Here is a 142153-nt window from a genome sequence, read left to right as displayed (position 1 = left end):
TGGTACGTCCTGAGATTTGATTTTCACCCAGGTGTCATCCACATACCTGAGCCAATGACTTGGTGGTGATCCAGGGTAGGATAGCACCGCCCTCTGAGATAACAGCAGGGTTAGAGAGTCAGTGTCTGTGCCAATAACGTTCAAGGTTCTTTATTATCTTTATTATAACAATCCAAATAAAGTCATTTATGAGACTGAGATTGGCTTCCTGTGATAGTGAGAGTGATAGTATGAAAGCATGCAAACGCCGCCCTGAAACTTCCATTACATCACCAGGTTACTCCTATTTATAAACAATGATAATGTCATCAAGTGAATCAGGAAATGACTGAGTGAGTTTACAGTGTTTATGCTGTGACAACTAACTGTGGTCAAATGGGCTACTCACTCGCTCTCTGTTTGTCACGTGACTAGTTAAGTGAGGTTGACAAGGTACGCACCTGTACGTTAATTGCAGGGTGGCGCCTGCTCAGCCACGTAGGTTTCCTCCCGTTCATTCCTCCTTTGCTTCCTGAAAGCAGCATTACAAGCGGATATATCATCAGGATAAATAGGATGGATTTGGTCGGGCTACACCACAGCCACAGGTAGGCTGCATGTTTGTCCCGCGATTCTTTTGTTTTTCCTTTGGACGTTTGAGTTGTATCGTGACACATTTGTAGCGTGGCTTTTTTATTCCTTTTTGACTCCAGCTGTCGTGGAGAGAGGTAGTTGTGGTATTTAAGCAGATTCAGTATAGCGACTTCAGCCCTGAGGTAAGCAGCCTGACTGCTAACTAGAGAAGGTTAAGAGCTAAATGCATTTTTCAGGATCTGTCTGCTGCTATGAACCTCTCCTCAGCGGTTTGTGTTCCAGCCTAATTGAACTATAGAAACTCGTGTAGCAGCCGCTGTTTTTGGACCCTGCTGTCTTGTCCCAGTTGATTTTATTTTTATTGGTTTCATTTTCTTTCACTTTGCCTTGTTTTATTTAGTTTATTTGTGGACTGTTGTTTATATTTGTATTTTAACCACTGTAACCAGTATAGATCACTCTTCACACGAGTGGTGTTTGACTTTAAGCTCGTGTTTGTGTGTGTGTCGACCAGCAGCGCCCATCATAAAGGTGTTACCAGTGTTTGTTTACATGGTTCTCCCTGCGTAGTGAAGCAGGAGGGAATCCCTCTGATGACATCAGACATGTAAAAGATGTTTATGAAAGCGTGTGAGAGGTCATGTGGAATGACTGACACTCCCAGGGACAGGTCAGGCGATAGGTCATGAGTTTATGACCAGTTTCAGACTGAACTGTTTTTCTGGGTCACTGACTCACTCTCTCACTGCAGTTTTTATTTTTCTGTAGTAGTTTCTATTATTTTCACTTCAGCTGGAAACATTTGATTTGTTCAACATCAGCTTGATTTAAGCTGCTAAATCTAAAAGAACTGTGGGTCAGTAATAACTAATCCATCAGTGTATCCTGTGTTTGCACCGTAAACATCTGACTGCTTGGCTGCAGCAGGAGAGGACTCCTTCAACCTGACGACAAAAGATGACCTCTCACCTTTATCATTAACACACTGAGACTGTATCAGTCCCACTCCCAGTGACAATTCCACAGTTATCACCTGACTTAAATGATTTATGATCAACTTATTCATTGCTAACATGTTTATGAGCCATTCATGATTAAAATATGTGATGTTACAGTATAGCTACATGTGTCAGTGTTCTGTTTCCTCACAGTGTTTCCAGCTGTGTTCACTTTATCTGCAAATTTTCATGGGTTCACACAACAGCTGGATTCAAACATGTAAATCCAGAAAACTGTTCCAGTAATAAAGTAAACACACAGAACTGCTGCTGAAAATAAAGTGAACAGGATTCTTTTGACACTTAAGATTAAAAAAAATAAATGTAGCAGGGAAAGATTCGACTGGATGAGAGCACAGATCTACTAAGACCAGAGGAACGAGCTCTGTCACTGTTTGTTCAGTGTTTACTTTTTTTGGTGAACAAGGAAGGAGCTCCCTCCTGTCTTTCATTCCTAGTTCATTCCTTTTGCTGACGAAAAGGAATGAACTATAAATAACAGAGCTATAAATAACTCACATTTCAGAAACTACGTCACAATAGTCTCTCCCAGTGAAGGATGCAGATAGTTATTGTGTAACACAGTTTGTTCATGACTTTTGAACTCCAGTAATAAACCTGCTGTGTTATATTTAGACTCAAATAATATTTAAAGATGCTGCTTAAATGGCACAAAATATGCAAAAGTGTGATTCTGAATCTTCTCTGCTGAGCTTTGAAAGTCATAAAACTGAGTATCTGAGTGAGTTTTTATGTCCTTCCCTCTGAAAGTACGAGGTTTCACTTCCTGTGTGGCAGTAATGTCAGTGTACGAGACAGCTGGGTTCACTTTATCTGCAGAACAGAACAGTTCACGTGTTACACAACAGCTGGACTCAAATCCACATAAGTGTGTTTCAGTAATAATGTGGAAGGAATCGTAAAACTGCTGCTGGAAACAAAGCAAACAATGAATTTGGGTCAAAGATCTTGACCAGGTGTTGGTTGGTGGGTGTTCCAACAACCAACACCCATCATAAAAGTGTTTCCTGTGTTTGTTTACATGGTTCTCCCTGCGTAGTGAAGCAGGAGAGAATCCCTCTGATGTAATGTTTATGAAAGCGTGTGGAATGACTGACACTCTCAGTGACAGATCCACTGAGAGTTATCGCCTGACCTGAGATCATGAGTTCATGACCAGTTTCAGATTGAACTGTTTTTCTGTGTCGTTGCTTTACAATAAAGCGCCTTCAGACGACTGTTGTTGTAATATATATATATACATACAAGGTTGGTGGTTTGATCCTTGGCTCCTCAAATCTCTATCCTGCAACACACTGACCCTGATGCATCCATCAGAGTGAGACTGTTAGAAAGATAAAAAGCTCTTGAGTATAGAGGAAGTTTCTGTATGACTGGATGAATGTTGTATAAAGTGCTCTGAGTCTCCAGGAGTCTCTGTTAAATAAGAATCGGTCCACTGATCATACAGATCTTTTGCTGGAAACATACTTAACATTAAGGCTGATTCTTCTCAAACTGATCAGATGTTGAAATGCTTTTTGTGACCATTTGTTAACCATGAATCTAAATGTAAAATTTTTGGTTCAAATCGGGTGAAGGTAGAATATCAGGGATGGAAAGCTCAAAACAGACGTTTTGCAAGAAGTGACTTGATCCTCACTTGAGCCCATTACTCACACACTGATCCGGCATAAAGAATATATTTACACTGCTAAACACTCAGATTTCATGGCAAATACGTTTCCTTTTCCTTTTTTATTCCCTTTGACATCTGCTACAAATATCTCATAAACAGGAGGCAGGTTCACTAAAACTACAGACTCACACATCACGTCAGTGTTACAGCGAACAGCATCCACAGCACAGTTAAGGTTCTTCTTGGTTCAGAGGTCGCTCAGCAGAGGATGATTTAAAACATTTTTGGTCCACCTGTGTGATTGGTCAGAATTAGCCAATGAAAGTAGGTCAAATGTTACCTTTTTGTAAAGAAGACATTAGGTTGAGTAAACACACCAGCCTTTCTCTGCATCATTTCTTTTGGGGGTTTTGTGTATTTGTGGTGACCTTATTTTCTTCATCAGCACATCGATGCAGGGTCTCTGTGGTCGTCGTTATCTGTCGCTGGTTTTCTGCACATTTCTTTCGCTCTAAAAGTGAGAGTAAGTATGTTGTTGCTGCTTGTGCAATCAGACTGACTCATCATTCACTTTGTTTGTCTGTATAAACTTTATTGTGCCGTCAGTGATTCATTACATCACTTGTTTCATTGTCATTGTTAAATTTTATTTGTTTATTTCTGTTCCATGTTTGTAGTTTTTGTACTTCTGTTGTGTTTCAGGGATATTTAAATGCACTACAGGTGTATTCAGCTGAGTTTGATTCATAAAGTGAAAACATCAGCTGAAAGTCAAATCACATGTATTATTAATCTGAATTTTTTTTTAAAAAGATCAAACACAGCTGATTTTATTGTTTGTTTGTTTGTTTGTTTTTTTTACCCAAAATGTTCTTTACTGTACAGTCACAGCAAAAAGGTTGCCGGTCAAAATCCCAGCTGGGCTCTTTCTGTGGGGAGTTCGTGTGTTCTCCAGTTTCCTCTTTGAAGATGTGCTTATTGGGTTCATCAGTTATTCTAAACTGGATGTGAGGAAACTAAAGTGGTTGAAGTGTTCAGATTAAACTGTTGCATGAAGATAAAATCTGACTTGTGGTTAGAAACACTTTGGAGGGCAATAAGACTGAAATCAAAGCAGAGCTCATGTGATCCACCTGAACTGCCATTTTTGTTACTGATCATTATGGATGATAATTATAAGGATTTGTTATGATACAGCAGTGAGGACAGAGTTTAACAGCTATAATGGTTTTACATGGTCATAGAATAAATTAAATGTTTTTCCCATTTTCACGTTTGATCAAATATATTTATATCATCATAGAGCTGTTATGTTTTCAGGTAAAATAGGACGTGATGTTATGTGAAACATGTGTTTGTTTCCTTTAAAACATGAACCAGAGTATCAGGAGATTCATTAAAACATAACATCTATAAATACTCATACTTAATAATCTGACCATCATTCTCTGCATCACTCAAAAGTTAGAGCCCAACACACTGCAGACGCTCAGAGGTCAAACGAGACATAATAGTTTAAATCATTTTACAGAGCGTTCTGTATGATGATAATACGGTCACACTTGTAAGAGTCACAGTTTCATCAGAGGTTATGAGGCTTTTTGTCAAACCTCCACCAGTAAATCATTAATTTGACTTAATGGTTTCAGATGTAGGCTGAGGTTCCTCTAAGCTCACAGCAACTTCCACCGCTTCCTCCTGTAAATCACCTCTGTCTGTTTTAAATCAGAGAAGTTCCTGTTAGAAAAAGCTGCTGAACTGATGAGAGATGAAGCACGTTTACTTATTTTATACAAACTGATGCCTCGTGTTGTCTTACGCAGGATTTACAGTCCAGCTGATGGAGCGCTGTCGCCCTGCTTCAAGACAAACTTATAATAAAACACTTTTTTTTTTTCTGAGTAAGTTTTTTTTTTAATTTCCAGAGCAAATTTTCTTATTTCAACTTAGTTTTTATTGATCATTTTTATTCAATTTTATGACTTTCAGTCTAGTTTTATGTCTTTTAATCATAATCATTTAGTGATGTATAGAGTGCAAATGTCAGAGACAAGATTTAGGTAAACCAGTGCATGTGTTACAGTAAAAACCCACTGAAGTTTATTTCACTATTATAATCTTGGATTGTCCAGGCCGGCTGTGGTGACATTAATTCTCAGTAGAGGCAGTGGCCAAAAGTAGTGGTTGCTACATGCAGTCTGTGCTACATGTGAGACGCGTGTGCTGGATGAGGAAGTGAGAGTTTATTCCTGTTAAACTTTGCTGTCATTAATGCATCATCTGCTTCCAGTGAAGCACAGACTGTAAACAGCTGCAGAAACAGCATGTTCATATTGTTTGAGCTTCTGTGGAGCTAATTGATGTTGTTATTGGGAATTCATCCATTACGAGTCCTGATTTCATTTTACATATATTAATGCCACACTGTTAAACATAAATAAGGTATTTAAAACATGCTTGATCCATAATGTGTATATTATTACTCTTCTTTGGTATGTTATTTATAAATACAGATGTATTATTGTGACTCTGATTATGGTTATTATTAGCAATGATGTGATAGCTGTACGTGGTGTAAACAAATAAAATATCTGTATTGACTAATAGCATATAAGGAGGAGTGCAGTGCTGCCAGCATCAGTTTAACCAGCAGAGCTTCCATTGTTCTCTGTACTGACATGTGTGAGCATTTATACTGGCAGGTGGAGGATGTTACACCATCACAACATTTTAAACAGTGTTGAATCTTTGCTGCAGGTTTGATCTCACAGATAAATGACCAATGTTACCTTCTGTATCTAATAGATTATTGGATTGATTAAACAGTTATAAATATACAGTTAGTCTCTGGATGCTGTGCCACATACTGCTGAGTCATTAATGACACAGCATGTTTTTGTTGCGTTAATATGACTTTCATGTTTCTCTATTATAAAGGTTCAGAGTCGCTTACTTCACCCGACAGGTTGACTTGTTTTTATTTTTATCAGTGAGACACATTATAACATCTCTGAGTCTTCAGTACTGAACAGAAAGTGAGACCGAGCACAATTAGTTACAAACTGAGACTCAGAGTTTCTATAGAAATTATCTAAATACAAAGTTATTTAGGTGATGTGTTAAAGCATGACAGGCACGCAAGCGTCAGAGTGGGAGTTCCCATTACGTCATCACGCCTTGGGACTTCAAACACTCTGGGGCTGAGGGTAAACCCAACCACGTGATCTGGGTGGAGTTAACTCAGCTCTTAAATAAAGAGCGAGTCAGCTTCGCAGGTCATTCATTCAGAGCGAAGCAGGCAGGGACTGATCGGACTGCAGCTTTCCAGAAAAAAAACTTTCTTCAGTCAGAAAACGGAATTTTTAATCATCGATCATGTCTCTGAACAACTTCTACTTTAAGGACTTTTCCTTTTTCTCACTCTGGACTTTTCTCCTGTGCTCGGCTTTGTCCGTCTGGACTCCCGTACAAGGTAAACAGATGTTTCCAGCTGCATGTTAGTGCAGATTACAGTGAATTTTAATCAAAAACTGGCGGATGTGAAAAAGCTGAATTGACTATTATCAGCTGTGCTGTGTTGTTCGTCACTAACAGTGGTGACAGTTGTCAGTGAGTCACCTTAAAATGAGAAGATTGTCAGGCAGGTTCTGACTGTGTGACGCTGTTGCTCTCAGTTTAGAGGTTTGTTTATAACAGACATGATTGAGATGATTCACCGAGCAGGTCTAACGTGTGACGTGCTTATTAGAGCCGTGTGTTTGTCAGAGGGGAGAAAGAGCAGAGTTACAAATACAACGTCCGGTGAGCCGAAACTAAAAGACTGTTTATTGATCCGGAGTGACGCAGACTCTGCCCGCACACAGGCTGCTGCTGACAACACAAACCCGCCTCGCTTTTAGAAAAAAACGTGTTAGTTTGATAATCTGCTGTCATGACTCAGGAATTACGTCTGACTGCCCACGTGGCTCTTTCGTCCAATCAGGTGTTTGTGCGTGTTTTGTAGTTTACTCTTGACTTGTAGTTTAAAATTGAAAATAAACATGAAATTAGTTGGTTATTAGTTCTGAACTCGCAGCGAGGTTAAACAGTCAGTCTTAACAAGTAAATCATTAGAAGGGCAACATGAATGAGTGAAACCACCAAGCAGACTGTGTGATTGACTTAAATCAGCTTGTTTACTTCGAGTGTAAAACTTTCTTAGGATGAGTCACATGAAATATTGTTATGAATAAATACTTGTGTTGTTTTTTAGAACTTGGATGAGCATCAGGATGATCAATCAGTTATTGCTTGATAAAGTTTAATATAATCAATGTTAGAATTTCAGGGCCACAGACGGTGCACACGAGGGTCAGTCAGTCTGTAACAGAACAACAAACAACCATCACTGACAACAACAGCACATGTCTGACACTTTGTAGTAACTCGACAGGGGTCTGTGGGAGTTCAGGAGGTTTAATTTTCTGTCTGTTTCCAGGTGAGGTTCTGGTGATTGGTTCAGATCTTCCAATCGTCGCTGCTCCGGGTGATGATGTCATCCTGCCGTGCCACCTGGCGCCCACGTTCGATGTCCAGGGTCTGACGGTGGAGTGGTCCAAACCCGACCTGAAGCCCGACCCGTCGGACCGGCTGAGCCGAGTGGAGTACGTTCACCTGTACAGGGACAGGAAGGAGGTCCCCGACATGAAGATGGCCTCGTACTTCAGGAGGACGGAGCTGTTCATGGACGACATGAAACACGGGAACATTTCACTGAAGATCCTGAACGTGTCAGAGGAAGACAACGGCAGATACAGATGCTTCATCCCCAAGCTGAGGAGCAGAGTGAAAGCTGCTGTTGTTGAACTTGTAGTCGGTGAGAAGATTTGTTTTGGTGATGTTTGTGGTTCCAAACTCAAAGTTGTTTTGTCCCCTGATACAAACTTTCAGCCTAATAAGAGATTTTTGACTGTTTTGTCTTTTAGATTCAAACTTTGCTAAAACCTCAACGACAGAGACGCCGCTGCAAACTCCAGATCCTCAGGACACGACTCCAACAAATGGTGAGAAAACAGTCCAACTCTTCTCTGCATCATCCCTGTTTGGGGTTTTGTGTATTTGTGGTGACCTTCTTGTCTTTTCTACTTCAGCAGGTCGATCCAGTGTCACTGTGGTTCTTCTCATCGCTTTTATATCGGCTGTAGCTGTTGCTGGTCTTATTGTATATTTTTGCTGCCATCATCAGAATCGAACTGTAAGTAAGAAAGAAACAAACAAATAAACACAAACATGTTGTTGCTTCTTGTGTCGTCAGACTGACTCATTATTCTCCTTCTTTCAACAGAAGCATCCAGACGATGAGACACAAAAACAACCACTACCAGTCTAGCTGCCTTGCTCAAAGGAGCGTTGGTGTTAATGGAGCTGAGAGCAGCAGAGATTTATCTGTGCTGGATCTTCAGTCACATTGGGGATTCAAACCAGCATCCACAGGGTGACCCTCGGAGCTAGCTGCACTGAGATCATCATAAGGTCACACCTACAAAAGGATGTGAGCCTGATTTGAACTTTGACCCCAGCTGGAGACTCGAGCCTCGTCCAGCTTATTTATCGAGCTCATTTTCAAACAAAGAAAGTGTAGAACAAGGAAACCCAGAGTGGAAGATCAGAGGATGTAAACAGGAAATATTTCTTGGCTGCTGTCAGACTCTGGAGGATCTGCTTGGAAACATCAAGCAGTGAAACTGATGGATTTCCTCCTTCAGTACAAAACTGTGAAGTTCAGCCTGGAGAAGAAACACTCCTCTGCCTCACTGTCAGCGTGTTTAATGAATATTATTTAGTCTTTACCTCACTGGTTAAGGTGCACTTAAATCTTTCAGTGACACCTCAAAGTGTCTCTGATGGACAAATTAAAATGAAAATTAAAACTGTTGGAAAATCACCAGTAGACTGTGAAGTACCAGGAACAGGATTTATGGAGCTCACAATAAGCGCTCTTGGTTTATGCAAACATTGTTTGTTAGTTGTCTGTTAACTTTAATGTCTCAGAGAAACTGAACTATAAGCTGAACACTTTAAGTAACTGCTGCACTTTATAAACAGAAAGAAGCTGATTTATACTCCAGATTTTTAAACTACAACTAATTTATTACATTTACTGTGAAACTTCCTGCTGGTTGGGAGTCGATGTTCAGACTTTAACGTCATAGTCCGATTTGTGACTTTGTGCTTTCGCTGCCTTTAAGTCAAAGTCAGTGTTTCGCTCACAGACAGATGAGTGTGTGATGAAACAAGCTTAAACTTCAACACGAGAATAAAAATATTTAAATACTGACCTGAAAGAGTTTCTTGGATTCTTTGATTTTCAGCCTCTTCTTGACATTTTGTTACAATTTGTGTGTTTTCTTGTTTTTACAACTAAAACCTCGTCCTATTCATAATTATTTATTTATTGTTGTCATGTGTTGTTTCCTGTTTGCATTTGATGACGTTCTCTATGATGATTTAATCAAATCATCAAAAATTTGAGTTTTTTCTTAGTTAGATATTAAAATGATCGACAGAGTTTACTGTTGTTGTTCTTGAATAACATCAGTATTTGGTGAACATGATGATGAAATCAAATAAATCAGTAACAGTTTGTCATCACTGTGTCTGCTGTCTGTTTCTTCTTCAGCTCTTCATCACACTCACTCTCATTTCACTGCTTTGTTTAACAGCACTGCTGAAAACTCATTTTATAGGTTAATAGTCTGTCAGTGACTGATCATGTGACTGATCATGTGACTGTTTGTGTCTGTATGTTCTTAACACATTAATCTTCAATGTGAGGCTTTAATTTGAACTGTGAAGCACTTTCTAACTCTGGGTTCTCTATAAATCAAGTTATAATTATTCATAAAGGCCATTCAAAGCTCTTCTTCAGATGTTGGCACATATCTGAAAAGTATAACAAACTTAGAGGCAGAAGAAATGATCTGTGAACAGCGACATTCACAAGGCCATTAACAGTGAGCCCACTTTTGCAAGAACGATAGACAACAATGTGCTGTATGTTGTAATCATAAAGAGAGGCAGTGTGTTGATGTCGTGTTAAAAGTATTCATTTGTGACTGAGCTGATGAGACGTTTTACTGAAGTCGAGCTTATAACTGGGTGAGAAATGTAACGTGTGTAATGACGTGATTTTAATGTTTAAACTTTGCTCTAATTCCTGTTTGTGGAAGTTCACAGAGAGATTGTAAACACTTTGAACAAAACAAACGTGTGAATATTCATGAAAGATCACAAACAACATATGACCTACATGTATGTTTCAGCGAGTACATTTTATTTCTATGATAATGAAGTTAATCATTAGCTTCAGACCTGCAGGTCTTATTATGGCACATTCACTCTTATATCATGTGCTCACAAAAGCAGAGAATATTTACTGGGAGCCATAAAAAACACATTAGTTCATCCTGAGTGATCTGGGACAGTCACATTCAGTCATGTGATGGCATCACACTTTGGGAATGAGGGTGATTCCCTCCCTTCTGGTCGACATCCCCCTTTCTCTGCTCATTTGGTTTCAACCCAGGTGGGAAGACCCCCACATCCCCACTTTTGATTTTTAGCTCTGCGCCTCAAAACAGCCCACAGCTGCAAAAAACTCCCAGCCTGACTTTCACTTCCACACTTACGACCTGTAACAGCAGAGGGGCGCTGCTTCAGGGGATGATCAGACTCTTGTTCCATTTCTCCTTTTTATTCACTTTTACCTGTGTAGGCCTTAACAGGAGAAAACATTCCCCAAGTTTCATTCTTTAAGCCTAAAATGTGACAAAACAGCCCGTTAGAAAAGCAAACTATTTGAAACTTTGAGTCTTTTGGTGCTTCAGATTTTGCACATTGAGGCTGTTCTGACCTGGATCTGTTAAACTGGGTGTTAGATCCAGCATTGTGGGTGAAACCAAGGAAACTAGATGAATCTTCACTCACTATCAATTTCTATCATCAACACGTTTTGGGGAAAACCTGCAAACAAATGTGGAGGCTGTTCAAGATAAGCTGTGACTCTGCTGTTTTCTGTTTATGAGGCTGTTTCCGTTGCTTAGTAACTCAGTGCAAGGCAGAAACAAAAGTTCAATAATAAACTATAGTGAGCAAACACTGTTGTGTTTACCGGTATAACCACGCAGGTTTTCAGCTGTGTTTTAGGTTTTATTTTCAAGTAATTCAAAAAATAACTTTATAAAAACACAAGTGGTACACAGATCCCCCAACAACCCCACAGTCATTCGACAACAACAACAACAACAACAATATTAATAATAAACAAATAAATAAAGCTAAGGGGAAAAAAAGAGTTTTAACGGGTGTTTTAGAAATAGCCAATGAGGGCCGACCTAACAGAGAGATCCTCAGTGTGTTGTTGTTGTTTTAAACGACATTATGTTTAAAGTAGAAGAAGAGAACAGTCCGGAGTCAAAGCTGAACATTTCGGCCTCTTTTACTTTTACTTTCCCTCTTGAAACCAGGGGCGCTCTCTCTCTCTCTCTCTTGCTGATATAAGTCGATAGAGCTCACTCACTCTGTCTCTCGGCTATTCGACAGTAATCGTCAATATTTATTTCTTTACACTTTGTGTTTAACTCATTTAAACCCACAAAGGTAATAGTAAACAATAGTTTTATGTATGAAATTTTAAAATGTTGCTGAGTGATTTTAAAAGCATTTTTCAGTAAATACTTTAATCTGCTGTCATTTAAATGTCATAGACCACCTTTACTTCTTCATGAGCCAAACAGTAAAGAAAATGACCACACTTACACTGTTTATCCTGTACGAACTGCAGTTAGCATAATTTTACCATCTCTGTGCAAGTCTGCAGATTTCTTTATTAAATCATAAGATTATTAAATTCATCAAGTCTCTCTATGCCTGGGTCCTCGTCACAAAACATGACATCACTGTTTTTGTCACTGTACATTTTAACACAATTTAATCCCCACATTTTGAAAAGTCTGTAACAAAACCATCAAATCTGATAAAGTTTATTTAAATGCTGCAAAAGAAGAATGGATTGGAATAAAAAAATACATATCTAACCTTAATTACTGGGGGAGAATAATGAATGATGCTCATGGTGAGTAAAAAGTAAACTGAGTGCATTTTTTGGACAGAGATTCACTTTTAATGAGTATGTATAATATAATACAGATACATAGAAAATACTAACAAAACAGAATAGGTTATTACAAATACATTATTACAAGATATTAATTAAAAAATGTAAAAATGGAGGGAACTTTGCCATACTAATTTGACTAATTTAATAATATTAATTTTGTGTTGTAAGATTTATGAGTTTCATGGTGGTGCTTGGGAGAGCTTGACATTTTCTCAGGTGGTACACACTGTAAAAAGTTTGAGAAACACTGATAAGGTAAGTGTATGTGTGCTTTTGGAAAACATTTAAAGCTGCAGTACAGAATCTTTGAAACAAGCTAGCTTAAAACAGTTTTAGAATATAAACAGAGCATCTGCTTCTCTTTACAGCTCCTCACTCCACCAGGGCTCTGTTTGGCATTTTCTGCGCAAATGTGATGTAGGTACTGCGGCAGTCATACAGACAACTGGACAGTCCAAAAGTTGGCCTACCTATTACTGGCTGAGGTTTTAGTAGAGTTGTGGCTGAACCACGTAAAAAATATATCATGAATTTTAATCTCCCCAATCAATGATAATGTTATGTTGGAATGTTGTTAAAGAGGGTCAAAAATGTTTCAACCCAGTTTGTTTTGCAGATTCTGTATAGCAGCTTTAATATAGGGACAACACAACTTCCTGATTGTGTGAGTAAAATCAAGTTTTTTCTCTTTGTCAGTTTAACAGTTTCTGTTTTGCCTGTCACTGTTCCCTGTCTGTTTTCTTACCTGGTTCTTCCTGACCTTGTACTTTCTCCTCACGTTCCCCTCTTTCCTCTCTCCCTCATTGGACTGACAATCATACACAAATAGATTGTATTCAATTAGATGAAAAAAATTACATTAATATGAAAAAATACTATTAAAATCACTAATGAAAAGTCCTCTCTCAGTGTACTTTCAAGCAAAAGGCAAATAACCAAACCACATGTACATCTAATAAAAGATATAAAATATTGAAACACTGATCCAACATTATCCTTTATTGACGGATCATTTGATCTTACACTTTTACCTGAATGTGGCTCCTGTTTTTGAAAAAAACTTCCTTATATCCATTATGAACCTGGCTGTCTCTCTGTACACACACACACACGACAGGAGTTATAAGGTTAATGGGCATGAAAAAAAAAAAAAAAAAGTTCTGCAAAATGACGTCACTTCCGGTTTCGGGCAGGTCATGGCGACATGTTCGCGCTCATGGGAACTAGGAAGTGTTACGAACAGCTGATCGGATCGGCAAAGCGTGTTTCTGCAATATTACGTTTTTGTGCAGTTTTTGCAAAGCTATATGTGGAAGGAAACTGTGACCTAGGACAAGCTGATGGGACCTAATCAGCCAGGGTTTCGGGTGAGCTCATTGTTAAACCTGGCCCCACCCTATCATGTGATTTCCTGAGCTCAGATGGCCCAGAATGTGAGTGGGCGTTAAGGCGTCTGGGAAGGGATCTCAAAACTGGATTATAGATGGCAGACAGTTGGTGTCGTAAACCACCGCCTCTGTTCAAAGATGGTCGCTCACAGTGGACGTAAATGGCTTCTTTCACTCCTCTTTCAAACCATCTGTCCTCTCTGTCCAAAATGTGAACGTTGGCATCGGCTAGCTGACGTGGTTGCAGTGCTACCGGTGTTCTGGGAATCCATCCTACCTAGCAAACCATCCTACCCGTTGACCTAGAAGCATACTTTAATAGCTAAAATTCAGTGGTAAATCATCCTACCTTTGTTAATAACAGCTACACACATACTCTGATGGGTAAAATTAAGTTTCTCAGAACACCGGGATTTAAAAATAGTTACGCAAAACAGAGCGTGCCCGCTCCGACCGGCTTTAAAGGGTTAATGCTAGCGTATTTAAATAAACACATAATCACATGCAAAAGTGGCGAGGCACCAAGGGTGGAAAGAAATTACGACTGTGGCTCAGGGGGTTGGGAAGCGCACCTGTAACCGGAAGATCGCCGGTTCGATCCCCGACCTCTCTGTCCTGGTCGTTGTGTCCTTGGGCAAGACACTTTACCCTGCCGCCTACTGGTGTTGGCCAGAGGGGCCGATGGCGCGATATGGCAGCCTCGCCTCTGTCAGTCTGCCCCAGGGCAGCTGTGGCTACAGCTGTAGCTTGCCTCCACCAGTGTATGAATGTGAGCGTGAGTGAATAATGGCATTGTAAAGCGCTTTGGGTGCCTTGAAAAGCGCTATATAAATCCAATCCATTATTATTATTAATTTTGGGTGGCACATGCCACCACTGTAGATCTGGCCCTGCTTGGTACATTACTCCCTTGATCATGTTTTAGCTACAAATTTGCTCTCTTCATAGAACGTTTGGTGTTCATGAAATGTAGTAAATGTGTCTGTTTGTTTACCAAGTTATGAATTCATTCATCCTATCATTGAAATGACCACATGAGAGATGATATTGCAAGTTAACTGCACACAATGGCAGTAATTTTAGTGGTGCAATATTTCCAGTCACTGCTTGCCTTTAGTTTCTCTAGTGTGTTTACAAATGTATGGTAGAATAATTTGGGGTTTAGATTGTTACACTCAGACAGTATAAACAACACAGTTGTCCATTTTCCAACCAGGAATAGGCAACACATCTTATTCCATATCTCTCTAGTTTCCTGAATGACTGATATGATCTACTGTATGAAAAGCTTTCTGTAGATAAAAACCAGCAGAGAATTCATCATTTTATTGATTTTAAAAGACTATGAAACTTAGATTGACTCTCATCAACACAGCGTCAAAGCAGTTTGAGAATTATTCACAATGTTTAATCTATCAGATAATTTCTGCCACAAACTCCCATCGATCTTACTGAGTTCACGAGACATCACACACTGGACTGACTGAGAGACATGAACTACTTTTTGTGCAGGTTTTCTTGTATTAAAACAATATTTTCTTCTCTGTAAAGGAAGTAAATAAACAACAGAAAGGAAGAGAAATCCTGTCAATTCAGAAAATAGAACAAACTACATAATATGTAGTTTGTTCTATTTAAACATTAGACTGGCCCCCAATAAAATCCAAATCTTTAAGAAATAAAAATAAATAAAGTTCCAGTGTTATTGTTGTTTAAGCAATGAAAAAACTTGAGGCCCTAAAACTGTTGAATTATTGCTTGATTATGTTTATGATCATTACTTCCTTTACTTACTTTGGGGTCCAGTGGAAACTTTTGAAATAAATTTCTCTCATGTCACTCTGATCTGTTCACAAAGACTCAACAGAGAAAAAGTGTTGCATTGATTTTTATACAATTTCAGGTAAATTTACAGGTAACTACAAACAATCAATCAGAAGATGTCAAACTCGCAGCCATAAAGTGATCTCTGTGCAGAGAAGGAACAGCACAACAGTGAGCTCTCAACAGCAAAGAGAGACAAGAACAACAAACTGGAAGCTCAAAGGTCTATTTGACTTTAATCAACTCTGCAGTGTCTCCATCTCCATAAATATAAAGTCCAGCATAGAGCGGCTGAGTGAATGTGGTCTGGACTCTGTGGAGGAGAGTCATGGTTTCAGAGATGATGTAGAAAGACAGAATACCTGCTCTGTGATCCAGGTACACTCCTACTCTGGAGGACCGAGGACCTGAGAGGACAGTTTGGACTTTGTTGTGCCAAAATATGTAACTGTTTGTGTCACAATGTAATGACCAAGATTTGTCATTAAATCCAAATAAACATTCATTCACAGTTCCTGCTCTGCTGATATTCTTGTATGTGACTGCTACTAAAACCCATCCCCCTCTCCACTCCACCTCCCAGTAACAACGTCCAGTCAGACTCTCTCTACTCAGGACCTGACAAAATATGAATCTGTCTGGATGATGAGAATAAGACTGTTGTTGATTCATTCTTGTTACTTTTCTGTTCCCCTCAGATAATAACAGATATTTGTTTGCTGTGTTTGGATCCAGTGTGATTTCATGTGAATATTTTAAGAATCCAGCTCTGGTCTTTGGCTCTGGTGGTGACAGTAAAACATCCTCTTCAGTGACTGTCAGTGAGATGTTTGTCCATTCCTCTCTCAGAATGTCCTGTAGTTTATCTCTGGTCTCTGACACAGCTGCTGTCACATCCTCAAAGTAGCTCAGAGGACGAATATTGATGCTGGATGAGTGTGTAGACTCACTGAGTGCTGACAGTGAGGGGTAGTTGTGTAGAAACTGGTTGTGATCCTCTGTGTGTGAGAGCTGCTCCAGCTCGCCGTCTTTCCTCTTCAGCTCAGCGATCTCCTGCTCCAGCTTCTCCTGAAGCTCTTTGACTCGACTCACTTCAGTTTCCTGCTGGGATCTGACCTGCTGCTTCACATCAGAGCTTCTTTTCTGGATGAGACGGATCAGCTCAGTGAACATCTTCTCACTGTCCTCCACTGCTTTATCAGCAGAGCCATTGATGGCCTCCACCTCCTGTTGAAGCAGCTTCACATCTTTCTCTCGCTCCTGGATTCTCTGCTGGATGTTTAGTCGTCTCACCTCGAGCTCCTTCTGCTTCTCAGTCCTTTCTGCTTCTCAGTCCTTTCTGCTGCAGCTGGGACTGTTTCATGGCCTTTATGTTCATCCATTGTGCAGAGATAACAGATACTCTGCTGATCAGTGCGACAGAAAATCTTCATCACCTCATCATGACGAGAGCAGATGTTCTCCTGGAGCTTCTTGGAGGGGGCCACCAGCTTGTGTTTCTTTAATGGAGCTGCATCATAGTGAGGTTGGAGATGTTTCTCACAGTAAGAGGCCAGACAGACTAAACAGGACTTGATGGCTTTCAGCTTCCTCCCAGTGCAGACATCACAGGCCACATCTTCAGGTCCAGCATAGCAGTGATCAGCTGGAGCAGCTTGGAGTCCAGTCTTCTTCAGCTGCTCCACTAAAGCTGCTAACATGGTGTTTTTCTCCAGGACAGGCCTCGGTGTGAAAGTCTTCCTGCACTGAGGGCAGCTGTGGATTCCCTTCCTGTCCTCTTCATCCCAGAAACTTTTAATACAGTTCATGCAGTAGCTGTGTCCACAGGCTGTAGTCACCGGATCCTTCAGTAGATCCAAACAGATGGAACAAGAAATAGTTTCTCGGTCCAGCTGAACTCCTTTCTGTGCCATTTCTCCTCTCAGTTTCTCTTTGGCAGAAACGAAAGCATTCTGACCTCTGATCTCATAACATACTTTTCTGTAGTGAATGGAGCCTGTCGGCTCTGAAACGTTACAACATGTTTGTTACACCCATCTTCAAACTGCAGATCTAAAGGGGAGGGAACAAGGAAATACATTTACAGTGTTTCAGGAAGAAGAGGGAGGAGTTATCAGGCTTTGACACAGTCCAGGAAGTGGAGCAGTTTGACGTAGACGCTGTTTGTTTAACACTTTGAACATGAACAAAGGAGGCGGATCAGTTTTTACATTTATAATATATGAATGACAAGTAAATAAAAAGCTGTCACAGCATGGCACATATTATACCATGAATTGTTTTTCATTTCAAAAATGTTCACATTCAGACACAAAAATCATTAAATATTTCACAGTTATTAATCTTTCAAATATGAGACATTTGGCTTTCAGACACAGAGCCAGTGTCTTTATTTTTACTGCAAGTATTTTTGTGTTTTACATGGTTGAATATCAGGTTATATGTGCTGCAAAATGTGAACATTTACAGAATAAAAGGTCAGAATGTGTAGAACAGGATTTTCTTTCACTTATATTGATATTGATGTTTTCACAAATATATTGAGAGCTGCAGATTTCCAATTCAAATTTTACTCTTATTTATTATTTTTGCTACTTTGAACCACAACTCTGTGACTCCAGCCTCAGATCAGTGAATACAAGTGCTGGTGTCATGATCCGGGGTGTCGGTGGTGTTTTGGGGAATGTTTTCTTACTCAAAGCTCAGGTCCTGCCTCCAGGTGAAGTTCTGGGTCTACATCTGCCTCCACATGCGGCTCATTGTCTGCAATCAGCGATGAAGTTTTATGGTCCACCTCAGAACTCCAGTATTTATCAGATTGTCATCTAAACAGTAGTTTTAAATCAGCCTCCATGTTCCGCTTGCTCCAAGTGTTCCTCTGTTTAATTTCACCTTCTTGTGTCTCCAGTTTCCTGCACCTCCAGATGTTTATCCACTCACCTCCACTCTTATCTGGATTTCTTCAGTCACTGGTCTTTCCCTCCAACCAGCTGCCACAGGGAAGAGAGGGCGGGGCGGCGGGGATTCTCTGGCTGGCTGGAGCAGCATCTAATAATCAACTCACAAAATAAAACAAAATAAAAACAAAACAACAAACACGAAAACACCAGACATTATGATCCAGACTTATAATTTGCACCGATGTTTTTTCTAAATTCTACACGTGAAACGTGAGCGCGAGAGCCCTCGGTGCGCCTGCTCGCTGCTGAAGTCAAAGTAAACTTTATTGTCATCTCCGCTACATACAGTCCAGTATATAGAGAGACGAGGCTCCAGTTACAGCAGTGCAAGTAAACAAACAATAAATATAAGAAGAGTAAGAAAATAAATACACACTTTAGGACTCGGGTAAAGGGATCAATAACAATTGAAAATTTATCATTTACAGTTTGATGATCTCACACACAACCTGTCTGAAAGTTTTCAGTGTGAGAAACATTTCGTCACTCATCCAACTGACTTCTTCTTTCTCAGCTGACTGCAGGTTTCTTGTAAACGCTTTATAATGTTGGGGAAACCTGGCACATCAGCTTTTAAATGTTCCCATTACTGATGGAAATCTCACAGTCTAAGAAGGCCAACCTGCCTTCATATCCTCCCTGATGTATCTGATGTGTTTGTCCAGCTAGTTGCTGTGATCCGTGAATTGTGGTGAGTTTTGATTGTCACCCAGGTGTCATCCACATACCTGAACCAATGACTTGGTGGTGATCCAGGGTAGGATAGCACAGCCCTCTGAGATAACAGCAGGGTTAGAGAGTCTGTCTGTGCCAATAACAATCCAAATAAAGTCATTTATGAGACTGAGATTGGCTTCCTGTGATAGTGAGAGTGATAGTAAGAAGAGCAAACCCCGCCCTGAAACTTCCATTACATCACCAGGTCACTCCTATTTATAAACAACGATAATGTCATCAGGGAAATAAGGAAAGCCTGCGATCAAAGAGAGAACTGTGAGTATCTGAGCAAGTTTTTATGTTCTTACCTCTGAAAGTACGAGGTTTCACTTCCTGTGTGACGGTAATATCAGTGTACGAGACAGCAGGGTTCACTTTATCTGCAATACAGAACAGTTCACGTGTTACACAACAGCTGGATTCAAACATGTAAATCCAGAAAATTATTCCAGTAATAAAGTAAACACACAGCTGAAAATAAGTGAACAGGATTCTTCTGACAGAGGTTCTGTCATGTTTGCGTACCGGCAGGCAAGGAGAGGAGGACCCAAGATGCAGGTTTCGGTGAGACGAGGTAGAACTCAAAGTACCGCTTTATTAGCAAGTTGCCGGTAAACAGTGAACCAAACTAAACTGGGAGAAGTACACACTAATAGGCAGATACACACGGACGGAAAACAGAGTGCAGACTGAAGGTGAGTAGACATCAACGATACGACAGAGGACAAAGGTAACACAGGGCAAATATACACACGGCAGTAATCAAGGGATGAGGCACAGGAGGGGAACACACCTGGGAGGAATCACAGCTGACGAGACAGGGGAATAGCAAACAGAATACACTGACACCAGACACGAACCTCCAAAGTAAAACAGGAAACCAGAAACAACTTACAAGGAGGCAGAAGATGCTGCACTTAATCTAGAACAATAAACAACACTATAGAAACATACCAAAATATAAAGAACTGAAGAAGCCGGGTCAAGGTGACCCAGAACCGTGACAGTACCCCCCCCTCAAGGGCAGGCTCCAGACAGCCCAACAGGAACACAAAAACGCACAAACAAACAAACAAAAAAAACCAAAAAAAAAAAAAAACCAACCCAACCAGGGCGGGCGGCAGGGGTCCAGGACGGAGGGACAGGGACCAAAAACAAACCAAAAACCCAGAGGTCAAGAAAAACAGACCCACCAAACCGTTCAGGGGGCCGACGCGGAGGCCGACAGCGCAGGAGGCCAAAACAGTTCAGTTCCGGAGGCCGACCATGCGAAAAGCAGTGGCGAGGAGACAGTTCAGGGGGCCGACCGTGCGGACGGCAACGGTGGCGGCGAGAAAGCAGTTCAGGGGGCCGACCGTGCGGGCGGCAACGGCGGCGGCGAGAAAGCAGTTCAGGGGGCCGACCGTGCGGGCGGCAACGGCGGCGGCGAAAAGAAGTTCAGGGGCCGACCGCGCGGGCGGCAACGGCGGCGGCGAAAGCAGTTTCAGGGGCCGACCGTGCGGGCGGCAACGGCGGCGGCGAGAAAGAAGTTCAGGGGGCCGACCGTGCGGGCGGCAACGGCGGCGGCGAGAAAGCAGTTCAGGGGGCCGACCGTGCGGGCGGCAACGGCGGCGGCGAGAAAGCAGTTCAGGGGGCCGACCGTGCGGGCGGCAACGGCGGCGGCGAGAAAGCAGTTCAGGGGGCCGGCCATGCGGAAGGCAGTGGCGACGTTCAGGAGGTCGTCCATAGCGGCGAAGATGCCCAACAAGCGGCCTGGCAGATGACCGACGATGTTGAGACGGCAGTTGGGGACCTGAAGGCTGCGTGGCCCCCGCAGCACCAGGCGAGGCGGAGACTGGACCAGGCGAGGCTGAAGCAGAGGCTGGACCAGACGAAGCTGATGATGCTGAAGCCGGACCGGGCGACGGCGAGGCTGAAGATGCTGAAGCCGGCCCGGGCGACGGCGAGGCTAAAGATGCTGAAGCCGGACCGGGCGACGGCATGGGTGAAGCCACGGAGGCAGCAGCTGGCGAGGATGAAGACTCTGAAGACACGGAGGCAGCAGCTGGCGACGGCGTGGAAGCCGGAGACGGAGGTGCTGCAGCTGGCGGGGGCGTGGATGAGGCTGCTGCTGCAGGCCTGGATGAGGCTGCTGGTGGAGCAGCCAGTGGTGCAGATGAGGAGGCGGCTGCAGCTGGCGGCGCGGATGAGGAGGCGGCTGCAGCTGGCGGCGCGGATGAGGAGGCGGCTGCAGCTGGCGGCGCGGATGAGGAGGCGGCTGCAGCTGGCGGCGCGGATGAGGAGGCGGCTGCAGCTGGCGGCGCGGATGAGGGCTCGGAGGCCGCAGGCGAAGCGGGTGAGGCTGAAGCTGTTACTGGACCAGGCAAAGCAGAGGCCGGACCAGGCAAGGCAGGACCGGGCGGCAGCGTGGCAGCTGCGGAAGCCAATGACGCTGATGTTGACGCTGCAGACGTGGATGAGGGTGGTGCTGGTGAGGCTGCAGCTGGCGAGGATGAAGAGGCTGCAGCTGGCGAGGATGAAGAGGCTGCAGCTGGCGAGGATGAAGAGGCTGCAGCTGGCGAGGATGAAGAGGCTGCAGCTGGCGAGGATGAAGAGGCTGCAGCTGGCGAGGATGAAGAGGCTGCAGCTGGCGAGGATGCCTGAGATGGTGGCGCTGCAGGCGGAGGCGTGGAAGCCGGGGACGAAGGCGCTGCAGACGGCGGCGTGAAAGCCGGAGACGAAGGCGCTGCAGACGAAGGCGCTGCAGACGGCGGCGTGAAAGCCGGAGACGAAGGCGCTGCAGACGAAGGCGTGAAAGCCGGAGACGGAGGCGCTGCAGGCGGTGGCGTGGAAGCCGGGGGTGGTGATGGAGCTGCTGCTGCAGGTGGTGCAGCCGGTGATGGAGCTGCTGCTGCAGGTGGTGCAGCCGGTGATGGAGCTGCTGCTGCAGGTGGTGCAGCCGGTGATGGTGCTGCTGCTGCAGGTGGTGCAGCCGGTGATGGTGCTGCTGCAGGTGGTGCAGCCGGTGATGGTGCTGCTGCAGGTGGTGCAGCCGGTGATGGTGCTGCTGCAGGTGGTGCAGCCGGTGATGGTGCTGCTGCAGCTGCTGGTGGTGCAGCCAGTGACGGAGCTGCTGCAGCTGCTGGTGGTGCCGGTGATGGTGCTGCTGCAGGTGGTGCAGCCGGTGACGGAGTTGCTGCAGCTGCTGGTGGTGCAGCCAGTGACGGAGCTGCTGCAGCTGCTGGTGCAGCCGGTGATGGTGCTGCTGCAGGTGGTGCAGCTGGTGATGGTGCTGCTGCAGGTGCTGGTGCAGCCGGTGATGGAGTTGCTGCAGGTGCTGGTGGTGCAGCCGGTGGTGGTAGCTGGATGGGCTCCTCGGTCCCCCCAGCGAAAGCAGCAGGCTGAAGCGGTTCCTGAGCCCCCTCAGTTGAAGCTGCAGATGACGGTGAAGGCTGGGCGGGCTCCTCGGTCCCCCCAGCGAAAACAGCAGGCGCTACAGATGGCTGGGTGAGGTCAGAGGAAACGGCCTGTTCCAGAGGCTTCTGTTCCGAGTGAGCAGATAAACAACAGTCTTTTGCGGGCCGACTGAGCTCGCCTGGGCTCACAGTAGAAACGGGAGGCAGAGGCGGTTCAGCTACGCTGCCAGCGGAGAGAGGAGCGGGTTGCGCTAGCTCAGTAGTTCCTGGAAACGCAGGCCCAGTCGGCTGCTCAGAAGTCCCAGAATCTGGCTGTGCTACGGAGTGCCGGCGGCGTGACCGATTTTTCCTCCCTGATGAGCGAACAGAGGTGACGGAGGACACTGGTGATAGTGGAGCGATGAAGGCTGGCTCCACCTCTTCTGACCACATTGCTGCCAGGAAGGAGGCCGGTGAATTAGGCACAGAATGGCACGAGGAGGGATTCCGCAGCAGCTGCGTAGAGATTCCCCTCCCTAATGGCGGTCGCCGGGGTGTCGTGGAAAACTCCGTGCTCCGCGGCTGCTGCTGTGGGGGCTTCAGGACGGAATACTGGGAGCGGGCAAAAGCTGCTAGCTCCCGAGCTTGTAGCACCTCCTGGGCTTCATGCAGCTGGTCCATGAAGCCCATAAATCCCGTTAGTGTGCGCAGATCAGGATTCCCCTCCAGGATCGCTTCGATCGCGTTAATCCCGACTGCCATAGTCTTAGTGTCCTTAGTGTGGGAAACCCGTTTGATCAGGCTGTGGATGCGGGAGAGATCACGCTCCCGGGATGAAACCGCTGGGTCCAGAAAATGGTCGTATCGTTCTGTCATGTTTGCGTACCGGCAGGCAAGGAGAGGAGGACCCAAGATGCAGGTTTCGGTGAGACGAGGTAGAACTCAAAGTACCGCTTTATTAGCAAGTTGCCGGTAAACAGTGAACCAAACTAAACTGGGAGAAGTACACACTAATAGGCAGATACACACGGACGGAAAAACAGAGAGTGCAGACTGAAGGTGAGTAGACATCAACGATACGACAGAGGACAAAGGTAACACAGGGCAAATATACACACGGCAGTAATCAAGGGATGAGGCACAGGAGGGGAACACACCTGGGAGGAATCACAGCTGACGAGACAGGGGAATAGCAAACAGAATACACTGACACCAGACACGAACCTCCAAAGTAAAACAGGAAACCAGAAACAACTTACAAGGAGGCAGAAGATGCTGCACTTAATCTAGAACAATAAACAACACTATAGAAACATACCAAAATATAAAGAACTGAAGAAGCCGGGTCAAGGTGACCCAGAACCGTGACAGGTTCAGTCAGTGTCTTATACACAATTTCATTTAGAAAAGAAAAACTTTGGTTTTTGATCCAGCAACATTTGATTTGGGCAGATTTGAAAAGTGTTACACTGAGCTGCATGTCTGTGTTGAGAAGTAACAGTTATATTTTTGTCGGCAGCCTGAATGTGAAGATGAGGAAGAAGAAGATCTGGATCCCCACAGACTGTTAACAAGATGACATCATAGATTTCAGGCCTTCTTTCATGGTTCCACTGTGGACTTTACTACAATCGACTGTAGGTAATGTTAAATACCCCAATTCTTTGATCTTGGAGCTGAAGGAAGAACAACACTCGGTGTTTAAATGCTCAGTCAACAATCACTTTAATCAATACACTCTTATTATTCCATACAAATACCATGAGCAATACAATCATCCAGATGTGCACAAAGAGGGTCACAGCAGATCTCAAAATGTCGGACCGTTACTCAAACTCTTATAGCCTCTGGTGGCTCCCACCTCGTCATAAACCTAAACATTCACTTTCTTTCTGTCTCTCAGTGAGTCTAAGTTACGATCTGGGCTCCCTGTTTTTCTGCTCCTGGCTAATGTGGGGGAGAAGCTCCCGTGCAGTACGCTCTGTTCTTTCTACAATCAGAAAAGCAAGGCCATGATTCTCTGCAGACAGTATTCTCTTTATAAATCAGCAGTATGAAGTACCATAAAACAGTGTAATTCATTCACAGCAAATCAGTCTAATAAATCTAATAATCTTCGCCTTTTTCTAAATCAGGAGTATAATGCAACCTAAAACTACATAATGATTTCACAATCTTTAATCAGCCGTAAAATGATTCAACAATTCTTTGATTAGAGGTATAATGTAACATACAACAGTGTAATAATCTCACAGTATTGATCCAGGTGTTGTTGTTATGTTTTTATGTGCCAGTGTTTTTCATTTTGATTATTTAAAAATGGAGATGCCATTTCCAATTACAGCAGGTTTGTTGCCACTAAATCTGTTCACTTTACTTTAAAACACTCAAGTTTAAGAACCGAGAGCAGAGGTCAGCAAACAAAATGTGAAAATGAGTGACGCAAAACTATGACCTTTCCTGGATATTCAAATTCCAACTTCCTCTGTGTTCTCCATGTGAGGTGGCTGTAGAGCAGGTCCTCTACCAATTGAAAGGTTGGTGAGTTGATCCTTGGCTCCTTAAATCCGCCAAATATCCTTAAAAATACGAACCCTGATGCATCCATCAGAGTGAGAATGTTAGATAGAAAGATAGAAACACAGAGGCCATTATTATTAGTGCTGTGGATTGTAAAGAACAATGTGGATTAGACAATCACTTAAACACTGGAATCCAAAGTGAAATCAAATAATCAATCGGATATAATGCAAATATATAAATAAAATATAAATACCTGCTTTGAATGGCAGAAAGATGTGAGAAAGTAAGAAAGACAGAGACAGGTGAGCTCCATTCACTCTCATCAGCAGAGAGAGAGAGAGAGCTGCACACTGTGCTGTAAACTCTTTAAAATACCTCAGTAAAAGCCTCCTCTGTGCCTACAAGGAGAAACTGAAACCGGAGCAGTTTCCAGCTCTGACTCTGTCTGTTTGTTCCACTTTCAGCAGAAAACCTTATTTGCTGCAAAAAGTGACTTCATCCTCACTTTACTGAGCTGCCATAAATAATACATTTATACTGCTAAAATAAATGTTAGAAAAATGTTCAATTTTCAGGGCAAATTTTTTTCCCTTTTTTATTCAGGTTCACTATGACCAAAACTACAGATTCAAACATCATGTCAGTCTTATAAGATAGAGCATCCACAGCAGTATAAAGTTTGTTCTCGGTTCAGAGGTCGCTCAGCAGAGAATTTTTGGTCAGCCTGTGTGAAATCGAGTCTTACGATTGGTCAGAATCAGCCGATGAAAGTAGGTCAAATGTTACCTTTTTATAAAGAAGGAATTAAGTTGAGAAAACAGTCCAACTTTTCTCTGCATCATTTCTTTTTGGGGTTTTGTGTGTTTGTGGGGACCTTTCTGTCTTTTCTACATCAGCAGATCATTGCAGGGTCTCTGTGGTCGTTGTTATTTTATCATCTGTTTTGGCTGTCGCTGGTTTATTCTTTCACTGCCTTCATCAGAAACTAAAAGTGAGAGTAAGTATGTTGTTGCTGCTGAGCAATCAGACTGACTCATCATTCACTTTCTTTTGCTCGTCTATATAAACTTTGTTGTGCCATCAGTGATGTCATTGCATCACTTGTGTTTCATTGTCATTGTTGTATATTGTTTATTAATGCCTGTTTGTTGTTGCACTGAATGAAGGTTCTGTGTCTGTAGTTTTTGTAAATCTGTTGTGTTTCAGGGATATTTAAATGCACTGCAGGTGTATTCAGCTGAGTAAAGTGAAAAAATCAACTGAAAATCAAATCATATGTATTATTCATTTAAATAAAACAAAATATAAAACACAGCTGATTTTATCGTTGTTTCTTTCCCCCAAGTGTTTTTACTGGACAGTAAAACCAGAAAATAGTCACCATGATGGTCCATATGTTGATTTAGTGGTTAGTTTGTTGCCTCACAGAAAAAAGGTTGCTGGTTAAAATCTCAGCTGGGCTCTTTCTGTGTGGAGTTTGTGTGTTCTCCAGCTTCCTCTCTGAAGATGTGCTTATTGGGTTCATCAGTTATTCTAAATTGTATGTGAGGAAACTAAAGTGCTTGAAGTTTAGATCAAAGCGCTGCATGGAGATAAAATCTGACTTGTGGTTAGAAACACTTTGGAGGGCAGTAAGACTGAAGTCAAAGCTCATGTGATCCACCTGAAATGCCTTTTTTGTTTTGTGCTCTAACTATTAATGCTTAATTAATACTGATTATTATGGATGATAATTATAATTATAATTATTTTTCTCAAACCATGAACCAGAGTGTCACAAGATTTAAAAATATAATCTAGACAAGGGCGTAGATTTGGCATGGACAGAAGGGACATGTCCCCACCATATCCAGTGATTATTGAATCGCTGGATATTGAGTTGTAATCTTAAATGGTTTAAAAGCATGTAGAATAGCATATGTAGGCAAGTATATTTGTCCCCTTTTATCAAGAAGCAAAGACAAAAAGGAAAAAGAAAAGAAACAGGGCAGGGTTCGGTGGTTGAATCATCCGTCCCCACCAATGCCAAAACCAAATCTACGCCCTTGTTATTAGCAGTAATGTAAAAGCTGTACAATATCTGTATTGACTAATAGCATATAAGGAGGAGTGCAGTGCTGCCAGCACCAGTGTAACCAGCAGAGCTTCCATTGTTCTCTGTACTGACATGTGTGAGCATTTATACTGGCAGGTGGAGGATGTTACACCATCACAACATTTTAAACAGTGTTGAATCTTTGCTGCAGGTTTGATCTCACAGATAAATGATCAAAGTCATCTTCTGTATCTAACAGATTATTGGATTGATTAAACAGTCATATATCCAAGTTAGTCTCTGGATGCTGTGCCACATACTGCTGAATCATTAATGACACAGCACGTTTTTGTTGCGTTAATATGACTTTCATGTTTCTCCATTATGAACGTTCAGAGTCGCTTACTTCACCTGACAGGTTCGCTTGTTTTTATTTGTTATCAGTCAGACACATTTAACATCTCTGAGTCTTCAGTACTGAACAGAAAGTGAGACCGAGTGGATTATTTTCATGAAGCTGAGCCTCGGAGTTTCTAAGTGATCCAAATACAAAGTAATTTAGGTGAATAAAGAGCGAGTCAGCTTCACAGGTCATTCATTCAGAGCGAAGCAGGCAGGGACTGATCGGACTGCAGCTTTTTCTTTGTCCGTCTGGACTCCAGTACAAGGTAAACGGATGTTTCCAGCTTCCAGCTGCATGTTAGTGCAGATTACAGTGAATTTTAATCAAAAACTGGCGGATGTGAAAAAGCTGAATTGACTATTATCAGCTGTGCTGTGTTGTCCGTCACTAACAGTGGTGACAGCTGTCAGTGAGTTACTGTAAAACCGGAAGAAGCTTAAAACGAGAAGATTGTCAGGCAGGTTCTGACTGTGTGAAGCGACTGTTCTGTTTGTTTTTAGTGGACACGATGGAGATGATTCACCGAGCAGGTCTAACGTGTCACGCATTTATGAGAGCTGTGTGTTTGTCAGAGGGGAGAAAGAGCAGAGTTACAAACACAACGTCTGAAACTAAAAGACTGATTGTTGATCCGGAATGATGCCGATTCAGTCCGCACACAGGCTGCTGCTGACCTCACGTTTCCACAAACGCACTTCGCTTTCATAAAAAAACGTGTAAGTTTGACAATCCGCCGTCATGTCTCCATTGGGAAGTACGTCTGACTGCCCACGTGGCTCGTTCGTCCAATTAGGTGTTTGTGCGTGTTTTGTAGTTTACTCTGGATTTGTAGTTGAAAGTTTTTAATAAATGAAATTAGTTGGTTATTAAACCTGAACTCGCAGTGAGGTTAAACAGTCAGTCTACACATTTGTGTCACAGCTGTGTCACAAATGTTCATAGAATTTTTCTTTAATGCTGTGAAAACCTTCCAGCCCTGCTGTTTGGAATCATCCATTTCAGTCCAGCACAGCGATGATCAGGGAAGATCATTTCTCTAACAACACTTTCTTTTAGCAAAGCTTTGATCTAAAAGACAAATCAGTCAAAATCTGTTATTAAAATGAGGCTGAAAGTATTGGGGACAAAACAACTTAAAAACACAAATCCGAGTGTTTGAATTTGGAACCGCAAACATCACTAAAACAAATCTTCTCACCAACTACAAGTTCAATGATTGCAGACTGGACTCTGCTCTGCAGCTTGGGGATGAAACATCTGTATCTGCCGTTGTCTTCAGGTCGATGATTGGAAGATTTGAACCAATCACCAGAACATCGCCTGGAAACAGACAGAAAATTAAACCTCCTGAACTCCCACAGAACGTCCACAGATTCCTGTAGACACACCAAAGACCTGGAGATCATGATCATGAAAGAACATGAGATCATGGCCTCTGTGCTGTTACTCAAGTCTTTCTTAATATATGCTACAAAATGTCAGACATAACCAGTGTGCAATTGTTGTCAGTGACGGCTGTTTGTTGTTCTGTTACAGGCTGAATGACCCTTGTGTTTACCGTCTGTGGTCCTGAATTTCTAACATTTTATTGTTATTGTTTATTTTATTGTTCATCGATGGCATGAACATGGGAGCATTTCACTGAAGAGCCTGAACGAGCCACAGTCACAACTCGGACGTGAGGCCTGAGTCAGTTAGGAATGAGGGCTGACAGCCCACCTGACTCGTTCGTCCAATCAGGTGTTTGTGCGTGTTTTGTAGTTTACTCTGGATTTGTAGTTGTTTACATTTTTCATGTTTTGCACGAACTTCATGAACTGGGTATTCCGGTTTATCTGGTGATTGTGTTGGCTGTGTTGTGTTGACGTACTGCTCTCTCTGCTGATATGAGTGAATGGAGATCACCCAGCAGTCTTTCTCACGGACTTTCATCTATATGCCAGTAATTAGGTGGGCTGGCTGTAGCTCAGGAGGTAGAGCAGGTCCTCGATCAATCAGAAAGTTTAGTACAGTCTGCAAAATCTGCCACATATTCTTGGGCAGTGGCGTCGTTAGGCCTATTTTAGGGGTGCTGAAGCCTCCCTAAAATATTCTTAAGCCCCCCTAAATAATTTGGTGTTTTTTGGTTTTTTTTTTTAACTTATTCGATTTCTTTTTTTTACAGAATTTGCAGACAAATTCAATATGAAGATGCAGGAGTATGAGTTTAAAGAAATAATAATATAAACCTGTCGCTATTCACATAAATATGATCATAACTCAGTTGGTCTCTTTCACTTTACACTGTTAAGGTAGCGTCAGTGCTTCGTTATCCAATCCATTCCAGTTGTTCACAGGGAACATCCACATTGCTGAAAATCCAGTCCTCGTTTTCGCTGCTACTTTACACTCCGCTGGTCTACACCTGCGGACACACTAGCGTACGTGCTGCAATCAGCTGAATCATGGATATACGCAAGTTTTTCAAGAAAGTAAGTCTTCATCACTGGCTGGCAGTAACAATTAGTTAGCTTCAGCTAACAGCAGAGAGTCCCATGTAATTAATGAACCAGGTGCTCCCATTTTGATTCATAAAAACCTGGCTAGCGCACTAAGTTAAATTGTTAGCATAATGTTAATTTCTGTCACTCGTTTTAGCTCTGAAAAATCGAGCTGAGCTCATTCAGGTATGGTTATCATCAGTGGAAATAATAATAATCACTCCTCCATCCCCATTAACCTGTAGGAGTCAGGGCAGAAGCGAGTGAGAGGGGAGAGATCTCTACTGGAGAGGTGAGTCAAAGATTTCACAGGATGGAGTCATTTGTGATGCAGACAGTCTGATTAGAATTTTATGGAACTCAATATGGAAATGAAATATGAAACATTTCAGTCATGGTACAACATATAAGACCTATTTAACTTGAGCTTTTATTTAGGAGAGAGCAAAGATATATATGTGTGTATATATATATATATATATATATATATGTCAAATTAGCCAGACCCACATATTTTTGAGGGTTCTATTTTAATATTACTTCAATTCAAGTGATTTAGTATTATTTTAGTATATTATTTAGTAATATTTTTCAGGGCTTTAAATTGCAACCATTTTAGTCAAAATGTAATGTTTGTAACTTCAAAATATTTGGGAGCAACAAATTACTGTGGCATGTGAGCAGAAGTCATGATATTAGCAATTTACATTACAATTCAGTATGTTTTAATGTATCTTGAAGGGGCAGGCAGAAGGAGAGGCTGAGGGAGAAAAAGGTCAACAGGCAAGTTCAAGTCAGAGAGAGCAAGGAGAGACAGAGGAGCTGCAGCAAATGGCTCGAGAGACAGAGGAAGATCAAGTTATTACAGAGAGAGGAGAGCAAACAGGCCAAGAGAGGGAAAATGATGAAGCAGCTGCAGCAACTCATTCTACTACAGGGTTTGATTTAGGTGACAAAGACACAGGGCCCAGACAGGTGAAGCTGAAGAGCTATTCACATGATACTTTTGGTACACAGAAGCGAGCATTTAACCACAGCTGGTTTGAAAAGCACAACTGGTTAGAATATTCAGTCAACCAGAATGCAGCTTTCTGCTTCCCATGTAGAGTGTTTGGCAAAAACATCAAACATGATAGTTTGTTCAGTAGCGGTTGCAAGAACTGGAACAAAGCTTTAGTCATCTTTGGCAAGCATGAGATGGCTCAAACACATAAGGACAGTGTTGTTACATGGAAAATCTACCAGGGAACTAGCAAACAGGGAAACGTTGCACAGATGATAGCAACTGCAAATGTGAGTGAGATAGTCGAAAGAAGAGAGTATCTCAGACGAATTGTTGCAGTCACCTCTATGTTAGGGAGACAGGGACTCCCTTTTCGTGGCCATGATGAAGGTGAAGACAGCCCAAACAGAGGGAATTTTCTTGCGTGCATGGAGCTTTTGAAGGAGTTTGATCCTTTTCTTCAAAAACATAATCCCCCATCAAAGGCACAGTATATCTCGCCAACATCCCAGAATGACATGATTGACTGTTGTGCCCAGGAAGTTACTAGTGTCATTGTATCTGAAATGACAAAGTCTAAAGTCTATGCCATCATGGCAGATGAGGCAAGGGATGAAAAGGCAGAGCAGTTAGCTGTTTGTGTCAGGTATGTGTCAGAGGGGACAGTGAAGGAGCGTTTCCTTGCACTAGCAGAGATAAAATCATTTGATGCCCAGTCCATTGCAAATGAGATTCAGCAGCAGATCCAAAATTATGGTCTTGCAGAGCTTAAGTGTGTAGCACAAACATATGATGGTGCAGCCGTTATGAGTGGCTCCACTGGAGGTGTACAAGCACATTTTAGAAGGCTCCATCCATCTATGTGCATTGTTGTGCTCATCAACTCAACCTGGTTTTGTGCAATACTTGCAAGGCTGTCCCAGAGGCTGTGGAGCTTTTCAGCTTGTTGGAGTGTGTGTATTCTTTCTTCAGCACCTCCCTAGTCAATCATCATAAGTTCATGGAGACTCAGGCAAAGCTTGCATTGACAAAAACTGAGCTTGTGCAACTTTCAAACACTCACTGGGCATGTCAGTTGCGATCAATCAGTGCAGTTCTTGAGACATTGCCTGCCATTTTGGAGTGCCTTTCTGCAATTGGATCCCCCATAGCTGTTGGTCTCAGAGCAAAGCTCTACAAGTTCTCAGCAGTCTATGCACTACTGATGTTTCAGTCAATTCTGTCTGTAACCGAAGGACTCCACAAATTCCTGCAGAAAGAGACTTTAGACCTGGCAGAAGCTTTTATCTGCAAACAAGCTGTGTGTGACACACTTAAGGGCAAACACTCAGATGCATTTGCTACAGAGTTGTATGAGAAAACCAAGGCCCTGTGTAACACCCACAGTATCCCTGAACCAGGTGCCAAGACAAGGCACAAACAGAGGAAAATGGAGATTTTGTCCTGGAGGCAACTGTGGGTTCACGCACTGAATTGAATAACTCAGACACATTGAAAAGAGAGTTACTTTTCCCTCCTGTGGATCGGATGGTTGGCGAGCTTGATCAAAGATTTTGCAGTGTAGATGCAGGGCTGCTAAAAGGCATCCAGGCATGCAGTCCTAAATCTGAGAACTTCTTCAGTGAACCACACTTGAATCAACTTGCAAAGCACTACAGACTTGACATGAAAAAAGAGGAGGTTCTGGTGGCCAGAAACTTTCTTACCCGGAAAACAGAGGCTGGATGTCCACCCAAAAATATGTTGTCTGTGTACAACCTTCTTGATTCAGACATGTTTCCCTCTCTGAAGGCAACCATCCAAGTTGCCTTAACAGTGCCTGTCAGCAGCTGCTCGTGCGAAAGGTCCTTTAGTGCACTGCGTCGAATGCACTCCTGGCTGCGTCAAACAATGGGTCAGAAAAGACTTCACAGTCTTGCAGTCATGTCTATTGCAAAAGACACGCTTCAGCATCTGAGTCACAACAGAGTGATTGACCGATTTGCCACTCTTAAAAACAGACGTCATTCTTTGATGCTTCCACCCACCAAGTAACTCGTGATTGCAGCCATAAAAATGATGGACTTTTTTATGTTCAGTTTTTTTTCTTGTTATTGATGCAGCAAACACATTTCCTCTGTTTTCTTGTTGTACTGTATTATAAAACAGACTGAAATAAAACAATAGATCTATTGGTGGCCTAGGATGTTTAATCTGTCCAAAAAAGTAGGAAAACAATTTCTCAGTCTTTGTTTTCTGTTTGTGAAATCATGTGCTCATTCACTACGTTCGTTCATATCGTATGCATCTCTTGGGGGCTAAGCCCCCCCTGTCCTTAAAACCTAGTGACGCCCCTGTTCTTGGGCAAGATACTAACCTTGAGTTGCTCTCCAATGCATCCATCCAAGTGTGAGTGTTCGGTAGAACATGTGCTGGAATGAAAAGGTTGAATGAGGCATGTTGTGTAAAGAGCTTTGAGTGCTGTTGATATGAAATTATTTGAAGTGCCTCAATTCTATGCTTTATATTAATTAAAATGTCATATAACCATATAGTGTAGTTTTAGGTGGACAGAGCGCTGAAAATAAAGGCATTAGACCATGTTTCTTTGGGGGGTAGAATGCTGTAGACTCTCGCCCACGCTTACCCGGGAAAAAGTAGATAACAGGGGACCATTTTCTAGTGGAAAGTTACTGAAACACTGTTGTTTAGACTAGAATAGAACAGAGCTGGTAATAAAACTGTTAGGGGCGCACCACCATTTTGAGATCCGTGGCATCGTGTCATGCAGGATGCATCTCCCTCCTAGAAGTATTGTGTAAGAGAATGTGTGAAATCTCTTCTCCCCTCTATTTTTCTTTGTCTCCCTCTCTTTCTTTCATTCTTTCTCCCTGTCCTATCCCCCAGTCATGTCTGTCCTGTCTGTAACAATCGAAAATAAGATAAATACATAATTTTAATAAAGGTCATTCAAATGGACCAATATGGCAAGGCCATGATGATCCACTTGGTAAAGTAAACTAATGGCTAAAAGATCAAAACGGGACAAAAAAAGAAGAAAATAAACCGCACACTGATGTGTTAATAATCCGAATTATTGAACAGTTAATGGAGATCAAGTTCTTCATGTGAAGGCTGAGGAGAACTTTATAACATATTTGTATTTGTTTGTATGTGCTTTAAATATTTGTCACTTAGGCAAAAGTGTATTTTCTTATTAATCATCTTGTTGCTATTAATATGCACGTAAACAGCAGTTATTAGTTTAATAAAGGAACATAAAATATACAAGGTTGTAAACCTCTTTGCCAGTAATTTAGAATAGCTGTTTTCTTTGGTTGTTGTCATGACAAAATTAAAATCAAAAGGAAAATTGTAGGCCTAGATACAAACTCAGTAACCTAAGCATATAAGCCAGGGGTGTCGGAATCCAGGCCTCGAGGGCCGGTGTCCCTGCAGGTTTTAGATGTGTCCTTGAACCAACACAGCTGATTTAAATGTCTAAATTACCTCTTCAACATGTCTTGCAGTTCTCCAGAGGCCTGGTAATGAACTAATCATTTGATTCGGGTGTGTTGACACAGGGTGGGATCCAAAACCTGCAGGACACCGGCCCTCGAGGCCTGGAGTTTGACACCCCTGATATAAGCATACCACTGTATTTAAATCGCTAGGAGCACAATATAGTTTTGTCTCAGCCTGCTGCACAGACACAATGTATATGGAAAAACTCATTTGATATCTCTATAAAAGCCATAAACTATTTGCTTATTTTGGGAACATTTGGCGCACATGAAACAAAGGCACCTGAATTCTCAGTGTTTTGTTGGAGTCAGTCCTCGGGAGGGTGCTGTGGGAGAATCCAACAGGTTTTCAGGTATGGACGCCTTCATGTGCAGTCGGGAATATTGCTATTAGACATTTCTACCCAGTATGAAAAGACGAAGCTCCAAGCCTTGCGACTTGGTTGTATAAAAACTGCATACACATTTATCATTTACATGCTTTAAAATTGATGAGTAAATGCTGAAGGTTTGTTTGTTTGTGTTTTACTTTTATTTTTTTATTTATTTTTTTATTTATTTTTTTGGGGGGGGGGTAATTGAGTAATTAACTGAAACGCAAGGTTGAGCTAAGGTTAAATGAAACTAGTTGCTATACCGCAAACTTTTAAAGGTTTTCTTCAAAAGTAAATCAAATGTTTAATTTATTAATTAATGGGTTTAAAAATAACTTCGAACTGTTCCTTTAACTCACAATTTCGCTTCAGAAACCAGAGCGAGCAGAAGATGGGACGCTTGGTAAGGTCATCGAGTGACTCGGGATAGTTACTGCCTGACTACTTTTGCTTTCGGATTTTTTCCCTCAGAGGTTTAGGGTTTGGGTACGGGAGCAGCAGGAGAAAAGGTCAGTAAATTACGTTAAAATACACGGATTGCAAATAGTTTTGTTACACGTGACCTTAATGTGTCTGCAGTAATGTTATGGTCATCTGCTATTACTCGAGCGTGTTTGCAGCTTGAGTAAAAGTGTTAACGGTGTTCTGACTGATAGGTTTGTAGCTTGAACCTATTCGCTGGAACGTTGAAGGCAATGTGATTACACAGCAAGCAAGACACGAGTAGGCAACATTCTTTATGTTTCACGTGCACGGGAGAGAACTGGACAGGCGCCGTTCCTTCGCTTGACCCCAGTTGCTCTCAGCCAGGTTCCCCATAGCACTCCTTTTATTGTGGTTACTTGAATATGCATAGGGTCATTAACATATAACGGCTTACATAGGTACACATGTGAACAAGGAATACCCTGCCTGTGGTTTTGTAAGTGCGTGTGTGTGTGTGTGTGTGTGTGTGTGTGTGTGTGGGCTGCTGACCAAAAGGGTCATAAAGCAGGAACAACATCCTAGGTCATAAAGAGGGTAACCTCCCCACACCCAATCTATGGTTCACCCTAGATAACACAGTGAAGCCATACAAAGGGCAGGAAGTTTTACCACATCAAAAGAAGCAGATCTTCCAGATAGGATGTATCTGCAATAAAACACTATAGCCCCTCACCCAGAACCTCGAGAATCTGAGGAGGGGAGAACAAAAGAATTCCTTTCAACACACAGTTAAAGTACAAATGGTAAGAATAAAAATGACAAACATTTAACAATTCACTCTAACATTTCCCTCCTGTTTTGTGATTTTTATGCTCCAAATTATTCCTATGTAGTATATTCTCAGCCATGCACCTCTTGCTTAACATTTCACCGCAGGCGTCATTCATACACAGGCTTCTGTCATGTCATTCATTCCAGTCATTTCATATTGTTGTAAAAGTACATAATTAACAAATGTATCAGAAATCATTTTAGTTAACAGTGATCTTATACATGGTAAAATGCATCCTATACATAAGCAAACAAATGAATTGTTACTTTAATAGTTAAAATAAGAAAGCAACACTTCAAAAACACTCCAGTTTGGTGGTGCTCCTCCGCAAGACATGTAAATAGCATGTCTCTCTGTAGAGTGGTTTAAGCTCTATAGGGCGTCATAATTGTCTCTTCCAGATGTTCCCATCACTGTCCATAGGACCAGAGTCCAAATGTATGTAGAATAGACATTCAAACATACCAGTTGAGTTTGTTGTTTGTCAACATGGGTCTCAGCTATCGTGAAAGCTGCAGTCTAGTTTTACAGCCTCTGCCAACCCCCATCACCTCACTTCAGGCCTCCTTGTCCTGTGGGGGATATTTACGACTCCTCCATTGTCCATCCTCTGCAGGAAAAACCCTCTGTGTAAAGGGTGCTGGATCCAGTTATCTTACTGCTGTTATGATCCCAGCAGTCGTCAGTGTGCCATCGTGTGCATAGTACAGTGACACAGCATTAGGTGATGTTCATAGGAAACTGCTATCATCACCACCATAGCTTCTGGTTCCTGTGCTTTTCACAGAATCATGATGCCATCCTTGGACTCCCCCTGCGCTGTCGATGGAGCTTCCCAGATAGCAAGGAAACATTGAACCAATGTTGAGTCAATATCAGGCTACGTCATTGAATCAACGTTGAAGTGTGACGTTGATCTAACGTCACTCTTGCACCCATTTTTAACGTTGAAACAACGTCAGGTTTTGATGTTGAATCAATGTTGAAACCTGACATTGTTTCAACGTTATATTTTCTAATACTCTTGACATTGAAACAATGTCAGACTCTGATATTGAAACACTGTTGAGCTATGGTGTTGATTTTCCACCTCTTTCGCACTTTTTTTTTTATTAAAACATCAGTTAAATCATGACTGGAAATCTACCTTTCTTTATAGTTATTTTAACCAATACTAAACTACTGCATGTTTCCATCAATACTTAAACCACCTAAACACATAATTGCACTGCGTCCTCAAACTGGACACCCTTTATAAAAATGAAATCTCACAATGTATCATGTCAATATTAATATCCTAAAATAGAAAAAAAGCATTGCATGTGATGTAACAGAGAAAAAAAATTTAAAAAAAAGGTCAATAGACATGTTGTGTTTGCTAAATACTTTATTTATACACAGTTTTTTATTTTACATTTATATTTTAATATAACTTTGTAGTTTTTAACTCTCCCCCGGGATGGGGACGGATGATGTGCGTCCTGCACCACCCAAACGGTCTGGGGCGTACCGTAGCCACTTCTGCACTGCCTGTGCAAAGAGAAACTCTGACATTGAGTTTGCCCCTATCTGCTGCGTCAGGCCATCTAGGACAAAAACCGGACATAGGACATGTGAAACACACCCAGCAGATCAATCGATCCCTTTATTGTTCACTTTTGCCTCATAAAACTACAATAAACGGTAAAACTTACCAAATATGCATCTGCACAGCGCAGTATCTTTAAATGCCCTTTTTTGCTTCGTGTGGTCCTTTGTTTTTTTCCCTGCCCAGTTCAGTAGTGAGGCCAGCTCATTTGTAATGGCATAAGCCATTACACGGCGGACTCGCACCTCAAGTGTGGTCCCTCCAATCAAGGCAAAGCGTCTCACCTATAGACACATTTTAAGAGATGGATTTAGCGTGTCTCATGTCTTAAATGTTTATGCAAGTGCTTGTGTGTATGTGGATGTTATGCATTTAAATCACATCTGACAGCTATTACACTTTATAGTTACAAAGTGTACATAAGCTTTATATACTTACCATTGCCTTAATTGCCTCTTGCGACGTAAGAGCTGCCTCTGCATGGTTTAGCTCCTCAATGCTGTTTAAGGGCAAATCCAAAGGGAGTACCCCAGCATCTAGAGATTCATTTGAGCCGGTACTGCGGATGGCTCTGACCTCCTCACGCAGTTCGTTGACAGATCTCGTCAGGTCTGACAGCATTGTTAACATCTTTTGTGCGGTTGCATCTGTTTCAAAGAACAATTCCAGAAAGATTAATGGCTTAAGCACTGTGTGGCGAAAAACTAATATATCCATAAGTGATGGTGTAACATTCTGCATTCAGTTTTTAGTTGTTTTAACTGCTAAAAGTGTTTGCTAGTTTTTGCCTGTCACGTATATATGATATTTGTATATGTAGCTTGCCATCACTAGTGCGTGAATGTGTGTGTGAATGGGTGGATGACTGAATGTGAAAAGCGCTTTGGGGTCCTTAGGGACTAGTTAAAGCGCTGTGCAAATATAGTCCATTTACCATTTATGACATGTAAAAACTGAAATTCCAAGATGTTCGAACTTGCCTTGTAATAGTGGCCTCACAGAGTCTCTGGAATCTACAGAAAAACAAATCACAACACGATGACATTCAGCAGTATAAACGGCTTTATATCTGCTTTTGAAGATAAGTGCACAATGACATTGTGATTCAGCTTTAAAACAATATTTAAAAGCATACCATCTATTGGGAAGGCCTCGACATCATACTCTGCATGCTGGGGAGATTGTAAAGGTGTGTCGTTCGGAATGTTCTCCTGGAGTGGCGAATGGTGCCGGAAGCTGGGAGGGGCATTATGATGTCTGCTGTCAGTGGGCTGGGGGGAAGACTGCGGAGCGGTCAGTGCTGTATCGAAAAAGAAAAATTTTTTAAAGTACTTAAGAATACAGACAACTTGTCCAAGAAGTTTCCATGTGTCACACACAGTTATGTACAGACACTAGACATTATTTTATTACCTGGTATTGTCACTCGAGGGGCCTGGGGAAACCTTTTTTTTGTGGGCTGCTCGTCCTCTGAGTCACTATACGTGTACAGGGGATTTGGTCTAAAGAAATAAGTAGAAAAAGTTCATAAGTAATTACAAATGTGCGTTTGGCATATTTTGTACACTTTGACTTGTAAAAACACACACACAGGAAACAGAGATGTGCACGATGGTGCAGTATACAATGAATTTTTGAAGTGCACAAGTGTACATTTTATGTGGTTATATTGCAGTATTCAAGCATCACAGATATGTACAAAAGACAAAATTATAATTTCTGAACAATCAAAGATATGTTTGTGAATAAAAAAAGTCTTACTTGTGCTTTCTTTTAAGAGTGGTCTGAGTTTCAGCTTCGGACTGAAGGTCAGACGTATCACAGTGTTCACTGAGATATTTCTGGAGACTGCGTTCGGCTTCTTGAAATGTGTCTGGAAGTACAAACACAATGTATAGCCACACAAATAGTAGAAGACGAAAAACTTGTTATAGTTACATTTATACAACACCAATCTAGATGATACCCACCATGGCTTATGAGAAGCCGGACTGGTGCATAGGTGAGCCATGTTGCACCAGGATGAACTCTCCTCTTTACTGCGGCGTGGATCCTGAATGTGTCTCGCGGAGGATATGGAGGCCATGACAATTTCTCCCCATTTAACCAAGAACTAGGGACTACTTCTGTACCACCAGTGCTGAACTGCACAATGCACCAGTCTTTCATTTTTAACTTTTTATAAAATTTGGAGTCTTTTCTTGCCCTGTCTAGGATAAACAGGAAACAGATAATTACAATATATTTCATAGTCACTATAAAACTAAATGTATTGACAGAACTAAATAATAAATAATAATTTAAAATATATATAGGCAACAATTACATGCAAACCCAATTAAAAAAAATGTTTTTTTTTTTTTTATTGACTATGCATGATTGGCAATGCAATGAAAGCTGTGTTGTCTGGACAAAGAAAATATTTGCCAGAAATATTATTGAGCCTTGTAATGCCAGGTCTGCTATTCAGCTGCGACACTCTGTAGCATCCAATTCTGGATGACGGTAAGGGGTACTGAAAGTAAGACTCTTTGTGACAAAACTTTTGGAAGATAACAAATGTCTCACCATCTACTTCACACAATGTTGGATTAAAGCAATGTCATCGACTACCTGCACACAATTGTCCCCATCCCCTACCGACAAGATGTACTTTTCTGTCACTACTTTCTTGTACTGCTCTGAACGGTGTATCGGAGCCACAAGTGGACCATCATGATGCTGATGCATTAACTTTCGAGCTTTTGTTGGCGGTGCTGGCTTCACATCCGTTTTTTCAGAAAGTCTTTTACAATTTGTTGTAAAGGCAAGTGAGGCTTATGCAAGAGATGTTTAATCTGGCCTAAGTAATTTTCATAGGGAAAGCAGCAATGTTATCCAACGGGCCAAAGAGTCGATATTCTTCTGAAAGGTGTGTCAGCTGGTGTACATTGTATGTAATTTCATCCTTACCATACAATTACCAAGTGAGAAACAAATGACACCAGGAATTCATTGGCACAATCAACCATTTCATTAGACATAGAGGGGGATAACAGCAGATGCATTGCTACAGAAAACAACATAAAGTTATCATAGAACTCAACTGGAATGCTATTCCTAAGCACTATGGGCCCTGTGTACAACATAAACATTCGCAACTCTGTTGCTTTCCATCTATCAATTTCAGACAATTCCCTTGGCTTGCGGTTAAACTCATTTGGTGTATAAGGCCGCAGAGCTTTCAACTTTTCTGAAATTTCAACTACTGTTCGACTGGACAGCCTTGTTGCAAGTACTTTGCCCTTTATCCACAAGTATATGAGTTTTCTTGTTACTCCAAGACAACATAGATGCATATAATCCAAGGGAAACATTGTTATCATCTTAACCATACCAGCTAAAGGAGACAATGTTTGATTCAAGTGGTGGTCTTCATCAGTCATCAACTGAAAATCTGAATCTGTTCTAAGCTTTGCATTAAGTTCAGGGTACGTCATTTTGTTCCTCCATTCACCTACTTGAACACATTTATCACAACCAGAATAACCATTATGAGCCTTTATGTTTTTGATGAAAGCTCTTGCAGGGGCATCACACACAAATGAACATACTTTGACAGTTATCTGGCAGCTATTGTAGATAATGCCATACTTCAAAATGTGCCTGAGGTCCTTCACAAATGGGTCCAAGAACTGAACTACACTTTTTGGCTTACCAAGACCACAGTAGAGACCAACAAGGAATGGTGATTTTGTGTAGTCAACATTTGCAATTGCAAGAATTGGCCAGAACTGAAGTTTACTGCTTTTGAAAAGGGGTAAACCATCTATATTAAACTGCAATTTTATGTTGTTCAAGTTGGCAGGCAACATCAATGATTTTAGTCGAGAGACCAATCCTTTAGCCAAACCAAAATGATGGTATTCCCCACCATCCATTTTTATTGTGTTTATTTGACCTTGCGTCCGGAGAACTGTCCTGGCATCTTTTGGTAGGTCTGGGTGAAACACACGCAAAATTCCCAAGAGTGCTGTTACTGCCACCAGCGAGACTGAAAATGTAGAAGCCCAGTATCTTAAACTTGTTATTAAGAAGTCATTATTGGGCGCTTCGTCATCAGCTTCAGCATCACTAATATCAGAATCAAACGGTGGTGCATGGCAACCAAAGCTGTCAAAACTAAAGTCATAGTCATTATCCTTGTCTGGTGACACAAAGGTCTCACATACTTCTGAAATGTGCTCATAGCGACCGGGAAATACAGGACTGTCTATACCCGGGTGACAACAGTGGGACACACCAGACTCTTCTGCAACCTGCGGTAGCTTATTTTCAACCTGTGCATTGCTCTTTTGTTTATGTTTTTCAGCAACCATCTCATTGAAGTGCCTGAGTATATCTGACTCTGCTGCCTCAACCATTTTGCGTAATTTGCGCCTCCTTGACCAGCGTGATGTCATTGTCAGTGTTTATCAGATTTAACAAATATATTGCTATTTTAATAATATTGCTGTATTTGTAATTAGCCAAATAAGCAAAATGTTTAACAATAGGAACGTTTTTAAGGACGTGAGTTTCTTACGTATTGATGGGTGGATGGTAGTAACCAAATGTGATCTGAAAAAAAGAGGAGAAATAAGGAACAACGTCAATAAAGAGGGAAAACTAGATACAAAGACAGCTCATAGAAGATGAATCGAGTCATTTGTGCGAAGGGACAGTTACTGTGTGTGTAAATGTAAGCATTTAAACACTGAATATACTTAAATTAACAGTATTTTGTCTAAGGCTGCCATTATAGGATTTCATAGCACCGAGACAAAAACGTAGCGCAGTGTGACGTCACATTTGGCGCCGACCGTTGACTCTGCGTTTGCTCAGTTTTTCTGGTCCACACATAAATACAAAAACGGAGTTTTCGAAAATATCCACCCTGGCAGGCGTTTTTAGACATCTCCATTGTCAGTGACCAAAAACGCTGTTTACGTGCGGACGAACGCTGCACACGCAATTGGTAGTTGAGCGTGCAATGTAAAATTGAGCGTGCAACGTAAAGTTCGGTGAGCGTGCAACGTAAAGTTCGGTGAGCGTGCAACATAAAGTTTGAATTGAGTGCGAATTGAAGCGGCTCTCCAGTCATTAAAAGTAACAAAGTCCTTGAACACATTTATAGAGTTACCATTACGTTTATCAACCACATAAAACAGATGTATAATTTTTTTTTAGTACTAAGCAACAAATGAGCGAAAGTCAAGCGCCGAGGCGACGGCAAGAACAAAGGAAACCTCGAAGTGTTAAGCTAGCTTTCTAAGGGAATAACACGAAAGTAGGAATCGAAAATGTTTTCTTTGTTGATATACTTTGTTCACATTGCAATTTATTTGTTGCCGGATTGTAAGAAGTAGACACAATTTCGGGCTCCCATTTTGTGGGAGCGTAAATAACAGTAAAAAAAAACTTGTTAATGTACAACATTAGCAAGTTTTTAACTGTTATTCAAATGCAAACATGGACATAACGAGTAGAAAAAAAATCATTCTTACCTTATACTAATCGTGGTGCAGGCCAGTGCAGTGCATGAACTGATGCCTCCGGTCAATTCCGCTGCGAGTAAATCAAATGTCCCGCTCTACTGTACAAGACAATGAATACCTGGGGGGATGTACCAATGTGAGAGGGGTGCTGCGGAATAGTCCAAGTGATCGCTGCTTTACTTTCCCGGCCAACTATACATAAATTGCACATAAACACGATTTTTTATAGCTGGTGAACTAGACCAAGTCATTGATAACAAATGAACAATAAATCTACTTTCTCTGGTACTTTATACCCGATCAGTTGCAATGCAATTTAATGCTCAACTACAAATCGATGGTTTTTGATGGTGACCGGAGCCGAATGATCGTCAACTATAAATAGACGTTTTCTCGACGTTGTTGTTGTCACCTGGTCGACTATAAATAGATCAAATATCAATGACAAAAAAACAACGGTAAATCAACATTGTTACAACGTCCCAATAGTAAGACCGTCGGTTTACCACAGTATTTCAATGTTGTTACAACATTGGCATTTCAACCCCGACCATATCCGACGGTTCGGATGAAAAATCAACATAGATTCAATGTCAGCTTGCTATCTGGGTTGGCACGCTCCCCTCATCCTTCAGGTGCCCGTCTGTCGTCCACAATCTTCTCTGTTGGCCTCTGGGAAGCCCCCTTGGCACAGCTCTCATCCTTCGCAGCTTCGTGGTCCTTGCTGTGGCTGTGGAATCTGATCTCCCAATGGGCCCCAAACAGCTCGACCTTTGACCTCAACCCCTGCCTGGGCTGTCAGCTCTGCCTGGAATGGGTTGCTTCTTACTGGGCCTCTGAAGATTTCTCAGGAGATTCCTTTCAGCAATACTTTAACTGCTGCACCTATATTTCCTTGCTAGGAGGAAAAACTTCTATTTGGAGAGCATGTAAAGCATCATCAAACCACATTCTTTAGTTCAGCGAGCTTCATTTATGGACCATCAAAGCCTCATCTGAACATGGATGCACCACTTTACATAAGTTTAATACCCATAAATGAACTGTTAATCACACAAAAATCATAAAACATAGTTTAGAAAACATAGAAAAGATAATTTCATGTAATTCATGTAATTCTGGACCCCTCCTCTTGACGCATGGACACTCCCATGAGTCAACTCATCAAACCTAGATTCCTGTCTTAAAGAAAAAGGTTAGCTAGATCATGTCCCAGGCAACATCAGGGCGTCTCCCCCTCTGGAGCAGCACCACCCCGGACCTATAACCTGCAGTAAAAGATGTTAGTGTGTTTTGCACAATAAGTTTGCTTCACATCTGGCTCCGCCTGGAGCCATCATACACACCATCATGGCCTGGAAAACAAGATCTGGAAGTGAAAGTAAACTTCACACTTATAAACAATTGTATCATAAGTAGCAATAAAGCACTCAGCATCAGCAGGACAAGTACCACGTGCAGGTTTTCTCAAATCAGTAAACTACAATTATTGCCATAATTTGCCTCAGACATGGATCATCCCATGTACTCAGTTAACATTAGTGTAATCGGTGACTTCCCTTAAGCAAAGTCACTCCATGTATTTAACACTAGGAGCTCAGTAGTGGCCAGCTAATGAGCCCCATATTAAACTATTCCATAAACACTGCATCTCTTAGTTGCTTTCTCATGTTACTTGTCCGTCTCTGCTGAATCCTCTACATGCACTCTTAGAAAAACAAACATTAGCAACACACATGGATAATCCTGGTGATCAGGCACAAGTTGACAGGTTCCAGAGGTGCTACAAAAAGACCATAAAGTTAGCCATCCATAGCTGTGGAAAGAAGTAACACTAGTTTCAACACAGGAAATGTCTCACATGTTATTCACATCGTCAAAGTAACCTTCACATTTCCCCAACAACACAGTGTAACAGCATCACCAACTCATAACCTGTAAACACAGTTTTCTTCACACGTAAACCCAGAAATCCTGTAGTAAAAAACATCAACCAGCTATCCTGGTATAAATCACATGATCAAATCACATGAAGAACTGTAATGCTGTAGAAAAGTTAGCGCTGCGCAGGTGTATACACACTTTCTCACAGTTACCTCTGTGAGCAACACAAGGTAGTGAATAACACCCCTGGTAGATGCACAGACACAGAAAGTGGCATTTAAAAGGTTAAATCGGTACAGCCAAAGCTCACGCAACCTCAAATGTTGCTGTCCTCTTTCTGCTCCTGTAAAAAGAAACACACATAGATTCATCTGCACCTTTGTCAGGTGGGGGTTAACTTCGCACAGTGATGTCAGTCAGTCTGTCAGCTTCTGTCCGCTTTTACCAGTCAGTCAATTTTATTTTCTCTCACTCATTCATTCATGCATTCATTCATTCTTTCTTTGCTGACAGTGGGAATTACCGTCACATTTTCATTTCCACTTCTCAGCAAAATGACGTCATTTCAAAAAAGAAAAGAAGAACTTTTAGATCGGATTATCTCGCTGAATCCTTTTTGGGCAGGGACTCATTTTCTAATTGTCCCGGATAAGTGACTTTCTCCTGAGCCCATTTTAATGTGGAGAAACTCACTTGCAACAATTTTCTCGACGACGCGTCGTATAGCGCTTCCGTTCTAATCGTGCAGATCTGCTCAAACAGAGATTATCAATAAAACTTTCAGTGCACTGTGAAAGTATCAAAATAAAAAGGCCTCATTAAGTCATGACACATGCTCCTCATCTCAGGAGGGTAAATCATACTATTAGCATGGTTTATCATACCATCATACTAATTGGCAGGCTCAACTTCACAACAAAAGAAAAATCATCAGCTAGATAAACTCCAAACCAACCATCAGCCACACAACACACAACATAAGCCTCATGTCTCATTAGCTATGAATTTTAATCCCCAGGACTGTACTTTTTACTCATTTAGGCCACAAATTTTATTTAGTTTTCCTTTTTTCCCCATCATCATAAAACATGTGACATGTTGTCATACATTTCGCAAAAGACGTTTGTTATGTATTCAGAGTTTGGTATCTGGGTGCAGGATTCACTCGCACATCACAACAGGAAACTCAGTATTTAGAGTCTCCACTCTAACAAACTCCAACACGTCTCATTCACTCGTGCTAGAATTCAGTCCCCTTTCATTAATCTAAGAACCATCAACTAATTTGCATATCAGCTATTAACCCACTAAGATGACAGGACAACAGAAATGCATGTTCAAAATATTATCACAAAAATAGAATTTCCCTCATACAGTAAATTACTTGTGCTGCATCAGTCAGGCAGAAAGCATCTCCCAATTTACTATATTACCAACTAAATTTATTATCTGATCACTGGTTGGTCAACCCAGAATCTTTTTTTCCCACAAAAGTTAAACTGTTGTCCTGCAACCGAGAGAGTTAACTGTCAGCATTGGATAAATTCAGCATTTGATAACAAGTGTCTGCTAAATTTACACTATTTTAGCACTGATGAGAGATAACAAGCTGATCTTCATTGCATGTATGTTTGTGTTATTAGGCAGGTTTAATCAATGTGCCTGTGGAGCTGCATCTCCAGCAGAGCATGTTCTTAAAGCTGCCTTTCCTACACACTTCTCTGCTATTATTTGATCCTTTCTTAACTAATGTGCTGTGAGTCCACTGGTCTTTGCATCACACCAGGTGATAAACAGACTCACATGCTCAAGATGCTGCCTAATCTTCATGAGCTCTCTTGTGTTTGTGTTAGTAGGGTTAATGCATGTTCTGCTTGTGTGTGTGATTTTGTATATGTTTCTTTTTGTAGTGGCTCAGACTCCTTCACAATTTTCCACTTAAGCAGTCAGTTTTCTTTTCCCCAGGTTTGCTAACCCAAATTTTGATTTCCCACATTAAACAACAGCTTTCCTCTGTGTCCTTACTTACTGCTCTCACTCTGTTGTCCTCTCCCACTTCAACAGTCCAATAGCCGGCAGTTCTTCTTCAGCTTTGTCCTGTGTTCCACTGTCTCATCTTGCCATTTTCTCCAAAGGCGGCAAATGTCAAACTCCAACAGTCTCCTCAAAAGTCCTTTTCACATGCACAGTGAACTTTGCAGCTTGTTGGAAACACAGTGTCATTCATCCAATCAGTCAGGATGATGGGTTTGCTTTTCTTCTCCGATGCTGTTTGTCCACACTGCTGCTGCTTGCTGGGACTCTTTGCCCAGGACTTTGCTGCTGTCTCTTTATCTGCCATGTTAGTGCTCTTTGGGACTGCATTCCTTGTCTTCAGGGAGGAGTGAGAGCTCACTTGTGAGGATGAGGGACACATGGTGCTGTAAATAAATTAGCCAAAAATTGGCCTGAATGTTTCCAATGATGTTAAACTATAACTTTTGTCCGACCGCTGCATATGGGAAATTGATCCGGGTCTGCTCCTCACCTGCAAGTGACACACTGAGACATTTTGATCATTATTCTCACTGCTTAACCAACACACAGAACTCTCCTTTCTTAAAAGCAGAAAATAAGATTGTAGTTGTTCTTGGCTAATAAACACAAAACTTTTTCCCTATGATTTTTCATCTACAATGTAGATTCTGTCTCTTTTTTACTCTTTTTTTTCTTTACACTAGCTGGTGACCTGCAGAATCACCGCTCTCACAATTTGTGACAATTACGTTTACACACCGCACACACACACACACTGCGACATCAGGCACATTCACACTCACTTTTTTCATCTGCATAAATAAATCATATGGCTGATGATATGTGCCATGGAGATCCATAAGTATGATCACAAGTTTATTTAATTATTTTTCAACCCAACAAAACAAATAAACAAAAACATGATGCTGATGCTATGAACACTCTACACACATGAATCAAGATCCAGGAAAACTGCTGCGCATCTGAAAGAAGAAGCTGAACTCACGGATACGCTACATACTCGAGTTATCATAGTTCTGTTTCTCTCTCTTTGATGAGTTCTCAGCCAGCTCCCGATCTGATAATGTGTAGCTTGCTCATCAGCTCAGAAGAGACAGCAACACAACCTCACACAGTGGTTGCGTGCTTTGCCCACAGTGGCAAAGACTTACATTTTCATATTTAACTCAGCTTCTCCATCATGTAGTTTTCAGCCGTTTCACACAGGGTTCAGCATACTAGTTGTTTTCATAGGTGTGCTCTATATCTCAACAATGGCTCATAATAGGATGACAGTTTTCAAACAGGTCAAGTGCCTCTATGCACGTAATTAGGTAAAATATTTATTTATTTTACTTCATCTCATATGTCATCGTACTGTATTTGAGCAACCTTAAGCTTAATGCAGATTACTGTTAACAACTGGTTAAAGTAATGGTCTGGAGCACAGGCCGTTGTTGATCAGGGCAATCATCTAAACATTTTGTGTCAGCAAGGAGTGGGGGAAAGCCATTCACCAGAGCATAGCTTAACTGCTGCTGATGTGGGCTGGCCTTCTCCACACGCTCTTCAAGGCTGCTGTTTTCCTGAAAACTTAATCTCTTCCATTTATAAGCATGCAATTAACCGCACGGCTCAGGTCCGCGTGAAACCCGCGCGACCGTGCTCACGTGAACCCGCGCAGCTAAGGAGCCGTCACTTTTTTTTTTTTTTTTTTTATAAATACTGTGCGCTCCCAGGAGTGAAGTCCAGCATAAATGTCTGTCACGCTCGGACACACTCTTGGTTGCTTAGGAACCAATGATAACAACAACAACCGTGTCCCAGCCCACGCCTGCTCTGCAGTCATTAACACAAACACACTCAACACAACAACAACAACACAAAATAGGCCTATTGTCCAGCACAGTCTGGACTCCGCGGAACTTCTCAACGCCCCACTGAGCGGCGGAGAATGTATTACAGGACCCCACAAAGCGGTCCGTATTTCGCCCCACTAAGACGGCGAACCAAAAAAGTTCGAACTGCGCAACTCTGCGACTTAATGCTTCTGTACAACAACTTCACTGAGCGGTTTTGTACATCGCCCCACTAAGACGGCGAATTTTAGCCCCACTAAGCGGCCACGGACAACGCCCCACTGAGCGGCGAAGACGTACAGTTATAGAGATGTACTCTAAACTTACTCGGTGTTGCTTAGCGTGTAATATCAGCCTCGAATCCCGCCGATCGTCATTCATCGAGGAAGAAAGACAGACAGCTAATCCACAGGAACTTCCTGGCTGACGTCGGTCTTTCAGCGTGTCTCCTCTCCCCTTGGTGAATGTCGACTCCAGGGATCCGGCTCAAGAAGGACCAATTAATGATAGGTTTGTAGCTTGAACCTATTCGCTGGAACGTTGAAGGCAATGTGATTACACAGCAAGCAAGACACGAGTAGGCAACATTCTTTATGTTTCACATGCACGGGAGAGAACTGGACAGGCGCCGTTCCTTCGCTTGACCCCAGTTGCTCTCAGCCAGGTTCCCCATAGCACTCCTTTTATTGTGGTTACTTGAATATGCATAGGGTCATTAACATATAACGGCTTACATAGGTACACATGTGAACAAGGAATACCCTGCCTGTGGTTTTGTAAGTGCGTGTGTGTGTGTGTGTGTGTGTGTGTGTGTGTGTGTGTGGGCTGCTGACCAAAAGGGTCATAAAGCAGGAACAACATCCTAGGTCATAAAGAGGGTAACCTCCCCACACCCAATCTATGGTTCACCCTAGATAACACAGTGAAGCCATACAAAGGGCAGGAAGTTTTACCACATCAAAAGAAGCAGATCTTCCAGATAGGATGTATCTGCAATAAAACACTATAGCCCCTCACCCAGAACCTCGAGAATCTGAGGAGGGGAGAACAAAAGAATTCCTTTCAACACACAGTTAAAGTACAAATGGTAAGAATAAAAATGACAAACATTTAACAATTCACTCTAACACTGACGGTCGCAGAAGTTCGTTCGTTACTCTGTATTGTTGTAGTGGGACATCGTGTGTTTGATTCACGGCACAGAAACGCAGAGGAACGAGCCCTGATTTTTATTGTGAATGTATAAAAAGTAGTTAATGAGCAGAGCTTCCTTTTTTCTCTGTACACAATACTGACATGCAGGGGCGATTCTAGGATCAGAGCTTTGGGGGTGCTGAGCACCCAGAGAGCTGCCCAGCCAGGCAAGATAAACTTTATTCGTCATGATGAGACTTCTTCCCTGTCTCTGTCAGTCCCTGCATCCTTAAATGTCTCCAGTTGTCCCAAGTTCTCTCTGACTGTCTCCTTGGTGCATTTAAACCCTGTTCCTCCCTGTCCTCATCGTCTGTTCATCTCCGTTGTCAGTCATCATAATTTTACCATCTCTGTGCAAGTCTGCAAATTTCTTTATTAGGGCCCGAGCACTTCGAGTGCGAAGGCCCTATTGTATCTGCTCTGTTTATTATTATTATTAGGGCCCGAGCACTGAGAGTGCGAAGGCCCTATTGTATCTGCTCTGTTTATTATTATTATTATTATTATTATTATTATTATTATTATTATTATTATTTTTCATTGAAATGAATTGCCTTTTTGAGGGCTTTAACATGCTCAAAAACTCATGAAATTTTGCACACATGCCAGGTCTGGTGAAAAATTTAGTATTTTAATGGTTTTACATATGAGCATTGGGAAATGGCTCTGTAGCGCCACCTATGCCTTGTTAAATGCAGCCCTACGAACACATCGTTTGAGCTACATGTATGAAATTTTGCACACATGTGTATCATGCCAAGACGAACAAAAAAGTCATGGGACCATTGATGCAAACCCAACAGGAAGTCCGCCATTTTGGATTGAAGGTCACATTTTGGCTCTGATTTTACCATTTCCATGCCTTGTACTTTCGCGAACTCCTCCTTGGGATTTGGTCATACAAACTTCATATTTGTACAGTGCCAACTACACACCTGGGCCATGTGAAATTGCGGAGCTTTTGAGTTTTCGTGATACGGTGAGGACGTGGCGTCACGGCGAATTTCGATGACTCGCCATGAAAATCTTATTGCCTCTCATTCCCTCATACATTGTCCACCCTGCACCAAAGAGCACACATATGATAAGGCTCCACCCCTGAACATATTTCAACTGCCATATTTGACATCAAGGACAGCGCCACCTAGTGGGAACAGGAAGTGTCATGTTTTACACTTTGGAGTACAGTATTGTGATCGGTGACATCTGCAGCCTCAAATTTCTCCAGGAAAGCCTTAAGGAGTTGGTCTTGGGTTACAGTGAAAACTGTGACTTTTCGCGAAAGGGTGTGACCCCAGCAGCATGGCGAACATTGATGTCTCGCCATGAAGAAACAAATTAGTATAACTCAATGAAATCCAGTCTGATCTGAACCAGACTTTACAGGCATGATATCAGACCCGCCCTGAACAGATTGATGTGCCCATTGTCAGGAATACGCAGAGCGCCACCTAGTGGCAACAGGAAATGTCATGTCTTTCACTTTGTTGTACTGATTTTCACAGGTTCATCGTGGCAACCTCAAAAGCGGTGAATATCACCATCAGTCCATCATGATGCTTCAGGGAGAAAATTGTGACTTTAAACTCAACGGCGCACCCTGGTGGCAACGCGGTTCACCATGAAAAATGAAGTGGCTTTTGAGGGGCTTGGAAAGTTTAAAAAGTCTTCAAATTTGGGTCACACCTCCAATGTGATGAGGGCTTTCTTGTTATGTGATCATTTTCATTGAATAGCGCAAAATGGCTCCACAGCGCCCCCTACAAAATTTCAAAACATCAGCCCCTGCTCTGTGTTTTATCTATGAGTCTGAAACCTGGTAAGCTTATAGAAGATATCAAGATGTACAAAAAAGTCTCTTGGAGCAATATCACAAATCCAACAGGAAGTCAGCCATTTTAAAATTAATGTGTAATTTTGGCGACATTTTCCCCTCCTTTCAGGCACCGTACTTTGACGAACTCCTCCAAGGGATTTCATCAGATTGACACGATCTCCAGTTTGTGGAATCTAAAGACCTTTGTGATGTTAAATTGCGAAGCTTTTTACGTTCAGGGAAACGGGGTGGTCATGGCGGCACGTGGAGTTTCAAACACTCGCCAAAAAGCAGTAATCTGCTGTCACTCAAAAATACAATGTCCAATCTCTCCCAAAGGTCGCAGGCATGATGAGACTCAAGCTCGGAAATGTTTGTTATCCCATTCGTCAGTAATGGTTACAGCGCCACCTAGTGGGACAACTATAATCACGGTTGAATTAGATGAAATGTTAGCTGGTGGTTAAATGCATAAATTCCATCAATGTGACATCAGATCGGACGTGCTGGTTTTAGGTGTTGGGGGTGGCTCGACACGATGGCGTGCGAGGGCCCTCATAACGCTGCTTGCAGCTTTAATCATTATTATTATTATTATTATTATTATTATTAGGGCCCGAGCACAAAAGTGCGAAGGCCCTATTGTATCTGCTCTGTTTCTTATTATTATTATTATTATTATTATTATTATTATTAGGGCCCGAGCACAAAAGTGCGAAGGCCCTATTGTATCTGCTCTGTTTCTTTATTATTATTATTATTATTATTATTATTATTATTATTATTATTATTATTATTTCGGCAAATGAATCGGCCTTTTGAGGGCCTAAACATGCTCGAAAACTCATGAAATTTTGCAGACGCGTCAGGTCTGGTGAAAATTTACGTATTTTAATGTCCGTAGACATGTCCAGGGAAAATTGGCTCAGTAGCGCCACCTAGAAAAATGAGAAACGCGAGCCCCGAGATGGGTATGACCTACATGTATAAAACTCGGAACACATATCTAACGTTCGGAGACGCACGTAAAAGTCTATTATGGCCATGTCCTAAACCCAACAGGAAGTCCGCCATTTGGAAGTGAAGGTGACATTTTGGCTCTAATTTTGCCATTTCCATGCCTCGAACTTTTGCGAACTCCTCATTGGAATTTCATCGTACAAGCTTCATATTTGGTCAGTGTCAACTACACCCCTGGGCCATGTTAAATTGCGGAGCTTTTGAGTTTTCGGGTTACTGTGAGGCCGTGGCGCCACGGCGAATTTCGATGACTCGCCATGAAAATCTTATTGCCTCTCGTTCTGTCATACATTGTCCGACCTTGACCAAAGTGGACACATATGATAAGGCTCCACCCCTGAACATATTTCAACTGCCATATTTGACACCAGGGACAGCGCCACCTAGTGGGAACAGGAAATGTCATGTTTTACACTTTGGGGTACAGTATTGTAATGGGTGACATCTGCAGCCTCAAATTTCTCCAGGAAAGCCTTAAGGAGTTGGTCTTGGGTTACAGAGAAAACTGTGAGTTTTCGCTGAAGGGTGTGACCCCAGCAGCATGGCGAACATTGAGGTCTCGCCATGAAGAAACAAATTAGTGTAACTCAATGAAATCCAATCTGATCAGTACCAGATTTTACAGGGATGATGTCAGACCCGCCCTGAACAGATTGATATGCCCATTGTCAGGAATACGTAGAGCGCCACCTAGTGGCACCAGGAAATGTCATGTCTTTCATTTTGTTGTACTGATTTTCACAGGTTCATCGTGGCCACCTCAAAAGCGGTGAATATCACCATCAGTCCCTCTTGATGCTTCAGTGAGAAAATTGTGACTATAAACTGAACGGCGCACCCTGGTGGCAGCGCAGTTCACCATGAAAGATGAAGTGGCTTTTGAGGGGCTTGAAAAGTTTAAAAGTCTTGAAATTTGGCGCACACCTCTAATGTGATGAGGATTTCTTTTATATGTTCCTTTTCCTTGAACAGCGCAAAATGGCTCCACAGCGCCCCTACAAAATTTCAAAACAACAGCCCCTGCTCTGTGTTTTATGTATGAGTTTGAAACCTGGCAAGCTTATTGGAGATATCAAGATGTACAAAAAGTCTCTTGGAGCAATATCCCAAATCCAACAGGAAGTCAGCCATTTTAAAATTAATGTGTAAATTTGGCGACATTTTCCCTCTTTTCAGGCCTCATACTTTGACGAACTCCTCCAAGGGATTTCATTAGATTTACGCGATCTCCTGTGTGTGGAATCTAAAGACCTTTGTGATGTTAAATTGCGAAGCTTTTACGTTCAGGGAAACGCGGGGTGGTCATGGCGGCACGTGGAGTTTCAATCACTCGCCAAAAGCAGTAACCTGCTGTCGCTCAAAAACACAATGTCCAATCTCTCACAAAGGTCGCAGGCGTGATGAGACTCGAGCTCGGAAATGTTTGTTATGCCATTTGTCAGTAATGGTTAGAGCGCCACCTAGTGGGACGACTATAATAATGGTTGAATGAGATGAAATTTTAGCTGGTGGTTAAATGCATGAATTCCATCAATGTGACATCAGATCGGAAGCGCTGGTTTTAGGTGTTGGGCTTGGCTCGACGCGCGGGGTGCGAGGGCCCTCATATCGCTGCTTGCAGCTTTAATTAGGGCCCGAGCACCGAGAGTGCGAAGAGCCCTATTGTATCTGCTCCGTTTCTTATTATTAGGGCCCGAGCACAAAAGTGCGAAGGCCTATTGTATCTGCTCTGTTTCTTATTATTATTATTATTATTATTATTATTATTATTATTATTATTATTATTATTATTATTATTATTATTATTATTATTATTTCGGCAAATGAATCGGCCTTTTGAGGGCCTAAACATGCTCGAAAACTCATGAAATTTTGCAGACTCGTCAGGTCTGGTGAAAATTTACGTATTTTAATGTCCGTAGACATGTCCAGGGAAAATTGGCTCAGTAGCGCCACCTAGAAAAATGAGAAACGCGAGCCCCGAGATGGGTATGACCTACATGTATAAAACTCGGAACACATATCTAACGTTCGAGACGCACATAAAAGTCTATTATGGCCATGTCCTAAACCCAACAGGAAGTCCGCCATTTGGAAGTGAAGGTGACATTTTGGCTCTAATTTTGCCATTTCCATGCCTCGAACTTTTGCGAACTCCTCATTGGAATTTCATCGTACAAGCTTCATATTTGGTCAGTCTCAACTACACACCTGGGCCATGTTAAATTGCGGAGCTTTTGAGTTTTCGGGTTACTGTGAGGCCGTGGCGCCACGGCGAATTCGATGACTCGCCATGAAAATCTTATTGCCTCTCGTTCTGTCATACATTGTCCGACCTTGACCAAAGTGGACACATATGATAAGGCTCCACCCTGAACATATTTCAACTGCCATATTTGACATCAGGGACAGCGCCACCTAGTGGGAACAGGAAATGTCATGTTTTACACTTTGGGGTACAGTATTGTAATGGGTGACATCTGCAGCCTCAAATTTCTCCAGGAAAGCCTTAAGGAGTTGGTCTTGGGTTACAGAGAAAACTGTGACTTTTCGTCAGAGGGTGTGACCCCTGCAGCATGGCGAAGTTTGATGTCTCGCCATGAAGAAACAAATTAGTGTAACTCAATGAAATCCAGTCTGATCAGTACCAGACTTTACAGGGATGATGTCAGACCCGCCCTGAACAGATTGATGTGCCCATTGTCAGGAATACGTAGAGCGCCACCTAGTGGCAACAGGAAATGTCATGTCTTAAATTTTGTTGTACTGATTTTCACAGGTACGTCGTGGCCACCTCAAAAGCGGTGAATATCACCATCAGTCCCTCGTGATGCTTCAGTGAGAAAATTGTGACTTTAAACTCAACGGCGCACCCTGGTGGCAACGCTGTTCACCATGACCATTGAAGTGGCTTTTGAGGGGTTTGGAAAGTTTGAAAAGTCTTGAAATTTGGCCCACACCTCCAATGTGAGGAGCGCTATCGAGTTATGTCATCATTTTTGTCGAACAGCGCAAAATGGCTCCACAGCGCCCCCTACAAAATTTCAAAACATCAGCCCCTGCTCTGTGTTTTATGTATGAGTCTGAAACCTGGTAAGCTTATAGGAGATGTCAAGATGTACAAAAAAGTCTCTTGGAGCAATATCCCCAATCCTACAGGAAGTCAGCCATTTTAAAATGAATGTGTAATTTTGGCGACATTTTCCCCTCTTTTCAGGCCTCATACTTTGACGAACTCCTCCAAGGGATTTTATCATATTGCCGCGATCTCCTGTGTGTGGAATCTAAAGACCTTTGTGATGTTAAATTGCGAAGCTTTTTACGGTCAGGGCAACGGGGTGGTCATGGCGGCACGTGGAGTTTCAATCACTCGCCAAAAAGCAGTAATCTGCTATCACTCAAAAACACAATGTCCAATCTCTCCCAAAGGTCGCAGGCGTGATAAGACTCGAGCTCGGAAATGTTTGTTATGCCATTTGTCATTAATGGTTAGAGCGCCACCTAGTGGGACAACTATAATCATGATTGAATGAGATTAAATTTGAGCTGGTGGTTAAATGCATGAATTCCATCAATGTGACATCAGATCGGACGTGCTGGTTGTAGGTGTTGGGCGTGGCTCGACGTGCCGGGGGTGCGAGGGCCCTCATATCGCTGCTTGCAGCTTTAATTATTATTATTATTATTATTATTATTCAGGCAAAACAAGGGCCTTTTTGAGGGCTTTAACATGCTCAAAAACTCTTGAAATTTTGCACACATGCCAGGTCTGGTGAAAAATTTTGTATTTTATTGGTTTTACATATGAGCACTGGGAAATGGCTCTAGAGCGCCACCTATGCCTTGTTAAATGCAGCCCTACGAACACATCGTTTGAGCTACATGTCTGAAATCTGGCACACATGTGTATCATGCCAAGACGAACAAAAAAGTTTATGGGACCATTGACGCAAACCCAACAGGAAGTCTGCCATTTGGAAGTGAAGGTGACATTTTGGCTTTAATTTTGCCATTTCCATGCCTCGAACTTTTTCGAACTCCTCATTGGGATTATGTCGTATAAGCTTCATCTTTGGTCAGTGTCAACTACACACCTGGGCCATGTTAAATTGCGGAGCTTTTGAGTTTTCGCGATACGGTGAGCCCGTGGCGCCACGGCGAATTTTGATGACTCGCCATGAAAATCTTATTGCCTCTCATTCCCTCATACATGGTCCGACCTTGACCAAAGAGCACACATATGATAAGGCTCCACCCCTGAACATATTTCAACTGCCATATTTGACATCAGGGACAGCGCCACCTAGTGGGAACAGGAAATGTCATGTTTTACACTTTGGGGTACAGTATTGTGGTGGGTGACATCTGCAGCCTCAAATTTCTCCAGGAAAGCCTTAAGGAGTTGGTCTTGGGTTACAGTGAAAACTGTGAGTTTTCGCAAAAGGGTGTGACCCCAGCAGCATGGCGAACATTGATGTCTCGCCATGAAGAAACAAATTAATATAACTCCATGAAATCCAGTCTGATCAGTACCAGACTTTACAGGAATGATGTCAGACCCGCCCTGAACAGATTGATGTGCCCATTGTCAGGAGTACGTAGAGCGCCACCTAGTGGCAACAGGAAATGTCATGTCTTTTTCTTTGTTGTACTGATTTTCACAGATTCATCGTGGCCACTTCAAAAGCAGTGAATATCACCATCAGTCCCTCATGATGCCTCAGTGCGAAAATTGTGACTTTAAACTGAACGGCGCACCCTGGTGGCAACGCGGTTCACCATGAAAAATGACGTAGCTTTTGAGGGGCTTGGAAAGTTTAAAAAGTCTTGAAATTTGGCGCACACCTCCAATGTGATGAAGGCTTCTTTGTTATGTGATCCTTTTCCTTGAATAGCACAAAATGGCTCCACAGCGCCCCCTACAAAATTTCAAAACATCAGCCCCGGCTCTGTTTTTTATCTATGAGTCTGAAACCAGGTAAGCTTATGGAAGATATAAAGATATACAAAAAACTCTCTTGGAGCAATATCCCAAATCCAACAGGAAGTCAGCCATTTTAAAATTAATGTGTAATTTTGGCGACATTTTCCCCTCTTTTCAGGCACCGTACTTTGACGAACTCCTCCAAGGGATTTCATCAGATTGACCCGATCTCCTGTGTGTGGAATCTAAAGACCTTTGTGATGTTAAATTGCGAAGCTTTTACGTTCAGGGAAACGGGTGGTCGTGGCGGCATGTGGAGTTTCAATCACTCGCCAAAAGCAGTAATCTGCTGTCACTCAAAAACACAATGTCCAATCTCCCAAAGGTCACAGGCGTGATGAGACTCGACCTCGGAAATGTTTGTTATGCCATTTGTCAGTAATGGTTAGAGCGCCACCTAGTGGGACGACAATAATCATGACTGAATGAGATGAAATTTTAGCTGGTGGTTAAATGCATGAATTCTATCAACCTGACATTTGATTGGACGTGCTGGTTGTAGGAGTTGGGCGTGGCACGACGCGATGGGGTGCGAGGGCCCTCATATCGCTGCTTGCAGCTTTAATTATTATTATTATTATTATTTCGGCAAATGATTCGACCTTTTGAGGGCCTAAACATGCTCAAAAACTCATGAAATTTTGCACACGCGTCAGGTCTGGTGAAAATTTACGTATTTTAATGTCCGTAGACATGTCCAGGGAAAATTGGCTCAGTAGCGCCACCTAGAAAAATGAGAAACGCGAGCCCCCGAGATGGGTATGACCTACATGTATAAAACTCGGAACACATATCTAACATTCGGAGACGCACAAAAAAGTCTATTATGGCCATGTCCTAAACCCAACAGGAAGTCCGCCATTTGGAAGTGAAGGTGACATTTTGGCTCTAATTTTGCCATTTCCATGCCTCGAACTTTTGCGAACTCCTCATTGGAATTTCATCGTACAAGCTTCATATTTGGTCAGTGTCAACTACACACCTGGGCCATGTTAAATTGCGGAGCTTTTGAGTTTTCGGGTTACGGTGAGGCCGTGGCGCCACGGCGAATTTCGATGACTCGCCATGAAAATCTTATTGCCTCTCGTTCTGTCATACATTGTCCGACCTTGACCAAAGTGGACACATATGATAAGGCTCCACCCCTGAACATATTTCAACTGCCATATTTGACATCAGGGACAGCGCCACCTAGTGGGAACAGGAAATGTCATGTTTTACACTTTGGGGTACAGTATTGTAATGGGTGACATCTGCAGCCTCAAATTTCTCCAGGAAAGCCTTAAGGAGTTGGTCTTGGGTTACAGAGAAAACTGTGAGTTTTCGCTGAAGGGTGTGACCCCAGCAGCATGGCGAACATTGAGGTCTCGCCATGAAGAAACAAATTAGTGTAACTCAATGAAATCCAATGTGATCAGTACCAGATTTTACAGGGATGATGTCAGACCCGCCCTGAACAGATTGATATGCCCATTGTCAGGAATACGTAGAGCGCCACCTAGTGGCACCAGGAAATGTCATGTCTTTCATTTTGTTGTACTGATTTTCACAGGTTCATCGTGGCCACCTCAAAAGCGGTGAATATCACCATCAGTCCCTCTTGATGCTTCAGTGAGAAAATTGTGACTATAAACTGAACGGCGCACCCTGGTGGCAACGCAGTTCACCATGAAAGATGAAGTGGCTTTTGAGGGGCTGGAAAAGTTTAAAAGTCTTGAAATTTGGCGCACACCTCTAATGTGATGAGGATTTCTTTTTATATGTTCATTTTCCTTGAAGAGCGCAAAATGGCTCCACAGCGCCCCCTACAAAATTTCAAAACAACAGCCCCTGCTCTGTGTTTTATGTATGAGTTTGAAACCTGGCAAGCTTATTGGAGATATCAAGATGTACAAAAAGTCTCTTGGAGCAATATCCCAAATCCAACAGGAAGTCAGCCATTTTAAAATTAATGTGTAAATTTGGCGACATTTTCCCCTCTTTTCAGGCCTCATACTTTGACGAACTCCTCCAAGGGATTTCATTAGATTTACGCGATCTCCTGTGTGTGGAATCTAAAGACCTTTGTGATGTTAAATTGCGAAGCTTTTACGTTCAGGGAAACGGGTGGTCATGGCGGCACGTGGAGTTTCAATCCCTCGCCAAAAAGCAGTAACCTGCTGTCGCTCAAAAACACAATGTCCAATCTCTCCCAAAGGTCGCAGGCGTGATGAGACTCGAGCTCGGAAATGTTTGTTATGCCATTTGTCAGTAATGGTTAGAGCGCCACCTAGTGGGACGACTATAATAATGGTTGAATGAGATGAAATTTTAGCTGGTGGTTAAATGCATGAATTCCATCAATGTGACATCAGATCGGAAGCGCTGGTTTTAGGTGTTGGGCTTGGCTCGACGCGGGGAAAAGCGAGGGCCCTCATATCGCTGCTTGCAGCTTTAATTAGGGCCCGAGCACAAAAGTGCGAAGGCCCTATTGTATCTGCTCTGTTTCTTATTATTATTATTATTATTATTATTATTATTATTATTATTATTATTATTATTATTATTATTTCGGCAAATGAATCGGCCTTTTGAGGGCCTAAACATGCTCGAAAACTCATGAAATTTTGCAGACGCTGCGTCAGGTCTGGTGAAAATTTACGTATTTTAATGTCCGTAGACATGTCCAGGGAAAATTGGCTCAGTAGCGCCACCTAGAAAAATGAGAAACGCGAGCCCCGAGATGGGTATGACCTACATGTATAAAACTCGAACACATATCTAACGTTCGAGACGCACGTAAAAAAGTCTATTATGGCCATGTCCTAAACCCAACAGGAAGTCCGCCATTTGGAAGTGAAGGTGACATTTTGGCTCTAATTTTGCCATTTCCATGCCTCGAACTTTTGCGAACTCCTCATTGGAATTTCATCGTACAAGCTTCATATTTGGTCAGTGTCAACTACACCCCTGGGCCATGTTAAATTGCGGAGCTTTTGAGTTTTCGGGTTACTGTGAGGCCGTGGCGCCACGGCGAATTTCGATGACTCGCCATGAAAATCTTATTGCCTCTCGTTCTGTCATACATTGTCCGACCTTGACCAAAGTGGACACATATGATAAGGCTCCACCCCTGAACATATTTCAACTGCCATATTTGACACCAGGGACAGCGCCACCTAGTGGGAACAGGAAATGTCATGTTTTACACTTTGGGGTACAGTATTGTAATGGGTGACATCTGCAGCCTCAAATTTCTCCAGGAAAGCCTTAAGGAGTTGGTCTTGGGTTACAGAGAAAACTGTGAGTTTTCGCTGAAGGGTGTGACCCCAGCAGCATGGCGAACATTGAGGTCTCGCCATGAAGAAACAAATTAGTGTAACTCAATGAAATCCAATCTGATCAGTACCAGATTTTACAGGGATGATGTCAGACCCGCCCTGAACAGATTGATATGCCCATTGTCAGAAATACGTAGAGCGCCACCTAGTGGCACCAGGAAATGTCATGTCTTTCATTTTGTTGTACTGATTTTCACAGGTTCATCGTGGCCACCTCAAAAGCGGTGAATATCACCATCAGTCCCTCTTGATGCTTCAGTGAGAAAATTGTGACTATAAACTGAACGGCGCACCCTGGTGGCAACGCAGTTCACCATGAAAGATGAAGTGGCTTTTGAGGGGCTTGAAAAGTTTAAAAGTCTTGAAATTTGGCGCACACCTCTAATGTGATGAGGATTTCTTTTTATATGTTCATTTTCCTTGAACAGCGCAAAATGGCTCCACAGCGCCCCTACAAAATTTCAAAACAACAGCCCCTGCTCTGTGTTTTATGTATGAGTTTGAAACCTGGCAAGCTTATTGGAGATATCAAGATGTACAAAAAGTCTCTTGGAGCAATATCCCAAATCCAACAGGAAGTCAGCCATTTTAAAATTAATGTGTAAATTTGGCGACATTTTCCCCTCTTTTCAGGCCTCATACTTTGACGAACTCCTCCAAGGGATTTCATTAGATTTACGCGATCTCCTGTGTGTGGAATCTAAAGACCTTTGTGATGTTAAATTGCGAAGCTTTTACGTTCAGGGAAGCGGGGTGGTCATGGCGGCACGTGGAGTTTCAATCACTCGCCAAAAAGCAGTAACCTGCTGTCGCTCAAAAACACAATGTCCAATCTCTCCCAAAGGTCGCAGGCGTGATGAGACTCGAGCTCGGAAATGTTTGTTATGCCATTTGTCAGTAATGGTTAGAGCGCCACCTAGTGGGACGACTATAATAATGGTTGAATGAGATGAAATTTTAGCTGGTGGTTAAATGCATGAATTCCATCAATGTGACATCAGATCGGAAGCGCTGGTTTTAGGTGTTGGGCTTGGCTCGACGCGCCGGGGGTGCGAGGGCCCTCATATCGCTGCTTGCAGCTTTAATTATTATTATTATTATTATTATTATTATTATTATTTCGGCAAATGAATTGGCCTTTTGAGGGCCTAAACATGCTCGAAAACTCATGAAATTTTGCACACGCGTCAGGTCTGGTGAAAATTTACGTATTTTAATGTCCGTGAGACATGTCCAGGGAAAATTGGCTCAGTAGCGCCACCTAGAAAAATGAGAAACGCGAGCCCCGAGATGGGTATGACCTACATGTATAAAACTTGGAACACATATCTAACGTTCGGAGACGCACATAAAAGTCTATTATGGCCATGTCCTAAACCCAACAGGAAGTCCGCCATTTGGAAGTGAAGGTGACATTTTGGCTCTAATTTTGCCATTTCCATGCCTCGAACTTTTGCGAACTCCTCATTGGAATTTCATCGTACAAGCTTCATATTTGGTCAGTGTCAACTACACACCTGGGCCATGTTAAATTGCGGAGGTTTTGAGTTTTCGGGTTACTGTGAGGTCGTGGCGCCACGGCGCGAATTTCGATGACTCGCCATGAAAATCTTATTGCCTCTCGTTCTGTCATACATTGTCCGACCTTGACCAAAGTGGACACATATGATAAGGCTCCACCCCTGAACATATTTCAACTGCCATATTTGACACCAGGGACAGCGCCACCTAGTGGGAACAGGAAATGTCATGTTTTACACTTTGGGGTACAGTATTGTAATGGGTGACATCTGCAGCCTCAAATTTCTCCAGGAAAGCCTTAAGGAGTTGGTCTTGGGTTACAGAGAAAACTGTGAGTTTTTGCTGAAGGGTGTGACCCCAGCAGCATGGCGAACATTGAGGTCTCGCCATGAAGAAACAAATTAGTGTAACTCAATGAAATCCAATCTGATCAGTACCAGATTTTACAGGGATGATGTCAGACCCGCCCTGAACAGATTGATATGCCCATTGTCAGGAATACGTAGAGCGCCACCTAGTGGCACCAGGAAATGTCATGTCTTTCATTTTGTTGTACTGATTTTCACAGGTTCATCGTGGCCACCTCAAAAGCGGTGAGTATCACCATCAGTCCTTCATGATGCTTCTGTGAGAAAATTGTGACTATGAACTGAACGGCGCACCCTGGTGGCAGCGCAGTTCACCATGAAAGATGAAGTGGCTTTTGAGGGGCTTGAAAAGTTTAAAAAGTCTTGAAATTTGGCGCACACCTCTAATGTGATGAGGATTTCTTTTATATGTTCATTTTCCTTGAAGAGCGCAAAATGGCTCCACAGCGCCCCCTACAAAATTTCAAAACAACAGCCCCTGCTCTGTGTTTTATGTATGAGTTTGAAACCTGGCAAGCTTATTGGAGATATCAAGATGTACAAAAAAGTCTCTTGGAGCAATATCCCAAATCCAACAGGAAGTCAGCCATTTTAAAATTAATGTGTAAATTTGGCGACATTTTCCCCTCTTTTCAGGCCTCATACTTTGACGAACTCCTCCAAGGGATTTCATTAGATTTACGCGATCTCCAGTGTGTGGAATCTAAAGACCTTTGTGATGTTAAATTGCGAAGCTTTTTACGTTCAGGGAAACGGGGTGGTCATGGCGGCACGTGGAGTTTCAATCACTCGCCAAAAGCAGTAACCTGCTGTCGCTCAAAAACACAATGTCCAATCTCTCCCAAAGGTCGCAGGCGTGATGAGACTCGAGCTCGGAAATGTTTGTTATGCCATTTGTCAGTAATGGTTAGAGCGCCACCTAGTGGGACGACTATAATAATGGTTGAATGAGATGAAATTTTAGCTGGTGGTTAAATGCATGAATTCCATCAATGTGACATCAGATCGGAAGCGCTGGTTTTAGGTGTTGGGCTTGGCTCGACGCGCCGGGGGTGCGAGGGCCCTCATATCGCTGCTTGCAGCTTTAATTAGGGCCCGAGCACAAAAGTGCGAAGGCCCTATTGTATCTGCTCTGTTTCTTATTATTATTATTATTATTATTATTATTATTATTATTATTATTATTATTATTATTATTATTATTTCGGCAAATGAATCGGCCTTTTGAGGGCCTAAACATGCTCGAAAACTCATGAAATTTTGCACACTCGTCAGGTCTGGTGAAAATTTACGTATTTTAATGTCCGTAGACATGTCCAGGGAAAATTGGCTCAGTAGCGCCACCTAGAAAAATGAGAAACGCGAGCCCCCGAGATGGGTATGACCTACATGTATAAAACTCGGAACACATATCTAACGTTCGGAGACGCACATAAAAGTCTATTATGGCCATGTCCTAAACCCAACAGGAAGTCCGCCATTTGGAAGTGAAGGTGACATTTTGGCTCTAATTTTGCCATTTCCATGCCTCGAACTTTTTCGAACTCCTCATTGGAATTTCATCGTACAAGCTTCATATTTGGTCAGTCTCAACTACACACCTGGGCCATGTTAAATTGCGGAGCTTTTGAGTTTTCGGGTTACTGTGAGGCCGTGGCGCCACGGCGAATTTCGATGACTCGCCATGAAAATCTTATTGCCTCTCGTTCTGTCATACATTGTCCGACCTTGACCAAAGTGGACACATATGATAAGGCTCCACCCCTGAACATATTTCAACTGCCATATTTGACATCAGGGACAGCGCCACCTAGTGGGAACAGGAAATGTCATGTTTTACACTTTGGGGTACAGTATTGTAATGGGTGACATCTGCAGCCTCAAATTTCTCCAGGAAAGCCTTAAGGAGTTGGTCTTGGGTTACAGAGAAAACTGTGAGTTTTCGCTGAAGGGTGTGACCCCAGCAGCATGGCGAACATTGAGGTCTCGCCATGAAGAAACAAATTAGTGTAACTCAATGAAATCCAATCTGATCAGTACCAGATTTTACAGGGATGATGTCAGACCCGCCCTGAACAGATTGATATGCCCATTGTCAGGAATACGTAGAGCGCCACCTAGTGGCAACAGGAAATGTCATGTCTTTCATTTTGTTGTACTGATTTTCACAGGTTCATCGTGGCCACCTCAAAAGCGGTGAATATTAACATCAGTCCCTCGTGATGCTTCAGTGAGAAAATTGTGACTTTAAACTGAACGGCGCACCCTGGTGGCATCGCGGTTCACCATGAAAGATGAAGTAGCTTTTGAGGGGCTTGGAAAGTTTAAGAAGTCTTGAAAATTGGCGCACACCTCTAATGTGATGAGGGATTTCTTTTTATATGTTCATTTTCCTTGAACAGCGCAAAATAGCTCCACAGCGCCCCCTACAAAATTTCAAAACAACAGCCCCTGCTCTGTGTTTTATGTATGAGTTTGAAACCTGGCAAGCTTATTGGAGATATCAAGATGTACAAAAAAGTCTCTTGGAGCAATATCCCAAATCCAACAGGAAGTCAGCCATTTTAAAATCAATGTGTAAATTTGGCGACATTTTCCCCTCTTTTCAGGCCTCATACTTTGACGAACTCCTCCAAGGGATTTCATTAGATTTACGCGATCTCCTGTGTGTGGAATCTAAAGACCTTGGTGATGTTAAATTGCGAAGCTTTTTACGTTCAGGGAAACGGGGTGGTCATGGCGGCACGTGGAGTTTCAATCACTCGCCAAAAGCAGTAACCTGCTGTCGCTCAAAACACAATGTCCAATCTCTCCCAAAGGTCGCAGGCGTGATGAGACTCGAGCTCGGAAATGTTTGTTATGCCATTTGTCAGTAATGGTTAGAGCGCCACCTAGTGGGACGACTATAATAATGGTTGAATGAGATGAAATTTTAGCTGGTGGTTAAATGCATGAATTCCATCAATGTGACATCAGATCGGAAGCGCTGGTTTTAGGTGTTGGGCTTGGCTCGACGCGCCGGGGGTGCGAGGGCCCTCATATCGCTGCTTGCAGCTTTAATTATTATTATTATTATTATTTCGGCAAATGAATCGGCCTTTTGAGGGCCTAAACATGCTCAAAAACTCATGAAATTTTGCACACGCGTCAGGTCTGGTGAAAATTTACGTATTTTTTTAATGTCCGTGAGACATGTCCAGGGAAAATTGGCTCAGTAGCGCCACCTAGAAAAATGAGAAACGCGAGCCCCCGAGATGGGTATGACCTACATGTATAAAACTCGGAACACATATCTAACGTTCGGAGACGCACAAAAAAGTCTATTATGGCCATGTCCTAAACCCAACAGGAAGTCCGCCATTTGGAAGTGAAGGTGACATTTTGGCTCTAATTTTGCCATTTCCATGCCTCGAACTTTTTCGAACTCCTCATTGGAATTTCGTTGTACAAGCTTCATATTTGGTCAGTGTCAACTACACACCTGGGCCATGTTAAATTGCGGAGCTTTTGAGTTTTCGGGATACGGTGAGGCCAGTGGCGCCACGGCGAATTTCGATGACTCGCCATGAAAATCTTATTGCCTCTCGTTCTGTCATACATTGTCCGACCTTGACCAAAGTGGACACATATGATAAGGCTCCACCCTGAACATATTTCAACTGCCATATTTGACATCAGGGACAGCGCCACCTAGTGGGAACAGGAAATGTCATGTTTTACACTTTGGGGTACAGTATTGTAATGGGTGACATCTGCAGCCTCAAATTTCTCCAGGAAAGCCTTAAGGAGTTGGTCTTGGGTTACAGAGAAAACTGTGAGTTTTCGCTGAAGGGTGTGACCCCAGCAGCATGGCGAACATTGAGGTCTCGCCATGAAGAAACAAATTAGTGTAACTCAATGAAATCCAATCTGATCAGTACCAGATTTTACAGGGATGATGTCAGACCCGCCCTGAACAGATTGATATGCCCATTGTCAGGAATACGTAGAGCGCCACCTAGTGGCACCAGGAAATGTCATGTCTTTCATTTTGTTGTACTGATTTTCACAGGTTCATCGTGGCCACCTGAAAAGCGGTGAATATCACCATCAGTCCCTCTTGATGCTTCAGTGAGAAAATTGTGACTATAAACTGAACGGCGCACCCTGGTGGCAACGCAGTTCACCATGAAAGATGAAGTGGCTTTTGAGGGGCTTGAAAAGTTTAAAAAGTCTTGAAATTTGGCGCACACCTCTAATGTGATGAGGATTTCTTTTTATATGTTCATTTTCCTTGAACAGTGCAAAATGGCTCCACAGCGCCCCTACAAAATTTCAAAACAACAGCCCCTGCTCTGTGTTTTATGTATGAGTTTGAAACCTGGCAAGCTTATTGGAGATATCAAGATGTACAAAAAGTCTCTTGGAGCAATATCCCAAATCCAACAGGAAGTCAGCCATTTTAAAATTAATGTGTAAATTTGGCGACATTTTCCCCTTTTCAGGCCTCATACTTTGACGAACTCCTCCAAGGGATTTCATTAGATTTACGCGATCTCCTGTGTGTGGAATCTAAAGACCTTTGTGATGTTAAATTGCGAAGCTTTTTACGTTCAGGGAAACGGGGTGGTCATGGCGGCACGTGGAGTTTCAATCCCTCGCCAAAAGCAGTAACCTGCTGTCGCTCAAAAACACAATGTCCAATCTCTCCCAAAGGTCGCAGGCGTGATGAGACTCGAGCTCAGAAATGTTTGTTATGCCATTTGTCAGCAATCGTTAGAGCGCCACCTAGTGGGACGACTATAATAATGGTTGAATGAGATGAAATTTTAGCTGGTGGTTAAATGCATGAATTCCATCAATGTGACATCAGATCGGAAGCGCTGGTTTTAGGTGTTGGGCTTGGCTCGACGCTACGCGGGGTGCGAGGGCCCTCATATCGCTGCTTGCAGCTTTAATTATTATTATTATTATTATTATTATTATTATTATTCATTGAAATGAATTGCCTTTTTGAGGGCTTTAACATGCTCAAAAACTCATGAAATTTTGCACACATGCCAGGTCTGGTGAAAAATTTTGTATTTTAATGGTTTTATATATGAGCACTGGGAAATGGCTCTGTAGCGCCACCTATGCGTTGTTAAATGCAGCCCTACGAACACATCTTTTGAGCTACATGTATGAAATTTGGCACACATGTGTATCATGCCAAGACGAACAAAAAAGTCAATGGGACCATTGACGCAGACCCAACAGGAAGTCCGCCATTTCGAAGTGAAGGTGACATTTTGGCTCCAATTTTGCCATTTCCATGCCTCGAACTTTTTCGAACTCCTCCTTGGGATTTTGTCATAGAAACTTCATATTTGGACAGTGCCAACTACACACCTGGGCCATGTTAAATTGCGGAGCTTTTGAGTTTTCGCGATACTGTGAGGCCGTGGCGCCACGGCGAATTTCGATGACTCGCCATGAAAATCTTATTGTCTCTCATTCTGTCATACATGGTCCGACCTGGACCAAAGAGCACACATATGATAAGGCTCCAGCCCTGAACATATTTCAACTGCCATATTTGACACCAGGGACAGCGCCACCTAGTGGGAACAGGAAGTGTCATGTTTTACACTTTGGGGTATAGTATTGTGATGCGTGACATTTGCAGCCTCAAATTTTTCCAGGAAAGCCTTAAGGAGTTGGTCTTGGCTTACAGTGAAAACTGTGAGTTTTCGCGAAAGGGTGTGACCCCTGCAGCATGGCGAACTTTGATATCTCGCCATGAAGAAACAAATTAGTATAACTCAATGAAATCCAGTCTGATCAGTACCAGACTTTAAAGGGATGATGTCAGACCCGCCCTGAACAGATTGATATGCCCATTGTCAGGAATACGTAGAGCGCCACCTAGTGGCAACAGGAAATGTCGTGTCTTTCATTTTGTTGTACTGATTTTCACAGGTTCATCGTGGCCACCTCAAAAGCGGTGAGTATCACCATCAGTCCTTCATGATGCTTCTGTGCGAAAATTGTGACTTTAAACTGAACGGCGCACCCTGGTGGCAACGCAGTTCACCATGAAAGATGAAGTGGCTTTTGAGGGGCTTGAAAAGTTTAAAAAGTCTTGAAATTTGGCGCACACCTCCAATGTGATGAGGGCTTTGTTGTTATCTGATCATTTTCCGTGAATAGTGCAAAATGGCTCCACAGCGCCCCCTACAAAATTTCTAAACTTCAGCCCCTGCTCTGTGTTTTATTTATAAGTCTGAAACCTGGTAAGCTTATGGAGGATATCAAGATGTACAAAAAAGTCTCTTGGAGCAATATCCCAAATCCAACAGGAAGTCAGCCATTTTAAAATTAACGTGTAATTTTAGCCACTTTTTCGCCTCTTTTCAGGCCTCATACTTTGACGAACTCCTCCAAGGGATTTCATCAGATTAAACCGATCTCCTGTGTGTGTAATCTAAAGACCTTTGTGATGTTAAATTGCGAAGCTTTTTACGTTCAGGCAAACGGGGTGGCCATGGCGGTACGTGGAGTTTCAATCCCTCGCCAAAAAGCAGTAATCTGCTGTCACTCAAAAACACAATGTCCAATCTCTCCCAAAGTTCGCAGGCGTGATGAGACTCAAGGTCGGAAATGTTTGTTATCCCATTTGTCAGTAATGGTTAGAGCGCCACCTAGTGGGACGACTATAATAATGATTGAATGAGATGAATCGTTAGCTGGTGGTTCTAGGCATGAATTCCATCAATGTGACATCAGATCGGACGTGCTGGTTTTAGGTGTTGGGCGTGGCCCGACGTGCCGGGGTGCGAGGGCCCTCATAACGCTGCTTGCAGCTTTAATTAAATCATAAGATTCTTAAATTCATCAAGTCTCTCTATGCCTGGGTCCTCGCCACAAAACATGACATCACTGTTTTTGTCACTGTACATTTTTAACACAATTTAATCCCCACGTTTTGAAAAGTCTGTAACAAAACCATCAAATCTGATAAAGTTTATTTAAATGCTGCAAAAGAAGAATGGATTGGAATAAAAAAAATACATATCTAACCTTAATTACTGGGGGAGAATAATGAATGATGCTCATGGTGAGTAAAAAGTAAACTGAGTGCATTATTTTGGACAGAGATTCACTTTTAATGAGTATGTATAATATAATACAGATACATAAAAATACTCCCAAAACAGAATAGGTTATTACAATTACATTATTACAAAATATTAATTAAAAAATATAAAAATGGAGACAACTTTGCCATACTAATTTGACTAATTTAATAAAACTAATTTTGTGTTGTAAGATTTATGAGTTTCATGCTTTCATAGTGGTACTTGGGAGAGCTTGACATTTTCTCAGGTGGTCCACACTGTAAAAGGTTTGAGAAACACTGATAACGTAAGTGTATGTGTGCTTTTGGAAAACATTTAAAGCTGCAGTACAGAATCTTTGAAACAAGCTAGCTTAAAACAGTTTTAGAATATAAACAGAGCACTCTGCTTCTCTTTACAGCTCCTCACTCCACCAGGGCTCTGTTTGGCATTTTCTGCGCAAATGTGATGTAGGTACTGCGGCAGTCATACAGACAACTGGACAGTCCAAAAGTTGGCCTACCTATTACTGGCTGAGGTTTTAGTAGAGTTGTGGCTGAACCACATAAAAATATATCATGAATTTTAATCTCCCCAATCAATGATAATGTTATGTTGGAATGTTGTTAAAGAGGGTCAAAAATGTTTAAACCCAGTTTGTTTTGCAGATTCTGTATAGCAGCTTTAATATAGAGAGAACACAACTTCCTGGTTGTATGAGTAAAATCGGGTTTTTTCTCTTTGTCAGTTTAACAGTTTCTGTTTTGCCTGTCACTGTTCCCTGTCTGTTTTCTTACCTGGTTCTTCCTGACCTTGGACTTTCTCCTCATGTTCCCCTCTTTCCTCTCTCCCTCTTTGGACTGACAATCATACACAAATAGATTGTATTCAATTAGATGGAAAAAAATTACATTAATATGAAAAAATACTATTAAGGTCACTAATGAAAAGTCCTCTCTCAGTGTACTTTCAACTAAAAGGCAAATAACCAAACCACATGAACATCTAATAAAAGATATAAATATTGAAACACTGATCCAACATTATCCTTTATTGATGGATCATTTGATTTTACACTTTTACCTGAATGTTCCTCCTTTTTTTGAAAAAAACAAAAAACTTCCTTATATCCATTATGAACCTGGCTGTCTCTCTGTACACAAACACACACACACACACACACACAACAGGAGTTATAAGGTTAATGGGCATTCAGTCAGCATTCAGTTAGCTAGTTAGTATCCATTTCAAACAGGACAGTGGTAACAACAGCAGGCTACGGACAATTTTAAGTTTTAAATTTTAAATAGGCTGTATACATTTCAAAGGAAGCAACAGGACGGTCAAATGTCACTGATTTTACTACAGAGCAGGACGGATTGTAGGGTAGCAAACATAGTAGGGAAACACGTTTTCAACACTGCAGGTAACCTGGGTGTAATGTTTTCAGCTAAAAAGAATCATGGTTTGACTCCTACCTAACTATATAAAGAGTAACTGAAGGTTAAATGCAGCTAATATGTCCTGTTTTAAGCCAGGCACTTACACCTCTGCTCCGCTGCGTCTCAGCCAACATTGCTGTGGCAGAAAGGGTGCTAGAGCCAGAGCAGGTGAGAGCTGGAACAAACCATTTTGAGAGGGGGTTATCTATACCTATATCTATTTGTTGTTCAAATGTTACGTCTCAACCAGGTACTGTATGCTTTTTATATTTTTAGTAGTGTGTCACACAAACAGCAAATAATAAAACTTTTCTTCATAGTCAGCAAAGAACATAAATTATGAAAACATAGTCAAATTAATAAGCATGAGAGTACAGTATATTCAGCTTTGAAATATATATGAAATATATTAAGTTTTAGAATTTATATTTAGTGTTAAATTTAGCTAGGCTCAAAGTGTTAAAACCCTTTAAGACCTAGCATAGAACCAAGTCTGCCAGAGCTTATATTATATTTTTACATGCTGTAGTGCCATTTTTGGGAGCATTTCAGTACATCAATACAACTGCTATAGCCCAGAGTTTAATAATATGTATGCATTAAGTGCATAGTAATTATATAAATTGCAAAAAAGTGCAAAAAAACTACAAAAAAATGAAAATTGTTTTTGTTTTTTTAACATATATTTCTAGTTAGAGAAATTTAAGAGGCTTATCCCTCAAAACTGCAAATACAAAAAAGTTGCACAAAATGGTTTCCCATCATAGGAGATTTATTTTGAGTGTCTTTATAGTTTTATTTTTTAAATACGCCAATTTTTATAGACTGCAGGAAAAACGAAAAATAAATATTATGATGCCTGTTACGTCCCTCTGCAGCCCCTAATCATCTTAATGTGTTCAGCTGGTGCTAATTGGCCACACCTAGTCAGGTGTGGATAAAAGCATACTTGAGGCAGGCTTTCAGGGAGCTCACTTGTCTTTGCCTTGGTGGCACCAGCCATTTTAGCGAACCTGCTATGCCATTTTAAGAAAAACCTCTTCTCACACTCACTCTGATATTCATCTCCTTTTTTATGTTGCGGCTTTGAGCCGGGTCGTAACATAAGTGGGGGCTCGTCCGGGATCGTTTGGACATTTTAGTGGAGACTGAATATTAGTTTTTTGTATTGCTTTTAAGTGGGTGAGTGATGGTGTTCACTGTAATTGGGCAGACTCCCTTTAGTAAGTGTGTTTCAGCTGGGTGGCTATGCTGCCCTTCCATCGAAGCACTTGTTTGTTGTTTTGCTTTGTTGTTTTAGTTTTTTGTGTTTGGTGGTTATCCTGGGTGGGGGTACGCTTCAGGGTTTGGTGGGAGACTGTACCCCTGGTCTGCTGCCTACCCTTGAGTTTGCGTTTAAAGGTGCCTCGAGCCCGGTACACCACTGAAGACTAGACAGGTCAAGTTTTGTTTTTAGCGTTTTAGGATGGGAGTTGCTCACAGTTAATTAGTGGCACCAAACTTGGCAGGTAGGTTGTTTTTAAGTTGGCATAATGTGTACTGTGTGTGCATATCTCAGTGTTGATGGATGCTAATGAGATCCTCATGAGGTGAGTGTTTCGTGCTGTGACCTTTAGTGTTGTGGGGAATATGGCTGTTTTGTTGGATCACTTGTGAGTGTTGTTGGCCAGGTGATGGCAATAACACTGTGGGGTGCTGAGCCACCCTTGATGTGATCATTGTGTGGCCATAGCTCTCCATTTGTGGTTGGTCACTAGTGTGTTTGCTCTACTGAACTTTTTGGATTAAAGTAACTTGTTGTGGTATAGGGCCACTTGTATGTGACTGTTTGTGTGGTGGAGACAACAGATCACTTAGTTGTGATTATTTGTTGCTACTTTTGGTTTTGTGTTGTAGCAGGTCAGGTAATCATTTTGGGTTTGTGACTGTTGTGCTCCTTTGTGTTGGTCACATGTTACTTTTTGTGTGTGTTCAGTGTGGCAACTTCAAATCCTCATGCCCATCCATGCTTGCAGATGCCAACTACAATGTGAACACTGTGTTTCTGTTAGCTTTTACTTTTATTTCAGGTTTGTGGGTCAAGGACCTGAAGGCTTCAGAGGGGCTCTTAATAAATTTAGGGGTCCTAGAGGAACCCTTTTGAGGGAGGAGGTGTTACGTCCCTCTGCAGCCCCTAATCATCTTAATGTGTTCAGCTGGTGCTAATTGGCCACACCTAGTCAGGTGTGGATAAAAGCATACTTGAGGCAGGCTTTCAGGGAGCTCACTTGTCTTTGCCTTGGTGGCACCAGCCATTTTAGCGAACCTGCTATGCCATTTTAAGAAAAACCTCTTCTCACACTCACTCTGATATTCATCTCCTTTTTTATGTTGCGACTTTGAGCCGGGTCGTAACATGCCAATTTGCAAAAAAAAACAGTATATGCATCAAAATAAACTATTTCCAGCAGTGCAATATGAGTCCTAAGCATCCCAGGAAAGACACAGAAAGTCAAACATAACTTTTAAAATCACCAGTATAGGCTCATAAGGCCCTGAAGGGGAAAAAAAAAAGTTCTGCAAAATGACGTCACTTCCGGTTTCGGGCAGGTCATGGCGACATGTTTGCGCTGATGGGAAGTAGGAAGTGTTACGAACAGCTGATCGGATCGGCAAAGCGTGTTTCTGCAATATTACGTTTTTATGCAGTTTTTGCAAAGCTATATGTGGAAGGAAACTGTGACCTAGGACAAGCTGATGGCATAAGATGTAAGTACAACTCCTCCGGTTTCATATGCAAAAAACATTATTGCGCTAGCTTACGTGGTCTAAGGAGCTTGGAAAGAAAAGCGTCTGGACTTCTTTAAGTTGCTTGAAGACGTTTCACCTCTCATCCGAGAAGCTTCTTCAGTTCTAAGGGTCAAATGGTGGAGAGTCCCAGATTTAAACCCAGTGGGAGTTTCCCCCCAAAGAGGGACAAAGGACCCCCTGATGAAAATCCAAAAGAATTCATCATTTTATTGATTTTAAAAGACTATGAAACTTAGATTGACTCTCATCAACACAGCGTCAAAACAGTTTGAGAATTATTCACAACGTTTAATCTATCAGATAATTTCTGCCACAAACTCCCATCGATCTCACTGAGTTCACGAGACATCACACACTGGACTGACTGAGAGACATGAACTACTTTTTGTGCAGGTTTTCTTGTATTAAAACAACATTTTCTTCTCTGTAAAGGAAGCAAATAAACAACAGAAAGGAAGAGAAATCCTGTCAATTCAGAAAATAGAACAAACTACATAATATGGAGTTTGTTCTATTTAAACTACATGAGACTGGCCCCCAATAAAATCCAAATCTTTAAGAAATAAAAATAAATAAAGTTCCAGTGTTATTGTCGTTTAAGCAATGAAAAAACTTGAGGCCCTGAAACTGTTGAATTATTGCTTGATTATGTTTATGATCATTACTTCCTTTACTTACTTTGGGGTCCAGTGGAAACTTTTGAAATAAATTTCTCACATGTCACTCTGATCTGTTCACAAAGATTCAACAGAGAAAAAGTGCTGCATTGATTTTTATACAATTTCAGGTAAATTTACAGGTAACTACAGACAATCAGTCATAAGATGTCAAACTCACAGCCATAAAGTGATCTCTGTGCAGAGAAGAAACAGCACAACAGTGAGCTCTCAACAGCAAAGAGAGACAAGAACAACAAACTGGAAGCTCAAAGGTCTATTTGACTTTAATCAGCTCTGCAGTGGCTCCAAATCCACAAACACAAAGTCCAGCATAGAGCGGCTGAGTGAATGTGGTCTGGACTCTGTGGAGGAGAGTCATGGTTTCAGAGATGATGTAGAAAGACAGAATACCTGCTCTGTGATCCAGGTACACTCCTACTCTGGAGGACCGAGGACCTGAGAGGACAGTTTGGACATTGTTGTGCCAAAATATGTAACTGTTTGTGTCACAATGTAATGACCAAGATTTGTCATTAAATCCAAATAAACATTCATTCACAGTTCCTGCTCTGCTGATATTCTTGTATGTGACTGCTACTAAAACCCATCCCCCTCTCCACTCCACCTCCCAGTAACAACGTCCAGTCAGACTCTCTCTACTCAGGACCTGAGAAAAATCAGTGAATCTGTCTGGATGATCAGAATAAGACTGTTGTTGTTCCTTAAATGTTGCTTTTCTGTTCCCCTCAGATAATAACAGATATCTAAATGCTGTGTTTGGATCCAGTGTGATTTCACATGAATATTTTAAGAATCCAGCTCTGGTCTTTGGCTCTGGTGACAGTAAAACATCCTCTTCAGTGACTGTCAGTGAGATGTTTGTCCATTCCTCTCTCAGAATGTCCTGTAGTTTATCTCTGGTCTCTGACACAGCTGCTGTCACGTCCTCAAAGTAGCTCAGAGGACGAATATTGATGCTGGATGAGTGTGTAGACTCACTGAGTGCTGACAGTGAGGGGTAGTTGTGTAGAAACTGGTTGTGATCCTCTGTGTGTGAGAGCTGCTCCAGCTCGCCGTCTTTCCTCTTCAGCTCAGCGATCTCCTGCTCCAGCTTCTCCTGAAGCTCTTTGACTCGACTCACTTCAGTTTCCTGCTGGGATCTGACCTGCTGCTTCACATCAGAGCTTCTTTTCTGGATGAGACGGATCAGCTCAGTGAACATCTTCTCACTGTCCTCCACTGCTTTATCAGCAGAGCCATTGATGGCCTCCACCTCCTGTTGAAGCAGCTTCACATCTTTCTCTCGCTCCTGGATTCTCTGCTGGATGTTTAGTCGTCTCACCTCGAGCTCCTTCTGCTTCTCAGTCCTTTCTGCTGCAGCTGGGACTGTTTCATGGCCTTTATGTTTATCCACTGTGCAGAGATAACAGATACTCTGCTGATCAGTACGACAGAAAGTCTTCATCACCTCATCATGACGAGAGCAGATGTTCTCCTGGAGCTTCTTGGAGGGGGCCACCAGCTTGTGTTTCTTTAATGGAGCTGCATCATAGTGAGGTTGGAGGTGTTTCTCACAGTAAGAGGCTGGACAAGATAAACAGGACTTGATGGCTTTCAGCTTCCTCCCAGTGCAGACATCACAGGCCACATCTTCAGGTCCAGCATAGCAGTGATCAGCTGGAGCAGCTTGGAGTCCAGTCTTCTTCAGCTGCTCCACTAAAGCTGCTAACACAATGTTTTTCTCCAGGACAGGCCTCGGTGTGAAAGTCTTCCTGCACTGAGGGCAGCTGTGGATTCCCTTCCTGTCCTCTTCATCCCAGAAACTTTTAATACAGTTCATGCAGTAGCTGTGTCCACAGGCTGTAGCCACTGGATCCTTCAGTAGATCCAAACAGATGGAACAAGAAATAGTTTCTCGGTCCAGCTGAACTCCTTTCTGTGCCATTTCTCCTCTCAGTTTCTCTTTGGCAGAAACGAAAGCATTCTGACCTCTGATGTCATAACATACTTTTCTGTAGTGAATGGAGCCTGTCGGCTCTGAAACGTTACAACATGTTTGTTACACCCATCTTCAAACTGCAGATCTAAAGGGGAGGGAACAAGGAAATACATTTACAGTGTTTCAGGAAGAAGAGGGAGGAGTTATCAGGCGTTGACACAGTCCAGGAAGTGGAGCAGTTTGACGTAGACGCTGTTTGTTTAACACTTTGAACATGAACAAAGGAGGCGGATCAGTTTTTACATTTATAATATATGAATGACAAGTAAATAAAAAGCTGTCACAGCATGGCACATATTATACCATGAATTGTTTTTCATTTCAAAAATGTTCACATTCAGACACAAAAATCATTAAATATTTCACAGTTATTAATCCTTCAAATATGAGACATTTGGCTTTCAGACACAGAGCCAGTGTCTTTATCTTTACTGCAAGTATTTTTGTGTTTTACACCGTTGAATATCAGGTTAAATATGCTGCAAAATGTGAACATTTACAGAATAAAAGGTCAGAATGTGTAGAACAGGTTTTTTTTTTCACTTATAAAATGTTTTCACATTCTTGTCTTTTAAACTAGCAGATACAGAAAAAAAAATATTTGCAATCAACTGATGTTTTCACAAATACATTGAGAGCTGCAGACTTGCATTTCAAATTTTACTCTTATTTATTATTTTTACTACTTAGAACCACAACTCTGTGACTCCAACCTCAGATCAGTGAATACAGTATTTATCAGATTTTCATCTAAACAGTAGTTTTAAATCAGCCTCCATGTTCTGCTTGCTCCAAGTCTTCCTCTGTTTAATTTCACCTTCTTTGTGTCTCCAGTTTCCTGCACCTCCAGATCATTATCCACTCACCTCCACTCTTATCTGGATTTCTTCTGTCACTGGTCCTTCCCTCCAACCAGCTGCCTGCCTGAATCTTACCTGCCAGTAGGCGTCGCTCAGTTTCAGCCAACTTCCTGTGGAGAATCTGGAAACCCGCCTGCCTGCTTTCCTGCTCACTGTAACCATCCATGACTTCAGAAAAGGTCTCCCTCCCTCCAAAACCCAGATTCACCAGCCTGCCAAGGAAGCAATCTTCTTGCAGTACAACTCACCTGCACTGGAAATAATACCGCTCTCCTCTGTTACAGTGGATCCAGCCTCTCAGAAGTTTCCACCTTGTAATATTTTACAATTGTCTATCTGTGTCTTTAATGAAATCAGTTTGAGGTTGAAACAGCCGTGACTTGAGTCTGCTTCTGGGTCCACTTTCACGCTGGCTTCTCGGCCCTGAAGGCTTGACTGCTCCCACTCGAGTCTAAAATACACGCATTGTGGGCTTCGACTTTTGCAGCACTTCTTAAGAGAAATCTGCTACAAAACTTGTACTTGTAGCTGAAGGGGGACAGGGGGTGGTGAGGGGGTTTGTGTGATTGAAGGCAGAGACCATAGGAATGGAGGTCAACCAATCAGAATATTGATAACTGGTACGTATTGCGGCTCTTTGTGTTGTGTCTTTCTGGGGGTGTCGATCAGAACAAGCAGCAGCCAATCAAATGCAGTCCAGTCATTTATTTAGTTGGCTCAGATATTTTCACAGCACAGTAATGAAGGGCACAGTACAGGTTTTACAGCCTTTGTAATCTGTGAGTGTGCATAGGTTTGCTCTGAAGAGGAAATAAACTACAAGAAATAACATTTAGATTCATGTCACGTCTGTAGGTTTATATAACAGTTATAATTACTTAAACTAAAACTCGTACACATATTTCTGTGTTAAACTAAGTAGATCCTAACTCTGACGTTACAGCGTTCACAAAGACAAACAGTCCAACAGCACCATCTACTGACTACACAGGTTTACAGCAGCGTGATCATGTGACTCTACATTTGCACAATTTGCCAGAGGGAGTGTTCGCCCGGGGCGCCAAACAGGCTAGGACCGCCACTGGCCAGAGTTGCTTTTCTATTTTAAAGATTAATAATGTTATGTTTCTGAGTGGATCGTGATGTTTATCAGCTGCTGTTCCCGAAACACAGCTCTGATCAGACCGAGCCTGAAAAAAGAATCAGGAATATGAGGAAACTTTCTGTCTCTCTTTTGTTATTCAAGTGAAACGTTACAATAAAATGTGTCTGTTTGAGTCTTGAACGTTGAATAGAAAAGTGAGAGGATCCCTAAACGTTGATTTTGTTCATCTGAAAGTTTTCAGTGTGAGAAACATTTCGTCACTCATCCAACTGACTTCTTCGTTCTCAGCTGACTGCAGGTTTCTTGTAAACGCTTTATAATGTTGGGGAAACCTGGCACATCAGCTTTTAAATGTTCCCATTACTGATGGAAATCTCACAGTGTAAGAAGGCCAACCTGCCTTCATATCCTCCCTGGTGTATCTGATGTGTTCGTCCAGCTAGTTGCTGTGATCCGTGAATTGTGGTACGTCCTGAGATTTGATTGTCACCCAGGTGTCATCCACATACCTGAACCAATGACTTGGTGGTGATCCAGGGTAGGATAGCACCGCCCTCCGAGATAACAGCAGGCAATAACAATCCAAATAAAGTCATTTATGAGACTGAGATTGGCTTCCTGTGATAGTGAGAGTGATAGTATGAAAGCATGCAATAAAGCGCCTGATGACTGTTGTTGTGATAGATAGATGATTTATTTTTTCTAATTTTTAAGAGCATAAAAAAAAATCAATCTTTATTTTTCTGTCCTCTCCTGCTCCAGTCAAACAGTGAGATGTTTGCACCTAAACATCTCACTGACAAAACAAGAAGGGATGACCTCTCACCTTTATCATTAACACACTGAGACTGTATCAGTCCAACTCCCAGTGACAATTTCACAGTTATTGCCTGAACTAAAATATGTTATGATCAACTTATTCATTGTTAACATGTATAGGAGCCGTTCATTGTTACAGTATAGTAACACGTGTTCTGTTTCCTCACAGTGTTTCCAGCTGTGTTCACTTTATCTGCAAACATTTCATGTGTTCACACAAAAGCTGGATTCAAACATGTAAATCCAGAAAATTATTCCAGTAATAAAGTAAACACACAGCTGAAAATAAGTGAACACGATTCTTCTGACAGAGGTTCAGTCAGTGTCTTATACACAATTTCATTTAGAAAAGAAAAACTTTGGTTTTTAATCCAGCAACATTTGATTTTGGCAGATTTGACTTTAGTGTTCAGAATAAATAAATAAATACATAAAAACTAGTTTTCAATAGGTTTTAGAGATATTTAAGTGTTACATTGAGCTGCATGTCTGTGTTGAGATGTAACAGTTATATTTTTGTCGGCAGCCTGAATGTGAAGATGAGGAAGAAGAAGATCTGGATCCCCACAGACTGTTAACAAGATGACATCATAGATTTCAGGCCTTTTTTCATGGTTCCACTGTGGACTTTACTACAATCGACTGTAGGTAATGTTAAATACCCCAATTCTTTGATCTTGGAGCTGAAGGAAGAACAACACTCGGTGTTTAAATGCTCAGTCAACAATCACTTTAATCAACACACTCTTATTATTCCATACAAATACCATGAGCAATACAATCATCCGGATGGGAGATGTGCACAAAGAGGGTCACAGCAGATCTCAAAATGTCGGACCGTTACTCAAACTCTTATAGCCTCTGGTGGCTCCCACCTCGTCATAAACCTAAACATCCACATTCTTTCTATCTGACCTCGGCTCCCTGTTTTTCTGCTCCTGGCTAATGTGGGGGAGTAGCTCCCGTGCAGTATGCTCTGTTCTTTCTACAATCAGAAAAGCAAGGCCATGATTCCCTGCAAACAGTATTCTCTTTATAAATCAGCAGTATGAAGTACCATAAAACAGTGTAATTCATTCACAGCAAATCAGTCTAATAAATCTAATAATCTTCACCTTTTTCTAAATCAGGAGTATAATGCAACCTAAAACTACATAATGATTTCACAATCTTTAATCAGCCGTATAATGATTCAACAATTCTTTGATTAGAGGTATAATGTAACATACGACAGTGTAATAATCTCACAGTATTGATCCAGGTGTTGTTGTTATGTTTTTATGTGCCAGTGTTTTTCATTTTTGATTATTTAAAAATGGAGATGCCATTTCCAATTACAGCAGGTTTGTTGCCACTAAATATGTTCACTTTACTTTAAAACACTCAAGTTTAAGAACCGAGAGCAGAGGTCAGCAAACAAAATGTGAAAATGAGTGACGCAAAACTATGACCTTTCCTGGATATTCAAATTCCAAGTTCCTCTGTGTTCTCCATGTGAGGTGGCTGTAGAGCAGGTCCTCTACCAAATGAAAGGTTGGTGAGTTGATCCTTGGCTCCTTAAATCCACCAAATATCCTTGAGCAAAATACGAACCCTGATGCATCCATCAGAGTGAGAATGTTAGATAGAAAGATAGAAACACAGAGGCCATTATTATTAGTGCTGTGGATTGTAAAGAACAATTAGACAATCACTTTAACACTGATATCCAAAGTGAAATCAAATAATCAATCGGATATTATGCAAATATATAAATGATATATAAATACCTGTTTTGAATGGCAGAAAGATGTGAGAAAGTAAGAAAGACAGAGACAGGTGGGTGAGCTCCATTCACTCTCATCAGCAGAGAGAGAGAGAGCTGCACACTGTGCTGTAAACTCTTTAAAATACCTCAGTAAAAGCCTCCTCTGTGCCTACAAGGAGAAACTGAAACCGGAGCAGTTTCCAGCTCTGACTCTGTCTGTTTGTTCCACTTTCAGCAGAAAACCTTATTTGCTGCAAAAAGTGACTTCATCCTCACTTTACTGAGCTGCCATAAAGAATACATTTATACTGCTAAAATAAATGTTAGAAAAATGTTCAATTTTCAGGGCAAATTTTTTTCCCTTTTTTATTCAGGTTCACTATGACCAAAACTACAGATTCAAACATCATGTCAGTCTTATAAGATAGAGCATCCACAGCAGTATAAAGTTAAGTTTGTTCTCGGTTCAGAGGTCGCTCAGCAGAGAATTTTTGGTCAACCTGTGTGAAATCGACTCTTACGATTGGTCAGAATCAGCCGATGAAAGTAGGTCAAATGTTACCTTTTTATAAAGAAGGAATTAAGTTGAGAACAGTCCAACTTTTCTCTGCATCATTTCTTTTTGGGTTTTTGTGTGTTTGTGGTGACTTTCTTGTCTTTTCTACATCAGCAGATCGTTGCAGGGTCTCTGTGGTCGTTGTTATTTTATCATCTGTTTCGGCTGTCACTGGTTTATTCTTTCACTGCCTTCATCAGAAACTAAAAGTGAGAGTAAGTATGTTGTTGCTGCTGAGCAATCAGACTGACTCATCATTCACTTTCTTTTGCTCGTCTGTATAAACTTTATTGTGCCATCAGTGATGTCATTGCATCACTTGTGTTTCATTGTCATTGTTGTATATTGTTTATTAATGCCTGTTTGTTGTTGCACTGAATGAAGGTTCTGTGTCTGTAGTTTTTGTACATTTGTTGTGTTTCAGGGATATTTAAATGCACTGCAGGTGTATTCAGCTGAGTAAAATGAAAACATCAACTGAAAATCAAATCCATCCATCCATCCATCCTCATCCGCTTTATCCGAAGTCGGGTCGCGGGGGCAGCAGCCTAAGCAGAGAAGCCCAGACCTCCCTCTCCCCAGCCACCTCCTCCAGCTCATCCGGGGGAACACCAAGGCGTTCCCAGGCCAGCCGAGAGATATAATCTCTCCAGCGCGTCCTGGGTCTGCCCTGGGCCTCCTCCCGTGGGACATGCCCGAACACCTCACCCAGGAGGCGCCCAGGGGCATCCTTGTCAGATGCCCGAACCACCTCAACTGGCTCCTTTCGATGTGGAGGAGCAGCGGCTCTACTCTGAGCCCCTCCCGGATGGCCGAACTTCTCACCCTATCTCTAAGGGAGAGGCCAGCCACCCTTCGGAGGAAGCTCATTTCTGCCGCTTGTATCCGCGATCTCGTTCTTTTCGGTCACTACCCACAGCTCGTGGCCATAGGTGAGGGTCGGGACGAGATCGACCGGTAAATTGAGAGCTTCGCTTTTACACTCAGCTCCCTCTTCACCACGACGGACCGGTGCAGCGTCCGCATCACTGCAGCCGCAGCACCAATCCGTCTGTCGATCTCCGGCTCCCTTCTCCCATCACTCGCGAACAAGACCCCGAGATACTTGAACTCCTCCACTTGGGGCAGGAACTCATCCCCCGACCCGGAGTGGGCACTCCACCCTTTTCCGGCTGAGAACCATGGCCTCAGATTTGGAGGTGCTGATCCTCATTCCTGCTGCTTCACACTGGCTGCGAACCGTTCCAGTGCGAGCTGGAGGCCCCACCCGATGAAGCCATCAGAACCACATCATCCGCAAAAAGCAGAGATGAGATTCTGAGGCCACCGGTGGAAGCCCTCCGCCACTTGGCTGCGCCTAGAAATCCTGTCCATAAAATTATGAACAGAATCGGTGATAAGGGCAGCCCTGGCGGAGCCCATCACCCACCGAAACAAGTCCGACTTATTGCCGGCAATGCGAACCAAACTCTTACAACGGTTGTATAGGGATCGAATGGCCCGTAGCAGTGGGCCAGACACCCCATACTCCCGCAACACCTCCCACAGGACACCCGAGGGACACGGTCGAATGCCTTCTCCAAGTCCACAAAACACATGTAGACTGGTTGGGCAAACTCCCATGCACCCTCAAGTATCCTCGAGAGGATAAAGAGCTGGTCCAGTGTTCCGCGACCAGGACGAAAAACCGCATTGTTCCTCCTGTATCCGAGGTTCGACTAACGGACGAACTCTCCTTTCCAGCACCCTGGCATAGACTTTCCCAGGGAGGCTGAGGAGTGTGATCCCCTGTAGTTGGAACACACCCTCCGGTCTCCCCTCTTAAAGATGGGGACCACCACCCGGTCTGCCAGTCCAGGGTACTGCCCCTGATCTCCACGCAACATTGTAGAGGCGTGTCAACCAGGACAGCCCTACAACGTCCAGAGCCTTCAGGAACTCGGGCGGACCTCATCAACACCAGGGGCTCTGCCACCGAGGAGTTGTTTAACTGCCTCAGTGACCTCGACCCCAGAAATTGGCGGGTCATTCCCTCATCCCCAGACTCTGCTTCCTCCTCGGAAGACGTGTCAGTGGGATTAAGGAGGTCCTCAGTATTCCTTCCACCGCCTGACAATTTTCTCAGTCGACGCCAGCAGCGCACCGCCAGCACTATACACAGTGCAGGTAGAGCACCGCTTTCCCCTCCTGAGACGCCTGACGGTTTGCCAGAATCTCTTCGAGGCAGTCCGAAAGTCTTTTTCCATGGCCTCTCCGAACTCCTCCCACACCCGAGTTTTTGCTTCAGCCACTGCCCGAGCCGCATTCCGCTTGGCCTGTCGATACCTGTCAGCTGCCTCTGGAGTCCCACAGGCTAACCAAGCCCGATAGGGACTCCTTCTTCAGCCTGGTGGCTCCCTTCACCTCTGGTGTCCACCATTTGGTTCGGGATTACCACCACGGCAGGCACCAACCACCCTGCGGCCGCAGCTCAATGCAGCAGTTGGCAATGGAGACGCTGAACATGGTCCATTCGGACTCAATGTCCCCGTCTCCCTCGGAATGTTGTTGAAGCTCTGCCGGAGGTGTGCGTTGAAGATCTCGCGGACTGGGGCCTCTGCTAGACGTTCCCAGCACACCCTCACTACGCGTTTAGGTGCACCGGGTCTGTCCAGCGTCCTCCCCCGCCACCTGATCCAACTCACAAATTGGTGGTGATCAGTTGACAGCTCAGCCCCTCTCTTTACCCGAGTGTCCAGAACATATGGTCGCAAGTCTGGTGATACGATTACAAAATCGATCATCGACCTGCGGCCTAGAGCATCCTGGTGCCACGTGCACTTATGGACACTCTTATGTTCGAACAAGGTGTTCGTTATGGCCAAACTGTGATTTGCACAGAAGTCCAATAACAAAACACCACTGGGTTCAGATCAGGGAGGCCGTTCCTCCCAATCACGCCCCTCCAGGTCTCGCTGTCGTTACCCACGTGAGCATTGAAGTCTCCCAGTAGGACAACAGAGTCTCCAGGTGGGGCACCTTCCAGCACCCCCAGGGACTCTAAGAAGGCTGGGTACTCTGAACTGCTACTCGGGCGCATAAGCGCAGATGACAGTCAGGACCCGTTCCCGACCCTGAGGCGCAGGGAACAAACCCTCTCATCCACTGGGAAAAACCCCAACGTGCGGGCAGCAAGCCGGGGATATTAGAATACCCACCCCAGCCCGCCGCCTCTCACCAGGGGCAACTCCAGACTGAGACAGAGTCCAGCCCCTCTCCAGGAGACTAGTTCCAGAGCCCAAGCCATGCGTGAGGTGAGCCCGACTATATCTAGCCGGTACTTCTCAACCTCACGCACTAACTCAGGCTCCTTCCCCACCAGAGAGGTGACATTCCATGTCCCTATTGCCAGTCTTGGCAGCCGGGATCGGTCCGCCAGGGCCTCCGCTCCTGGCCGCCGCCCGACACACATTGCACCCGACCCCTATGGCGCCTCCTGCGGGTGGTGGGCCTGCGGGAGGATGGGCCCATGTCTCCTCTTCGGGCTGTGCCCGCCGGGCCCCATGGACTAAGGCCCGGCCACCAGACGCCGCCCTGGGGCACCCTCCCGGGCCTGGCTCCAGGGCGGGGCCCCGCAACCCTATCCCGGGCAGGGTAAACTGTTCCCTCGATGTTCTTTTCATACGGGTCTTCTGAATCGCTCTTTGTCTGGTCCCTCACCCAGGACCAATTTGCCAACTCAATCAAATCATATGTATTATTAATTTAAATAAAACAAAATATAAAACACAGCTGATTTTATCGTTGTTTCTTTCCTCCCAAGTGTTTTTACTGGACAGTAAAACCAGAAAATAGTCATCATGATGGTCCATATGTTGATTTAGTGGTTAGTTTGTTGCCTCACAGCAAAAAGGTTGCTGGTTAAAATCCCAGCTGGGCTCTTTCTGTGTGGAGTTTGTGTGTTCTCCAGCTTCCTCTCTGAAGATGTGCTTATTGGGTTCATCAGTTATTCTAAAGTGGATGTGAGGAAACTAAAGTGCTTGAAGTGTTCAGATTAAACTGTTGCATGAAGATAAAATCTGACTTGTGGTTAGAAACACTTTGGAGGGCAGTAAGACTGAAATGAAAGCAGAGCTCATGTGATCCACCTGAGCTGGAATTTTTGTTTTGTGTTCTAACTGTTAATGCTTAATTAATACTGATTATTATGGATGATAGTTATAAGGATTTGTTCTGATACAGTGAGGACAGAGTTTAACGGCTGTAATGGTTTTACATGGTCATAGAATAAATTACATGTTTTTCCCATTTTCATGTTTGATCAAATATATTTAAATCATCATAGAGCTGTTATGTTTTCAGGTAAAACAGGATGTGAAAGTACATATTTATTTTTCTCAAACCATGAACCAGAGTGTCAGGAGATTTAAAAATAAAATCTAGAAATATTCATACTTCATAATCTGACCATCATTCTCTGCGTCATTAACAAGTTAGAGCCACAGAGCTGAGTCATTATTCCACATATTCACTAATCCTCAGCCTCTGACAGGCTGCTGCTGATCTCAGTAAGTTCGTCTGAGCTCAGATTGTCACGTGATTTAAGAGGAGCGATGAACTGCACTTTTTTTTAATGACAGTATGTTTAAAGTGCTCTAAAAATATAAGATTATTCAACATTAAATACTGAAGGGGCCTTCAGATCAGTCTATTGACCTTGAAGGAGAGGTCAGAGGTCAAATGAGACATAAAATTTTAAATCATTATACAGAGCGTTCTTTGTGATGATAATACGTGCCACACTTATAAAACTCATAGTTTCATCATAAGTTATGAGGCTTTTTGTCAAACCTCCACCAGTAAACCATACTTTGACTCAATGGTTTCAGATGTAGGCTGACGTCTGTCGGTTTTAAATCAGAGAAGTTCCTGTTAGAAAAAGCTGCTGAACTGATGAGAGATGAAGCACGTTTACTTATTTTATACAAACTGATGCCTCGTGTTGTCTTAAGCAGGATTTACAGTCCAGCTGACGGAGCGCTGTCGCCCTGCTTCAAGACAAACTTATAATAAGTTATTATAAAACTATTTTTTTCTGAATTAGTTTTCTTTATTTCAGAGTTTTTTATTTCCAGAGCAAATTTTCTTATTTCAGCTTTGTTTTTATTGTTTAAAAATATTTCATTTTCATTGGTTTCAGTGCTAGTTTTATTTCTTTTGATTATAATCACTTATTGTTGTATAGAAGGCAAATGTCAGAGACAAGGTTTAGGAAAACCAGTGCATGTGTTACAGTAAAAACTAGTGGTGCAACGCATCAAAAATCTCACGGTTCGGATCGGATCAATTTTCAGATCAGCAAAAATAGAAAAAAAAAGACAAAAATTTGACTCACCATTTACTTATTTAAGTATTTTTTGAAGACTCATTCCATGCACTTATATAAAAACAAATTAAGGTGCAATATGGACATTATGGACCATGCTGGGTATCCTCTGCATCCTCTGCACACAGCCATAAACAACCAGAGGAGTCCGTTCAGTGACAGGTTGCTTCTCCCAAAGTCAAGGACCAGCAGACTTAAAAAGTCCTTCACTGTGCAATAGCTTTTGTTAATATCCAACGGTGTAACAGACTCACAATTCTTGAAATGTGCCGTTCCCTTGTATTCTTATTCCTATTTATTCTATTTATCCCTTTTGTATTCTCTGTATTTATATATGTGTATATATGGTATATTTCTGCTCACATTCTGTAACTTCTGTCGGTGCTGTGCTATTGGAAACTGAATTTCGCGGAGGAACCCACCCGTGGGATAAATAAAGTTTCAGCTAATCTAATGTAATCTATAGGGCAGCACAGGGCTTTGTATCCACCACTCCACTGTGATATGACGAGGGGTCACGGTCACGTGGCTTTCCGTTGCCCTGGAGGTCCACCCATTTGTAGTTTGAGCAACAGAAGATGCCTGGGACAGTTCAGCCATAACTTTAAACTTCTCCTGCTCATACATGCTTGGAACGATCTTGTCACACTGAAGTGGACGCGCAACGGGATATCATAGCGTGGCTCAAGCACGTTCATCACAGTTTAAACCCCTTGTTTTGCACAACAGACGACGGCCTCCGGTCTGCAGCTAAACACCCCATTAGCTTTTGTAATAGCTTTAGCCCGGTCGGACTGGGCAGCAAAGGGCTGCTTAAATGCCGCAAACTCCTCTGCTCCGCTACTTGGACCGCTAGAGCTGACCATAACTACCGCTTGACAGACTGACCACGCGCACCATACACATACTTCTTTTTCTTTTTCGAATCTTCGGATCACGTGCGTACCGAACCGTGGAGTGGGATTGGTTCGGATTTCGGATCAACCGTGATCCGTTGCACCTCTAGTAAAAACCCACTGAAGTTGATTTCACTATAATAATCCAGGATTGTCCAGGCCGCTGCAGTGAGATTAGTTCTCAGCAGAGCTACGCCCAGTCTGTGCTAAACACATGTGCTGGAAGAGGAAGTGAAAGTGAGTGTTTATTCCTATTGAACTTTGCTGTTGCTAGCATACGTCATCTGCTTCCAGTCAAGGAAGTTTCTGCAGACTGTAAACGGCTGCAGAAACAGCATGTTCGTATTGTTTGAGCTTCTGTGGAGCTAATCAATGTTGTCATTGGGAATTCATCCATTTAATTAATGTCAGAGAAACTCAAAGGTACGAGTCCTCATTTTATTTTAGATATTTAAAAAATAATGGTAGCACTTTATATATTAATGCCACACTGTTAAGCATAAATTAAAATGTGCTTAATTCGTCATTTATATCATTACTCCTCTTTAGTCTGTCATTTATAAATACAGATATATTATTATACATATGATTATGGTTATTATTAGCAGTAATGTAAAAGCTGTACAATATCTGTATAAGCATATTGTACAGCATATTGTACAGCATATTGTACAGTATAAGCATATTGCACTCCTCCTTATATAGCATATAAGGAGGAGTGCAGTGCTCCCAGCACCAGTGTAACCAGCAGAGCTTCCATTGTTCTCTGTACTGACATGTCTGAGCATTTATACTGGCAGGTGGAGGATGTTACACCATCACAACATTTTAAACAGTGTTGAATCTTTGCTGCAGGTTTGATCTCACAGATAAATGATCAAAGTCATCTTCTGTATCTAACAGATTATTGGATTAATTAAACAGTCGTATTTCCAAGTTAGTCTCTGGATGCTGTGCTACATACTGCTGAATCATTAATGACACAGCACGTTTTTGTTGCGTTAATATGACTTTCATGTTTCTCTATTATAAAGGTTCAGAGTCGCTTACTTCACCTGACAGGTTGGCTTGTTTTTATTTTTATCAGTGAGACACATTATAACATGACTGAGTCTTCAGTACTGAACAGAAAGTGAGACAGAGCAGATTATTTTCATGAAGCTGAGCCTCGGAGTTTCTAAGTGATCCAAAATACAAAGTAATTTCGGTGTTGCGATAAAGCGCGACAGACAGGTTTCACTGTGAGGTTTCCCCTGCGTCATCACATCACGGGACCTCATAACCATCTAGGGCTAAATTACAACCGCTTAAACCAATCAGATCGCCGTAGGCGGAGACAGTTATATGTAGAGAGCGAGTGAGCCTCGCAGCTCATTCATTCGTTCAGAGCGAAGCAGGCAGGGACTGATCGGACTGCAGCTTTCCAAAAAACTCGCTTCATTCAGAAAACGGAATTTTTAATCATCGGTCATGTCTGTGAACAACTTCTACTTTAAGGACTCTTCCTCTTTCTTACTCTAGAGTTTTCTCCTGTGCTCGGTTTTGTCCGTCTGGACTCCAGTACAAGGTAAACGGATGTTTCCAGCTGCATGTTAGTGCAGATTACAGTGAATTTTAATCAAAAACTGGCGGATGTGAAAAAGCTGAATTGACTATTATCAGCTGTGCTGTGTTGTCAGTCACTAACAGTGGCGACAGCTGTCAGTGAGTTACTTTAAAACCGGAAGAAGCTTAAAACGAGATGCTTGTCAGGCAGGTTCTGACTGTGTGAAGCGAGTGCTCTCAGTTTAGAGGTTTATTTTTAACAGACATGATAGAGATGATTCACCAAGCAGTCTGTGAACATGCGAGGCGTTTATGAGAGCCGTGCAGGGCTGGACTGGGACAAAAAATCGGCCTGGGCATTTTGACTAGAGACCGGCCCACCAGGATAGAGATTGAAAATGGCTGTGTCCCAATTCAGGGTATGCACCCTTGAAGTACGCACACTACGCGTACTACGTACGGTGCGTACTACAAGTACGGGAAGTGCGGAAGTGAGAGGCTTGTGAAATGGGACGGTCTAGCCTTCATCGCGCTGTTCAGGTTGCCTAGCAACCGCGAGAAACGTTTCATACAGCTTTGTGTGACAGAAATGAAGGAGAAAAAATGTTTTGTTGGTCATTCATTTTTGTCATGACATCACTTTGATTAGTTGAGACCACAGGACTGTAAAACATGACTGTTGGGCTTCATTTCTGTACTGAACAGTCATTTCAAGATTAGTTAGTAAATGATAATTAGCTAATGTTGTTCATGAGACTAAAGTCATCTCACTGTGGTAATGTTAATATAATATGGACAATATTATGTATATATATATGTATGTATATGTATGTATATATGTATGTATATATGTATGTATATATACGTATGTATATATACGTATGTATATATACGTATGTATATATACGTATGTATATATACGTATGTATATATATATATATATATATATATATATATATATATATATATATATATATATATATATATATATATATATATATATATATACATATATATATATATATATATATATATATATATATATATATATATATATATATATATATATATATATATATATATATATATATATATATATATATATATATATATATATATATATATATATATATATATATATATATATATATATATATATATATATATATATATATATATATATATATATATATATGTATTAGTTCAAAGATGCAAGTAGCAGTTATTTATATTTCCTATCACCTTAAATCTTCACTCAAAGACAAGTATCTCTGACAGTGTATATACAGATGTATTATATATAAGAGACAAACATTGTTCTTTCAATATGTTGGCATTACTAAATTTGGCTCAGTGCTTATATATATATGTGTAAAAAAAGAAAATGTACGAGCTGTGATAACTGTTTCTGATAGAATGAAGATCAGACTGATATATGAAATATTCCTTTATTGGGTGAGAAAATCAGACCATGTCATAACTGCTTTAAGTCATACAGAATAGATATCAGAGCCTTAAACAGGCTGACTTCTGCTAAATGGGTCAAACTGGGCAGGAAGCATACAAACACATAACATCCTTATAGAATATGATGTAACACTATAGATCAACTTACCTCAGAATATATAAAGCATATAAACAATTACAGCAATATGATGCAACAAACACAGCAGTGCTACTAATCCAAAATACTCAAAGCTTCATAGAACTGAAACAAACATTTATTTTTAGCTCCATTCTGCTGCTGATACATACTTTAGGTTTCTGAATATTAAACTTGTTGCTGCCTTTCATAGTGTGTAACTTGAAGGCCCTGAGTACTTTCTCCCACACTGAAAACACTGGAATGATAACATTATTTGAACATTACCTAATAAGACTGATTCAGGACAGACAATTAGTTATTTTAAACTTTTCTAGCAGTCCTTCACAAACAGGGAACAGTCTGTCTATTCTCTCCATCTGTCAGCTGCTGCTGGCTCTTCCTCCTCCTCTTCCTCACACACTGCTGAGTTTGTCCTGGTGGATCATCAGGGTGCAAAGCCTCACAGATGATGTGCAGCAGTGGGTCCCTCAGTCTGTCCTCACTCTGGACACTTGCAGTTGTCACACATGGAAATCAAATGTGTGATAAGCTGCAGGATTCAAACACAAGTGTAACTTATAAATACATGTTCATACTTTTATTCCACAATCAGAGAGAAAGAAACAGAGAGAGAGTGCAGGACAGACAGACAGGTGACAGTCTCAGGTGTACACACTGCTACAAAACCGCACAAAAGAAGGAGGATTTAGTGTTTGTGTTATTACGAGTGCTAAACAAGAAGAGTTCCAGATGGTCCAGTGGACACATGTGTGACTCCTGTGATTAAAGCATCTTTCTTTCAGCTTAACGAGTGAACCGTCAGCTCGTTCAAACACACGTTAAAGTCCGTTTGGCTCGACACCACCGAACAGAGGCAGCAATATAACATAGCTAACATTAACAGTGCAGCGAATCCTGCTTGTGCCGTGATATTCAGGACTGCAAACCGAGCAGCATCACTGACTTTCAGCTTGTTGTGTTTGTGGATATATGACTGACTTTAATTATCCATAAAATCATCACATTCTCTGTAAGATTAAGGTCACTATATATGTATATGTATGTATGTGTGTATATATATATATATATATATATATATATATATATGTATGTGTGTGTGTGTGTGTATATATATTTAGAAGTAGAGGCTTTAAAACCAAGTTACCGCTGAAAGTACAAACATCACTAATGTCACATAACTTTGCCGACATGTGACCAACAGTAATGTTTTAATGTTCTTAAACATTCGCACATAAATAAGTGACATAATATTCAGTACTTACATTTGACAGTTCACTCTTGACCGCTCCCTTCTGCCGTATTTTGCGGCAAAATTATCCACACCCCGCCGCCGCTATGGATTGTGGGATATATGGGGCCCACAAGCGTGCACCGGACCACGCTTGATATTTGGGGAAATCGACGGCGCATTTGGAGTATGCATTTGAAGTACACTTTGAATTGGGACAGCCGTCGTCGCGTGGCGGTGACGTAATCGCACTTGAAATGCGTACTTCAAGCGTGCAGACCCTGAATTGGGACACAGCCAATGTGACGTCATTCAGGGGTAAAACCGCAAAGGATTCTGGGAACTTGTGGCAAGCGGTACTAGGGCAGGCTTTCAATTGAACTCAGTTACACAGCGATAAAAAGAAACCCAAAAAATGGCAAGAAGCTGTTGTATTATTAACTGCAATAGCCGGTCGCATGACAGCCACGGGAAGCCGACGAGTAAAGAGATCGTTTTTTTTAATCGGATTACGTCGTTGAAGAGAAATTTTTTAAGCCATGTTTCAAGTAAGAGCCGACGGATGGTCTGGATATACCAAATATAACGTCCCAGAACACTCCAGCTCACATGTTAGTCTGCTCCAAGCATTCCCACAAAGGTCAGTGTTTTGTAGTAGTTAATACGTCATTTTTCTTAACATAATTGGTGATATAGGTTACAAGCAAGTCTGGCACTGAACAGAAATTGTCGCTATGCTCCTTTATTTATTGTGCATAAATAGTGAATTGTCCTGACACAATATTGCGTTAAACTTCTGTTATTACCACGGTACATTGACAAAAACATATACGTTTATTCACAGGATAAAACAGTTGTTTTTTATCACTAATTGTCCAGTGCGATTACAGCATACAATATTATTGTCACTGCTACATTTCTGTAATGCGTACCAGAAATTATTTCCACTACTAATTAATTACCGTTGAGCTCAAAGGTTATATTAATAAACAGTTAACAAATGTGTATTTATGACGACGATTTGTGAGACTGGTAAACTTACCTTTGTTTGTACGATGGTCATTCTACACGGTGCATTTCAAGGTCCTGTACCCATCCGTCGGTAAACTGTACCTGGGCTTGTTGCAGTGACCTGAAGTTACTAAAAACTTCATGAGTGTATGCACTCACTCCAAGAACCGTATAATTATAAATCTGAGCGTGGTGAAAGTTGGGCAGCACGCTAACGTCTTTTGTCCACTCTGTGTGCTCATAAGGGTCTGACCCTTTCACTCCTTTGATTTTTTCCTCGTATCTTTTCTTTGACTTTTCGTCGAGTCTGCCTTTGTACGGTCCGGCATTGTTCTCCTTAGTTTTGTACATTCCTTTTTTGTGCGGCAAAGAAAAATCAAGAAGGTATTGGAACCGGAGAATGAACGTTTTGCGGTGCTGCAAATGCTTGCATTTGATGCGGTACTTGGATTGTTTTGCCACGAGTTCCCGGCATGCAATGCGCGAAAGTCACGTGATCTGTCAATCGCTATAGGAAAAACCTTAAATTAAGACCAAGGACACTAGAGGTGAGACATGATCATTAATTAATATTAAAATTAATAAATGACAGATTTAGTGATATTTTCATAAACACCTCCTTTCCTTTTTTTGTTCTCCATTTTCTTTAGTTCGTCTATAAGATTGCTAAACAAGGGAGAGGTTGCATCCGACCTCCTCGGCTGTAATTGGTCCAGCCCAGAGTCGATCATGACCAATTGGCCAATCCAACACCTTTCATAATATATACCCTTCCTCAAAAAAAAAAAAAAAAAAAAAATTCCATCGGCCCATTAAAAACAACAAATCGCCAGCGGCCCACCGGGCAAATGGCCGGTATGCCCGATGGCCAGTCCAGCTATGGAGCTGTGTGTTTGTCAGAAGTGGAAAAGACGGAGTTGCTACAGCTCACCGAATGTTGTGTTTTTGTAAAGTGATTGCTTTACTAAACGTGTAAGCTTTTAACTGATAATGAGGCATTGACAGTGACGATCACAGCGACCCTAGGTCGATCTGAGCTCAAAGACAAGAAGGTCACCACAAATACAAAAACCCCAAACAGGGATGATGCAGAGTAAAGTTGGACTGTTTTCTCACCATTTGTTGGAGTCGTGTCCTGAGGATCTGGAGTTTCCAGCGGCATCTCTGTCGTTGAGGTTGGATCTAAAAGAGAAAACGGTCAAAATTTGTTATTAAAATTAGGCTGAAAGTTTATGACAGGGGACAAAAACAAAATAAAAGAAAAAACACAAATCAGAACCCCAAACATCACCAAAACAAATCTTCTCACCGACTACAAGTTCAACAACAGCAGCTTTCACTCGGCTCCTCAGCTTGGGGATGAAGCATCTGTATCTGCCGTTGTCTTCCTCCGACACGTTCAGGATCTTCAGTGAAATGTTCCCGTGTTTCATGGCGTCCATGAACAGCTCCGTCCTCCTGAAGTACGAGGCCATCTGATGTCGGGGACATGTTGTTTTTTTTTTTGTTTTTTTTTAATCCCCAAAATAGTCAAATATATAGTCAAATTAAAGTGTAATTTGAAACATGTCTGTGTATTGAAACGTAACAGTTATTATTTATTTATTTATTTTCCGTCTGCAGCCTGAATGTGAAAATGAGGAAGAATCAGCTTTGGATCTTCACAGACTGTTAACAAGATGTGATCATGGATTTCATGCCTTTCTTCATGGTCCCACTATCGACTTTCATCCTCCACTTGGGTTCAGTTAAAGGTAAATATGGTTTTGGGAAGGAAAAGCTCCCTTTTAACAGGAAGAAACTCCTGCAGAACCAGGCAGGAGAGCAGCGATCAGCAAACAAAATGCAGAGACAAGCAGTGTTGGGTGTAATGCGTTACTAAGTAACGCGTTACTGTAATTAAATTACTTTTCCACTGAAAAAGAGTAACTGATTACTGTTCATTTTTAGGTATTTTAATTACAGTTACTTACAATGTACTTGCGTTACATTGTAAAATAATTAAACTCGCTGAATATCATTATTTAATTTCAATAATTTATCTTCTAAACGCAGAAGTAAACTCTGCTGCTTTAACATCGCTGTAGTGCAGCTGTACGTCATTTCGCGCCAGTTTGCTGCATAGTCGTATTCTACAGCGGAAGATGTCGGACTCGGCTGAAACGTGTGGCTGTTTTACGAAATGGACATATTCCCGTCTCTTCAGTTTTCTGAAACAAGCAGACAAGAACATTACGGTAATATGTAAGCTATGTCCTGGGGAGAAAAAACTATCGGCTGCTGTTAATAGGACGAGTAATCTACTGGAGCGCCTGACACGAGAGCATAGACGAACACTCCCGAGTGATCCTTGTTCATCATCCATGGATAACACCGCGGCAACTCCTGCTAAGCATGCAAAACTTGATTTTACTTCAGCAGCACAGAAAGCGTCTGAAGGTGCAATTAAAAAAATAATTGCACGCTACATTGTGGAAAAGATGCTACCGCTGCGTACTGTAGAGCAGCGGTCCCCAACCCACAGCCGGTGTGCCAAAAAGTGATTGTCTGCCAAAAACTGATTTCCGGTATTTGCCAAAAACTGACTGCTTGTATTTAAACTGCTATAAATAACTTACTGGTCTATAATATGTGAAACATTTGTCAAAGGTATCCGTCATCAATGATATCATGTCATCTTGAGCAACAAACAACATTCCTGTAAGAAGGTAGAAGCCGCAATCAGTAAGCCGCACTTAAAAAAAATTCCTGTTCACTTTAAAAATGTCTCTTTTAAGAGTAATCTGGCCAAGAGGACAGCTGAAATTGCAACAAAAGCAAAAATAGTTCCGTATGTTAAGTGACAAAAGGGAGCTGACTGGTTATAATGTAACCAGTTACAAAGATACTTGAGAAACAGGTAATTTTTTAATTTTATATATAACCCCTTTGTAATACCTGTTCACCAAAGTCTATTTAGCAACATATGTTACGATATTACACATAAAAAACACACGGAAACATTGGAAATCACTTTTTGGCGGGCAGTCACTTTCTGGCACAACACCGGTACCGGTCCGTGAGTCGTTTGGTACCGGGCCGCGAGAGTGAGAGTCGGGTGTGAAATGTATGGTTTTCGGGGTTTTATCGGTTTTTAGCGTTATTTTGTTATCGTTTTTTTTTTTTCGTTAACTCTGTTTTCCTGGGTCTTTTCACGTGTGTTATGAATAAATCTTCTTTTTTTCGGTACCGGTACTAGTTTTATTGTGTTGTATTTATCCGCGACACCTTAAAGGCTGGTCCGTGAAAATATTGTCAGGCACAAACCGGTCCGTGGCGCAAAAAAGGTTGGGGACCGCTGCTGTAGAGTCTCCGTCTTTAAAAAAAAAAAATGTATTTATTATTTAAAGAGTTTAATTTCTATTGTTTGTCCACTCAAGGTTTATAGGGATTTTAAGTATTTAGTTAAATTACTTATTGAGTAATTAAGTTACTTTTCGGACACAGTAATTAGATAAGTATTTTAAATACAATATTAAGTAATTAGTAATTAATTACTTTTTTAAAGTAACTTACCCAACACTGGAGACAAGCAATGCAAAATTATGAAACTTAGCTGGATATTCAAATTCCAAGTTCCTCTGTGCTCTCCAGGTGGGCTGGCTGTAGCTCAGGAGGTAGAGCAGGTCCTCGATCAATCGGAAGGTTTAGTAGAATCTGCAAAATATGCCAGATATTCTTGGACACGATATTAACCTTGAGTTGCTCTCTGATGCATCCATCCAAGTGTGAATGTTCGAGTACAAAAGTGCTGTATAAGAAGTAAATGCAAATCCAATGTTAAAACCTCCTATGATTTATGGTTTGGAGATGGTGTTGCTGACAAGAAACAGGAGGCAGAGCTGAAGAAGCTCAGATTTTCATTTGGTGTGATCAGAATGGAAAAGATCAGAAATGAGTCTGAGGGACGGCTCAGGGTTGAAGATGAAGTTAGAGAGGAAAACCTGAGATGGTTTAGACATGTGCAGAGGAGGGACAGTGGATGTTGTAAGATGTTGATGCCAAGCAGGAGGATGTATTTAGTGCGTTGGACACAAAATGTTGGAAACTTCTGATGTTGTATAAAGTTGTGAGTGTGTCTGCTCCTCTGTCTCCTCAACAGGATCATTTGTAGTCAATGTGACACAGAGCTCCTATCAGGCAGAGGAGAACCACAACATCACACTGAAGTGGACGTTCACCACCAAACCAGACACGTCCATCTCAGCACTGAAGATCCTCTGTAGACTGATAACTGATCAGAAATACTGGACTCTGTATTATCTCCTTCATGGTGTCGAGTTCTCAGAGTCTCAGGATGAGAAGTTTTCAGGACGAGTCCAGAGTGACAAAGACGCGCTCAGAGAAGGACGAATCAGACTCCAGCTGTCCAGACTCAGGACTGAGGACTCGGGTCTGTACCTGTGTGAGGTGGACACAGGTTATGGCCGCGGCTACAACAGCTGCAGAGTCACCGTCTCTGGTAAGACAATTCATTTATACACATGTGATCACTGTGATCTTAGTCTGGATCCTGAGATAAGAATATATTTATAAATCTAACATTGTGTCAAACACTTGCCTTCTTTTTGTTAACAATCTAACAAAAAGAAGAGTTTTGTCTCTTTGATAATATCCACAGCTGTACTGAGGGTTAAATTTCTTTGCACCCACATATTGTGTTCAGATGTTTACATCCACTCATCTTCATGTGCTTGAATGTGATGGTAATTTGGGGCATTTAATGGTTTCTTTCAACTCTACAGTGTTTGTCTTTGATGCCTAAACAATAGTTGGGCACAAGTTTGAGTTTATTTGGATCCTCAGTTAACAAACTGTACAAAGACTGAAAGATCTGTTTGATCTGTACGAAAAAGAGCAGCTTGTTGTTGTGTGACTGCAAGTTTGTGCCATCACTGTGTGAACTGCTTAAAATGTGACGATAATTTAAAAAGAAATTCATGTTGACCTGTTAACCTTTTTATTGACTTTAAATAAACTGAATGTCATTTAAAGACTTTAGCACCAACCTGAAATTTTAATGTTATTCTGTGCTTCAAAACTCAAATTTCACCCCTCTGTTTCTTACGTCTTATATTTTTATCAACTGATTATGTCTCGACTGATTTTTGTGGTTTTCTAGATCCAAACTTTGCTAAAACCTCGACGACAGAGACGTCGCTGCAAACTCCAGATCATCAGGACACGAGTCCAGCAAATGGTGAGAAAACAGTCCAACTTTACTCTCTATCATTCCTGTTTGGGTTTTTGTGGTGACCTTGTTGGTTTTTTTTCTTCATCAGCAGGTCGATCCAGGGTTCCTGTGGTCATCCCTGTCATCGCTTTTATAATCGTTATAGCTGTTGCTGGTCTTGCTGTACATTTTTGCTGCCAACATCAGAATCGAACTGTAAGAAAGAAAGAAACAAACATGTTGTTGCTTCTTGTGCCGTCAGACTGACTCATTATTCTCCTTCTTTCAACAGAAGCATCCAGAGGAGGATGAGACACAAAAACAATCACTACCAGTCTAACTGCCTTGCTCAAAGGAACATTGGTGTTAATGAAACTGAGGGGTTTTTATCTTTGCTGGATCTTCAGTCAGGTTGGGAGTTCAAACCTGCAGCCACAGGGACACAGTCATACCCATCAGTACTGAGATCATCATATTGACAGATAATGACTCTTCTAAAATTTAATCTACATTAAAACTTTGCAGCTCTGAGATGCAGCTGAACCCTCCAAACTGCAACAGCACAAGAATTGGTGAGAAACCAGTCCAACTTGTCTCTGCATCGTTTCTGTTTGTATGTTTGTATGAGTTTTTGTGGTAATCTTGTTTTTTGTTTTTTTCTTAATTTTACATCAGCAGGTCTGTCCAGGGTCAACCTGTTCCTGATCATTTCCACCTCGGCTTTCGCTGCTCTTGCTGCATATTTTTCTCAACGCCTTCATCAGGAACTAAAAGCAAGGCTGACACAGACAAACACGGACATGTTGTTGCCTCTTGTGCTGTCAGACTGACTTCAACTACTTTGAACAGAAGCATTCAGAAGATGAAGATTTGTCTAGATTTATTGTTTTGTTCATCTTTGATGTGGGAAGTTGCCTTTTTTGCTTTTGCTCGTCTGTATAAACTTTGTTGTGCCATCAGTGATGTCATTACATAACTTATGTTTTATTACTATTGTTGTATTTGATTCATTTATTGTTTATATTTATTTCTGCCTGTTGTTGCACTGAATGAAAGTTCTGTGTCTGTAGTTTTTGTACATGTGTTGTTTCAGGGATGTTAAAATGCACTACAGGTATATTCAACTGACTTCAGTATTGATAAAGTGAAAACGTCAGCTGAAGTGATATGCATATGTATATTCATTTTAATACAGTAAGAGAGCTGATCTTACTGTTGTTTCTTTTCCCCAGAATGTTCTTTACTAAACAGTAAAATCAGATAATGGTCAGCATGATGGTCCATATGTTGATTTAGTGGTTGGCACTGCTGCCTCACAGCAAAAAGGTTGCTGGTTGAGAAACGTGCTTCTTGTGTTCATTAGTTATTCTAAATTGTGAGGAAACTAAAGTGCTTGAAGTGCTCAGATTAAACTGTTGCATGAAGACAAAATCTGATTTGTAGTTAGAAACACTTTGAGTGGGCAGTAAAACTGAAATCAAAGCTCATGTGATCCACCTGAGCTGGAATTTTTGTTTTGTGTTCTAACTGTTAATGCTTAATTAACACTGATTATTATGGATGGTAGTTAAAAGGATTTGTTATGATACAGCAGTGAAGACAGAGTTTAACAGCTGTAACAGTTTTACATGGTCATAGAATAAATTATAACTGAATGTTTTTCCCATTTTCACGTTTGATCAAATATATTTAAATCATCATAGAGCTGTTATGTTTTCATGTAAAACAGGATGTGATGTTATGTGAAAGTACATTGGTTCATGTTTTAAAGGAAACAAACATAAGTATCAGGAGATTCATTAAAACATAACATCTATAAATACTCATACTTAATAATCTGACCATCATTCTCTGCATCACTCAAAAGTTAGAGCCCGTTGACCAACACGCTGCAGACGCTCTACAGAGCTGAGTCATTATTTCACATATTTACTAATCCTCAGCCTCTGACAGGCTGCTGCTGATCTCAGTAAATAAACAGTTTCCCTGAGCTCAGATTGTCACGTGATCAAAGAGGAGAGATGAACTGCAATTTTTAAAGTGCTGTCGAAATGTAAGATTATTCAACATTAAATACTGAAGGGACCTTCAGATCAGTCTATTGACCTTGAAGGAGAGGTCAGAGGTCAAACGAGACATATTTTAAATCATTTTACAGAGCGTTCTGTATGTTGATAATACGGTCACACTTGTAAGAGTCATAGTTTCATCAGAAGTTATGAGGCTTTTTGTCAAACCTCCACCAGTAAATCATTCATTTGACTCAATGGTTTCAGACGTAGGCTGACGTCTGTCGGTTTTAAATCAGAGAAGTTCCTGTTAGAAAAAGCTGCTGAACTGATGAGAGATGAAGCACGTTTACTTATTTTATACAAACTGATGCCTCGTGTTGTCTTAAGCAGGATTTACAGTCCAGCTGACGCAGTGTTGTCGCTCCACTTCAGGACAAACTTATAATAAAACACTTTTTTTTTTCTGAATAAGTTTTTTATTTCCAGAGCAAATTTTCTTATTTCAACTTAGTTTTTATTGATCATTTTTATTCAATTTTATTACTTTCAGTCTAGTTTTATGTCTTTTAATCATAATCATTTAGTGATGTATAGAGTGCAAATGTCAGAGACAAGATTTAGGTAAACCAGTGCATGTGTTACAGTAAAAACCCACTGAAGTTTATTTCACTGTAATAATCTTGGATTGTCCAGGCCGGCTGTGGTGACATTAATTCTGAGTAGAGGCAGTGGCCAAAAGTAGTGGTTGCTACATGCAGTCTGTGCTACATGTGAGACACGTGTGCTGGATGAGGAAGTGAGAGTTTATTCCTGTTAAACTTTGCTGTCATTAATGCATCATCTGCTTCCAGTGAAGCACAGACTGTAAATAGCTGCAGAAACAGCATGTTCATATTGTTTGAGCTTCTGTTGAGCTAATTGATGTTGTTATTGGGAATTCATCCATTTAATTACTGGCACAAAAACTCAAAGGTACGAGTCCTGATTTCATTTTACATATATTAAAAATAATGGTAGCACTTTATATTAATGCCACACTGTTAAACATAAATAAGGTATTTAAAACATGCTTGATCCATAATGTATATATTATTACTCTTCTTTGGTATGTTATTTATAAATACAGATGTATTATTATACCTATGATTATGGTTATTATTAGCAGTGATGTAAAAGCTGTACAATATCTGTATTGACTAATAGCATATAAGGAGGAGTGCAGTGCTCCCAGCATCAGTGTAACCAGCAGAGCTTCCATTGTTCTCTGTACTGACATGTGTGAGCATTTATACTGGCAGGTGGAGGATGTTACACCATCACAACATTTTAAACAGTGTTGAATCTTTGCTGCAGGTTTGATCTCACAGATAAATGATCAAAGACTAACTGAAATCTCTGAGGTGGTGTGACGGTCACCTTCTGTATTTGATTGATTAAAACAGTCATATATCCAAGTTAGTCTCTGGATGCTGTGCTACATACTACTGAGTCATTAATGACACAGCACGCTTTTGTTGTGTCAACATGACTTTCATGTTTGTCTATTATGAAACTTCAGAGTCGCTTACTTCGCCTGAGAGGTTGGCTTGTTGTTATTTGTTATCAGTCGGACACATTATAACATGTCTGAGTCTTCAGTACTGTAGAGTAAGTGAGAGAGCAGATTAGTTACAAACTGAGACGCGGAGTTTCTACAGAAACAATTCAAATACAAAGTAAATTAGGTGATGCGTTGAAGCATGACAGGCACGCAAGCGTCACAGTGGGAGTTCCCTTACGTCAACACGTCATGGGACTTCTTAACACTCTAGGGCTGAGTTAACCCCACCCAGATCGCCGTAGGCAGAGACTGTTTAGATATAAACAGCGAGTGAGCCTCGCAGCTCATTCATTCATTCAGAGCGAAGCAGGCAGGGACTGATCGGACTGCAGCTTTCCAAAAAACTCGCTTCTGTCAGAAAACGGAACTTTTAATCATCGATTATGTCTCTGAACAACTTCTACTTTAAGGACTTTTCCTTTTTCTCACTCTGGACTTTTCTCCTGTGCTCGGCTTTGTCCGTCTGGACTCCTGTACAAGGTAAACAGATGTTTCCAGCTGCATGTTAGTGCAGATTACAGTGAATTTTAATCAAAAACTGGCGGATGTGAAAAAGCTGAATTGACTATTATCAGCTGTGCTGTGTTGTCCGTCACTAACATCGGTGTTCTGGTATAATTTGTTCAGGAGCGGAGAGGGAGACTATAGGACCAGACATGCAGCCTGTCCTGTCCTAGTAGGAAGCAAATGGGTCTCAAATAAGTGGATTCATGAGCGAGGTCAAGAGTTCAGAAGACCCTGTGGCCTGACAGAAGTGGACTGAAACTGACTTTACTCCTACACAGCACCCCGTGCTATCTTGCATAGATAGAGCGCTTTAGGTTGAAGTTGTAAAATGTTGCTTTTTTTGTTTCTTTCTTTGGGTTTTGTTTGTTGTCAGTGAGTTACTTTAAAACCGGAAGAAGCTTAAAACGAGAAGATTGTCAGGCAGGTTCTGACTGTGTGAAGCGACTGCTCTCAGTTTAGAGGTTTGTTTATAACGGACACGATTGAGATGATTCACCGAGCAGGTTATAAGAGCCGTGTGTTTGTCAGAGGGGAGAAAGAGCAGAGTTACAAAAACAACGTCCGGTGAGCCGAAACTAAAAGACTGTTTATTGATCCGGAGTGATGCAGACTCTGCCCGCACACAGGCTGCTGCTGACAACACGTTTCCACAAACCCGCTTAGCTTTTATAAAAAACCTGTAAGTTTGACAATCCGCCGTCATGTCTCCATTGGGAATTACGTCTGACTGCCCACGTGGCTCGTTCGTCCAATCAGGTGTTTGTGCGTGTTTTGTAGTTTACTCTGGATTTGTAGTTTAAAATTTTTAAAAAATGAAATTAGTTGGTTATTAAATCTGAACTCGCAGCGAGGTTAAACAGTCGGTCTTAACAAGTAAATCATTAGAAGGGCAACATGAATGAGTGAAACCACCAAGCAGACTGTGTGATTGACTTAAATCAGCTTGTTTACTTCGAGTGTAAAACTTACTGAGGATGAGTCACATGAACTATCATTATGAATAAATACTTGTGTTGTTTCTTAGAAATTGGATGAGTCTGATCAATCAGTCTGTGTTGTTAAATTTTAATAAACACATTATTCCTTGATAAAGTTTTATTATAGTCAAATAAAACGTTAGAAATTCAGGACCACAGACGGTACACACAAGGGTCAGTCAGCCTGTAACAGAACAACAAACAGCCGTCACTGACAACAACTGCACACTGGTTATGTCTGAAATTTTGTAGCGTATATTAAGAAATTCTACAAGGGTCTGTGGGAGTTCAGGAGGTTTCATTTTCTGTCTGTTTCCAGGTGAGGTTCTGGTGATTGGTTCAAATCTTCCAATCATTGCTGCTCCGGGTGATGATGTCATCCTGCCGTGTCACCTGGCGCCCACGTTCGATGTCCAGGGTCTGACGGTGGAGTGGTCCAAACCCGACCTGAAGCCCGACCCGTCGGACCGGCTGAGCCGAGTGGAGTACGTTCACCTGTACAGGGACAGGAAGGAGGTCCCCGACATGAAGATGGCCTCGTACTTCAGGAGGACGGAGCTGTTCATGGACGCCATGAAACACGGGAACATTTCACTGAAGATCCTGAACGTGTCGGAGGAAGACAACGGCAGATACAGATGCTTCATCCCCAAGCTGAGGAGCAGAGTGAAAGCTGCTGTTGTTGAACTTGTAGTCGGTGAGAAGATTTGTTTTGGTGATGTTTGTGGTTCCAAACTCAAAGTTGTTTTGTCCCCTGATACAAACTTTCAGCCTAATTTTAATAACAAATTTTGACTGTTTTGTCTTTTAGGTTCAAACTTTGCTAAAACCTCAACGACAGAGACGCCGCTGCAAACTCCAGATCCTCAGGACACGACTCCAACAAATGGTGAGAAAACAGTCCAACTCTTCTCTGCATCATCCCTGTTTGGGGTTTTGTGTATTTGTGGTGACCTTCTTGTCTTTTCTACTTCAGCAGGTCGATCCAGGGTCGCTGTGGTCGTCGTTGTCATCGCTCTTATATCGGCTGTAGCTGTTGCTGGTCTTATTGTATATTTTTGCTGCCATCATCTTCATCGAACTCTAAGTAAGAAAGAAACAAACAAATAAACACAAACATGTTGTTGCTTCTTGTGTCGTCAGACTGACTCATTATTCTCCTTCTTTCAGCAGAAGCATCCAGAGGATGATGAGACACAAAAACAACCACTAACAGTCTAGCTGCCTTGCTCAAAGGAGCGTTGGTGTTAATGGAGCTGAGAGCATCAGAGATTTATCTGTGCTGGATCTTCAGTCAAATTGGGGATTCAAACCAGCATCCACAGGGTGACCCTCGGACCTAGCAGCACTGAGATCATCATAAGGTCACACCTACAAAAGGATGTGAGCCTGATTTGAACTTTGACCCCAGCTGAAGGCTCGAGCCTCGTCCAGCTTATTTATCGAGCTCATTTTCACACAAAGAAAGTGTCATAAAAGAAAACCCAGAGTGGAAGATCAGAGGATGTAAACAGGAAATATTTCTTACAGAAGTCTTCAGTCAGAGTGGCTGCTGTCAGACTCTGGAGGATCTGCTTGGAAACATCAAGCAGTGAAACTGATGGATTTCCTCCTTCAGTACAAAACTGTGAAGTTCAGCCTGGAGAAGAAACACTCCTCTGCCTCACTGTCAGCATGTTTAATGAATATTTATTTAGTCTTTACCTCACTGGTTAAGGTGCACTTAAATCTCTCAGTGACACCTCAAAGTGTCTCCGATGGACAAATTAAAATGAAAATTAAAACTGTTGGAAAATCACCAGTAGACTGTGAAGTACCAGGAACAGGATTTATGGAGCTCACATTAAGCACATTAACTTTAATGTCTCAGAGAAACTGAACTATAAGCTGAACACTTTAAGTAACTGCTGCACTTTATAAACAGAAATAAGCTGATTTATACTCTAGATTTTTAACTAATTTATTACATTTACTGTGAAACTTCCTGCTGGTTGGGACTCGATGCTCAGACTTTAACGTCATAGTCCGATTTGTGACTTTGTGCTTTCACTGCCTTTAAGTCAAAGTCAGTGTTTATGTCACAGACAGATGAGTGTGTGATGAAACAAGCTTAAACTTCAACACGAGAATAAAAATATTTAAATACTGACCTGAAAGAATTTCTTAGATTCGTTGATTTTCAAGCCTCTTCTTGACATTTTGTTACAATTTGTGTGTTTTCTTGTTTTTACAACTAATACCTCGTCCTATTAATTAATTTATGTAAGTTATGTATTTATTGTTGTCATGTGTCGTTTCCTGTTTGCATTTGATGATGTTTTCAATCAGTTGAACCAAATTACCTGTTCAAAAATTTGAGTTTTTTCTTAGTTAGATATTAAAATGATTCACTGAGTTTACTGTTGTTGTTCCATGTTCTTGAATAACATCAGTATTTGGTGAACATGATGATGAAATCAAATAAATCTGTAAAAGTTTGTCATCATTGTGTCTGCTGTCTGTTTCTTCGTCTGTCGGTGGCTGATCATGTGACTGATCATGTGACTGTTTGTGTCTGTATGTTCTTAACACATTAATCTTCAATGTGAGGCTTTAATTTGAACTGTGAAGCACTTTCTAACTCTGGGTTCTCTATAAATCAAGTTATAATTATTCATAAAGGCCATTCAAAGCTCTTCTTCAGATGTTGGCACATATTTGAAAAGTATAACAAACTTAGAGGCAGAAGAAATGATCTGTGAACAGCGACATTCACAAGGCCATTAACAGTGATCCCACTTTTGCAAGACCGATAGACAATAACGTGCTGTATGTTGTAATCATAAAGAGAAGCAGTGTGTTGATGTCGTGTTAAAAGTATTCATTTGTGACTGAGCTGATGAGACACGTTTTACTGAAGTCGAGCTTATAACTGGGTGAGAAATGTAACGTGTGTAATGACGTGATTTTAATGTTTAAACTTTGCTCTAATTCCTGTTTGTGGAAGTTCACAGAGAGATTGTAAACACTTTGAATAAAACAAACGTGTGAATATTCATGAAAGATCACAAACAACAAATGACCTACATGTATGTTTCAGCCAGTACATTTTATTTCTATGATAATTAAGTTAATTCAGACCTGCAGGTCTTATTATGGCACATTCACTCTTATATCATGTGTTCACAAAAGCAGAGAATATTTACTGGGAGCCATAAAAAACACATTAGTTCATCCTGAGTGATCTGGGACAGTCACATTCAGTCATGTGATGGCATCACACTTTGGGAATGAGGGGGATTCCCTCCCCTCTGGTCGACATGCCCCTTTCTCTGCTCATTTGGTTTCAACCCAGGTGGGAAGACCCCCACATCCCCACTTTTGATTTTTAGCTCTGCGTCTCAAAACAGCCCACAGCTGCAAAAAAAATCCCAGCCTGACTTTCACTTCCACACTTACGACCTGTAACAGCAGAGGGGCGCTGCTTCAGGGGATGATCAGACTCTTGTTCCATTTCTCCTTTTTATTCACTTTTACCTGTGTAGGCTTTAACAGGAGAAAACATTCCCTAAGTTTCATTCTTTAAGCCTAAAATTTGACAAAAAAGCCCGTTAAAAAAGCAAACTATTTGAAACTTTGAGTCTTTTGGTGCTTCAGATTTTGCACATTGAGGCTGTTCTGACCTGGATCTGTTAAACTGGGTGTTAGATCCAGCATTGTGGGTGAAACCAATGAAACTAGATGTTTAAATGAATCTTGAAAATCTTCTGATTTTATTTGAGTTTTTCAAGTTTAAAAAATATTTTCAGTTAATTTTAAAGTTTAAAACGTTTTGTTATGTTTGGCTTTAGGTTTAGTTTAATTTTCTAGAAATTTTCTTGTTGTGGGGACGTCCGGACTGTCTGCAGTGAGCTCTGCTCTCAGTATAGCCGCTGTTCAAAGTGTAACACTGTAGTGAAAGCTGTGGGGGGGTAAAGCAGAAGTAAAACCAGGTGATAGAAAACAGAAAAGTGTTAGTTGTGTGTCTGTGGTTTTCATGTTGGGCTTTTTTAAAAAAGTATTTGGCAGTTCTGTTCTTGGTTCTTTGCTCCTGGTGAACTTTGCTGTTTCCCTTCACTTATTAATGAGTGTGAGGCTCAAAACCGTCTCACAGTGACACTATTGATAAATTTGGGCATCGCAACATCTTGATAATGCTGTTCTGTGAGGCTGTTCAAGATAAGCTGTGACTCCGGGCACTGTTTTCTCCCTCTGTTTATGAGGCTGTTCCCGTTGCTTGGTAACTCAGTGCAAGGCAAAAAAAAAAGTTCAATAATAAACTATAGTGAGCAAACACTGTTGTGTTTACCGGTATAACCACGCAGGTTTTCAGCTGTGTGTTATTTCAAGTAGTTCAAAAAATAACTTTATAAAAACACAAGTGATACACAGATTCCCCAAAAACCGCGCAGTCATTCGACAACAACAACAACAACAATATTAATAATAAACAAATAAATAAAGCTAAGGAAAAAAGAGTTTTAACGGGTGTTTTAGAAATAGCCAATGAGGTCCCGACCTAACCCGCGCAGAGAGATCCTCAGTGTGTTGTTGTTGTTTTAAACGACATTTTCTGTCTAAAGTAGAAGAAGAGAACAGTCCGGAGTCAAAGCTGAACATTTCGGCCTCTTTTACTTTTACTTTCCTTCTTGAAACCAGGGGCTCTCTCTCTCTCTCTCTGTCTTGCTGATATAAGTCGATAGAGCTCACTCTCTGTCTCTCGGCTATACGACAGTAATCGTCAATATTTATTTCTTTACACTTTGTGTTTAACTCATTTAAACCCACAAAAGTAATAGTAAACAATCGTTTTATGTATGAAATTTTAAAATGTTGCTGAGTGATTTTTAAAGCATTTTTCAGTAAATACTTTAATATTATAATACGGGGAGATTTATGTGTCACATGACCAGAGCTGTTTACTTCCTGGTTGCTCTTTGAGAATGGATCTCCGCGTCGAAGCGTCCAAAGAAAAGGTCAGTAAATTACGTTAAAATACACGGATTGCAAATAGTTTTGTTACACGTGACCTTAATGTGTCTGCAGTAATGTCATGGTCATCTGCGATTACTCGAGCGTGTGTTTGCAGCTTGAGTAAAAGAGTTCTGACAGTCGCAGAAGTTCGTTCGTTACTGTGTATTGTTGTCGTGGGGACATCGTGTGTTTGATTCACGGCACAGAAACGCAGAGGAACGAGCCCTGATGTTTATTGTAAATGTATAAAAATCAGTTAATGAGCAGAGCTTCCTTTTTTCTCTGTACACAATACTGACATGTATGTGACACACTGCGGGTGGAGGAGGTGAGTGGGTGAAACGATGACTATGCAGATTTTAGCCAGAGTTGCTTTTCTATTTTAAAGATTAATAATGTTATATTTCTGAGTGAATCGTGATGTTTAGCAACTGCTGTTCCCGAAGCACAGCTCTGATCGGACCGAGCCTGAAAAAAGAATCAGGAATATGACGAAACTTTCTGTCTCTCTTTTGTTATTCAAGTGAAACGTTACAATAAAATGTGTCTGTTTGAGTCTTGAACGTTGAATAGAAAAGTGAGAGGATCCCGAAACGTTGATTTTGTTCATCTGAAAGTTTTCAGTGTGAGAAACATTTCGTCACTCATCCAACTGACTTCTTCGTTCTCAGCTGACTGCAGGTTTCTTGTAAACGCTTTATAATTTTGGGGAAACCTGGCACATCAGCTTTTAAATGTTCCCATTATTGATGGAAATCTCACAGTGTAAGAAGGCCAACCTGCCTTCATATCCTCCCTGGTGTATCTGATGTGTTCGTCCAGCTAGTTGCTGTGATCCGTGAATTGTGGTACGTCCTGAGATTTGATTGTCACCCAGGTGTCATCCACATACCTGAACCAATGACTTGGTGGTGATCCAGGGTAGGATAGCACCGCCCTCCGAGATAACAGCAGGCAATAACAATCCAAATAAAGTCATTTATGAGACTGAGATTGGCTTCCTGTGATAGTGAGAGTGATAGTATGAAAGCATGCAAACACCGCCCTGAAACTTCCATTACATCACCAGGTTACTCCTATTTATAAACAATGATAATGTCATCAAGGAAATAAGGAAAGCCTGCGATCAAAGAGAGAACTGTGAGTATCTGAGTGAGTTTTTATGTCCTTCCCTCTGAAAGTACGAGGTTTCACTTCCTGTGTGGCGGTAATGTCAGTGCACGAGACAGCAGGGTTCACTTTATCTGCAGAACAGTTCACGTGTTACACAACAGCTGGAGTAGAATGTGTAAATCCACATAAGTGTGTTTCAGTAATAAGTCAGAAGGAATCATAAAAGTGCTGCTGGAAACAAAGCAAACAATGAATCTGGGTCACAGATCTCAACAACCAACACCCATCATAAAAGTGTTGTCTGTGTTTGTTTACATGGTTCTCCCTGCAGAAGAAACAACTGACACTCCCAGCGATAGATCCACTGAGAGTTATCGCCTGACCTGAGATCATGAGTTCATGATCAGTTTCAGACAGAACTGTTTATCTGGGTCGTTGCTTTACAATAAAGCGCCTGACGACTGTTGTTGAGATAGATAGATAGATAGATAGATAGATGATTTATTTTTTCTAATTTTTAAGAGTAAAAAGAAAATCAGTCTTTATTTTTCTGTCCTCTCCTGCTCCAGTCAAACAGTGAGATGTTTAGGTGCAAACATCTCGTTCGAGGACGACCAGACTTTAGTGTTCAGAATAAATAGAAAAAAAACTAGTTTTCAATAGTTTTTAGAGATATTTAAGTGTTGCTCAGGATTCCCCTCGCTCTCCAAAACCTAGTAGATTTCTGTTGGTGTAGATTTTGCTGTCAGCCACCAGCTGACATTAGTAGCTGGTCAGTATCATAGTTAGTGAACTAAATTTGTCATGTCGACTTGTAGTCAAAGTGTAAATTTACATTGAGCTGCATGTCTGTGTTGAGATGTAACAGTTATATTTTTGTCAGCAGCCTGAATGTGAAGATGAGGAAGAAGAAAATCTGGATCCCCACAGACTGTTAACAAGATGACATCATAGATTTCAGGCCTTTTTTCATGGTTCCACTGTGGACTTTACTACAGTCGACTGTAGGTAATGTTAAATACCCCAATTCTTTCATCTTGGAGCTGAAGGAAGAACAACACTCGGTGTTTAAATACTCAATCAACAATCACTTTAATCAATACACTCTTATTATTCCATACAAATACCATGAGCAATACAATCATCCAGATGGGAGATGTGCACAAAGAGGGTCACAGCAGATCTCAAAATGTTGGACCGTTACTCAAACTCCTATAGCCTCTGGTGGCTCCCACCTCGTCATAAACCTAAACATCCACATTCTTTCTATCTGACCTGGGCTCCCTGTTTTTCTGCTCCTGGCTAATGTGGGGGAGAAGCTCCCGTGCAGTACGCTCTGTTCTTTCTACAATCAGAAAAGCAAGGCCATGATTCCCTGCAAACAGTATTCTCTTTATAAATCAGCAGTATGAAGTACCATAAAACAGTGTAATTCATTCACAGCAAATTAGCAGTCCAATGTAATACAAATCAGTCTAATAAATCTAATAATCTTCACCTTTTTCTAAATCAGGAGTATAATGCAACCTAAAACTACATAATGATTTCACAATCTTTAATCAGCCGTATAATGATTCAACAATTCTTTGATTAGAGGTATAATGTAACATACGACAGTGTAATAATCTCACAGTATTGATCCAGGTGATGTTGTCATGTTTTAATGTGTCAGTGTTTTTCATTTTTGATGATATAAAAATGGAGATGCCATTTCCAATTACAGCAGGTTTGTTGCCACTAAATATGTTCACTTTACTTTAAAACACTCAAGTTTAAGAACCGAGAGCAGCAAACAAAATGTGAAGATGAGTAATGCAAAACTATGACCTTTCCTGGATATTCAAATTCCAAGTTCCTCTGTGTTCTCCATGTGAGGTGGCTGTAGAGCAGGTCCTCTACCAAATGAAAGGTTGGTGAGTTGATCCTTGGCTCCTTAAATCCACCAAATATCCTTTGGCAAAATCTAACCCTGATGCATCCATCAGAGTGAGAATGTTAGATAGAAAGATAGAAATGCAGAGGCCATTATTGTTAGTGCTGTGGATTGTAAAGAACAATGTGGATTAGACAATCACTTTAACACTGGAATCCAAAGTGAAATCAAATAATCAATCAGATATTATGTAAATATATAAATAATATATAAATACCTGCTTTGAATGGCAGAAAGATGTGAGAAAGTAAGAAAGACAGAGACAGGTGGGTGAGCTCCATTCACTCTCATCAGCAGAGAGAGAGAGAGAGCTGCACACTGTGCTGTAAACTCTTTAAAATACCTCAGTAAAAGCCTCCTCTGTGCCCTCAAGGAGAAACTGAAACCGGAGCAGTTTCCAGCTCTGACTCTGCCTGTTTGTTCCACTTTCAGCAGAAAACCTTATTTGCTGCAAAAAGTGACTTCACCCTCACTTTACTGAGCTGCCATAAAGAATACATTTATACTGCTAAAATAAATGTTAGAAAAATTTTCGATTTCAGGGCAAAATTTTTTTCCCTTTTTTATTAAGGTTCACTATGACCAAAACTACAGATTCAAACATCATGTCAGTCTTATAAGATAGAGCATCCACAGCAGTATAAAGTTAAGTTTGTTCTCGGTTCAGAGGTCGCTCAGCAGAGAATTTTTGGTCAACCTGTGTGAAATCGACTCTTACGATTGGTCAGAATCAGCCGATGAAAGTAGGTCAAATGTTACCTTTTTATAAAGAAGGAATTAAGTTGAGAAAACAGTCCAACTTTTCTCTGCATCATTTCTTTTTGGGGTTTTGTGTGTTTGTGGTGACTTTCTTGTCTTTTCTACATCAGCAGATCGATGCAGGGTCTCTGTGGTCGTCATTATCTTACCATCTGTTTCAGCTGTCGCTGGTTTTCCTGCATATTTCTTTCACTGCCTTCATCAGAAACTAAAAGTAAGAGTAAGTATGTTGTTGCTGTTTGTGCAATCAGACTGACTCATCATTCACTTTCTTGTGCTCGTCTGTATAAACTTTGTTGTGCCATCAGTGATGTCATTGCATCACTTGTGTTTCATTGTCATTGTTGTATATTGTTTATTAATGCCTGTTTGTTGTTGCACTGAATGAAGGTTCTGTGTCTGTAGTTTTTGTACATTTGTTGTTTCAGGGATATTTAAATGCACTGCAGGTGTATTCAGCTGAGTAAAGTGAAAACATTAACTGAAAATCAAATCATATGTATTATTAATTTAAATAAAACAAAATATAAAACACAGCTGATTTTATCGTTGTTTCTTTCCTCCCAAGTGTTCTTTACTGGACAGTAAAACCAGAAAATAGTCACCATGATGGTCCATATGTTGATTTAGTGGTTAGTTTGTTGCCTCACAGCAAAAAGGTTGCTGGTTAAAATCCCAGCTGGGCTCTTTCTGTGTGGAGTTTGTGTGTTCTCCAGCTTCCTCTCTGAAGATGTGCTTATTGGGTTCATCAGTTATTCTAAACTGGATGTGAGGAAACTAAAGTGGTTGAAGTGTTCAGATTAAACTGTTGCATGAAGATAAAATCTGACTTGTAGTTAGAAACACTTTGGTGGGCAGTAAGACTGAAATGAAAGCAGAGCTCATGTGATCCACCTGAGCTGGAATTTTTGTTTTGTGTTCTAACTGTTAATGCTTAATTAATACTGATCATTATGGATGATAGTTATAAGGATTTGTTCTGATACAGTGAGGACAGAGTTCAACAGCTGTAATGGTTTTACATGGTCATAGAATAAATTACATGTTTTTCCCATTTTCACGTTTGATCAAATATATTTAAATCATCATAGAGCTGTTATGTTTTCAGGTAAAACAGGACGTGAAAGTACATATTTATTTTTCTCAAACCATGAACCAGAGTGTCAGGAGATTTAAAAATGTAATCTAGAAATATTCATACTTCATAATCTGACCATCATTCTCTGCGTCATTAACAAGTTAGAACCTGTGGGCTACGAGGCCACAGAGCTGAGTCATTAGTCCACATATTTACTAATCCTCAGCCTCTGACAGGCTGCTGCTGATCTCAGTAAGTTCGTCTGAGCTCAGATTGTCACGTGATTTAAGAGGAGCGATGAACTGCACTTTTTTTAATGACAGTATTTTTAAAGTGCTCTAAAAATGTAAGATTATTCAACATTAAATACTGAAGGGACCTTCAGATCAGTCTATTAACCTTGAAGGAGAGGTCAGAGGTCAAATGAGACATAAAATTTTAAATCATTATACAGAGCGTTCTTTGTGATGATAATACGTGCCACACTTATAAAAATCATACTTTCATCATAAGTTATGAGGCTTTTTGTCAAACCTCCAGTAAACCATACTTTGACTTAATGGTTTCAGATGTAAGCTGACTGACTCCTTTAAATCACGTCTGTCGGTTTTAAATCAGAGAGGTTCCTGTTAGAAAAAGCTGCTGAACTGATGAGAGATGAAGCACATTTACTTATTTTATACAAACTGATGCCTCGTGTTGTCTTAAGCAGGATTTACAGTCCAGCTGACGGAGCGCTGTCGCCCTGCTTCAAGACAAACTTATAATAAGTTATTATAAAACTATTTTTTTCTGAATTAGTTTTCTTTATTTCAGAGTTTTTTTATTTCCAGAGCAAATTTTCTTATTTCAGCTTTGTTTTTATTGTTTAAAAATATTTCATTTTCATTGGTTTCAGTGCTAGTTTTATTTCTTTTGATTATTATCACTTATTGTTGTATAGAAGGCAAATGTCAGAGACAAGGTTTAGGAAAACCAGTGCATGTGTTACAGTAAAAACCCACTGAAGTTGATTTCACTATAATAATCCAGGATTGTCCAGGCCGCTGCAGTGACATTAGTTCTCAGCAGAGCTACGCCCAGTCTGTGCTAAACACATGTGCTGGAAGAGGAAGTGAAAGTGAGTGTTTATTCCTATTGAACTTTGCTGTTGCTAGCACACGTCATCTGCTTCCAGTCAAGGAAGTTTCTGCAGACTGTAAACGGCTGCAGAAACAGCATGTTCGTATTGTTTGAGCTTCTGTGGAGCTAATCAATGTTGTCATTGGGAATTCATCCATTTAATTAATGTCAGAGAAACTCAAAGGTACGAGTCCTCATTTTATTTTAGATATTTAAAAAATAATGGTAGCACTTTATATATTAATGCCACACTATTAAGCATAAATTAAAATGTGCTTAATTCATCATTTATATATCATTACTCCTCTTTAGTCTGTCATTTATAAATACAGATATATTATTATACCTATGATTATGGTTATTATTAGCAGTAATGTAAAAGCTGTACAATATCTGTATTGACTAATAGCATATAAGGAGGAGTGCAGTGCTCCCAGCATCAGTGTAACCAGCAGAGCTTCCATTGTTCTCTGTACTGACATGTCTGAGCATTTATACTGGCAGGTGGAGGATGTTACACCATCACAACATTTTAAACAGTGTTGAGTCTTTGCTGCAGGTTTGATCTCACAGATAAATGATCAAAGTCATCTTCTGTATGTAACAGAAATTTGGATTGATTAAACAGTCATATTTCCAAGTTAGTCTCTGGATGCTGTGCTACATACTGCTGAATCATTAATGACACAGCACGCTTTTGTTGCGTTAACATGACTTTCATGTTTCTCTATTATAAAGGTTCAGAGTCGCTTACTTCACCCGACAGGTTGGCTTGTTTTTATTTTTATCAGAGAGACACATTATAACATGACTGAGTCTTCAGTACTGAACAGAAAGTGAGACAGAGCAGATTATTTTCATGAAGCTGAGCCTCGGAGTTTCTAAGTGATTCAAAATACAAAGTAATTTCGGTGTTGCGATAAAGCGCGACAGACAGGTTTTACTGCGTCATCACATCGTGAGACTTCATAACCATCTAGGGCTAAATTACAACCGCTTAAACCAATCAGATCGCCGTAGGCGGAGACTGTTATATGTAGAGAGCGAGTGAGCCTCGCAGCTCATTCATTCGTTCAGAGCGAAGCAGGCAGGGACTGATCGGACTGCAGCTTTCCAAAAACCTCGCTTCATTCAGAAAACGGAACTTTTAATCATCGATCATGTCTCTGAACAACTTCTACTTTAAGGACTTTTCCTTTTTCTCACTCTGGAGTTTTCTCCTGTGCTCGGCTTTGTCCGTCTGGACTCCCGTACAAGGTAAACAGATGTTTCCAGCTGCATGTTAGTGCAGATTACACTGAATTTTAATCAAAAACTGGCGGATGTGAAAAAGCTGAATTGACTATTATCAGCTGTGCTGTGTTGTCCGTCACTAACAGTGGTGACATCTGTCAGTAAGTTACTTTAAAATGAGAAGATTGTCAGGCAGGTTCTGACTGTGTGAAGCGACTGCTCTCAGTTGAGTTTTATTTTTAACGGACACGATGGAGATGATTCACCGAGCAGGTTATAAGAGCCGTGTGTTTGTCAGAGGGGAGAAAGAGCAGAGTTACAAACACAACGTCCGGTGAGCCGAAACTAAAAGACTGTTTATTGATCCGGAGTGATGCAGACTCTGCCCGCACACAGGCTGCTGCTGACAACATGTGTTTCCACAAACTCGCTTAGCTTTCCGCCGTCATGACTCAGGAATGAGCTCTGACTGCCCACATAACTCGTTCGTCCAATCAGGTGTTTGTGCGTGTTTTGTAGTTTACTCTGGATTTGTAGTTTCAATTTTTAAATAAATAAATTAAATTAGTAGGTTATTAAACCCGAACTCATCTTATTTTTCTTTATTTGGAGCAGTTAAATAATCAGTTTCAGCAAGTAAATTATCAGAAGATCAACATGAGTCAGTGAAAACACAAAGCAGATAGTAATGAAATAAAAGATGTCAAATTAAATCAAGTTGTTTATGTAAAACTTAAAAATGTTAGAATTTCAGGGCCACAGACAGCACATACGAGGCTCAGTCAGTCTGTAACAGAACAAACAGCCATCACTGACAACAACTGCACACCGGTTATGTCTGAAATTTTGTAGCGTATATTAAGAAAGAGTTAAGTAACAGCACAGAGGCCAGTGGGGCTGTTCATGCTCTCCAGGTCTTTGGTGTGTAACTCTACAGGGGTCTGTGGGAGTTCAGGAGGTTTAATTTTCCATCTGTTTCCAGGTGAGGTTGTGGTGATTGGTTCAAATCTTCCAATCATTGCTGCTCCGGGTGATGATGTCATCCTGCCGTGCCACCTGGAGCCCATGTTCGATGTTCAGGGTCTGACGGTGGAGTGGTCCAAACCCGACCTGAAGCCCGACCCGTCGGACCGGCTGAGCCGAGTGGAGTACGTTCACCTGTACAGGGACAGGAAGGAGGTCCCCGACATGAAGATGGCCTCGTACTTCAGGAGGACGGAGCTGTTCATGGACGCCATGAAACACGGGAACATTTCACTGAAGATCCTGAACGTGTCGGAGGAAGACAACGGCAGATACAGATGCTTCATCCCCAAGCTGAGGAGCCGAGCCAAGTCTGCAATTGTTGAACTTGTAGTCGGTGAGAAGATTTGTTTTGGTGATGTTTGTGGTTCCAAACTCAAAGTTGTTTTGTCCCCTGATACAAACTTTCAGCCTAATTTTAATAACAGATTTTGACTGTTTTGTTATTTAGATTCAAACTTTGCTAAAACCTCAACGACAGAGACGCCGTTGCAAACTCCAGATCCTCAGGACACGACTCCAACAAATGGTGAGAAAACAGTCCAACTCTTCTCTGCATCATCCCTGTTTGGGGTTTTGAGTATTTGTGGTGACCTTCTTGTCTTTTCTACATCAGCAGGTCGATCCAGGGTCGCTGTGGTCGTCGTTGTCGTCACCTTATTATTACTTTTGGCTCTCACTGGATTTACTGCATATTTCTCTCGACACATCTTTCACCGGACACTAAAAGTAAGAAACAAACAAACAAACACAAACATGTTGTTGCTTCTTGTGTCATCAGACTGACTCCTTATTCTGCTTTTTTTCAACAGAAGCATCCAGAGAACGATAAGACAGAAAAACAACCACTACCAGTCTAGCTGCCTTGCTCAAAGGAATAAATGGACTGGTTCTTCTATACTGCTTTTCTACTCTGCTTTAGCAAACAACACACTTTGAACTTTGACCCCAGCTGAAGACTCCAGCCTCGTCCAGTTTATTCATCGAGCTCATTTTCACACAAAGAAAATGTTTTAAAGGAAATGATCCTCCCTGTTCGTTGCTGTGCTGGACTGGATCATTCCCAAACAGCAGGGCTGGAAGGATTTCACAACATTAAAGGAAATTTCCATGAACATTTGTGACACAGCTCAGGGGGAAAGATGACATCATCTGAAAACTGTGTTGGAGACGCAGAAGAAGTTACAAAAACAGGTTATAAGCTGATTACTTTACTACACTGTGTTAATGCTGCAAATGATGTTTAATGCAGCTGTAATTTAAACAGAGTCACTTATTGTGATGCTGAAAGTGTTTATTTATGAAAGCTAGTTTTATATGACACCATTGTGAGCACCTTTATATAAGGTGATTGAAACTTCAGATATTTTTTTATTTTTTTATTTTAAATTCCACAGTTAATTTATTAAATGTAATTTAAACTTCCTGCTGGTCAGGACTTGATGTTCATTCTGTTTCTAGTTATTTATTGAAAAAAGCAGTTTGATCCTGATACAGAGCTCCAGCTTTACTTTACTTTTTGTCATTTAAAGCTACAAACTTTGTGCAGACTGACAGAAATCCTCCTGACTGTGGTTTCTGCTGCAGTTGCGGAGCTAAAATTAGAGGATATTTGTGTCCAACTCTTCTTTATTCCTGTTCTGTCACATGACCGTCGCTCCTTTGGTTCACAGTTAAAATGATCTGTTTGCAGCTGTTAGCCAGCTCAGGGTCATGTTCTTTTATTACCTCAGATATTTATTTATAAGAATATTTATATTTAAGAATTATGGATGGATGTATTTGTTACTGCAGTGAGTAGAAAGTTACAGTGATATATGTGAATGTGTGAAATCGTCTGCAAATATGAGTGTGAAAGTAAAAAGTTCAAGCACCTTTAGACACTAATGTGGTGTTTTCTTTTTTGCCTCCATTTGATGTTGAGTCACTGTTTACTTCGCAACATGGTTAAACTTGACAATGAGAACCTATATTTATATTAATGGATCCTTTACTTTGTTTATTGTTTGCGTCTTATAAACCTGACGTCAATCATCAACAGTGTTTGAAGTTCAAATGCAGCTTTTGTTTAAGAGAACGCTGCCATCTGCTGGCTGACCTGCAGAAAAGCTGTTTGTGTCACAGGTTTGATGACACACCTAATGTCATCAAACCTCCAGTCAGTCTTTCTTTCTGCTGCTTTATGTCAGACTGGGTTTGATCCATGTTGGTGTAAATCTGACCAGCAGAGCTCAAAGTTCATCTCCTTCAAAGAAACAAGAAAGAAACTTTCCATTTCTACTTAGTCAGACTTCCAAACACAGAATCGACACATTTAATGACACTACATTAACTGTGAAGCTGATTTTTATACTGAACACTGTGGTTTTCATGAAAATGCTGAAGATCAGATCAGTAACATGTAGTAAAACACAGCAGTGCTGACCTGCAGCTTCCTCTCTGCTCACATCAGGCTGCTCTTGTCTTTCCTTCTATTCGCACATTTATACTGCGAGCACCTCGGACAACATGCCGTCACATCATCACAACACATCTGCTTCTTCCTCCTCAACATTCAACTTTACAGTCTGATCTGCAGCTTCAAGGACCTCTCTGCTCCTGACTCTCTGGTTTCTGCACAGAGAGGAGAAAACATCCACCTGCACCACCCAGAATCAAAAAGATGAAGAAAGCAGATTTCCTGCTCTACTGGACAAATAAAAATCCCAAGTGACAGCAAGGAAGGACAGAATGACTCAGCATGAAAAGGTCTGTAACTTCCAACAGTTATGTGATATGTGTTTTGCATTAAAGCTGCACTTCAGTTACTTCAGATTTACATTTAGTTCCACATTTATCATTTAAAAAAATCCACACGCTCGCCTCTGTAGTCAGCTGACTTTATGGTTTTACCAAGTGATGTGAAACATGAGACTGAACTGAAGAAACACAAACATCACTTCCTCTAATTTCTACAATGACTCACCAGTGACTCAGCATGACGCATGTGAAACATGTCCAGTGTTCTGTTTCAGGGACTCGAGTAAGCTCCCCAATCGCAGTGTTCAAATGACAGTTACAAAATAAATTCACTTGATGGTCAATAATATCTAAAGAGACCACAAGTGTTGTACTTCCTTTATAGTCATTTAAAACCTCAGGCAGTGCCTGAGGTGTCACACTGCAGTGTCATAGCTGTCACATGTCATGACGATGCAATTTTACACCATCACCATAAATTCCTCTTCTGCATATGAATCATACTGTAACCTAATGACCAAGGTTCAGTCGATGGTGGTTGGACCATGAAATATTTCTTGATGGTCTTTTTGGCCTGGCATGAACTGAAGGGTCATTCTTCAAAACCAGACCCTTTATTTAATCATTTCCTGTTACACATCTAAGAAAAATAATAAGCCATGAAAGGAAGATGTAAATAATACTGTTTGAAATACTCTTCACTATGAAGTTAAAAGATGATCATCCTCTTATTGGATACTTACTCAATTTCAAATAAGTATTCATTTAGATTTTTCGATTGTCACATTTTTTAGGTTTCATTTTCAAATCTTTGCTCAAATAAACTCTTTATATAATAATTCAAAAGGTTACAATTGTCATACTTTAATTTGTCTTCTTTCATCATGTGGGTCACAAGGTTATGGTGGTTGTGCCACAGGCAGTCTAAAAATACTTAAAAACCAATGATCTTTGTCACTGGTGTTGATGGTTAACAGCACATGCTGTTAACACAAGATTCGTGTCATGGGTTGTTGTCAGTAAGAAAGCCTTCTATCCTCCTGTAGGCCTCCTTGGCCAGTTTGATGGCTCTCCTCACGTTGGCTCTGCTGGTGTTGTAGAGAGCTGTCCCTCAGCCTGAAGCTCATATGAGATCTGATCAGAGCCTGGACTTCACTTGTCATCCAAGGTTTTTTGTCACTGTCACAGTCTCTTCACAGCACTTAATGTGGAAAAGGACAGACTGAGTGAAGGTCTTCAGATCCTGCTTTGTAATTTGTTTTTTTTTTTTTTTTTTAGATCTTTCTTGTATTTTAGATAAAATTGTGGAACCACTTTTTAAAAAATAAAATATTAATTAATTAATTAATTTATGGTGTTTATTAGCTGATGTTCACTTTGCCAACTGCAAACTGCCCAGGATCACAGCGATTACAACGTGGCTTTACCGCATGATATTGACCAGGTTTTAGTTCCTCATACACTGAGCTTTAAATTATAATACACTGAACCCTTAATGTTTATAAACTTTATAAAGAAACACAGAAAAAAGTTCGATGAAACTATGACTCGGGTTTTATTTTACTGTTGGAATAATTATTTAATAAATAAATCCATTATCAGTCCTTAATTAATCCATCGTTACTTAGATGTATGATTACTGAAAAAATCCACTGTCAGAGTAAAGCTGTTTGACTTTAAGTAACTAATTTAATTAAAAAGACAAAAGGTGCTATTTCAAAAGCGCATCTCAATTTTTATACATGATGAAGAAATCCTGCAGTAGGAAATGAAACAGATCTGTCAGCTTGACTGACAGGTTTCATTACTAAGTGGTGAAAAGCACAATTTAATTGTTTGCCTATAATTTAATTATTTTGGTGTGCCCATATTAGGGCAGGTTGTAAAATGTATGAGAATAAGGGAGAGTTTACCTTATAATACACGAGAGCATTTTTAAAAGACTCGTTACCAATGTTCCCTCTGATTTTTCATGTGTCTGAGCGAACGCACAAACTCCCTGAGCGATCCCTTGGACCACTGTGAGCGACATCAGACGTGTGCACTGTGGTCATGCCAGCATCGAATCCATCCAAGTTACATGGTTTATTAAAATAATCAAATTACAGCATTTACATTTATGTTAGACTACTTTTAATTAACTGCTTTAGCCCACTTACAATGAAAATTTAAAAATTGTTCATGGCCTGTGTAGTATGTTAACGCTATTGGAAGTAAAAATAAGTTAAACTCTGATTCAGAAAACACAACTTTCTTTTTTTTTTTAAAATAAAGCTCTGACTTGTATTATGAGTCTGTGGTCTGGGAGAGAGTCTGTAACTCTGTGTCTGCAAAATACAGGATATAATGACCAATGTTGGGCAATTAATTATATAGTTACTTCTTCAAAAAAGTAACTGAGTTATCCAAACAACAACAACATTTTTGCAGCTGTTTACCTAAAAATGCAGCCAAGGCATTTTTTTAAAAATAAACATTTCAAACTATTTACAGAACAATCAGCTGTTCTGCATCAAATTTGATGCCACACAAATTTTTGTGCCACTCCAAAAAATAATTTCTGTCCACTATGAGATAAAGGAGAACAACAGCCTGATACCTGCAGGCAGTAGCGGGTTTTGATACGGGTGACACGGGCGGTTGCCCTGGGGGGCATCGTGGTGGGGGGCGGCATCACGGGCAACGGCAAAAAAAATAAAAAAATTGCTCGTATTCAAGCTACCCCGACATCAGCCAGCGCATATTGGGTATTGTCATTGTTTCAGTGACAAGATATAGGCCACAATCACTTTTTGGCAGGCTGAAAATGGCATATTATCAATGTTAATGTTCCTTTAAATGTTATCCAGCAGTTCTAAGGGACTGTTTGAGATATAATATGTCACATAGGACCCTTCTGAATGACATCCGCCAAGTTTGAAGCAGAAATAGTATTTCAGTGACAAGTTAGAGACCACAATCACTTTTTGGCAGGTTGAAAATTGCATATTGTCAGTTTTATTGTTCCCTTAATGGTTATTTAGCAGTTCTGAGGGATTGTTTGAGATGTAATATTTGACATATGACCCTTCTGAATGACATCCACCAAGTTTGAAGCAGAAATAGTAGACCACAATCACTTTTTGGCAGGTTGGAAATTGCATATTGTCAGTTTTATTGTTCCTGTACAAGTTATTCAGCAGTTCTAATGGACTGTTTGAGATATAATATGTCACATGTAACTCTTCTGGAATATATCCAACAAGTTTGAAACCGAAATATTGTTTCTGTCACAAGTTATAGGCCACAATCACTTTTTGGTAGCGCTAAAATGCCATGTTCTCAGTCGTTATTCTGAACAAACAAGAAAGAGTCATGGTGATACTGGCACCAAGGGCGTCGATTTGGCATGGACGGAAGGGACGTGTCCCCACCAATATCCAGCGATTATTGAATTGTCCCCACCAATAATTTGATCTCTGCGAGTAAAGAAAAACAAACCCGATAGAACGAAAAAAAAAACAAAAAAAAAACAAAACCGATCTGTCAACGTCTCATTCACCCAGCGGTGCAGAAAGAGTTAAATTACGTTCTCTCCTACATCATGTGACAACTATGGCCAATGTGATTGGCTGTGCCTTTCAGGGAGCTCTGTTTAGTTTTAGCAGCGGCAAGCCTGCGCTGCGAGGAGGAGAGGAGAGGATAGCAGCACAAAGGAAGAACCTGGATATAAGAAAGTATTTTTCAAAGAAACCTGTAAGTCACTTAAAGCAAAGTTAGCTCATAAAATGTGTCCGTCATAATAACGTTACAGGCTATGCTAGGCTTTGGCCCACATCAGTCTAAAATTGTATGTAACCATGAATAACGTGTTTTGTAAACTAACTGCACAACAGGCAGCACTATTAGTTATCTCAGTCTCAGAGTAGCATTTCTAATTTTGATTCAAACTGTCAGAGAAAACAGCAGCCTCGAGTAAGCCAGGATATTAGTTTACAGAGGCTGTTAAAATTATATGTCTAACGTTAAAATGTTGGTGACACAATAATTACATCCTCATCGTACTGACATATTCATAGGGTTCATTTTTGAGACAAAATATCATGAGGTAGTCATGATTTTGCAAATATCCCACCTTGTAGTGCAGTTTGCACAAATTGTTTTAGGAATGCACTCACCCTACAAACATTACTGATGAGTCAAGATCTGCAAAAATTGACAGAAACACTGAAGCAGCTACACATTTTATTCTTACTGTCATGTATGTGCTATTTGTCAGGTGACAGAAGAACCAACACAAAGCTCAGAGAGTAATGGTGATCCAAGGCCACAGGTGAAACTGGATGATGACTTGGTGGTTCATGACTGTATTTGAAGCACATGTGTGACTGCATGTATTTGGAATGTCTCAGTGTTATTTATCAGGTGACAGAGGCAGCTCTGCCATGTTGTAGCTCAGACAGAGGTGAAGAGGCGAGGTCACAGGTGACTGACTGATGATTTGGTGCTATAGATTAACTAGCGTTTATTATCATGACAATTGTTAGGCTGCTGATGTAAATTGATTCATTAGTGTATATTTGACAAAGAATGTGAATTGACATGTTTCACTTTTTATATGGCACGAATCAATGTGTTATTTTATCAGGTAGCAATATGTCCTAGTGCAGTCAGAGGGGAAGAGCCAGGGCCAAAGGTGAAGCACATCAAGCACAGAATAATAATTTTAATCTGAGGATAAAACGCATGTACTGAGGCTGAAAGAAGTTTCAGTGCTCTCAGAAGACTAAAAAGATGGCTAAGGTTAACAATGACTCAAATGAGATTAAACAATGCTGCTGTATGTCCACCAGGAGAGACTGGACAGTATAGATGTAAAACCAGCAGTTTATCTCAGTTAACGAGAGGAGAAGGCATGTGTTTGCTGTAACAGTAGTTTATGTTTAGAATAAAAAATCCCAGCTCACTGGTTTGATCGGGGCAATAGTGCCTAAAATGTTGCATAGTTTTGCTGAGAGATCTTTTACTTTGTGGTAATCTTAGATGAGTAGTTTTATGGACAAAAACCAGCAGGTCATTCAGTGTTCCCTTAGTGCTAATGTGTAAGAGATGTTGGTGTACTATAACTGAAGTAATGTTGTTAAGTCCTTAAAGTCATATTCTTTTATTGTCATGACTGTATTTGAAGCTATTTTTATTTTTGTATGATACCTAATTTATATGGAATATGGCTGAAGTAAACTAAAGTCTAAAATACTTAATCATTTGTTTAATAGCAATTTAAGATTATATAATTCACATATAAAACTATGAATTGTAATTTTAAATGGTTTAAAAGCATGTAGAATAACATATGTAGGCAAGTATATTTCTCCTTTTTTTTTTTTTTATCAAGAAGCAAAGACAGAAAGAAAAAAAAAGAAACAGGGCAGGGTTCGGTGGTTGAATCATCCGTCCCCACCAATGCCAAAACCAAATCTACGCCCTTGACTGGCACAATAGGTCTTTTTTTTTTTTAACTACTATTCGACAGTCTTATAACAAATATGAACAACGAGAGTAGACATACTAAACCTGTAGGCATTAATTATTCCATCGTGATGCGTGTAGTCATTCGTGACTGCGCTACACACTGAAAGCAACCTTCTGATAAGCGTCATAATTCGGTTACAAGAAACGTTAAAGTTCCATAAATGCATACCTTTGCCTAATAATAAAGGCATAAATGTGTTTGGGTTTTTTTCCCCCCCACGTTATATCAGTTGCACGGAAGTAGCTGGCAACGCAAGTAATCCGGGCGCTGCAGCTTTAAGCAGCTGCGCGCGCTCCCGCGGACGGCAATCAGTTTCTGGCAGACAATCACTTTTGGGCACAACACCGGATTTGGACATTTGAAGACTGACACGTCATTCATTCATTCATTCATCCAGTGAGATCGAGGCAGGAGCACAGCCAACCTCAGATTTGATTAATTAATCCACGGACTCCGTGTTCTGTGCACCATGTCTGTGTACAGCCCACTCTCTGCCTCGCTGTGGACTTCTATTCTGTGCTCGGCTTTCAGCGTGTGGACTCTGGTTGGAGGTAAACGTTACTGTCAGCTCACAGCTGCGTTTTCTTCTTCTCCGTGTCGCTGTGAGTGATGACAGTTGTCAGTGAGTTACTCTGACACGGAAAGAAGTTTCAACGAGATGATTCAGGCAGGCTCTCCTTTGCGATGAGCGGCTTTCCCCCGTTTAAGCGCTCATAGAGGATTAATTATAACGGACAACACTGAACAGGCTGAAAGTGTGAGTGTGAACGTGTTAGACTGGGTTGGGTTTTTTTTTTTTCTTTTCAATACGTATCCGTCCGACAGTGAGTCAGTCAGTGAGTCACGGAGAATTGTTGTAAAGTATTTCATCAGTTAATCAGCTCAGAATTGTGACTGAACAAAAGGACGTCGTGACATTTTACATCCCGGTAATAACAACTCATTTGTTTTAAATGCTTAGATGACATTTGGACTTTCCAATTATAAACAGCTCTGGTGATTTTGGTGACTGTTGTTTATCTGCCATGTAGATCGTGTTTGAATAACCACCAATAATCAGTTATTGCCTGATATACACAGACATCCATTTGTGTTAATCGGTTAGGCTTCTACTCTGCTGTGCTACACATCCTCCACAAAGACACGTTATGAGTTAAATGTGAAAACAGCTCTCTTTTGTGGTTTTAAACGCTCTCTGCTTCTTGCTGTTTCTTCATCTCGTCATCTTGTAACTCTTAGTACCCCAAAGACTGAAGAAATAAGACAAAGGCGATTCTGTCTAAACTGGAGCTGAAACAAACAAAAATCATCAGCACACTTTGCTTTTCCTTGTCATGTCTAACGGTTGACACGTCTCTGGCCTGGGAGGGTTATCACGAGCATTTGATTAAAAAATTAATCAAATTAAAGCTGCAGTGTTGAACAGTTTTGAAGAAGGTAATCCAACGTTTTTCATATGTTAAACCAGTTTTGTTACTTGGGTCTTCCTTCAAAAACTTGATGGATGCTTTTGTTTTTGAAATGGTGATAAAGAATAGAAGTTCAACAAAATTAACAGAACTCAGAAACTCGACCTGTTTATTTGCCTGGTTAATCCCTAAAGGTCCGTCTCTCTAAAGAGGAATCACTAAAACTAAGAAATACTCATTGGTTATGTCTAAAATCTCTCAAATGTATAGTGAGTGTTATGGGTCAGAGAAATTTATTTTCTTGAAGTTTTTCGAAGATAGAAATTGCAGAACCTGACTCTATTGACCTTGTATTCCAGTTTCTTCACGTATAAAAGCTGACAGAGTCCCACAAATTGAACCTTCAGTGGTATTGTGACCTATGATGTGCAATGTCACTGTCACCCTGTGATCATATGGGTCCTTGTGGAGACATGAGCTGAGGTTTATACACGTCCTCAGCCCACGTGAACTCTGAACTGAGGTTTATCCAGGTCCCAGGCTCCTGAAATACCACTGACTCAGCATCACTTATTAGAACTAAACAAGGTGAAACAAATCTCCCATGAGTTCTCTGTTGGTTTTGGAAACATATTGAGGAGGACTTGTTTCATTTAATAATTTAGTCCCAGAAATACCTCTGCAGTAACGCCACAAAGACTCATGGGCCTCTTCATGATGTTCAGGCCTTCAGTGTGTAACTTTATAGAGTTATACACTGACGATCTGAGGATCTGTGGAAGTTCTGTAGGAGTTCAGGAGAATTAATTTACAATCTGTTTCCAGGTGAGGTTCTGGTGATTGGTTCAAATCTTCCAATCATCGCTGCTCCGGGTGATGATGTCATCCTGCCGTGTCACCTGGAGCCCATGTTCGATGTCCAGGGTCTGACGGTGGAGTGGTCCAAACCCGACCTGAAGCCCGACCCGTCGGACCGGCTGAGCCGAGTGGAGTACGTTCACCTGTACAGGGACAGGAAGGAGGTCCCCGACATGAAGATGGCCTCGTACTTCAGGAGGACGGAGCTGTTCATGGACGCCATGAAACACGGGAACATTTCACTGAAGATCCTGAACGTGTCGGAGGAAGACAACGGCAGATACAGATGCTTCATCCCCAAGCTGCAGAGCAGAGTCAAGTCTGCAATCGTTGAACTTGTAGTTGGTGAGAAGATTTGTTTTGGCGATGTTTGTGGTTCCCAACAGTTTTGTGTGTTTTTTCTGTTACAAACCTTCAGTTTCATTTTATTTTTTTTCGTGACCTTTAGATCCAAACCACATTAAAACCTCTCTGGCAGAGACGTCGCTCCAAACGCAAGATCCTCAGGACAAAACTCTAAGAAACGGTGAGATAACAATCCAGCTCTTCTCCTCATTATTTCTGTTTGGGTGACATTTTTGTGCATATATAATGACCTTTTTTCCTTTATTGACATCACCAGGGTCTCTGTGGTCGTCATTGTCATCGCCTTCATGTCCGTTGTGGCTGACGCTGCTTTCTTTGCATAATTCTATTAGTGCATTTTTTAGACATTAAAAGTAAGAAACAAAAAAACACAAATAATGTTGATTCTTGCCATCACACTTAATTGGATTTAAAAAAAAATCTTTTCAGCTTTTTTAAAAAAAATCAGAAACAGCCAGAGGCAAATGAGAAAAACACTTTTTATTTTTACTGGATCTTCAGCCAGGTTGGATTCAAACCAACAGCCACCGGGAGACACTCAAGCCCAGCAGCACCAAGATCATCTTCTATAACAGGAAGTGAGCCTAATTTGAACTTTGACCACGTCCAGTTTATTTATCGAGCTCATTTTCACACAAAGAAAGTGTCATACAAGAAAACCCAGAGTGGAAGATCAGAGGATGTAAACAGGAAATATTTCTTACAGAAGTCTTCAGTCAGAGTGGCTGCTGTCAGACTCTGGAGGATCTGCTTGGAAACATCAAGCAGTGAAACTGATGGATTTCCTCCTTCAGTACAAAACTGTGAAGTCTGGAGAAGAAAAAACTCCTCTGCCTCACTGTCAGCGTGTTTAATGAATATTTATTTAGTCTCACTGTGTGAACTTAAATCTTCAGTGAGACCTTAAAGTGTCTCCGATGGACAAATTAAAGGGTTAAAATCCCCCCCCCATTGCTAACTAGACTGAAACAAATCATCCCCAAACACCAAGACTGTTTTGTGTTTAAATATTTGCAGTTTTTTTGCAGCATCCGTTACAGATCAAAGCATTAAAGGAAATTTAAAGGTTTCTCTCCAGGTACCATGGCCTCCTTCCATAGTCCAAACATTAAATGGGGGTTCTACATTGCTCATAGGCAATGTGAGTGTGAATTTTTCTATGTCTTTCTGTTTTGGCCCACAACAGACTGGAGGTCTGTCACGAGTGCACTCCGTTTCTCGCCCTATGGTAGCTGGGATGGGCTCCCTCCCGACCCTGATAAGGATGGATGGAAATAAGCCATCCGCTGGCTGCCTGCAGTAATGAAATGAGATTTGTGAAGTATGAGAGGTTTGATGAGATTCACATAAGACTGAGAGTGCACATGCAAAAGCCATGTATACCAAACCTCCAATCAGAGATTCTGCTGGAGCTGTGAAGTTGTTCCTTTTATTTGATAATTTTCTACACTCAAAAAATTAACTGTTGACTTTAATTATTTTTTGTCAATAGGTTTCAGAAAAATGTATTATGTTAGATAGAAGCAAAAAATGTAAGTTAGTTAAAACAAATGAAATTAGATTAGAAAAGCAAAAGTTCTGGGAACTGAGGAAATAAAAAATACTGATGATCGACAAGAGACGTTTAAGTCACTCAAGTAAAGTCATTTATGTTATATGAGTTAAATAACATGATTCCACATATTTGTTGGAACATAGTTTGCTGTGTACAATTTCTGTTCTTTAAAATATGTTTATGCTTGTAAAGTCTAAGGAGTTTGCAAAGGAAGCGACTGTATTTCTTTAAGTTTTTCAGAGATGTTTTCCCTCTGATTGAGAAGCTTCTTCGGTTCTAAAATCCAATGGTGAAGAATCCCAGGTATTTAATCTCTTGTGGGAGCTGTCTCTTAAGAAGGTTGTTGACCCAGTAATGATCATATGACTCACCAAGGTGTGGGTCATTATCAGTAGAGGTTTCAGGTGAAACCACCCGTCTTCTCTGTCTAAAACATGAAAGACTGACCTTTATTCTTTATCTTTCAAGGTTTTTTTTAAACCTCTGCTGATAATTACAATTCCTTATTTTTTTGGAAGCTGCACTTCCAACAATATCTATAAAAAGGGAAATCTTTGTGCCCACCTTAACATGCAAAGCAGTCTGATATGTTGACAGTTGCAAATGACTCCTAAGGTCAGCCTAAGTGTCCTGGAGTGATGCTGTTGTAAACAGAAATACCCAGAAGAGCCAGAGGATCGGGGCAGGAGGGTAAATTTATTGTGTAAATATGTCTGTAGTTCAAAGTGATCGAGAACAACACCTTTTTATAGCTCAGTGATGGACTTTATTGTTTTTGTTTAGTAAGACCTACATAAGTGGGTGAAAGGGTGTTCCAGCTCATGACTGTGTTGGCTGGTGGCGCTTTCTCCAGGTGTTTCCAGATGTTTCTAGTCACAGGTCTGGAAAAAAAATTGTGACACAAATGACTAAGAAGGGAAAGAGAGAGAGAGAGAGACCGGGCGGGGCTAAAGAAGTACTTGAACGGTCCACGATGATTCGGTTTATTCATTCAAAGAATAACTACGAGCCATGTCTGTGTACAGCTCGCTGGGTAGAGAGTCATCCTCACTGTGGACTTTCATCCTGTGCTCGGCTTTGCTCGTCTGGACTCCTGTTCAAGGTAAACTCACAGCTACATTTCATTCACATTTTCGAGAAATAAACAAGCCGAATTCACTATTAGCAGTTCCACTTTGTGTGTCACTGTAAGTGATGACATTTATCAGTTAATTACTTTTACACGTAAAATAATGTTAAATTGTGGTGAATATCAGGCAGGTTCTGCCCTGTATGAAGCGGTTTCTTCCAATTTTAGCGTTCATAAGAGTTCATATTTATCGGATATCGACGATGATCCACTGAGCATTCTAAAGATGTGTAAAGGTTTGACATGCCTATTTACGTCAGACACGGCACACCTGTTTCTCACAGCGTAAACAAAACGCATGCGCCACACTGCTGCCTAGCAACAAGAACGAAATAAAGAAACATGTCCGGTGTGGAAACTCGCTAGAAAACATTAAATGTAGTCTCTGTTGATATCACGTAATGACACATTTCAAACTTTGTTTCTCGCCTCAAATGTTTTCATTTGCTCATTTTGCGAGTCTGTTTTTGAAAAATGTACGAAAATGTTTGAAAGGAGCGCAGTAGTAAGGCCTGATCACTTGACTGATTTGTCCAATCAAATTCAGTCACGTGAAAGTCTTGATTTTACTTATTTTTCAGTTATTACTGTAAATATTTTTAGTCAGGCTTTCAGTTTAAAGTTTCCATTCTGCGTTAGATTTTAAATTACTGTCCCACTCCACTGTTTTATGAGGTAAACTCCCTGAACCTACTGTACAAAATAAGACAACAGAAGATAATCTAGATTAACTTGTAGCTTTTTATGGCTCTCCTGCTTTGTTTGTTCTGAACAAATATGTTCACCTTGGCAGGGAAGGGGTGCTTGATTTGTGTGGTACACACATTTGAGCTTTCTAAGAATATTCTACTGAGTTGTTAATTTACACATGTCATAACCTCATTGTTTGGTAATCATGACTTTGCTCTTTTCAATCCTGATTCAATCATTGAGTCATTTCTGGGAAAACCCCACAACACATCCAGTTAGTTAATCACTGGTGACTAGACATAAAAGAAATTCAATTATATAGGGACTTTTGTGTTTGTGTTTTTTTTATTTTTATTTTTTTATTTTATCTGATCTGACCTGTTATCAGGGTCAATGAATTATTTTGTGAATATTTCTAACTAATCTATATAGAAAACATTAAACATCACAATTTAATAAAACATTACCGAATATAAGGCAAAAAAAGATTATATGAACTAATTTCCATATGTTTATATGTTTTTTTTGTTTGTTTGTTTTTTTAAATATATTCACTTTCAGGCTTCATGTTTTTGTGTATGATGTCAGCAGCTCGTATAATAAAATCTTCTCCATCTTCTCATGATGTCTTCTGAAGTTGTGAATTTCTTTTTCCAGCTATTCCGACATCCCGTGATGGGACAGGAAGTCTTTTTAGAAGTCCAGAAGTCTTCAGCAGCCAACTCGGTAACGTCTCCACACTGTCGAACTTAATACACTGAATTTACTTTGATTCACTTAAATTGCACTGAATGTATTTAAGAAATAACGGCCTTGTGGCGGGGGGGGGGTAATGTCAGCAAACGAGGACTGAATTGAACCATCGTCACACAAACCTAATATACCAACCCTAATGGGATACTGAATATTTGCATTGTGTCCACACAAACATCAGAAACCACATCATACTGTGACCCGTGGTACCTATTTAAAATAGGACAGAGCCGTAGGCGCACAGTCAGTTAAAAAGAGTTTAATTTTTAATGCAAAATAAAAGTAACAGTGTAACAGCGGCACCTAAAAACAATTAAAAACTTTACCTTATTAAAAACGATAAAACTGTACGATTGCCCGTGAGACAGGACAGGCGCTGCGGGGAACCGTTTAAGAACAAATCGGCATAGCTCACCGGTTAAAAAGGGACAGCAACTCACACATAACCCCAAATGGGCAAAACACTATAGAAAAAGGCAAATCTTCAGTGCCGTCTTCACTCAGGCCCACCGCTGTGCATGCAAAAGCGGCGAGACAAAAATAGGATTCGCTTTCCACGCAGCGCCTTCACCGTCCGCGACTATATGACTGACTCATCGATCGAGCGATATAGATATATATATATATATAGCTAGTTTAGGGGGACCCATATCAGACTTTCATAGAAAGAAATTAAAAACACCAACTTGGACCGAGCACTCGCAGCTTCAGGTTTGCAGAGAAATACCCAATTGCCCACACCTGCGCTTATGAAAGGAGCAAAGACCAGCTCCGCCCACCAGGGGCGGTTCCCAGACTCCAGGTCTCACCTGTCACAATACATTGACAAGAATCAAACAATACAGATGGCTATAAGTAATCAAGTTAAAAAACAAATAATATAGCTTAAGCTCATAATCACACCATTTTTAAACATTTAACGAGCTGGAAATTGAAGTGAGGGACCAAATAAACACTATGTTCCAGTAAGTTTAGCCGACATATGCATCCATCAAGGTTTTCCACAGATGAGCTAGTTTTGGCTTTAACAACTTAATTCAGAAGACTTTGGTCACAAGTCTCTGTGGATTTACTTTTTTTATCTGCTTCCTGTGTCTGGTTACTGTAATTTCATTGTTCTGGATCAGCAGGTACCCACAGGAACCCAGCATTTTACTGTCTGTCTGATGATCTCTGATTGTGTCACTTATTTACAGAGATTACTCACAGAGGAAGCTGTTCTGGTTTAGATTAAAGAAGTTACTGACCAGACTATTTCCCATGATCAAAATTTTAAATCCCTGACACTGCATGTGTCTGAACCAACACAGATATGCCTCCATTTAAACCTGATGCATTCAGCTTAATTTATTCTACTCTAAATTCACATATTGATATTGAGATCTCTGTCCTGTTTACCAGTATACTAAGGAGGAATTCTTTCTTTTAAGAATTTGATCTCAGTAAGAAACATTTCTGGAATAACAGCGGAAACACTGGTGTGGCTGTTCAAGATCTTAGGTTTTTGGTGTGTAACTTTACAGAGTTATACGCTGAAGATTTGTGGAAGTTCTGTGGTAGTTCAGGTTTAATTTTCCGTCTGTTTCCAGGTGAGGTTCTGGTGATTGGTTCAAGTCTTCCAGTCATCGCTGTTCCGGGTGATGATGTCATCCTGCCGTGTCACCTTGAGCCCACGTTCAATGTCCAGGGTCTGACGGTGGAGTGGTCCAAACCCGACCTGAAGCCCGACCCGTCGGACCGGCTGAGCCGAGTGGAGTACGTTCACCTGTACAGGGACAGGAAGGAGGTCCCCGACATGAAGATGGCCTCGTACTTCAGGAGGACGGAGCTGTTCATGGACGCCATGAAACACGGGAACATTTCACTGAAGATCCTGAACGTGTCGGAGGAAGACAACGGCAGATACAGATGCTTCATCCCCAAGCTGAGGAGCAGAGTGAAAGCTGCTGTTGTTGAACTTGTAGTCGGTGAGAAGATTTGTTTTGGCGATGTTTGTGGTTCCAAACTAAAATTTTTATTAACAATTTATGACCCTTATGTTTTTTTGTGTCTTTTAGACCCAAACTATGGGAAAATCTCATTGACAGAGACCCCACTGCATCCCAGAAACTTCCAAACTCCAGATCCTCAGGACACGACTCAGAGAAACGGTGAGAAAAAAAATCCAGATTTATCTCTGCATCATTTCTGTTTTGGTGAGTTTTTTGGTCCATTTGTGGTGACCTTTTTTCACCTCAGCAGGTCGGTCCAGGGTTGCTGTGCTAATCTCCATCATCATCGTTTCTTTACTTGTAGTCACTGCATTTGCTGCTTATTTCTCTCGCCATCACACAAAAGGTACGTCAGAAACAAACAAACACAAACATGTTGCTGCTTCTTGTGCCGTCAGACTGACTCATTATTAAACTTCTTTTAACAGAAGCATTCAGAGGACCAGGGGATCCAAAGTCATAACAATTACCAGTGCTTTGCACAAAGGATCATTGGTGTTAATGGAGCGGAGAGCGTTGGAGGTTTAGCTTTCCTGGATCCTGACAATTTGCTTGGTAATTCAAACCAGCAGCCACTGGGAGACACTTCAGTCCAGCAGCACTGAGATCGTCATAAGGTCACTTTTACAAAAGTGTTTAACAACTATCAGATAAAACACAGAGTGGATACTACACAGTATCTACACAGCAAATAAATGAAAGATGTTACATGCAAGTTATTATTTTCATAAATAACAAGAAGCACTCTGAGAGCACAAAGCTCTGCTGACGAAAGTATTTACTTAAAAAAAGTTTTCTATTTTGTATGTGTTCATTTTTTTCTTTGTTTGTTTGTACTTTATGAAGTTTGCAAAGCAGTAAATATCTCATAATAATCTGACAGAGGTTTACTTTGATTGCACAAGCATTATGTAGGAGTCATGGATGAATAACAGGTATTTATTTGTAAATAACTGACTATATAAAACTTGAGCTGTTTATTTAATTTTACACTATAGTATATTTCTGACTAACTGGGCAGCTTACCATCTTTCTCTGGGGTCAACTTAAAAAATCTTTTATTTGGTATGAAAATTCACAGTTAACCTCGCTGACGTGAAGCATGCTTAAACTTGACCATGGATGGAGAGATGGTGTCTCTGATTTTTAAATGTTTGTCTTGACATTTGTTCTACTTGTTTTTATTTTTTATGAACTTTAACGTGTTTCTTTTATTTGTCTTTAATGTTTAAAATCACCTTCTTCCCGCTCTTTGTAAACTTTGCGTTATAAATACATTATTCCATGCCTCATATTTATTTATTTATTTATCATTTCTGTGTGTTGTTTCCTGTTTGCATTTTATGAAGTTTTCAAACTGTTTGATTGGATAAAAGTTTGTATTTTTGTGAATTATTTTGTGTTTCAGAGATATTAAAATCCTCTACAGAGTTTTATTATTCTTAGTTCAGTCTGATGCAGTCATCTCTTACTACATTACACACATACACACTGTTCCCTCTTACGGTGTGTTCACACCGAACGCAATAGGCGCGAGCGAAAACGCCCCAAACGCCCCTAATTTGACGCCTGCACATTCGCACCTCGACGCGTGTCCAACAGAAATCCACCGCGCCTCAAAATTGCATATTTTGACGCGCGTGAACCGGAAATGTGGGAGGGATGTGGGAGGAAGTTGTGCCAGACGTATCTTTGCTAGATGGCAGCTGTCGAGCTAGCGCTTGAACATGACAGCATGCATAAAAGCAGAACAGTATTTGTACATCAGTGGGAAAATAGCGGTGGCTTGCTAGCTTTTGTGCGGCTTCCCCGGGTCAGTGAAAAATGTAAAAAGAGAACTTACCAGGTTGCCCGAACTGTTCACATTTCTTCCTCCAAACTCGGTCCTTTATATTCCTGTCTCGGTACACAAAGCAGTTGGTGTCGTACAGCTCCGGGTTGTTTGCTACGGCGTTGATTAGCCTTCTCTCCATTGAAGAATGAAGGGCTTTGGCTGAATCTGCCCCTTTGACCTGGTTACAGCCACGTCACCAGGCTCCTGATTGGTTGACGCGGCGCGATTTGACGCTGGAGTTCAAATTTTTCCAACTCGAGCGGTAGAGGCGAAAAACGCGTATGCACAAAATGCAACACAAAAATTCACGCGCGTGGTTTTTTTCGCGCGTCAAACGCGCCCCACGCGCTGCACTGACGCGCGTTTCAGGCGTTTTGGCGTTTTCGCGACGCAAATCTGCCTCCGAATTTTCGCCGGACGCGCTATCGCGTGTCATCGCGCTCTTTCCATTGACTTTACATGTAAACCTGACGCTCTGGACGCCTCTATCGCGTTCGGTGTGAACACACCGTTACTCCTTTATGTCTGAATTCAGGGGCGGAGCGGGGGGGGGTGGCTTACTGGGCTTAAGCCCGGGTTGTTCTTTCAGAAGCCCGGGGTCTTTTGGAGTGTAATTTTTTCATAGTTAGATGCCTGGCTGACAACTGTATAAAACAAAAAACTACACACAATATTCGAAGCACATAGTGCACACTTTGGGAATTTACGACTGTGCGTAAATCCCCCCTAATATTGGTATGATCCAAGCTCAGGCACTGCGACTGAGCGAGGGGGCGGGGGGAGCCGCTGCGCTGTTGGAGAAACGGAGCGAGGCAGACAGAGGAGAAGTGAAGTCTGACCAGGTACCAAAGCAAATCATTCATACTGTACAAATAATGTAAATATGACGGTGTATCACGAAAGATTGATACCAAACTGATCACTTGACCCATATTACGTTACTTGCTCTTCAAGTGAATCAACAAATGGCGAAATGAAAAGCCGAACAACAACAACGCTGTTTCTTTAGAGAGTCTTAGCTTACATGTGTGTTTATTTCATATTTTCAGTTGTTTCCCTTCACGGCTAAATAAATCGGTTTCAGTAATGTACTGATATACAAGAATGGACATAAGGAGCTTCTTTCAAAGAAAAAACTCTGGTAGATGTTATTTTATATATTATGCTTTGTATGTTGTTCAATATATTCCTATGCAAAAAAAGAGGAATTTCAATGCACAGCAGTATATTCACAGTTTAAACCAGATATTTACATACACTTTATGGAAAACACAAGAACATTTTTTTACTGTACAACATCAATTTAGAGTAAACTTGTTTTGTTCTGGATAAATAAATATTGAAATATCTTTTGAAATAGTTAAATGTCAGAATAAAAAGAGGGAGCTGTCTATTTTAATCACTTTCATCAAATTTATGAGTACATATACACTAAGTTTATTGTTAATTAATAAGAAAACTCCAGACGATTCCATTCTGAGCTGAAGAAGCTTCTGATAGGTTAGTAGAGTCCATGTGAGTAAATTGGTGGCACACCTGTGGATGCATATAAGGCAAAACACAGAGCCTGTTTCTTTGACATGGGAAAATCAAGAGATGTCAACCAAAACACCAGGAAAAGAATCGTGGAGCTCCATAAGTGTGGCTCAATTTTGAATACAATTTGGTGCCATTTGCAATTAAGAAATACAGATAGTTTCTCTCTTTACTCTTAAAGTTAACAAATATGTTTTTTACATTTATCAATCTAAAAAAAAAAAAAATCATTTAGTCTGATTTGATGTTACAATTAAAAAAGTGTTTTGATCTGAAGAGTGTGTAAATATCTGGTTTCAACTGTATATTTGATGATTGTCAGCACAAAGAGGGAGAGAGAGGAACAGAGAGGGATGGAGAATGAGGACAGAACAGAGATGGAACAAGAGCAGGTGAGACACACATGTTAGTCAAATAGTTGTTTACCAAAAGTATCACCATATCATAGGTACTCATGTATCTCGTACCTAGTGTTTCTTTTTAGGTTTGTTACTTTTCAAGTTATATATTTATTAAGTTATGCAGGCTTGTTTGCACAACAAGGCTAAATAATTATATAAACTTTTCTGAATCTAGATAGTGGACTTTGGTAGAATTAAAAAATAAGTGTAGTGATTTTTAGTGCTACTATCATCTAGTTCTGATTCTGGTTCTGTCTTGGTTAAGTCTTAAGTAGTCCTGATTTTGAACTGTTGTAGTCCTGTTTTAATTATAGATCAAAAACTAGTTTAAGGTGTCCTGCATATGTGATATATATTTTTCCCTATATGAAGTCATTCTTTTTTGAACAAAACTCAAAACAGAGCCTAATAATCTTTCAGTCATTTCTAGACCCCCCCCCAAAAAAAAGAAATCCCACATGCATACTACCCGTTAGGGCTAAGCCCCGGGTGTTTCAAATGTCTGGCTCCGCCTCTGGTCTGAATTAACGTCATGTATGATGAAGCTTTCATTAGTCTCATGTTTCTGACAGTTTGATGGGAAACATGCACGTGAGGAGCTACCTGGATTTAATTTACCAGGTCTGGTAGGCCTCGTCTTGCTCCTTCTCACAAATTAGCTTTCTGGGCCTCATACAAAAACACTCTTAACCCTCTAAAATAAAAACTAAAACTACATATAAAAATCAAAAAAATGTATGTCACTGAATTTGTCAGGGACTGTGGTGGCAGACCATGGAGTTGCAGGTGAGAAGTAGGACCCGAATGCAGGACTCTTATGGTGAACAGTAAATTTATTTATAAAGTGCACGATGAATCACTATTTACAAGTTCCAGGCACTGGGGTGACGTGGCGCTTCCTCTCTGAATCCCACACAGTGCAAGTGTCGATAAAAATTGAAGAGTGAAAACAGAAAACTCCTACCAATACCTAGTGAAGACAAAACACATTGATAACTAGCCAATCCTTCCTTTAGCGACGGTTTTCTAAAGCAGCAGACCACGGCTGTACTGACAAGTCTGAAGCAAGAATCCCGCACCGACTGGAGCTCAGCCACACTTTTAAATAAGGCGCTGATGACGAGCGGCAGGTGTGGCTGCCTCCAGCGCAGGAACACTTGCAAGATCACGATCTGGCAACCCAAAACATCTGGGAGCATGGACACAAATAAACACACAGGGAGACGGTTGAAAAAAACAACCAAAAGACTACACCCAGAAAAAAGCACATTTATACAGAAATTACAAGTCACAGTGATTTATTGGTTATTAAAATGTGTTCAGAACTGCTGATGGTGTCCGTTTTTCAACTCGGAGGGAGTTACACCCCTACATGAGCCGACTTTATAATTTGAAAGTATTGGTACTGGTGTTGGCAATACTGGCTCTGTCGTTAATCAGTATTGAGTCGATACCAAAAGTTCGAGGATCACATAGCGTTGCTCAGAACTCTTCATCGTCACCATCATGAAGACCATGAAGAGTTGAGGGTTAATGATCGTTATTCAGGCTACAGACGATCCGCAGTGACATCTTGAACTTAGCTTATTTGTTTGTGAACCCGTGTTAAGTGTTCACTTAGTAGACCCACACAGGGTCTCAGACAGGGTTTTAATAGTTTTGCAATTTTCATTAGTTTTTATTTTTATTTTGTTTTGACTTCAGATTTTCAATTTTATATTAGTTTTAATTAGTTTTTACCAATTGTTTGCTAGTTTAGTTTAGTTTTTATTTTTTTGAAAATCCTTAGTTTCAGTTTAGTTTTGATTAGTTTCAGTTATAGTTTTAGTTGTGTTTGCAATAAAGTGTAACAAAATCCCAGTTTCATCATATCAGTCATTCTCTTCTGCTTATCCTTGGGTATGTTGCTATTCCAACTACCATACCCTGCACCCTGGACAGGTCGCCTGTCTGTCGCAGGGCTAACACGCAGAGACAGACAACTCACATTCCCACCTATGGGTTCTTTAAATAAATAAATAAAGGCAGATGAACAACCACTGATACCAGGCAACTATAAATGTATATCTTGGCCCCAATGAGACTATTAACTCTTGCAGCACCGGGTGTTAAGGCAATTGACTCACACAGTTATGTAGATATCCCAGTCCTGTTGTCTCGGGATGCATCACGCTGCCTTGCCTGGTGTTAGCTTCTGTTTCTGGGGATGAGGGTTGAGTGTGCTCCCTTTACCTTCTCCAGGTAAGCTAGGTTAGCCTTCTTGTGTGAGCTTTTCAAGTGTGCACTTTAAGGTTTGTGGGATTTTTTTCCCTTTAGAAATGTCCCTCATAATTTGTCTCTTTCCAGTACAAGACACTTGCTTTATCCAAAACACAGTCATATTCAAAGTAATCCCAAATTGAACTCTGGCGCTTTCTCCAGACTTTTCCTGACATGATTCTGCACGTGGACGGAGCAGCAACACAGACGACTCGACTAACGTACTGCCACCTGCTGGCATAATGAGACACAGCAGGAAAAAAACCTGGAAACTAAACTTAATTTTCACCCTTGACTATTGTATGACACGCACACATCTACGAAAACTAAACACATTTTTGCTATAAATTTAGTTAATTTTAGTTAGTTTTGTGAACACTCATTACAGTTTTAGTTAGTTTTCCTTTTTTTGTTTTCCTTTTTATTTCCGTTAACGAAAATGTTTTTTCACTTCTAGTTTTCGTTATTTCGTTAGTTTTCGTTAACGATAATAACCTTGGTCTCAGATCGATACGTTGATGCAATGCATCATGGGAGTTGTGGTTAATTCCTCCACTAAAACAGTCTTAAAGTAAAAAAATAGAAGTAAAAAGGTAACTTTTACTTTAAGAATCAGTGACTTACAAACAACATCCCTTCAAATTTGCTTCTGTCTAGACATGTAGGTGTGGGTAAATCCACAGCCTGCCTGCACACTCACAACGTTACACCGATAAAAAGACATGCTGAGGTCAGAAGATCTGACTTCATATCAGAACCTGTTAAAGTTTTTTTTTTTAGCTAACCATAGCGCAGTGAAACACGTCACATATTCAGGTGATTTAAATCATTTCACAGAAGACGGGCCAACAAATCAGCGGAGATGTTCAGAGCGACTTTCAGATTCAAAATGAATCCAAAGACAGCGAGATTAAAGATTAAATCATAGTAAAAAAATAAATAAAATATAATCAACACAGTATTTTCAGAGGGGTCAGAGCGCTGAGAGAACAATCATGGCAGACAAACAGATGACCCAAGCGAATACAGCAGTATTTTGTCTTTCAGTATCATAGGAGGCACAGCAGTATTTTAGTTTAGTTTTATATTTTTATTTTGTTTGCTTTGTCTTCTCCTTCGGCAGCATGAGTCAGTATTAATGTTCTGAGTCATCAAAGTTATGAAGCTTGTGACAAACACCTGTTTTATCTGCCAGCTGAATCTAAATGTAATCACGGGGTTAACCGCGGGGATTTATGGGAGTTTTTGAAGACTTAAGAAACTTTATTTTTTTCCCCTCATCGAGTTACAGTTAAATATTATTGTTTGTTATAGATCATGTTTTTTTTCTAACATTTCCGTGGTCCAAGCTTTTCTATAGCAATGAGTAATTATTGTTAACAACAAGGAACAGCTGATCTGGTGATCATGTTGTTTGATAACGACCGTTAACGGGTCAAGGCTCCAGGTGTTTCCAGATGTTTCTGGATGTTTCACGTTTGGAGTTACTGATTTAAAAATTCTGGCATTAAATTACTAGAGTTAAAAACATATTTATCTGCGATCATGAGCGCAGTGA

At 41.1% G+C, this 142153-nt stretch overlaps 8 protein-coding genes, 1 long non-coding RNA gene and 1 pseudogene across 27 annotated transcripts; 7 read left to right on the top strand and 3 right to left on the bottom strand.

Annotated features, from left to right (window-relative positions):
* The first annotated feature begins 5731 nt into the window (after window positions 1-5731).
* LOC116334978 (CD276 antigen-like) lies at window positions 5732-9837 on the top strand. Of its 3 annotated transcripts, none has more exons than XM_039610512.1 (5): window positions 5732-6682; window positions 7688-8065; window positions 8175-8252; window positions 8343-8443; window positions 8534-9837. In XM_039610512.1, exons 1-5 carry the CDS (start codon window positions 6586-6588, stop codon window positions 8576-8578), a joined length of 699 nt encoding a protein of 232 aa, XP_039466446.1. In that variant the 5' UTR covers window positions 5732-6585; the 3' UTR covers window positions 8579-9837. The 3 variants fall into 3 exon arrangements, with proteins under 3 accessions (XP_039466446.1, XP_039466445.1, XP_039466444.1); XM_039610511.1 differs by having other exon boundaries at window positions 8340-8443; window positions 8537-9837; XM_039610510.1 differs by having other exon boundaries at window positions 5923-6682; window positions 8340-8443.
* A 5788-nt stretch (window positions 9838-15625) lies between these two features.
* Window positions 15626-20255, bottom strand: LOC120439464 (annotated as a pseudogene).
* A 9741-nt stretch (window positions 20256-29996) lies between these two features.
* Window positions 29997-78510, top strand: LOC120439491 (genetic suppressor element 1-like). Of its 2 annotated transcripts, none has more exons than XM_039610547.1 (3): window positions 29997-30062; window positions 30317-30363; window positions 30813-31328. In XM_039610547.1, the coding sequence occupies exons 1-3, from the start codon at window positions 30036-30038 to the stop codon at window positions 31018-31020; spliced, it is 282 nt and encodes a 93-aa protein (XP_039466481.1). In that variant the 5' UTR covers window positions 29997-30035; the 3' UTR covers window positions 31021-31328. The 2 variants fall into 2 exon arrangements, 1 of the variants encoding a protein (XP_039466481.1); XR_005612658.1 differs by lacking the exon at window positions 30813-31328 and adding an exon at window positions 78099-78510 and having other exon boundaries at window positions 30024-30062.
* LOC120439501 lies at window positions 38939-42397 on the bottom strand. Its single transcript, XR_005612668.1, has 3 exons — window positions 42362-42397; window positions 39211-39299; window positions 38939-39097 (listed from the first exon to the last, which is right to left on the bottom strand). It is a non-coding gene; the product is annotated as an uncharacterized LOC120439501 (long non-coding RNA).
* LOC120439469 (tripartite motif-containing protein 16-like) lies at window positions 75366-77368 on the bottom strand. The gene has a single exon (XM_039610482.1). It carries the CDS (start codon window positions 77208-77210, stop codon window positions 75540-75542), a length of 1671 nt encoding a protein of 556 aa, XP_039466416.1. The 5' UTR covers window positions 77211-77368; the 3' UTR covers window positions 75366-75539.
* Window positions 78511-88634: 10124 nt separating the features above from the next.
* Window positions 88635-101036, top strand: LOC116322140. Of its 7 annotated transcripts, none has more exons than XM_039610523.1 (8): window positions 90006-90179; window positions 95626-95756; window positions 98144-98503; window positions 99164-99241; window positions 99324-99430; window positions 99507-99625; window positions 99740-99786; window positions 99893-101036. In XM_039610523.1, the coding sequence occupies exons 2-6, from the start codon at window positions 95690-95692 to the stop codon at window positions 99552-99554; spliced, it is 660 nt and encodes a 219-aa protein (XP_039466457.1). In that variant the 5' UTR covers window positions 90006-90179; window positions 95626-95689; the 3' UTR covers window positions 99555-99625; window positions 99740-99786; window positions 99893-101036. The 7 variants fall into 7 exon arrangements, with proteins under 7 accessions (XP_039466455.1, XP_039466457.1, XP_039466456.1 ...); XM_039610522.1 differs by having other exon boundaries at window positions 99890-101036; XM_039610521.1 differs by lacking the exon at window positions 90006-90179 and adding an exon at window positions 88635-88849 and having other exon boundaries at window positions 99507-99786; window positions 99890-101036.
* A 2091-nt stretch (window positions 101037-103127) lies between these two features.
* Window positions 103128-106792, top strand: LOC120439473 (CD276 antigen-like). Of its 3 annotated transcripts, none has more exons than XM_039610505.1 (5): window positions 103128-103306; window positions 104630-105007; window positions 105122-105199; window positions 105290-105397; window positions 105481-106792. In XM_039610505.1, the coding sequence occupies exons 1-5, from the start codon at window positions 103210-103212 to the stop codon at window positions 105498-105500; spliced, it is 681 nt and encodes a 226-aa protein (XP_039466439.1). In that variant the 5' UTR covers window positions 103128-103209; the 3' UTR covers window positions 105501-106792. The 3 variants fall into 3 exon arrangements, with proteins under 3 accessions (XP_039466439.1, XP_039466438.1, XP_039466437.1); XM_039610504.1 differs by having other exon boundaries at window positions 105287-105397; window positions 105484-106792; XM_039610503.1 differs by having other exon boundaries at window positions 105287-105397.
* A 2261-nt stretch (window positions 106793-109053) lies between these two features.
* LOC120439472 (CD276 antigen-like) lies at window positions 109054-119442 on the top strand. Of its 6 annotated transcripts, none has more exons than XM_039610496.1 (7): window positions 109055-109304; window positions 111302-111423; window positions 113221-113321; window positions 117523-117900; window positions 118015-118092; window positions 118180-118292; window positions 118376-119442. In XM_039610496.1, exons 3-7 carry the CDS (start codon window positions 113225-113227, stop codon window positions 118421-118423), a joined length of 714 nt encoding a protein of 237 aa, XP_039466430.1. In that variant the 5' UTR covers window positions 109055-109304; window positions 111302-111423; window positions 113221-113224; the 3' UTR covers window positions 118424-119442. The 6 variants fall into 6 exon arrangements, with proteins under 6 accessions (XP_039466433.1, XP_039466430.1, XP_039466429.1 ...); XM_039610495.1 differs by having other exon boundaries at window positions 113218-113321; XM_039610498.1 differs by having other exon boundaries at window positions 111299-111423.
* Window positions 119443-126148: 6706 nt separating this feature from the next.
* On the top strand, window positions 126149-129516 carry LOC116333559 (myelin-oligodendrocyte glycoprotein-like). 2 transcript variants are annotated; one of them, XM_039610532.1, is made up of 5 exons: window positions 126149-126365; window positions 128049-128426; window positions 128530-128607; window positions 128704-128800; window positions 128949-129516. In XM_039610532.1, exons 1-4 carry the CDS (start codon window positions 126284-126286, stop codon window positions 128796-128798), a joined length of 633 nt encoding a protein of 210 aa, XP_039466466.1. In that variant the 5' UTR covers window positions 126149-126283; the 3' UTR covers window positions 128799-128800; window positions 128949-129516. The 2 variants fall into 2 exon arrangements, with proteins under 2 accessions (XP_039466466.1, XP_031612668.1); XM_031756808.2 differs by having other exon boundaries at window positions 128704-129516.
* Window positions 129517-130742: 1226 nt separating this feature from the next.
* Window positions 130743-136168, top strand: LOC116333558 (myelin-oligodendrocyte glycoprotein-like). 2 transcript variants are annotated; one of them, XM_039610489.1, is made up of 6 exons: window positions 130743-131104; window positions 132479-132547; window positions 134164-134541; window positions 134632-134724; window positions 134813-134911; window positions 134994-136168. In XM_039610489.1, exons 1-6 carry the CDS (start codon window positions 131014-131016, stop codon window positions 135026-135028), a joined length of 765 nt encoding a protein of 254 aa, XP_039466423.1. In that variant the 5' UTR covers window positions 130743-131013; the 3' UTR covers window positions 135029-136168. The 2 variants fall into 2 exon arrangements, with proteins under 2 accessions (XP_039466423.1, XP_039466424.1); XM_039610490.1 differs by having other exon boundaries at window positions 130746-131104; window positions 134816-134911; window positions 134994-136167.
* The last annotated feature ends 5985 nt before the right edge of the window (window positions 136169-142153 follow it).

The sequence above is a fragment of the Oreochromis aureus genome, linkage group 3, assembly GCF_013358895.1.
Source record: "Oreochromis aureus strain Israel breed Guangdong linkage group 3, ZZ_aureus, whole genome shotgun sequence".
NCBI classification, from domain to species: Eukaryota; Metazoa; Chordata; class Actinopteri; order Cichliformes; family Cichlidae; genus Oreochromis; species Oreochromis aureus.
This window is presented reverse-complemented; position numbering and strand designations above follow the sequence as displayed.

Excerpts from the sequence above, each read along its gene's own strand:
- LOC116334978 (XM_039610510.1), top strand. The coding sequence starts at position 6,586 with ATGTCTCTGAACAACTTCTACTTTAAGGACTTTTCCTTTTTCTCACTC. Across the intron at positions 6,683-7,687 it reads CGTCTGGACTCCCGTACAAG|GTGAGGTTCTGGTGATTGGT; the intron begins GTAAACAGATGT and ends GTCTGTTTCCAG. Across the intron at positions 8,253-8,339 it reads GGACACGACTCCAACAAATG|CAGGTCGATCCAGTGTCACT; the intron begins GTGAGAAAACAG and ends TTTCTACTTCAG.
- LOC120439491 (XM_039610547.1), top strand. The coding sequence starts at position 30,036 with ATGGATATACGCAAGTTTTTCAAGAAA. Across the intron at positions 30,063-30,316 it reads TACGCAAGTTTTTCAAGAAA|GAGTCAGGGCAGAAGCGAGT; the intron begins GTAAGTCTTCAT and ends ATTAACCTGTAG. Across the intron at positions 30,364-30,812 it reads GAGAGATCTCTACTGGAGAG|GGGCAGGCAGAAGGAGAGGC; the intron begins GTGAGTCAAAGA and ends TGTATCTTGAAG.
- LOC120439469 (XM_039610482.1), bottom strand. The coding sequence starts at position 77,210 with ATGGCACAGAAAGGAGTTCAGCTGGACCGAGAAACTATTTCTTGTTCC.
- LOC116322140 (XM_039610521.1), top strand. The coding sequence starts at position 95,690 with ATGGATTTCATGCCTTTCTTCATGGTCCCACTATCGACTTTCATCCTC. Across the intron at positions 95,757-98,143 it reads CCACTTGGGTTCAGTTAAAG|GATCATTTGTAGTCAATGTG; the intron begins GTAAATATGGTT and ends TCTCCTCAACAG. Across the intron at positions 99,242-99,323 it reads GGACACGAGTCCAGCAAATG|CAGGTCGATCCAGGGTTCCT; the intron begins GTGAGAAAACAG and ends TTTCTTCATCAG.
- LOC120439473 (XM_039610503.1), top strand. The coding sequence starts at position 103,210 with ATGTCTCTGAACAACTTCTACTTTAAGGACTTTTCCTTTTTCTCACTC. Across the intron at positions 103,307-104,629 it reads CGTCTGGACTCCTGTACAAG|GTGAGGTTCTGGTGATTGGT; the intron begins GTAAACAGATGT and ends GTCTGTTTCCAG. Across the intron at positions 105,008-105,121 it reads TGTTGTTGAACTTGTAGTCG|GTTCAAACTTTGCTAAAACC; the intron begins GTGAGAAGATTT and ends TTTGTCTTTTAG.
- LOC120439472 (XM_039610496.1), top strand. The coding sequence starts at position 113,225 with ATGCAGGGTCTCTGTGGTCGTCATTATCTTACCATCTGTTTCAGCTGT. Across the intron at positions 113,322-117,522 it reads GCCTTCATCAGAAACTAAAA|GTGAGGTTGTGGTGATTGGT; the intron begins GTAAGAGTAAGT and ends ATCTGTTTCCAG. Across the intron at positions 118,293-118,375 it reads TCTTTCACCGGACACTAAAA|AAGCATCCAGAGAACGATAA; the intron begins GTAAGAAACAAA and ends TTTTTTCAACAG.
- LOC116333559 (XM_039610532.1), top strand. The coding sequence starts at position 126,284 with ATGTCTGTGTACAGCCCACTCTCTGCCTCGCTGTGGACTTCTATTCTG. Across the intron at positions 126,366-128,048 it reads CGTGTGGACTCTGGTTGGAG|GTGAGGTTCTGGTGATTGGT; the intron begins GTAAACGTTACT and ends ATCTGTTTCCAG. Across the intron at positions 128,427-128,529 it reads AATCGTTGAACTTGTAGTTG|ATCCAAACCACATTAAAACC; the intron begins GTGAGAAGATTT and ends CGTGACCTTTAG.
- LOC116333558 (XM_039610489.1), top strand. The coding sequence starts at position 131,014 with ATGTCTGTGTACAGCTCGCTGGGTAGAGAGTCATCCTCACTGTGGACT. Across the intron at positions 131,105-132,478 it reads CGTCTGGACTCCTGTTCAAG|CTATTCCGACATCCCGTGAT; the intron begins GTAAACTCACAG and ends TTCTTTTTCCAG. Across the intron at positions 132,548-134,163 it reads AGTCTTCAGCAGCCAACTCG|GTGAGGTTCTGGTGATTGGT; the intron begins GTAACGTCTCCA and ends GTCTGTTTCCAG.